At 36.2% G+C, this 105335-nt stretch overlaps 4 protein-coding genes across 4 annotated transcripts; 2 read left to right on the top strand and 2 right to left on the bottom strand.

Annotated features, from left to right (window-relative positions):
- The first annotated feature begins 335 nt into the window (after positions 1-335).
- Positions 336-20955, top strand: cdhr5-rs (cadherin-related family member 5, related sequence). Its single transcript, XM_088923482.1, has 15 exons — positions 336-402; positions 1428-1636; positions 1935-1991; positions 2264-2356; positions 3402-3488; positions 4574-4684; positions 5149-5319; positions 7160-7250; positions 7774-7880; positions 9023-9223; positions 9990-10121; positions 13028-13106; positions 14996-15192; positions 18450-18470; positions 19594-20955. Exons 1-15 carry the CDS (start codon positions 336-338, stop codon positions 20479-20481), a joined length of 2511 nt encoding a protein of 836 aa, XP_088779608.1. The 3' UTR covers positions 20482-20955.
- Positions 20956-21424: 469 nt separating this feature from the next.
- LOC148829790 (uncharacterized) lies at positions 21425-30460 on the bottom strand. The gene is made up of 9 exons (XM_088923483.1): positions 30328-30460; positions 29334-29452; positions 28979-29095; positions 28033-28179; positions 26032-26120; positions 25204-25280; positions 23078-23161; positions 22737-22857; positions 21425-21676 (listed from the first exon to the last, which is right to left on the bottom strand). The coding sequence occupies exons 1-9, from the start codon at positions 30453-30455 to the stop codon at positions 21425-21427; spliced, it is 1134 nt and encodes a 377-aa protein (XP_088779609.1). The 5' UTR covers positions 30456-30460.
- Positions 30461-31651: 1191 nt separating this feature from the next.
- irf5 (interferon regulatory factor 5) lies at positions 31652-52146 on the top strand. Its single transcript, XM_088922700.1, has 9 exons — positions 31652-32034; positions 43690-43897; positions 46280-46466; positions 46909-46934; positions 47285-47312; positions 49496-49942; positions 50228-50617; positions 51389-51507; positions 51656-52146. Exons 2-9 carry the CDS (start codon positions 43724-43726, stop codon positions 51851-51853), a joined length of 1569 nt encoding a protein of 522 aa, XP_088778826.1. The 5' UTR covers positions 31652-32034; positions 43690-43723; the 3' UTR covers positions 51854-52146.
- Positions 52147-54537: 2391 nt separating this feature from the next.
- On the bottom strand, positions 54538-85162 carry tnpo3 (transportin 3). The gene is made up of 23 exons (XM_088922701.1): positions 84869-85162; positions 79785-79985; positions 78362-78435; positions 77881-78037; positions 76684-76827; positions 75256-75431; positions 73942-74080; positions 72310-72453; positions 71243-71350; positions 70660-70751; positions 70431-70570; positions 68603-68794; positions 66418-66509; positions 65917-65993; positions 65082-65142; positions 64742-64882; positions 62471-62587; positions 61962-62056; positions 61463-61619; positions 60803-60970; positions 59907-60019; positions 56771-56859; positions 54538-55330 (listed from the first exon to the last, which is right to left on the bottom strand). The coding sequence occupies exons 1-22, from the start codon at positions 84986-84988 to the stop codon at positions 56799-56801; spliced, it is 2769 nt and encodes a 922-aa protein (XP_088778827.1). The 5' UTR covers positions 84989-85162; the 3' UTR covers positions 54538-55330; positions 56771-56798.
- Positions 85163-105335: the final 20173 nt, after the last annotated feature.

The raw sequence follows: 105335 nt of genomic DNA on the forward strand, positions 1-105335 counted from the left end.
GAGATAAGGGTCCCAAAAAAAGATTTTGTACAGTCAAGTTTGTGGGAGGGGATTACGTCTGCTTACTATTTCAGTGAAAGCCATTTTATCAGATTTGCTCCTGCAGAGAAGGCTATTAGCAGTATCTAAACCAATTTAAAGGCATAAGGAATACAATACCATGAAAATCAGTGCTTGGCATTAAACACAAAAGAAAGACAAACCCAGCTGAAAAATGCTTTTTATTTGAAGTAACAAACGCCCTAACTTTCTTTTAAGGGTACTGGCCTCCTGGAATTGCCTTCAGACTGAATTTGAGAACAAAGCTGACTTGTGCTCATTCAAATCTACAAAGAATGCTGAAGATTTTGAGGATATTCCTTTGCCAAATGGCAATGAATTTCTCCTGTCATATTGTCAAAGGTATTTTCCTTTGGATTTTTATTCTGTATATAGTGTATAGATTATATTATAAATATTGAATACTGATAAACTGTTTTGAAACAAATATTTGAATTAATAGAAATCAATCTTTCTTACCATTAAAGACCTATAACTATGAAGTCTGATATTTTTCAGCAATTATAACAAACATAAAGGAAATAAATCCCTGGAAGGAAAGTGTTTTAATTATTCTCATTACACGTAGAATCAATTTATTACATGAAGCTCATTCCTGAAAAAAAAACTATAGTGTGGAGCATTCCCTTTTCAGGTTGCATGGATCAGGATACTATCACACAGAATCGTTAGACAGCTGTATTTTAAAGTTGAGGTGGCTTCTCTGCTTTATTTTTCAAAAATATTAACAAAAACATGATTTCTAAAACACAATAAATCAAAAAAAAATTTAAAGAAAGTGGACGATGCCACCTCTCAACAGAACAGAAACTGTACCGAAACTAACCCCAACGCACCTCTGTCCCCTGTCTCCCCATCTGCTTCCAAACCTACTCACTCTGATTACACACCACAACCTCCCAGTGAGACATCATTATATACACAAACAACCCAAACAAACCCAAGTGAGAATGTACATTCTAAACCATTACTTAATAGTGCAACCATAGTATTAAGGGTTAGATGGGTAGAATGGCCTCCTTTCGTTTCCAACCTTTCTAAACTATTGTACACAAAGGCAAAAGCGGTATTCCATGTGTTTGTAGACCATTTTGGCACTCTCTAACGACAGACGCTTTGTTATTACAGTCCTTCCACTGGACAGTATAATTCATGTCTACTGTGTTATTGTTTGGAAAGAAGTGTATAAAGTCTGCTCAAACTGGTGAAGTCAAAGGGAGTGATCAACCCATCCCAACAGGACCTGCTGCTGTTCGTGGATTTTATTCTAATTCATCTTTGTTAATTAGCCTGTTTATTGACTTTGTGCAAATGACAATGAGGTTCCAAAGTAGCAGGAACGATCTAAATCCCTGTTTTTGTGACAGCCAATCTATGCCTTGGAGGTCAAGATATTTTTGCTGCAGTTAAAGAAAACAGCCCCAATGGAGAATTCATTGCAAACCTAAGCATTATTGGGGACCCTGGAGCCAATAGCATTCGTTTGTGCCTCACGGGAGACAATGCAGATTGGTTTTATCTAGAGAGCAAAACCATCAGGTTAAACACATCTTCCACAAGAGTACTGGATCGGGAGGTAAGATACCATGTATTCACATGTTATTTACTGTTTTTATTTTGCAGCAATAACATTTATTTATTTTTAGTTCCATTCTTCTGTTAATGATTGTAACATTTCTGAAATGTCATGGATTTATATGAGTCCTATAACTAACAATCATTGGTACAGATAAATAAGACCATATTGTAACTTTGAAAAAAAAAACAGTTTCTAGAAGTCATCAGTTTTGTTTTAAATAATTAGCTCAGAAAATATAATTCTATTGATGCCTAGCAAACTAATCAAGGTGTGTTTTTTTGTGTTTTAATTTAAGGTTCAGGGATCTGTCTTGATGGCCTCCTTAACTTGCTATGAAGATGACACAATACAGGTATTTCTGCAACAAAATCATTTTAAGAAGAAATTATTAGCAATTAAACGTTACATCTTGTAAATAATGTTTATCAGGATGATGGCTTGAGTGAGTGTGTACAATGAAAACCCACTATGTATTGTAACCATGTTTGATAGCTCCATCTTATCTTTCCACCATGATGTCTTATTTAGCAATAAAAATGTTTCTTGAACACCTTTCATCCTTTTGGAGTTTATATTGTGAAATATGTTCTATTTGTATTCTAAATTGTTGATATACAATTTCAGAGTGTGTACAGAATTATGGTTGAGATCCTAAATGAAAATGACAACAGACCAAAATTCCTTGAGCACTCCATTACAACATACAATATAAGTGAGGTAGGAATTGTCCTTTGAATTTTTTATGGCATACATTGAATTATTTTTAATAAATTATTTTTGGGAGATTTCAAAATCTATTTTCAGAGATGAATAATACCTTTAAGAATAAATGTAGACTATTACATTGCCTAGAGTAAATTAGTAATGTATAAAACAGTGTTTAAGTTTCCTTTGATGAAATAGAGCAAAAACATAAGGTACAGTGCATCCAACAAGGAGCAATTATTATTCTTCAGGCTCAGGAAGGGGACTTGTGGGTTAAGAGTACGATTTTCTACACAAAGATAATCCTAAAACACAAGCTGTTCAAATTGAGCTTATTTCAAATGAAGGATTTTGATAGTGAAGTGGTTGCAGCAGTCACCTGAATTTAACATCACTTTAATGTTATTGGATAAATTACCTGTAGAATGAAATAGAAAACTTTACTTAGCATTAATATTCTCTAGTAGTTTGTTAGAACTAAACTGATGACATTATAATACACTACAATGCTACAGCTGAGTAATAGAATGGTGATGTTATATGCAAATGTTAGGTTACAGTATGTGCTAATAAGTGAGGTCATTTAGATGTTATAGCCATTTTCTTTTGCATCTTTTGCAACATCATTTAATAATTTCTTTTACAATATAATTTGCATTTTCTTCTGAGACAAGTAATACATTTTCAAATGTATTAGGCAAGTAGTCTACTGTATGTTAATTCCCCATTTATTAGTTGTATCTACTGTACAGTATGTTTAATGGTTTGCATTGCCCTGTAATTTCTAACAACCAGTATATGCATACTAATATTCTAATGCACATCACCTAATAGCTTTCCATAAGATAAGCAACACATATTATTGACTCTAAGCATACTGTACTGTATGAATAATCCACCCAAAGACCTATACTAGTTTGTAGCTTTTGGAATCTTAGATATATGAAATATTATAAGCAGCGTTGAATTTCACACTTCTTACCTAATAAGAAATTTTCTAAGACCGTAGAAGGCATGACAGGGTTTACGTTTCTAATTCATGCCCTTTGATTTTCAGCTGACTGCTGTGAATACTGTCCTATTTACAGTGCAAGCTAAAGATGCAGATGATGATACCATAATGTATGTTATTGACCCAGCAATGGTATGTACCCTTTGAAAAAACTCCTAGCACAGTTTGATTGAATTGAGTTTTGTCACTAAATAAGGAATCCCTGTTTACATTCAAGTTCTGCATTACTACAGTAGTGTCCAGTCCTGGTCCTTTGGAAGCCAGTGTGTCTGTACGGTGTCAAGTTCTCCTAAATCAGCTGCATCTGAAGAGCTGGGAAAGGCTGTTAAATTGGTCCTCCGCACAAAAAATTAGCTGATTTAGCTCTTAAAGACCACAGATGAAAATGAAAACCTGCAGATACACCATCCCTCCAGGAACAGGTGTGGATACCCTTGGATTCGTATTATTCTGAAAATAATAATAATAATACAGTATTCATATCCTTACAAACTAAATCACAAGCAGTCATAAGACTTTATAAATCAATAAACATATTACAAATTTGTGTATGATTTACAAAGAATTTTGTTATGAGAGTCTTTCAGCTTTGGAGTATCCTTCACCACAGTAACAGGTGCCGGATATTAAATGCAATATTAAATGCAACTGGCAACCCACTGAAGCTCAGCAGGTGTGAGCCTGGTCAGTTCCTGGATGGGAGACCTCCTGGGAAAAACTAAGGTTGTTGCTGGAAGAGGTATTAGAGGGGCCAGTAGGGGGTGCTCACTCTAGGATCTGTGTAGGTCCTAAAGCCCCACAATAGTGACGGGAACACTATACTGTAAAAAGGTGCTGTCAGATGAGGCAAAAAAATGAGGTCTTGACTCTCTGTGGTCATTAAAAATCCCAAGGTGTTTCTTGAAAAGAGTAGGGATGTTACCCTAGAATCCTGGCCAAATTTCCTATTGTCCTTTACCAATCTTGGCTTCCTAATAATCCCCATAAATGAACTGGCTTCATCACTCTGTTCTCCTCCCCACTGAGAGCTGATGTGTGGGGAGTATACTGGTGCACTATGGCTGCCATTGCATCATCCAGGTGGATGCTGCACGTTGGTAGTGGTGGAGGGGAGTCCCCATTACCAGTAAAGTGCTTTGAGTGGAATGTCCAGAAAAGCACTATATAAGTGTAAGGAATTAGTAGTATTATTAATTGTCTGACATGTCTTTTTACAGCCTGATGCCAGCTACTTCAGGATTGACCTGCCCAACAGTGGGAGAGTGGTCCTGGCCAAGCCTCTGGACTATGAAACAAAAGCCCAGCTACAGTTTCTCATTTTTGCAGTGGTAAGCCAATTCAAAATTCTTCATGATTTGATTAGTAGGAATAGTAAGCCTGTAATTTTTAGGAGAAGTCAGGATTCCATGAGCAATCGAGTTTATATGGTGGTATTACTATTTCTGGATCTGAAAAAATTTCAATTGATTTGTTTTTGATCTTGATTGTCCCTGTTTTCTATTGCGACCATATGTTCACCTCAATTTCCAATAATCTCTTTGCTTTTGTTCTCTAATACTTTTTATGTTCCCCAGTCAACCAGATGAACACACCAGCTCATTTATTTTCCAAGATCAGGTGCCGAAATAACAATGATCCAAATCGTCTCATTACATGAGAAATTATAAAAATGGAAACAGGCTATACAGCAATACCACTTGTAAATGACAAGAGTTGGACTGCAGACTCAAAGTTGTTCAGTTCAAACTGCACTTCTGTTAACCTTTAAACACCCCTTGATATCTTGATACAGGAAATGAACACGAAGCAGAAGCACAATGCTTCAGCCACCATAAAAATCAATGTTTTGGATGGAGATGATCAGTATCCACAGTTTCTTCCATGTATTCTCTTATCCCAAGACCAATCCAGATCAGTGTGCACAAACCCTATTTATACAGTCAACATCACAGAAAAAGAGCAGGTAATATAGTATTCTTACTTTTCTGTAATGTACGGTATGTATTGCTACTGGCCTTCCTGCCAGGATACTGTCAGCAAATAAGTTCTTGTTGGTTTTTCAGTACTGAAATTCTGTCCACCGCAATATATCTTAGTTATTATTGTCAACTCAGGACTTTCACGTAAAAAAGCATTGCATTGTTACTTATTTTCTGTTGATTTATATTTACTTAATTCACACCAAAGTGCATATTTATATATGGATGGTCTTCAATTTACATTTCTCTTATGCAGCTCTGTTACATGTTGTATAGTAAGTCATGCAATTGCATTTATTTAAAATATAATCATATACTGTATATAGTTGAAGAGAGTATAATTAACAATCACACTGTTTTATACTGTACAGTATATAGAAGATGTTTAAGACAGTATAATTAACAGTCATACTATTTTGGTAATGAATGCAGAACAAACATAACTACATGTAGTTTTAAATTTTACAAAATGCCATTTTCCATAGCCATGGGTGTGTGAAGATCTCTTCAACTTCCCAAATTTACATACAGTACTGTATGTTTAAAAGTATGTAATTTAAAAAAAAATGAATCACCATTTGGACAGTTAGTGCAACTATCTTAATGTTTTGGGATTCACAGTGCACTTCTGTACTGAGTTTGAATGTTCCCATAGCCCCTATATGTGTGCCCTGTGACGGACTGGTGTCCCGCCCAAGGGTGTGCCCTGCACTTTCAGAATGAGCAAGGAATAACTTGGCTTTCAGTAGTACCTAAACTATCAAGATGCATTATGACTGAATGTCTTTACGTGCCCCTGTGTCACGACTCTACAATTTTGCAGTTGAAGATTGCAAGTACAGTACAGATAATGCAATGTACTGTGTATTATGTTAAACATAGATGAATAGTTCAGGTGGGTAGCTGCGTCAGCATGTGTAGGCTGCAAAGAAACAAGTAATGGGTTTATTCCATGCTGAAAAGAGAAGAAGAAGGCTCCACGGCTGATACATTGCATGTTCTTTCTTCTCTTTTCAGCATGGAATAAACCTAGTACTTGTTCCTTTGCATACATGAATAGTTTATTTATTCTAGGAATTTCCTAACAGTAACCTTATGTCATCAAATGCACTAAATGCTAGTTCAAACCATATGTTGTAAAGTAGATAGTATCCCATACTGTATGTATTTTCTATCCATCTGTCCATTTTCAATAACCACGCAGTTCAACACAGAGCTACAATGAGCCAAAGTCAAATCCAGCAGACAATGGGCACAAGGTGTGATAGACCCATGCCAGTCCATCTCAGAGCGTGCATGCAAGGGACAATTTCTGGGAAATAATTAACCTAGATGATGTCTTTGGACTGTGGGAGGAAGGCTGCTGAAAATGTTTATGGGCATGAGAAGAACATACAAACACCGTGCAGAAAGCTGATTGTGCCAGAATCAAGCCCAGGATCCAATAGCTGTGAGGAGCAATGCCAACTGCCACAGTGTCACCCTCTATGCATTAACATATGTATTTAACATAAAACGGTTGATTAGGCCAAAATAAACCATTCTTCATATTTCTGTTTTATTTAAAATAGAAATACTGTGTTGTGTTAAGCAGTAAATAAGACAGTGCTATAATATTTTTAGTGTGGAGGAAAATTCTAAGATAAGACGGGTCTAATAGCTGTTCTTGTCACAAATAAAAAAGGTATTTATGCTAAAGATTTTAATTTAACAAGTTCTCTTCAGTATCCAGGACAACTCTTTAAATTCTTCTCTAGTGAACTGCACTGAAAAATACTGGTAAGAGCCTTGATGCTTTTTAAATTATATTGTCTTAATTCACAGGATATCACTCTGCATTTTTTTCCTGGTCCAATACATGCTGAGGATGGGGATAAAGGCCTGAGAACGCAATTATCATATGCTATTTTATCAGGTTGGGCAAAAATATATTTCTCTTTAAAATACTTTGCTTTCGTGGTAATATTCTATAGATAAAACATAAAGTGAAGAAACTTATTGAAATGGACTACATACAGTAGAAGGATTAGATTGCTCAAGACTTAATTAGGTCTTCTGAAAAAAGCTTGTTAGAAGTTAAAAAAGTATGTTAAAAAGTTAAAAGGGTGGTGAAATGTTAAAAAAAACAATAGATTAAAAAGATACCTGCATTATTAACTGACAATGTTACTTACATTATTCAAATGTTCCAAATTTTGGAACATCCAGGGTTTAGGTTCTCAGGATACATTGAAGTCATCATCATTCAGAAATAAGAAATTAGTTGCTCAGCTATCCAAATAAATTTTCATTAGACATATAGTTCCCATAAACCATTGCTTTGATTATTCTATCTTTGTATTATATAAAGTATAAATGTTATAGATAACATTTATTATTGCTGTGACGTAATTTTTATAATTGACTTTTGTACAAACTGTACATTAATTCTTCCATAGGTGCTGATAATGGCAGGTTCCAAATAAACAATGTAACAGGGGAAATTGTTATGACAAGACCTGTGGAAAACAGGCTGCTGACACCAAACCTCAGACTTCGAATTATGGTAAGTGACGTATAAGATTTATTTAAATTACTGTAGTCATATAGAATATGTTAAATGGTGTAGATTTATCTACTGTATATAAATAAGTATAAGTTAGTACCAATAGTTGTTTATTTTTTTACAAAATCATAATTATATTTTTGCCTGTAATTGCTATATTAATTTTAAAATCCTGAAATGTCCCATACAGAGTCTAAAGAGAAAGAAAGATAAAAAAATAATATATAATAATTAGCTGACCATGCATGCTTACTTGTTCAAAGGATTTGTCTAGTGCTACTTTCTAGAACTATTTAATACCTAATTTGCTGAAGAATTATTTGTGCACCTGGTGCAGAATTCTGTATTTTAGTTATGAAAATTGTTTGTATTTTGGAATAAATGCATGAATGATGCATACACAGTGCCTTACAAAAGTATTCACACCCTTCCTATGATGTCCAATTTTGTGAAATTACAAAATTATGCACATTTCCTAAACTTAATATTTTATTCAAAAATCTGAATGCTCAAATTAAAGACCTCTAAGAGGAGACAAGTTAATACATGTAATTACATGTAATAAATGTAATTATAATAAATGTAATCAAAAAACTTAACAGAACAACATGAAATATGATGATTCTATAATTAAGACCCATAAACTCAATATTTGGTGGAAGCACCTTTGACTGCAATTAAATCTGCTAGTCCTAAGTATCTACCAATTTTGCACACTGGCTTGGTGCAATTTTTGCTCATTCTTTTAGTCAGATTTGCCCCAGCTATCAAGTTGTTTGGAAATCGCTTTTGGACTGAAGTTTTCAAGTCTTTCCACAGATTCTCAAGCCTGGACTTCAACATATCAGTAGATTTGAATGTGTTGAGTAGGCTTTATGTCATAAATATTAACTGCTACTTTAAAATATGAGTAGAAGCTTTAAAGCAATACAATGCGAAAACTGTGCAAAGGCCTAAATACGTTTGCAAGGCACTGTATATAAACATACATAATGTTTATAATATATTTTTTGTAAAACTTACATATAAATTAAAGTAAAAGAGTACAAACATTGAATTTAAATTTTAAAAAGCAAATTTAAGCTGCAAACTTTGACAGGATTTGGATTGCTGTCCTTAACTACAGTTTTTCCTTGTCACAGGCTGCTCAGGTAGATGACCCAAAAAAGTACACAGTGGCCACAGCACTGATCAGAGTGTTGGCTATGAACCAGTATCCACCACAATTCAACAGAACAACCTACAAGGGATTCATAATAGAAAACATCAGCCCTGTAACTTTCGTATCAACATATGGAAATACAGTTCTTGTCATCCAGGCCTATGATCGGGATTTCAGAGATGTAAGCAGGCATTCCTTTAATATTATGTGATAAACAGCGCATTTCCTTTGCTCCTCTGTTACGCTGAAAGCCCGTAGAAAAGTAATACAAGTATTCATACATTGTTCTAAGTTAGTACTGTACATAAAGGAGGTTGTATTTTTTTAAAACGTGCCTTAATACATAGAAATGTTTGAATATCTATATCTATTTTTAATCTATATTTTACATACCAATGAAATAAGATCCCTGTTAAATACATTTGTAAAATAAATGGCATTATAATAATTCACATGACCATTTATAAAATTGCTTCAGACTCCTGGTCAGCCCTGTACATTTTCAATATACAGAATGCCTGATTAAAAGTAGTTTGTATTATATATATATATACTGTAAATAATTTCATTTTCTTGCTGTCTACAAAATGAATGTTCTCCTTGTTAAATTCTTCATTCAAAATTGATCCCAATTTTTCCACCTCTAATCTTACTAAATGATGAGACAAAACAGTGAATTCTGGTTTTATAACCTTAAGGTTGTGCTGATTTATTTGATCATTTCTTTAACAATTTATTTTTTCTTTCCACTTTATTTTGCAATAGTTCATTGGCATGGAAAATAATCTAAGTAGAATAATTGAAAATGACTAGTAGTTTCAGGAAAATATACCAGTTAAAGTAGATACAGAAACTAAATAGACAAGTTACAACTGATGATTTTGACTTATTTTAATGACTGGAAAATTGTTGCATATTTGTGGATAAACTGTATGGATTAATTTCAGGGAGTAAATCCTAGAATCCATTATACTCTGAAGCCAAAATCAAACAACACTAGACTTTATCAGATCACACAAGAGGGATTTCTAATTGCCAAAACTGATGTACTCCGTGCATTTGAAAAACATTTTCTGGAGGTAAGGAAAATGGATTGTATTTTGGATTGTATTTTTTTCTTTTTGCTGTGACTAATTAGAATCCCATAGCAATTATATTCAAATTTAGAGACACGACAATGATTTAAGACTAATTAAAAAATAATTTCAGCATACTGTATTGTCTTTCACTAAGAAAATAACTTCATATTTTCACTTACTAATTAAATACCAATTTATTAATAATTATATTACAACAATTTGGACAATATATTATTTTCTATCACAGTCACTACTCGTGATACTGTATATACAATAATCTTAAATTCTTTTTAACAATTTAAAATATTGTAATATTCACAAGGTACACAGAAGGTAGGATGAAAGAAAGAAGCTGCCATGAAAAGAACTTTAGCTACATGTCTTAGTACAGACTGCTACAGTTGGAACTACAGTATGCTAAGACACTTGTCAGTTTTGACAGGATATACTGTATCTCCTCCACCAAACGTGCTTGGTATAGAGTAGTTGTTAAACAACTTACTTTGTATTATATTCTGGGTAATTGTTGGGGTTGTGTGTATTATAGGGTTAGATACCTACAGTACATGTGATTAAATTAAGAATAAAGGTTTTAAACATGAAACCAATTAATCAACTTGATTGGTTGCTAGTAGTTGTAAGATATGAGGTTCTCATTCAGCTGTTTCTTGTAAGAATTAAGTATCTGCTTTAACAACTGTCACAATTGTAGTCCCTCCCCCTTAAGGGCGCTCTGGCTGTTTCACTTTTGAGTTGATTTTGTACACCTGCTCCCGGTTCCTGCCTCCCCTCTGTTCCGGGCTCTGCATTGGTTCCCGTACCAAGTGAGTCCGGGACCGGTAGCGTTTGGTCCCGTTCCCCCCTTGTTCCCTCCGACCCTCCACCGGATCCCGCTCCGGTTTTTAATCCTGTTTGTCTTCGTCTCGGATGGACCGCCCGGCTTTGGACTTTTGCCTCATCTTGGATTTCCCTTTGGACTCTGTTTTGGATTGTTTGCCCCAGACTCTCCCCCCTGAACACCTGCGCATTATGGACACGCCCCCTGTTTTCATTCCCGACTCCTGCATGCCTTTTGTTTTCCCCGTGTCTTCCTCACTCATCCCCGGATTGTGTCGTCTGCATAGGGTCCCAAAAGAACGTGGCTCTGTAGTTTGTTCTAAACTCCGACAAACCTTTGGGGAAAGAAGAGCCTCTAGTTCGCAGTCTTAAAATCATCTCCTCTTTGATCCTAGTTGAGTTCAGTGTTTCCTGTTTCACTCTTATGTCTGTGAGTTTTTCATATACAGAACAAGTGCCCTTCATAGCCTTTTCTAGTGATCCACGCAAGCTTGAAATGAACCATCTCCTATGTGCCTGCCTTCTTTGCTTACTGCTGAGCTAGTAAACAGACTTCACTAGTTTCTGCATTAATGCCTGTAAAAATTAATACAGATTGTGCAATGCTGATAGAGACATACCCAAAATGACTTGCAGAAGCAATTGCTGCCAAAGATGTTTCCACTGTTGAGTTCGCAGGTCCTAATACTTATTCAATTAACATATTCCATTTTTTTCTCTCTTTACTTTGCTGACATCAAATGTCAGATACTACTCTTAGAAGTCTTCAGCATCCACGTTTTGAATAAGATATTGAGTGTATGCATCTTTTTGGAATTTCAATACTGTAGGAAAGGTCCAAATACTTTTGCACGGCACTGCATCTATGCAGACAAGGGAAAACAAATCAAGAATTGTGATACAGCATGCATACAACAGTCCTTGCTTCCTTTAAAACAAGTTGTACTAACACAACAAGAATCCTATTTCAGATCCACAGGCCTATAGGGCTTTATATGAATGCAACAATCTTTCAGTTTTACCAGTACAGAATATGATAGTGAGTGGAACAGTCTAAAATATAAATCAACACAGAGGTTCTCACTCCTAGTCCTGGGGAGCCACATACCAGCTTGTTTTCATTGCAGTTGCGCTTTTTGCTTCAATTAATCTTTAATTGAGCCAACTAATATTTGGCCAGAAACTTTGAAAGTATTTTTCTACTCAAAGGTTGGAGATGATGAGTAACACAAGAAACCCAGCAGTTTAAAGGTAACTTCCTACATATTTAATAACTGAAATAATTAATTAGTTCAAATTTTACCTATTATTGGGACTATTGAAGGTTTAGTTATTTAACAAAGTGCTCAAGTGTACATAAACAAGCAAGAGTGTGAGTGTCCAGAGCCAGGATTGGCCCCGGATCAACTCAAAGCAATACATTTATACATTTTAAATCATTCTGTGTTTTTCAAAAAAACTATTACTGTTGAAAGTGGAGATGAGTGGTACGAATTTCACTTTCAGTTAGGAGCTCAGAATCAGCAGAATCATTTCTAATTTTTAAACTGTAACAGAACAGTTGGTTCTGGAGTTTAAAAACTGGCTTAGGCCACTAAACCGCAATGTTAGGACACTCCAGAGACACACAAAGAAGTTAAATAGAATTTGAAATAGGGCAAGTTGATTTTCCTATATAATGGTTCGACACTTGACAAAGGTTGTCTATTCGGTTTTGGAATAGATAAGACAATATTGTCAGATAAGGACACAGTTTCACGTGGGGACATTAATAAAAAGCACAAAGCGACTGCTTCTGTGTCAGTGGTGCTAGTAACAACAAATGTTTACCAAATTTACCTGGCCAAACAGGATCAGTTCCAGAACAAGGGTTATTGGAAAGATGAGTTGATAGTGGGTCATAGTACAGTTGGAAAAACTATTGATTTCAGGGTGTCCCCAGTTCTTTACTTCCTCATATTATACAGGGGTTACATTTGCGTAGGTCCACGACCTGCTACCAGGTTAAGAGGATCTACTCCAGGACCTAATGCCACTAAAACTACCTGAATTGACAATTGTTTTTGCAGGTAGTTGCTACAGATCAAGAATCAGGAGAAACTGTGAAAGCCTCAATTGATATTGAAGTTCTTCAGAAAGGTCAACAAGGTACGCCTTCTATAGTTATGAACCATTTATTCATATTCATTTTAAAATTAAATAAATTATTAATTTAACATTCTTCTGTTTATTTCAATATGTGATTGAAGGCCTTATTTCATGCACTGTCGGGCTGTTACAGGTTGGTGCTGGATTTATACATCCAAAGTAGTAATATACTTCATAGACACTATTGATCTTTTTTAGGCTACATGGGTATCAATGACAATTATTTTTAAGTAGGTAATTAAATAAGTAACCTCCTGGATTACCCTGCTCTCAACTGAAGCAACATGCCTTGGAAATTGGCTTACCTCAATTATCTTCTTAAGTGTCTGACTGGTGCTCAAAATAGGAGAGTTTAATTATTTGACAGAAGTATGTCATGCTACATCCTGACAAATTGAAGTAACTCTCGGCTGCTGAAAATAAGATAATACAATATAGTCAGGCACAAAAGAAACAAAATATTCAGATTTAATAGATGTATTAGAGCTGAGCTGAGTATTGCAGTTGGCTTCAGCAAGAGTCAGTATAAAACTCATCCCAAAGCCCCCACACATGTTGTTTTCCTTAATACAGTATCTAACAAGCCAGCAGCCATATCACTCTGCAACTCACAACTGGCAACCCACTGAAGCTCAGCAGGTGTGAGCCTGGTCAGTACCTGGATGGGAGACCTCCTGGGAAAAACTAAGGTTGCTGCTGGAAGAGGTGTTAGTGGAGCCAGCAGGGGTCACTCACCCTACGGTCCATGTGGGTCCTAATGCCCCAGTATAGTGACGGGGACACTATACTGTAAACAGGCGCTGTCCTTCGGATGAGACGTAAAACTAAGGTCCTGATTCTCTGTGGTCATTAAAAATCCCAGGGTGCTTCTGGTGAGCGTTCTGGCGCACTATGGCTGCCGTCGCATCATCCAGGTGGATGCTGCACATTGGTGGTGGTGGAGGGGAGTCCCCATTACCTGTAAAGTGCTTTGAGTGGAGTGTCCAGAAAAGCGCTATATAAGTGTAAAGCAATTATTATTAACAACACCAAAATGGCATACATCAGTGAATAAAATAGGCATACATTCTCTCTGATGTCATGTCAGATGTCCTCTGCCTGCAGAACATGGTGAATTAATCTCTCAGCATTACCTATAAATGGCCTCTAAGCAGGCAGGTCATTTTCATATAGACAGTGAACTAATGTTATTCTGCTGATGTGGTACAATTTCAAATGCTGTAGCCAATACTGCCTGAAAACAATTTTTCAGGTGGATCAGATGGATTTATCTGTCCTGTGCTGGTGTGCTTTCCAAGATATGACCTGTCCCTCAGTGATCCAGTTTCCAAGTTTCTTAGACTAGTTTACTAATTGTTGATGAATATTATTTTGTTCTATAGAAGTGCTCATCTTTTATTCAAGCAGGGCGGGGTCATATCTTTTGCTGTTCTTGTGTTAATTTAAATCATATGTATTTTAATTTTTATTTCTACAGATTCATATTCAACTCATTTGAGTTAACTTGACACAAATGAAAAATGTTCAGCACCTGATGTTTTTAGGAAATTGCATGATTCAATCTCAGAATGTGGTTATCAAGAGGTACAATAGGATCAATTCAATCAAAACATTATTCACGTCCTTAATGAACTAATGACATAAACCAGTTTTCATTGTGCATCAGTGAATGCACTTTAATTAAGCTGTTATCATGCTGTTGCTTCCAGGATACAGGAAATGTATAAAATATACTCCAGGGCATTTGATTTAAGTTTGAATAAGACTAATTTAAAACTGAGAGATTCTACATTCAGTAGGTTTGCTAGCCTACAGTATATTCATTAATTTTCTAAGTAATAATCAATTGTTGAAACTACATATATAATATCTATTTTTCTGAACTTCAGTTCCATTGAGTCCCTTCAGTGGAAGAGAAAAACTGTACAGCATGATGAACATGAACGTACTTGGAGGAAGCATGGGAGTAGCACTGCTTCTCCTGATATTTGCTCTCTGTGTGTTTCTTCGGATCGCAAAAAATCGAAGACAGCATCAACACACTGCAGACAGAGCTTCGGTTGCACTGGAAAAACACCCAAATGTGGTAGGTCCAAGTTATTTTATCATTTCCTAACATTCTCTCAAAGATTGGACTAGCAGATGTTTCTGAGAAATAGAACATCAGTTGAAGTGTCAAAAGAAATATCTTTCTTTAACTGTATAATGTATTTGCATTTGAAACCAAGAACAGGAGTAACATATTTACTGAAAAGGTTGTGAGAGTATAGAACAAGCTACCCCACCATGTTGGTGAAGCTGAAAGCCTGGTTTCTTTCAAGAAACAGATGGATGAGATCCTTGGATCAATTAGCTACATTTACTTGTAATGATTTTACTCAATGTTATATTCATATGTCATTTATCACCACACTAAGTTTACCCCTTTTTAGAAAAAAAAATCAGAATAGCGATCTCCTGATTTTTAAAACACAAGACGAAACACAAAAAGTTCAAGTGGGTAGCTGCGTCAGCATGCGTAGGCTGCAAAGGAACAAGTCATACTGTAGGTTTATTCCATGCTGAAAAGAGAAGAAAGGAAACACAACCTAGGCTCCACACCTAAAACGTTGTGTTTTCTTTCTTCTCTTTTCTGCGTAAAAGACAGAAAGTGCCTTTATTTAAATTAGTACAATGAAAGATGCATTCAACATTTCAGGATTGTGTTTTCCTTGTTAGGCAAAAATCAGTTGTGTACATAATGTGGTCATAAATATTTCTCATTATGGCACATTCATTTTGGAATGTTAGTTTAATTGTCTGTGAATAGTTAATTGTACTCATCATATTAATAGAAACTGTTACACATGAATCTCGATGGTTTCAGGAAAGTTCAGGTCAGTAAGTAAGATAAAAATTGAGTTCTGACAAATGACTTTTCTGTACATTCTTCCTGTATTTCAGTAGTAGTTTATACAGTTGAGTTTCACAGTAAAGTAACATGATTATTGAGACTGTGCAGTTAGAAGATTGTTATAGAGCCCACTCCTCCCTTAATCAATTTTGAAAAGTGTGCCTCAAACTGTTTTATAATAACGGTAATGCATGATACTTCAGGGAACATTAATAGACACAGCTATATTTCTGTCTGCATGACTAAGATGTTTGAGTCAAGGCTACTTATTATATATAATTAGTTTCCAGTTATTATTGGATTGTATTCAGGATGCAGTAATAATTGAACTACTTGAGTTAGATCTGTGACCTTTGTATGGACGAATGATCATTTTTTTCTATGGGCTTCTGAAAATTGTCTGTTGTTTATTTAAGTAAAGTTGGTATGATACCATCAGACCCAGAAGACTGGTTAATCTTAAGTGCTTCTAATACCATTAGGCTTCTGCCACTACTATACTAATACTTTTTAATCTAGAATTTACTGTAGATTTGCTCATACTGGGGCATGTTATATATTTCTTCCGTAGTAAAAACATGACTAAAATTATTAATTTAGCCATTTCCTTCTTATCATTTAAAAATGTCCTATTATTATATATGTGATACTTAATCCACTACTGTTCATTTGTGGTTATTTTTTTTTTTATACATATTACCCTACAATAAATTGGGACAGCAGAGTCAAAAGCTTTACAGTGAAGCTATTTGCATTTGTGATCATTAAATTAATATGAATGAGAAATACAGTACCATCTAATATAGTATATGCTTATTTTTGTATAATTCTTGCCTGCATATAATCATATTAGACAATAATATTCAACCCAGTGATTTCAAGTGACCATATGTACTGGGACACGTCCACTTTAAGGAAATGTCAGACTAAAAACTTGGTTGCACATCCCTCTGAGATAATAACTGAATAAAGACTGTAATCCATTGAACTCACAAAACTCTTTGTATAATCATTTCAGATGCTTTGTTGTGGCCACATTGAGTTCTTGCCAATTCCTTGGCTGTTCTGACTCAGAACAGGATGAAAAATTTATCCTAAATTTAATCTTAAATTTGACTTGAACACTTCTGTAAACCTCTGCCATGCTTCACAGATGAGGTCAAGTAACTGCGTTTAATTTCTTTCTCCAGAAGCTAACCATTTCATTAATGGTTTAGCTTGGTGTCGTCTGTCCATAAAACGTTGTTCTGAAATTCTCATGGCTCATCTTTGTATTTCTGGACAAATTCTAATTTGACCTTTCTGCTTTTGGTACTGATGAGACATGTACAGTATATCTTGCAGTATTTTGCCATTTCAGTCTTCTGCAAAATGTGGATTTTGTTACCTTCACCCCTGAGCTCTCAATGTTGCTGGTGCTTTCACAGTTGTTTTAGGATTTTACCCTTTTTAGGATTTTACAGATTTATAAAACATCTGTAGATGGTTTTTTTCTTAACACACTGGAAATTATATCTTTTTTATTCGGTATATTACAAATTGTTGATTCTGGTCTTTGTTCTTTTCTTTTAGCTTAAAATTATCTGCTTTTCTTTAAAAGAAAATCTGGTGTTCATTTTTCACTTTTGTCTATAGACTTCAGGCACTGACATTAACTAACTAAGCTAAACAGGATAATGGTATGTTCATGGGTCTTTTGAGTGCCTAATTACCCAGTAACAATGACTTGGCCAACATGAGATTAATGTCAGCTAATTGTCCCACTATTTTTGTACCTTCAATATAAAGCGGTTCAATGTGGTCAATTCTCATTGTTCCAAGAGAGTAGAACTGAATAAAATACATAGGAGCTGTACATATTAATGTTTTTTGAGAGAAATGCTTATTATTAGAGTCCATAGTGAACAAATTAAATTCAAAGTGAAAATGCCAGTTTAGACTTTACTGTCCCGACATTTTTGGAGGGCACTGTATTTTAGCCTCCACTTCTCTATGTGCTGTATCTCTTGTGTTGTCAAATATCTTCTTTTAATTTTGCATGCAACTTCTTGTATTCCACTTAACTAGATATTGTTTGTTTTAATTATTTTAAAAATGTGTTTTCATGACAGTATGGCTTCCTGAAATTTTTAATAATCATTTTGTACATGTGTCAGAGCATGACCCTAGTTCACTAATGGCTCTTTCACCTCTATTTTCCTTGATTTAACTTAATATATAATTTGAAAAGACTGACTCAAAAGAGATATTTCCCCTTGTACTTATAGGTGCTCTCAGTAACAAAGCAGTCATTAGCCATTAAGGTTAGGGGATCATCCTGATTGCCTGAAATAAGCTTTATGGAGTGAATTACATCCTAATGATGATACAGAAAATAAGAATGTAACACAAATAATCTACAAACGTGTTTCTCATTCCTGCTTTTTTCTTTAAAAATGCTGCTTATATAGAGCTTAAGGTGGTTCCAGTTGGTGAGTTTTGGGTTTGTTAGATTCCAGTGTTGGTGAAGTAACAGTGTTTGTGACAATTAGATATATAATCTGTTTTAAGATTGCATTAATAACACAAACATGATGGCTTCACTTTTAAAGGCAAATCTAAAACAATATAAAACATGATTTGTTTTTAATAAGACTTTTTTTTTCCTGACAGTATTACTCTGCAAATATTTTTTATCCATCAGAATGATCAGAAAGCCTCTCTTCCCATAAGCCACAGTGTTAGTTCCATAATATACTGACCAGCTTAAATAATATGCTGCAAGATAAAGTTTGACTAGTTTATGTGACATTGCTCAAATGTTTAAACCCCAAGAAGCCCATTTTGGAAAAACAAAAAACAAATAACATAACAAAGATTTAGTGAACATCAGGATGTAGGATTTCAGAATTTAGTGACAGCCACATTCTAACTATAACACATTATTCACTGTCTGTCTCAATATGTGGCAAGTCAAGGTAACAAATTCCATCTCTGTACAAGAACAGTTTTTCAAGACTCTGTGATGCATCACTTTCATCATACGGGTGGTTCATTGTGAGTGACAAGGCTCATTAGAGAGACACTAGGAGGATGTGACATACTATTATACACATTTTATGCACATTCAAGCCTTAGGAATGTGCTTTGTCATATTGAAAGAATATGATGCAAAAACACCAATGGACAATGGTTGGGGGGAGTCAGAAATGTATCACACCACACTAGACGTTATACTTCCTCTACTCCATCTGTTTAGGTTATTAACTCAGGCTATCCAGAAAAGACAAAAAGCTATACATTTCTATACCATGAAAGGCAGAAGTAATTGATAAAAAATGTTCATGCACTTGAAATAATATTGCAAGAAAATACACCTTCACCTACATGTGGTAAAAGCTGGTCAGTATAAAGTCTTTGTTATTAATGTTATAATTTCCTATGCTGCAAATGTAAAACCTAGCTTTCATTTACTACATGATCGTCTTCATATGGTATAGCTTAGTCTTAGGTGAAATGTCTTCTAGAGAGATGGAAATCCCTCTGCAAATGAACCACAGACTACTGTTATACCTACGTTTTATATAAACTGCTTGTCTTTTCTGTAATCAAAAGGTGAACCCCGGAAGACCCATGCCTCTGGTTGAGGAAATCTCCTACCAAAACGAAGGGTATTGTGACTTGGGTGAAGAAGAGACAGCGTCAAACATCCATGGCAAACAGGGGGTTTACGTTAAGAAGGAAGACAATATAAATGTCAAAACATGTAACAAACAAAAGGAGTTTTTAAAAATTCCAAATGATACAGTACATTCTCATAATAGGCCTGCACAAGAATCCGAAAGCACGTCACCATCTATTGTGTCCAATGGAAGAACTACAGAGCGATCTGGCTGTAAATCCGTTTGGTTTAATGATGATATGATAGTTAAGGAACATGATTCTACCACCAATCAAAATCCTGATGATAGTACCCAAGAAGCTAACCTTCAAATGGAGAAAACAAATTCCCAGATGGCCAATGTTGAACCATCAGCACAAGACCAGTCTGACAATGGGATGTGTGAAAAAGAGAAGACATTGGCAGAAGGAAGTACAGGAGAGAAGCATGACACATCTGAGTCACAGGATGATGACAGTCTCCTAAAAGACTTAGAGGAACATCACGACTGTGCTGAGGAAGTGCTGGAAAACCCTTATAAAAACATGTGCCCTGCGATTTGTGTTATGGGTGACAAAGTAGGTACCACTGAAGATGAGCACAGCAATGGAACAAACTCTAATGATGACATGCAGTTAGAAGACCCAGAGTCAGGTCAAACAGAAACAGAGGCTGAAGCTCTTTTACATTGTGGAAACCCTCCAACACATAATGATGAAACAGTGTCATCAACTGCAGAAAATGAATCTGTGACAAAAGGTAGCAAGGCACAGAATCTGGACTACGACAGCACAACACAAACAGGGCTTTTGTTTTTCGTAGAAGATTCCATAGAATTCTAAGAGTTTTGATCATGTTGAGCTGAAGCCAAAAGTACTGTGTTTATGGAAAATCATTTAAAATATATTTGAGCACTTTTTAAAAATGAATAATGATCCTCCAAATAAAATATTTTGATTAAAAATGAATACGCAATTACCTCTTTTTATGAGTTCTTATGTATTTGCCACTCAAAAATTGCTAAACAAATTTGATCGTTTTCAAAGGAACCTGTGTCTTGTCGAAAATTATTTTTAAGATGTGAACAGCCTTAATATATTTTATGTCTGAGCAGGACATTTAATGTCATTGCTATGTTGAAAGAGTGACATTAAATGAAATGATATCGGAAGTATACACAGTGCTATGATAGAGCCTTTGTGATAAGAAGTTTCTAATGTCTCCTTTGTTGTTTATTTCAACTGTATGGAACATTATTTATCATTTAGTCATCCACACCTTATTGTATTGATATAGATTACCATCAAATCACTAGGTTTGCCTCCAAAAAATTGTTTAACTTTATTAATAACACCTGTGATGTGATATGAATGTAATAAAGAATACATTTTGTGACATTAAAAATAGGATGGTGTTTTTATTGTAAGTAACAATTGTGCAGGAAAAAGTGCTTCTTATTTCCATTAATTAGAGAGCAGCAGTATGAAATAGTAGTTAGGAGTTCTGGCATCTAGACTGGAGGTTTGTGTGTTCAATAAGAACAAAATGTGTTATTGTCATGTGTTACAATAAGAACAAAAGCAAGGTATTTCACTCAAATTTATTGATTGTAAATCCTATGCTACAGTCAGAGTGGGACTCTCTAGATCACCAATGTAAATGTGAATTTCTTTATTGATTTATCTGTTTAGCTAAGGAATCAAGGATGTAATAATAGGTTTAATAATAATAATCCAGGATGTAATAATAGGTTTAAAACATCTTTATTAATTTTAAAGGATTAGTTTACACTTCTTCTAAATAATTTGATGTGGATGTCTTATTTATTTCTACAAGTCTAAAGGCTTTCACAATCACAGCTATACGCTGCATGGTTACTCTCAGCATGTCAAAAAAGGGATTAAACAGATCCCTTATGCTTGAGGATACATTGAGCAAAAATATCATCATGGGCTGAAATGCATGGCTAAATAAAACAACCAAGAGGGGCTTTATCACATGATCCCCGAGTGCTGTCATTATCCCCACGACTAACACCTGAAAAACAAATAAGAACTTAAGAAAAGTTGCAAAAGGAGCAGATGATTTGGTTCAATGAGCTTATTTTTGTGAGTGTAGTCTCAAATAAATCAGCAATTCCCACATAGCCTGGATCTAAGTAGCTTTTCTTTCAGATATGATTTGTACCTCTGTAATATGAGCATTGACATACAGGCATCTCAGGTCTAATCTAAGGCTGAATGCAGGGATGGAAAGTGGACAGAGCCTTACAGAGAGACGGAGCCACTAGGTTGACAGAAAAGGATCTCCTGGGAAGTTACTGATTCTCTCAAAAGGTATCATTCTAGTTTCAAGTTAAATAAAATCAGATGATGTTTTTAGTGTTTTTTTTTTTCACTTACACCCTATATGAAGTGAAGCATTCTTCAATCCTATAATTACCATCTCATTTATGGCACTGAATTTAATCTACGCCCCTTTAAGCCACTCCTGATCACCGTCACTTGCTGTGTTCTAAGTGTAATTGGCCTGTTCCTGCATCGATACTAGGGCTTACAAATGTCACTGTTTTATCTTTGACACAATATTCTGACACATCTGCATACAGTATCTGCATACTTCTCTAGCTCTCTCTTGGGAAACTGTGCAATGTTTCCCAATCCCAGTCCTGGAGGCCCACACACTTGCTGAATTTTCATGTCAACCAAGATTAATTGCTTAATTGAAGGCTTAATTGAGCTAACACGGTGCTTGTTTGAAATTTGTACAAGTTCAGTTTCCTACTCAGAAATATGTAATTGTATATTACTATATTACTAGATAGTTAAAAGGCAACCAAACACCCAAGCAGTTCATTTATCCTATTATCAAGTCACTTAAAGATTCAATTGTACAACTGAGAGCTTGGCAGTAACAACAAACAGCAGGTGTATGGACCTCCAGGATCAGGATTGGGTTACAGAGCACCAAACTCCTCTTTCTGACATATAAATTCCCATATTAAAATAAATAAATCTAAATCCATTCTATTATGTTATAAAGAATTAGGCTAATAAAAGTTGTAAAATATAGTGATAACATCTGTTGTTTTACTTACATTACATAGAGATTGACTAACAAAGTCCAGCATCTCAATTAGAAATATCATGATGAAGTAAAGGGGAACTCTTAAGATCCCAAACACCTTTCTCCAGAACTGATGAATGACCGTTTTGAAGCTGCAAAACATTTTTTCCACAGTGGAATCGAGCTCAGACTAATCACATAAAAATCACAGTTAAAAAGTTCTGCCCACAGTACATTATTAGAGTTCCTACTCCTAAAACGCCAAAGAAATGAACAAATGCTGTTTTCACCTCAAATGCAAATTCACAATGAATCCTCACTTTATAAACAGTGGAGTCGACTTTGAATTTACTTTTTCAGCTTAACCTGTACCTGTCAGGCTCTTCAGATACACTTGCTTCTTCAGGTCCCTTTCCAGAATGATAGAGTTGCTGTTGAAAATTATCATACATTTGGCTGCAAAGCAAAATAAAAATGAGAATATGAAGGCATGTGGCTTATAAGATGGTATGCAAAAACTACAAGTAAGTTAAGATAAGCAGAATAATGCATACTCTCTTCTCAATAATGTCTTATTGTGCACTGTCAGTGTTTCGGCAAACAAAAGCCTTCATCAGGACATGCGTACTTGAATGAATAAAGATGTTATATCAACTAACATTAATTAGTTGGAAACGTCATATATAAATGTAAGCTTCAGTGCCCGAATCATTGGGTATTAACGTAGAAAATCCCAAATGTTTCCATTTTTTAAAAATACACTATTAAAACTGACATCTTTCCTAGAGATGGGAACTTTCTCAGTATTCACATTCAATGTCCTCCACATGTATTCATACCCCTGATGAAAAAGGAACTATAAGCATCAAATAAACAAAAGTTTTACATATTGGATAATGCTTCTTGCTTAAACAAAATCTGGAAAACATTTTACAATACTCTAAATAGAATTGCACAGCTCAAAGTCATACTTTTTATTAAAAAATCAGAAGTCCGTAAATTAAGAGCCACATTTATTCACACCCCAATAGTTAGGATTTTGTCAAATCTCTAGCAGGGATTACACTAACTTTATGTCTCCTGTAGTGTGCTATGAGGCTCTGCCACTTCAGAGGGGAAATTTATGAACATTCCTATATGAAGAATTACCCTATGTCCTTCAGATCCTTCGGTGAACTGCCATCTTGAGTTACGTACAAATGCTCAATTAGATTGATGACTGGAGAGTGAGAAGGTCAGTTGAGAACATTTATTTTGTGTGCAGTTAATCATTCCTTTGTCATACTGGATGTATGCTTTGGATCATTGTCATGCTGAAGTATCCATTTTAAGCCAACCCTGAGCTTCTTGGCAGAAAGAACAAAGTGTCTGGAAAAAATGTCCTGGTACGTGTTTGGAGTTAATGATTTTCCCCTTCTTGACAAGGACCTGTAAGTGCAAAACCACCTCAAACCTTAACACACCACCCACAATATTTCGTAATGGGAATGAATGTATTCTCAATTACCTTTATTTTAGGTCAAACATAATGGTGATAAGCATGTCCAAACAACTCCATTTTCATTTAAAAACTAGCCATAATAGATTGTTTAAATTCTTCTTCTAAAGATGTCTAGTTTGAGTTGCCTCTTTTAGTGGTTTGCCTCAGAAGAGGTTCCTTCCTTGCAACTGAGCTATGAATGACACATTCACACAAGCAACACAAAATGGTCGTTTTCAACACTTTGTATCTTGAAGATACCATTTTGTTTCACAAATTTTCTCCTGAACCACTTGTGCCACAGCCCATGATGGCACGATACACTCTTTTTTCCTGGCAGGGTTTCCACTGTACCAGTTCCATTACAGTTTTTAATAATGGACACTAAAGTGGAAAATGATATATTCAGTTTCTTTTTAAATTATCGTAAAGCCATCCCCCAACTCATGGGTGTCATTGACCATTTGCCTGCATTCTTCAAGGTGCTCTCTGACCTTAACCATGATCATGCTACCGAGTACAAACAGCAACCCTTCGAAGGCATCTCTGTAGTTCTTAAAGTTTCCTTTACCATCCCAAATAGCAGAATGTCATTTAGAACGGAGGCTTTTAATTAATTTTATTGAAAAGGATACTTAGAGGTGTGAATAGTGTAACTGTGACCCTCTTCTTTTCTGAAATTAAAATAATTATTTATGACAAATATGATTTTGCTCTTTGCAATAGTATTAAGATTACAATATCACATTATCAAATCCGTAGCTCATTCTGCTTTAGGATGTTTTTTGCTCCTCTTTCATCAGGGTCACAAATAAAACTGGACAGCACTGCATTTATATAAGGAAATTACATTATTGGCTTCAACAGCAAAAAGCATGAAACATCTTTAATCAGTGGATATCTCATAGATAGTAAAAATGTTTCAGATTGTATATTGTCTGTATATAAAATAATACAGCATACCGCTTAGGTACAATACATTACTAAGCTTTAGAATTGCAGTATAGAATTTGCTTACCTTTCATCACTGTAACAGACATTTCTGAAAATTTTATCTTCAGCTGTTTTTTTCTCTGACTCTCTATTTTCAGCTCCCTGTGTGAATTCAATGTTGTCATGATGTATCTTAGTTTTTTAATGTTAGAATTGATCATAAAAGTATACATAACTGTATATTTACAATACTACAAATGCAAACATAATGTAGTGATACATTTAAATGATATCACCAAGATTACAAAATGAAAAAAGAATTAATCACCATTTGACAGTCTTTACATTAAATGTTTTTACATTTTATGTTATTAAAGTTTTCAGAAGAATAGAGTGCTACACAAATTACATTTGTAGAAATAATGTAGAATGTCTATGCACTGATAAAACAATACTTAACAATACTAAAAAAAATGATTTTTTGAAGAATGTAAGTAAGCATAGGGTTATTTTGAATGGCAAGTATAAAAAACTGAATAGTTTCAATCACATACTATGTATTCAGAATGAGAAAGATTAAAAACATTTTTTATCCCAACTTATCTACAGTAAGGGCTTGAGATGAAGAAAAAATATCTACTAATAAAGCTGACTAAATATTGAGACAAAAAATGGAGATCTTCAAGAAAAGAAACAGACACCTCCAAATACACATAACGTAATTTTTTAGGTTCCATACTGGAGAAGATTACCGGTTGATGATGTGCTTTGAGCCAGAAAAAATATGAACTGCTATATCTATATATGATATATAAAGTATATATGATATCTGTATTTCACTAATTCCACATTCAATTATTACTTTGGTGTATATAAAACCATTAGCCCTGTGATAATTCACTTTGATACCAACCTGGCTCTGCTCAGAAGCACCATCAGTTCTCTTATTTGGCCTCAGGCTTTCTCTTCTCATTATGCCAATGGTTCTGAGAAGTTTGTTCCCTTTTATATAAGATTCACAATAAATATAAACCATAGAGAGCATGATCAGTTCAGTAGCATGATCTTTAAAAGACCATAAAACTACAATGAATGCCAAGAATAGGGTAAATATTATTCGTATGATCATGACTGTACGGTAGGTATGAAGATAGGCTATGTCATTAAGGGAAATTACATCTTCAAAAGTTGGTAAACTGCAGCCTTACACAGGAGTTTTTACTAAACCTTGTATCAAACAGTGTAAATAAAACAGTGTAATTTGTACAATTACTGCTGGACTGGATGTTTTCTTGCAACTGTGGGCAGAAAACATTCAAATTATAATAACAGCTTTCTGTACAAAAATATTTTCACAGTTCTTTCAAACGTTTTCCTCAACATCCCTTGCAGAGCATGACAATAAGACATGATTTTAATTAACACAAAAACAATGAAACATATCACTATGGCCAGCATGAGTAATGAAGATTGCTAAATTATCAGCATGGCTGAAGGTGGTCTGCCTATGAGACAATATACCCAGAGTTAGAGTACTGCTTCAACAATTGGCAGACAAACCCAAATAAACCAAAAAAAACAGCTCCGCAAGGGATAGGTCACATCATGGAGGACAGAAAGTTACTTCATCATCTCTGGACCATCATTTCTATCCTAATCACGTATGTAACAATCTTTTTACTGCAGTGTCAATAGCACAATAAATTCCAGGAAGAAATGGCCCATGCAGAAAGACTAATTTGCTGTAAACATGCTTGGAAGCTGTGCTAGGTTGAAAGATGAATTTACCATATTCTGTAGGCCAAAGAATGTTTGAAGCTGAGTCTTAAGTACAATATCTGGTTAATCTCTTAACAGATCTTAACAGACCTAAAGTGATCAGGTTGTGGTTGAGTGTTATGCTGACTGTTGCATTATTCAAGCCAGCCACCTGGGCTATGTTATGATTTGGTTGAGAAACTCTTCTAAAACAATAATGCCTTAGGCCAACTCTTCCTTTTCAGCTTTCTTTCCTAGCCTGGTCTAAAATAACATCTGTGTGACCCATTCGCCAATGCAATCAACAGCAGTCAACCACAAGCCGGCAACAGCTGCACAGGATGAGTAGTGAAATATTCCACAACAGTGTGTCAAGAGACTGTGTAGCAGTGCTGCCAAGACTGCCTTAGATAGGTCACACCCAATACTGATTTTGTAATGTTTCCATTTTGCCACTGTCTTATGTTTCATACTGAAACATATTAGACATCTAGAGACAATTCTCTACTTCATTTGTATTTTCATTCACATTTTGAGTGATATCGTATTCATGTTTATATTAAGTGAATAAATTAATTAGACCTGTATGTTATGATGCATCAGTATAAAATAGCATGTCAATATAATGGAATCATCCTCTGTGATTACATTTTTTTACATGAAATGATGTAGTAAATGCCAATATCACACTCATTATATGTAATGGAAGTCATGAAAAGTCATCAAAGTTTTAAATAGCAATGCGGACACTGAATTATTATTGTTTTTAATGGGTAATTCTCACATAAACGCGTTAAGAGATGTTTCCTTAACGCCTCTTCCTCTTTGGAATAAAATTAGGCAAGTAGTGTACCTTAATATTTTTGCAGTTCAAGTGAGTTAGCTCTTTAAAGATACTACTGCCAAATTTGCACAAAACAATTTTGTAGTAATATAATTCTCCTATGTGAGATGTTGACTTAAGTTTTATATTTCAGTATCAATGGCAGTACTAATTAAGTCAGGCCACTAGACAACTCTTCAGAGTACTAAGCAAAAAAGTGTCTATAGGAAAATTAACACTAAATCCATGCAAGTCATGTAAAGAATTACAGTATTAAACAGTATTGTTCTGCAATATTCCAAATTAAGATATTTTAGAAAAAGAGCCACTAACCTTTTGATTTTTGTTCACACAGGTTTTTTGGATGAGATTCATTCCCATTACTTTTAGCCATAAATAAGTATTCATGTCCATTATAAGCTGACGTCGTACTGAGAGGCATTTTTGTATTTTTAGCACAGACATCACTGGTGGTTTCCTCTGTAACATATTAATAGGAAACAAGGATGTGCAACGTTGTGCAGGATCCCTTAGTTGTACAATTATACAAAGCAATGCAAAAACAAAATGGAAACCTCTGATTTTTCATGTCTATTTCGTGCCTAAAATGTATTATCCATTCATCGATTTTCTAACTTCTTTTCCCAATACAGGATCACAGGAGAGCTGGAGCTTAGCAATGGGCACAAGGCAGGATTCACCTGGCATGGGACTCCAGTCCATCACAGGACAGACACACACCAGGGCCAATTTTCCCAGAATCCAGCCAACCTACAATGGCTATCAAAAACATTCAATCCTCTTGGAGTTTTTCACTTTGCATTGTGATACAATATGGAATCATAAAGCATTTAATTGTGATTTTTTCTATTGATCGACATAAACTACTCTATAACATCAAAGTGACAGCAAAATTGTCATGTCCAGTCCATCACAGGGCAAGTGCAAGCCAATCATACTTGGGGACAATTTGGAGGCCACGGTAAAGGCTGAGGGGAGAAATTTTGCCCGCACCCCCTAGTCTTATTGAGAAATGCCCGGGGATCTTTAATAACCACTGAAAGTCAGGACCTCGGTTTAATGTTTCATCCGAAAGATTGTGCCCACTACAGTATAGTGTAATAAACCTTTACTTGTTCCTTTGCAGCCTATGCATGCTGATGTAGCTACCTACTTGAACTAAAACAAAAAATAACTGATTGATAAAATAATCACCCCCTTTACTATGAGACCTACAGTAAATAGGCAGAGCAACCACTTCTCTTTAGAATTGACATACCTTGTACTTGGTCAAGTGATGCAATACAGGTGTTGACATCATTGTGGGTTTCCATCTTTTGATGTTTGGAGTTAGAATGCAAAGAGTTGCCATGATTCTGTATTACATTTTTCGGACCTTGGCCAAGAAAATGAAATAATGTTAACTTCTTTTATTTATCAGAGTCTGACAGGGTGTAAATAAAAGCTAAGCCATTAAAAGGAGAAGCAGGCTTGTTCAAGTTACCAATTAAAAAGAAAAGTAGCTTTTTTTTATTTTGCACTCAGTTTCCTTTGGAAATGATCGATATTAGTCTGTTGCTTCTTGTGTTTGTAATTGCTCTGTCTTCTTCTTCTATTTTTGTTTAAAAGTCTACCTTTACTCCCCTCACGGCTGTCAAGATTTCCTGTACAGAGAAATGGCTGGACCACACTATTCAGTAGCGACCCTTCTACTTGCTGCAGAGCACTGATGAGGTCAATACTAGATGGCGATCTGAACAACATTTTTTTTTAAAAAAAAGAACACAGAATTTCATTAAATACAGCAAAAATAAACAATTAAAGGTGTTGGGTTTTCAAATTAAAAGCAAAATCATTATGTAGATACAAACTTCTAACCACAGAAGTGTTCTCATTTCCATTGTATTATATTTTGCCTATTAATCAAAGGCTTACCTCTAGCATCCATTGTAATGTTTACCACACTGCTGAAATACCTGTCCTTATAAATCCAGATCAAATGACTTAACATAGTTGTGGCATAAAATGTAAAAATGAATATAATGTAAAAATCCAATATTACAAACATAAACATAAGAATATCCCATATTACAAACATAAACATATATCATCATATTAACACATATTTGGGAATTTAATGTAATAACAGAAATGAAGCCATATTTGACAATGCACAGCTTTGCAGGTTATATTTACTACAATTAAGATATAGCTATATACTGTAGTACTAATATTTCACAGTACCTAAACATCACGTGTTGCATCAATGTAACATAATAACTTAATGCATATATAATAACTATAAACTGAAAACTGTTTTTCTTTGAACATTAGAATTGCCTTTGATTCTGATTAAATTGTCTTCATTTTTCAACGACCAACTATACGTCTTTGATGAACAGTCAGGCACCTAGTCTTCAAATAAAAAACCTACCTTCCTTAAAATTTTCCTTTATAATTTTAGATATTGAACAATCGAAATTGGGTTGTTTTTTTCTTCAAATTAGGGATTTTTTAAAAATATTTTGCGTATAAAACACATAAGCGAGGAGCCCTACATTGCTTTAAATTTGAATATATACCACATACGACACATCCGATTAAAAACAATACCGTATAAAAAGCTACCTGGTTTGGTTTAAGGACGTCTGTTGTTTTTCAGTATTTTGGTCTGACACGCTGCTACAGGCTGCTTTTTCGTTCTGGGTGTCTTCATCCATATCCCACGAGATTACACTCTCAGAGTCACTGTCCATTGAAGAACAACACTTAAATTACTTAAAAAAAGAGAAAACAGAAAAAAAGTTCTTAAGAAAATCGGACACCAAGCACAATTAGGCTTAAATGCGAATAACCACTCATTCGTTTTTACCGTAAATTTACCTGCTTGTTGTAGTGTTTGACAGATTTTACTTACCATTTTGGATTAAGCAAATTAAACACGTTTCCGTTTTTGTTCAATCTGTAAAACCCCAAACAGCTGACTTAAAAAATCTTTTCCGCAGTCCACAGCTGCTGCAAGCCGTGCAATCATTATAAAAACAAAAACAATACCGACTGCAAATGCGATTACTACTATTTCAACGGTAAAATCTATGCTCATACTACGTTTGATAACTCTAAATTAACGGTATATTGCCAATGTTCATTACATCTATTTGGAATTAAACATCAAATGGAATTTGGAAACAAAATAAAAAATACATCACTCGGTAATTTGATGTTGGTTGCTATAGAAACTACATAAAACATGAGTTTTTCAAATAAAGGCCTTAAAGTGTTGGTATGCTTTAAGTGAAAAAGGACAAAAACAAAAAATGTATCTGCGGTATAAATCTTTCAGTAAGATAGCATTACCACAGTCCGTAAAAAATATAATTAAATTGTAGCAGTTTAATGAACGTTGATATTCACTAATGACAAGAATATCAGAGCAAAAGTTTAGTACAATTTACTGGCGTTATTTTATCGTGAACTTGTGTCCAGAATACAAACGTTTAACTTCGTCTTTACTGCCATCTAGTGAATGATAGTGAGTGAACCTATCTCTCAATAATGTTTTAATAAAAATGATTGTAAATGTCCTATGATGATATCTGTAGATGTTGTGTTGATTGTATACGCTTTGGCAGCAATGTAATTCATCCTTCATGTCTATAAAGCTCTTTGAATTGAATACGGGTAGGCAACTTCACACAATACTCTTCATTCTTCGAAACTGAGATAACCTCACATTGTGAGCAGGTGATATTATTGGGAACCGATCGATGTTAATAATAATAATAATAATAATAATAATAATAATAATAATACACGACAAACATTAATTATTATTATTATTACTGTTATTGTTATTATTATTCAGATAGACATCATTACAAACTGGGAACAGGTAGTGCTATGTTATTGCCTGCCTACAGACGGTCATACGAATTACCTAGCAGCTTCCGTCTGAGATTACTTTTGACACCCGGAAGGGTGGTACTTACTGTATGTAAGTTCTGCAAACTTCGCGTCACTTTCACATCATGTTTTATATTGTGCAACAAAATCAGGAAGAACAGAGGAACTTTGTATTAGTAACTCGTTCCTTTTATTTTTTTTTCCTTTTTGGGTGATTTATTTGAGACGCGACACTACAAGAAAGGGAGTTTATTGAAATCTGCCCGAGACAGAGCGGACGCAATACGTTGGAGCCTGTTGTCTATATATACAGTGACACCTGGAGAGCCTTATTTGTACTCAAAAGGAAACTGTTAAGATCGCACAACAGGAACGAAAACTAGTTAAAATAACTACCAGAAGTAAAACATACGTTTTATAACGAAGATTTAGGTGAGTAAAATGAAATTCAGATTTTTTAAATTAAATTAAATGTTCTAACTTTATAAAATATGTAGATAAATGTTTGCACATCGTATGCATTTCACAGCGTTAAATGCACTATGTACTTTTTACTTAACTATTAAGTAATTTATTTATTCATCTAATGTGATATGCTGCAAATATCACCTCGCTGTAGGTTCGCTCCATGTTTCACTTTTGAACAAAGCCAATAATACGCGTGATCCAAGTAAATGCTAATTTTTTTCTCATCTTTTTTCTTCCATGTATTTGCTGTGAAATGCAATTTAATATTTTATGTACGTGTAATTTAATTAAATCGACACTTCTGTTATTATTTTATTATTATCATCACCTTCGAGTCGATGACGAATAGATAATTAATGGTGATATACAGTAGATTTTAGAGAACCTTTATTAGGTGACCAGAGAAAAGTTATGAAGTGTATTTTCTCTGTGTTTGTAGTGACATCTCAAGTGTTTAATGCCATTGTGTTAGAGATACTGTATGCAATATGGAAAAACAAGCGAATAATATTAAAAGAGCTTTAGTTAACTTGAACGTCTTCTAGGCTTCTGGGGATCAATTCAAATATGATCTTCATTTTTAAACTAACAGACAACTTTTAATATACGCCTGAAAACTGGTGTTTAAAATAAGCAGAATTTATTCTTTAACTTCTGTTTAACTCGTGAAACCTGAATTTATTTTTGGAGTTTTTTGTATATAAATCTGAAATACCTTTGTGATGGGAATTATGTTGTATCATATTTTTATTTTAAGAAGGCGGTTGCGCTTCTTAAATTTAAGATACTTCAAGATATGTTGTACAACATGTCAAGTTTTATATGAAATAAGAAACCAAATTAGTTTTGTCAAACGTGTAAATGATTCAGGATTATTAAACAGTGCCTTTAAGCAAGTTAAGTTAAGCAAGCAAAGAGAATGTATATTTCAGTCTTGCAATCAGGATTCATCCAGTTCCTGCAATACTATGGTTGACCTGAAGCAAAGATCATTTGAGAAACTTGGGCACTCAAAGCTTCCACCATTTCAGTTACGCTGCTCACATGGTTATCATTACAAGCTTCTGGAAGGGTAGACCTAAAGCTGAACATGGTAAAATTGTATTGCTACACATTTTTTATGAATCAGTGGTGGCGGCGGCCATCTTCTACGCTGTTGTGTGCTGGGGCAGCAGCATCATGACAAAAGATGCAAATAGGCTCAATAAACTTATCAAGAAGGCTGGCACTGTGTTGGGGATGAGCCTTGACCCCATGGAGGTGGTGGCTGAGAGGAGAATGCTGACCAAGCTCACAGCCATCATGAACAACACCTCTCATCCGCTTCATGGGACTGTTACTGGGCAGCGGAGCACATTTAGCAATAGACTGCTACAGCTACGGTGTTCAAGGGAACGTTTCCGCAGGTCTTTCCTCCCGACGGCTGTCAGGGTGTATAACGCTGCCCTAGGCTAGGACTGTTAGCCCTTCATTTGCTCCTCTATGGACAGCATGTTTACTCCTTTGTACTTTTTGGACAATCAGTCTGTATAAACCTATGCACATTTTGCACATATTTTATTGTTTTTACAGTGACTATGATCAGCACATTTTGCACACACCTATGTATTTATTTATTTTTATTTATTTTGTTGTCTTTTGTTTTATAACTATTCTGATGTCTGTTTTGCTTGTCTTGGGCTGGACTTCTGTAACACATCAATTTCCCTACGGGATTAATAAAGTATTATCTATCTATCTAAAATATGCTAGCAGAATGGATAACTGGGAGATAAAGGGGAAGACAATTAACAGTCTTTAGAAACCATGTCATTGAACTAGGACTGTCTACCTAGAATCACTACTTCTAATCCTTTTTAGGCACAGAGGTAACAAATGGAGTAATTCTTACTTTGTTTAAAGAATTGCTTTGCAGCCCACTGGCATCTCAAGAAAAATTAGTTGGAGAGCAGCTTCATGTGGAAAGTGTTAACATACCAGACAGACCAGACCAGTCTGCTGTGTTTTTTCAGATTGATTCTAGATTTGTGTGTGTAAAACATAGATTAAGATAATAGAATTCTAGTTTGTCTGTTTCTGCTTGATCTGGAAGACTTCATCCTTTCATTGGAGACAGCTTCTTAAATACCAAGATTATTTAAAGTGCATAGAGTTTTTTGTATGTTCTGTATAAGCCTTTTATTTCATCACTTAATTATATTATTCAGTTTCATTAGAATATTCTCCAGATTTCTAAATTATTTAATCTTTGTGCTGTACTACATCAGTGCTAGGGCAGACATATGTTTTTAGAAAGTTTTCTCAAAGGTACCTTCGCAAGTGTGCCAAGGTGACAAAATTATTATTTGGTTTTGCATAAAACATTACAAAAAAGCTAAAACACTAATAATCTTCCCCATTGTATTTCCTGTCAGCTACTATGATACTATCAATTCAGTCAGGAACAACAGTCCAGAATGAAATCGAACACCTATTAAAAAGTATTCAGTACCAAAAGAAGTGAATTAATTTGATATTACAGATTGTGTAACCAAATCCTCCACTTAAAAAACGATGGTTCTCCATTTTCTTTTATATGCTTTTTATACAATGGTAAGCCTAATTCACCTTAGCTACTGCCATGTTTCCTGCATATAGGCCATTGTGTATGTTTATTAAATGCTAATTATGTACCTAATAAACAGTATATGTACCATCAGTGCTACAACCTCAGTTTTTTTATCTTAATCCTTGGGACAGGTGTAATACTTAAGTGTAATTCCTATAATAAAAGTAATGTTCAATCACAATGTATGTTTTCTTGATAGGCTTCCTGTAAATCCCTACCCACATGTTTTCACAATGAAAGTGAACGGCAAGTAAACTAAAGGGAAGGTGCAATAATATTTACCATATGTAGAGTTCACTGGCCAAACAGTTTTTGAAGTAAAGTAGTTAGCAGAGCAGCATATATTTTGCCAAGCAGGTGATGGCATGCTGTGGGATAAAAAGTATTACTGCAGTATGTCATTTGTAAATCTGAAGCAAGTAGTAGTGTGGTGAAATCTGCCAAGTTTTCAAGTAAATCAGTGTTTTTATTGCTATGATAGCAGCAGTTTGAAGTTTAAGATAAATGATGGTCAGACGGCCATCCTAGATTGTACAACATGGTGCAATAGCGGAAACCCTGTTTCACCATATCGTAATTGCATTGTCACTACAATGAATGTTGCTGAGATTTAAATTGGACAAACAGTTTTTGGAGCAAAACATTTTTCACCAAGCATGTGATGATCTGGTAAATGTAACGGGAGCCAATCCTGTAAAGTGCGTAGTTTAGGACCCCGTGCAGACGGTATAATCTGGAAGTGACTAGAGTAGGACACCGGGGAAAGGACAGCGGGATCAGGACAGGATGACAGACAGGGGGGCGGTGATGGCAGTGATATGGTGCTCGGGGAGCGTGGCGAAGGCGTACGTGTCCGAAACAGTCCAAAGGGGGAAATCGGGCCGCAGTCCAAAATCCAATAGCCAGGAGGTCCATCCGAGACAAGGAACAGGGAACTTGGAACCAGGAACACAGAAGTTAAAATCAGAGTGATGAGGCCAAGTGCTCTGAGCCCCGGACTCAGCTGGTCAGAACACCGTTTGTAAGCCTAAGCCCTCAAGCAGCGGACGTGGGGTGACTTGATGCTAGGCGGGCCTCCAGGCGTCCGTCTTCCAATGCAGAGCCCTGAGGTTCAGAGGCACAAGGTTTAAATAATAAACGGGGGAACAAGGGGCAGGTGAACACAATAATGAAACTAAAATACAAAAGGGTCGGAGCGCCCCCTAGAGGAGGGATGATGATCGTGACAGTAAAGTTTCTGCAACTTGTGAGCTACAATGCTGAAGTAGGTTAGGGTGCAATTAAGCTTGCCAAGCTTTTCAGTTGTACAGTCACTTTGTAATTATGATGAAATGAGATGAATATAAAGGGACAGTGTGCCTAATACTTTGCCTGTAACTTGCCTGGATGAGGAAATGGCAGTGCTGGTCAGAATACAAAGCATTCACAGTCCCCCCCAAAAGAATCCCCAAAACACTGATGCAGATTTCAAATACAGGCTAAGACTAAGTCATTTTGACTGCAATTTTGCCAGAACAAAAAATAACGTGCATGTAGCATAGAATGGATGAAAAGTGGGTTTTATGCAAGCTTGAACTTGTTTGATCAAGTATATTTGGATATACAGTGAATGAAAAGCACATGTGCTGTAGGTGACAGAACACAAGTCAGTGAACAGGTGGCAGCCCTAGCAGCTACTAGCAGTAGTAGCACAAGCTAGCGTGAGATTGGAACTCTGTGGGGAGCAGCAGAAAATGTTGCAGTGACCCAAAAGAGTAGCCTGATGTGAACACCATAAGAGAACTGCTGCTTGCTGAAGTTTGTTAGATGGAATGGATGAGAACATTTTCCGAGTTGAACCCCCAAAAAAGATGGAATGTCATCTACAGTACACGTATGTGGCTGAACGCTTTGAAAAGGGAAAGAAATGAGGGCCAACACTGACCAGTTGGATGCCAGTTGGATGCCAACCAAAAGAGGGGTAAATGGGGCGGAAACTCTTCCTTTGCATGCTGGACCACCGGTGCTAGAGGTATCGTGGGGATGAACGAGGATGTTCTGATCTGGTGCAAGACAAAAACTAAGCAGCCTGTCAGCTGCGTACAAGTATACTGGGACAGATAAGCATTTGGGATTTGACACAAAAATGCAGGTGCTGTGATGCCGCACGCTCATACCTGCAAGGTGGAGTGGGAATCAGCGACTGGTGGCTCCTGCAAGCAACAAGAAAATAAAGATTGGGAAGAGGGAAGAGACAAAACAACAGTTAAAGGCTGAGGTCATAGGTATGGTAAGAGGGATGCTTGACTAAACTTGGAGAGAAAAATGGAAAGGGGGGAGAGCAAAGTGAGTGGGATTTGGAAGAGAGAGAAGGGAAGGAAAGGGGGGACCAAACCGCTGCAGTTGTTCTGATTCTGTAAGGCTTGCCAACATCAGGAGAAGTGAGAGAAAACTGCAGATGGCATGGGGACCAGTGAAGAGATGAGGCTGAAGAGGCAAGAAAGCAATCTGATCCTGGATGAATGTGATGAAGTTAAGGTCCTAGGAATGCTGAGTGCAAAGCACAGCTGTCTGCAACAAAGTACTATTTCTAGAAGAATCTGCATGTGCAACATGGGAGTTTAATGCGTAGGGAAGCGGACATGTGAGATTCGAATTTGACTTCCCCCTGAACTTCATTTCAATAACACCATTGGGTCAGTACAGTGGTTCCAAGTCAATAATAGTTCGAAATTGTGTTATCAAAATGGTGGGCAGACAGGCCTTGTGATTTATGGGGGAAACTCATTTCTTCGAGTTAAGCTAATTGGTCACATAGTGCTTGAACAGGAATTGTTTGTGTAAGAGGTCATGGAGCAGTTTGCATCATTTCAGGAAAAGGTTTGTGACCCAGTGTGGGTGTAACAATTATCACAGCAAACATGCAGGTGCAGCTTTAAAAAAAAACTTTGTTTTTTTTATATCTGCCAAGTTTCAATTCAATCAAATGAGTAGTTCATCTTTTAAGATTTTGAAAGCGTTTTCAAGGTCTTGATTGAACCAGGATCCAAATTTTTGTCTCCAATTCCATATGGATTATCTGTCCCAGTATACTTAGTATGAATTTTGCAAGGCTGTCTAGTTTTTGAATGCAGTGTCAAAACTGGGAATTTAAAACAGAATAAGGAAATCTGAGTTTTCTCATAAGAAAACCGAGCAAGCACGTTGGTTCAGTGATATATTGATAGATTCACTTTTGGATAAAAGAACTTAGTGTTGTGCAATGGCTATCCTTTTTGTCTTCATACAGGTGAGGGGTCAAGTTAAGGTTGAATGGAGAAAAACATGATGGCGCACTGTAAAGTAAAGCGGAAATTTAATCTTTAATAAGTACCATGTTGACTTAAAAAAGTGAAGTAACATGAAATAGTATTTTTTTAATTTGCCGGTAGTGCGCAGAGGCAGAGTTATTAACTTTATTTAAGTGGCACACTCTTTTTTCCTCATTACTTTCCACTCCTTTTCCAAGACTTGTTTGGATTTTTCAGAATTCAGAAGGATTTGTGAGTTGACAGCTGTTTTGTACTGTAGCAGATGCATTAATAAATGGTCTGTGGCTGGAATATTGAAATGTTTGTTTGTTATTATGTTTAATAACCATAATTGTTGTTAATGATTCTGTCTTTAGGTGCTACAGTAAACATTTGTGTGTGTTATATTAGTTATGTCCTGGTTGCTCTGTTCCCACACAATAATCTGCTTTCCAGTTAAGAAAACCTACAGTGTTGGCAAGCATATGAATTTTGTTCAGCACTCAATAGCACTTGTGTGGTGTAGTCAGATCATAATAGATGATATATAATATATATTTCACATATATGTTACATATTTATCTATAATGTTAATTTTTTATGCCACGTTAGTTGTAAAATTTGAGTTGTTAGATTTTATTTTTATAATGAAAAAATGATCTAAAAAATGCGAACAGTTCATTTTCATTAGGTAATTTTTCAGTTATAACATGATATAGCAGGTCCTTTCAACACTATACACATGATGTATAAAAACTTGTACTTTTTTTGTCAGATACATAATTTTAACAATATATTTTCATAAGTTTTACTTGAATCCAGTACCCTTTTATTGTATTCAATTTTTTCATATTGTTGATATAACCTTGAATTTTTTTAATTTAAAGAATATTTTTGCACTGACATTTTATTGAACAGACATGACTAAATTAGGTAAAGTTATTATGCTATTTAACATTTATCATAAGCATTGTGTGTGGCACCCATTGGAAGCAATACAGCCCGGTCTCTGGTGATTTAACACTCATGCAACAAAGTGAATTGGAGTGATCCTTGTCAATCATGAATCCGAAATCTATATGCTTTTTCCTCCAAAATCATACATCTTTCATCCATCCATCAATATTCTAACTGCTTCATCCAAGCCAGGGTCACAGGGGAGCCAGAGCCTGCCTTTGCAAGTACACAGGTGCAAGGCTGGGTACAACCTGGACGGGACAAACACCACTTGCACACACTCACACCAGGGCTAGTTTTCCCAGAAGGCAATTTATCTACCACAATGTCTTTGGACGGTAATGGCAAACCAGAGCACCCAGCGGAAATCCACAAGAACACAGGGAGGACATTGAAACTCCCAGCAGACAGCATCCAAAGTCCAGAAGGCCTCAGCACTGCAAAGCAACAAAGTTAACCATTGGCACCCTGCCACTCATTTTAGTAGAGTGATAGTTTTCTTTTGATGTTCAGTGTAGCTTCATAATCCTTCCTTGGATGGCATTCCTTTTCTGTCACAGTTAAGATTCTGTGTTTACAAATCATGGTTAAAATTGCATGCCCTTGACATATGACAATGTATCTGAATGAAAGTGTAATCAAATGCTCCCAGCATAACATGTAAGTGTTTCCATTTTTCTGGTTATCCAGTTGAATGAATGGTGAGAGGAATTGTTCACTTTAAACACTCAATTTTTAACTCATGCACTTTTTCAACAGGGGACAGAGCTTGCAGATTTTCAAATAATGAATGGAATGTCTTGTGTCACAGTGATGAGTTAGAGTGATATTTCTGCTTTTGCTTTTCACAACTCAGCTTTTATTTCATTTCTGTATTTTAACCTAATTAAAGCAACATTCCAAGTTCTTATTAAAGGTCTGAATCTAGAAAACAAAAAAAAAACCCAACTAAAGTTCTCACTTCCTTTTTTTTAAGCAGAGCAGACTTTTTGGATTAGAACAATGAAAGATACATACAGAACGTCTTATAGTATATAACCTTTTCTTGCACCAATGGTCTGTGGTTTAAATGGACTATCTGTGCATGGAAAAAATTATTATTATGACATGATCATTTTTAAAAGTATACATGCTCCATAAGTTTCACAGACCATCATTAGTACTTCTTTTGGATTGCTTAATGTTAATTAAGCCCATTTTTGTGTTTCATATACTAATAAGTAAGTACAAGTTATTTTTAACAAAGTAACTAGCTGCGTAGGGGTGGCACAGTAGCACGGTGGTTATAATAGCTGCCTTGCAGAGCTGGTATTCTGTTTTCAATTCTGGATCTGCTGTGCTATCTGTGAGGAGTTTGTATGTTCTTTCTGGAGGTTTTCCTCCCACATTACTAAGAAATACTGGTAGGTTAATTGGCTTCTGGAAAATAAATGGTCCTGGTGTGAGTGTGTACAAATCTGTGACTGGTGTCCTGTGTCCAGGCTGTACCCCACCTTCCACCCATTGCTTGCCAGGGTGAGCTACAACCCTGAATTGGATGAGCCGTTTAGAAAATGGATGAATGAAATTGTCTGTGTACATAATGATCCACAGGACTTTAGCAAATATTCAGAACAATTTTAATATCTTTTAAATGTTCATGAAGCAAGATGCTGATATTGTATCTTGAAATGTAGTTAAGTGTATTCTAAAAATGTTCTTGACAATTGTATTTTTATTTTTTTGTCAAGTCTTCACAGCAAAGGACTGACCTGACCACCGGACAGAACTATAAATGCTTGCTTCTGTTTGCCTAGTCAACAGTTAACCAATGACCTACTGTATAAATGTTTTAGCAGCTTGTTAGTCCTTTCTGTTATTTTAATAGTCTTTCTGTGTGTAGCCTACGAAAGAGTGGAATGGCATATGGCATATTTTTCTGTCCAGGTGAATGATTAAAGTAGTGTGAGGCCTGGTTATTGTCAGAAGCATTATTGTGCACTTTCACTGGCAGTCAAACAAGTTTTCAGGAATTGCACTTGATAAAAATAACATTTCAGTGGTGCTACATGTAGGTATGATTCTAATAAATCAGAGGTTATTAAAATACTACTAAAGTCAAATGGCAAAAATGATAAGATAATATGTACTAAATTGTTAGTCATACATCAAACCCATTATTGTACAGTATCAACATTTTTCTTTGTGATACACCTTGTGAGCCATGATATTCTAGTTTCTGCTCATGGATGTTGTAAGGTTACAAAAGGGTGCAACATTTTTTGTGTCAGGATCTGTGTTTTCTTGTTGTTACAGAACAACAAAAAATGTTTTATTTTACACTTTTGTACAGCTAATAGAATGAAAAAAAATTATCATACATTTCAATAAATGAAAGGATAGTGCTTTATAACGTAATGTTGTGCATGCCTTAAGGAATGCTTTTTCTCAAGGAAAAGGGAGAACTGTTAAATGTTTCAAAAAAGCTGTGAATTTTTTTTTAAAAGAAAATGAAAATGATTTAGCATACCAGTATGAATGGCATTGTGTTTAAAAAGGTTTATTAATAATTAGTATTCAGTACCTGGAGCCATTTCAGCTCTATTAGATATTTTATTCAATTCTATCGTAAGCGACATGTTACAGTTAATCTTAAATAGCATTTTAGATGTAAATGATTTGTGACATACTGACCACTTTGTAATCCACCTACAAATTGCAGAGATTCTAGAACTTCTTTGGAGCTTGAAAACCAAAGAAATTAAGTCAAAACAATAAATACATAAATACATGAGAACAACCAACAGTAAGCTCAAATGTGAAATGCCTTTCATTGCATGTATGCTAAAAGATGAAGTAAGAATAAATTATACAGCGACTGCTACTAATTAAAAGCAAAAGCTATATGAACAGTCTCAAAAATATCCACATAGTTCTGTGTAATTATACTTTAGAATTTCCCAATTTAAATGTTGAACATTGAAAATTGTTTCTCAACTATTTGCCAATATACAGGTGTCTGCATTCCAGACACTTTAATTACAGATATATAACATATAACTGTTGTTCATATACAGTATGATTTCAGACTTAGCTGCCCAATATTACAAAGGGAAGAAGATAAGAGCTGATACAGAAACAATTATGCTGTGTATTTTTTTCATTTATAATCTCCAACCATTATCATAGAATGAACCCCCCTGATTAACACTAATTTTAACTGCTGCAGCTCTTGAAAAGAAATCTTTCAGTCCTTTCTGCTTTCTTGGTCAACAGCATGATGTGTGAACATTTTTCTTCATTTAAAATTTTCATTTAAATTTTGGAGGGATAATGTATTGGCTTATTTTGTGTCATGTGATATTATGACTACTGAATTCCAATGAGATATACTCAGGAACAAGATTTTGAAAGATTGAAAATGAAAGGTGGGGGTGGGGCGGGGTGGAATTTATTTTAAAAAAAAGAAAACGTTAAGAAGTAACGCTTGGGGAAACTCATGAATAAATTAACTGCTGGAAAAACACATGCTAAATGGGCTGAGTGGCCTCCTCAGTTGCCACCATTCTTGTTTTCTAACCAGTAAACTGCCGTCTAAACCCTGTGCCGTTCTACAAGTGATTACATTGTTATAGTCGTCTGGCAAACAGTAAAAGAAAGCAGCCCCTCCAGCGGCATTAAGCAGCTGTGGGCCAATATCCATGCCTCTGCTGCAATTATCTGCCTCATTGCTTTGCAACATGTTACAACATGCATGTGTTGGTACTCAACGCCTACAGCTCACTCCAGCACTCAGCCATCATTCCGTGTTGGTTGATATACATATCTTCCATTTAAGATGGCTTCTGACATTGGGTTATTGACTTTTGCATAAGGGGGATTTTTGTATTTTGTGTCCTAATTAGCTCTGGAGGTGTGTTGAAAGGTTAGAGATCAATATAAATTATAGTATAGCTTCATTTATCAGTATATTTTCATCCCTTGGAAATTATGTGCTGTGTTATACGCAGGTGGCTTTTCATGCATGTACAGTGTGCTGATGGCATGCTTTTGGCATTGCCCAGACACAATTTTGCATATTTTGCAAATTAAAATTGTAATAGCTGTGCCAGTGACTGAGATCACACCACTCAGAAAATGGCAAAAAAGAGAATCAATAAAAAATAGCAAAGTCAGGTTGTTAAATTTGAAAGTAAAACATTTCAAGCATCATGTGCCTACAGTAGTACCGTCTTTGTACTTTTGCTTTTGTAGTTTTGCAAATGCAATTTTAGAACATCTCTTTCAAATATATGTCATGCTTTTTTATCTGTTTGATTCTTCTTTCCAATTGTAAGAAGTACGAATTGTTACTAAAGGCTGACCAGACTTTCTTAACGTCCTCATGCAGTATAACTTTGTTTGCCGTTGGGGTTAAAAGAGTCACCTACACTCTTTTTGTCTTAAATATGTAAGGAGAATATGTATGGTTAGGTTTAACTTTATATTATCAATGCAGCTTAACCATATTAGCTTTCTAAATGAACATTGCGTATGGCACTTTAAAGTACTATATTGATCTAAGTTTGAAGAATGTAAGAGCTAACAGCCTATCATATCCTTGATCTGATGGCAGTCTTGTCGATTAATTGACAGATTTCTAAAATTCTTACAAGCTGAATAACATACTGAAGCTTGTGGTCATCAGGGAAGTTCTACATTATTAACTTTGTGCCAATTAAACCAGTGCATATGCAGGATTAGAAATATTTCGTTAATGTTTAGATTTTTGGTTCTAATAATTTTTTTCTCGCTATTCTCGTGCAGCTCCCCCCTTTTTTTTCCAAGCAGGTTTTTCATTATGAGCATTCAGCCTCGGAGAATCCGTCTGAAGCCCTGGCTGATTGCCCAGGTGAACAGCGGGAAGTACCTGGGGCTACAGTGGCTAGACAAAGAACAGAAACTCTTCCAGATACCCTGGCGACACGCCACTCGTCACATGCCCACCCTGGAGGAGGAGAACACTATCTTTAGGGTGAATCCCTTTCTATTCAGATGATATATTTTACATGTGAAAGCTCCAGCAGGTGCAAAGACAATATTTCTAAATGCCAATGTGTGCTGGCAAACCAGCACAAGAATGACAGAGGTGCAAAATACTAAGTGTCTCTAAATACAAGTCTATCATATATTAAAAGTAAAAGAAAATCTACAGATATTGCTGTACTTTAATATTTACTCTATCACCTCGGTTTTCTTAGTACAGCTTGATGTACTAATTATGGTCAAGCAGTGTGCTCAAAATTTTCTGCTTTACTTGAAAAGAAAGATTCAAGGCCATTTAACATGCTATATTATGCAATTATAGTCTCTTTTGCCTATTTTATTAACTGTCTGATAATTTACTGTTTTATCGAGGAAGCAGAGTAAAGGTTCCCTTAATAAAAGTAGCCCTAATTCTCTAATAAATGTCAACTTCTTCTCTTGGGACTGTATAATTAACATGTCAGTGTAGTTACTTGTAATATTTGAAAAATTTGCAGCATGCATAAAATATTTTTGTTTTTTATTCTGGCTGAACAGTCAAATATGTTCTTTGACAATCCTCCCAAAATCAACAGTGTATGAGGCTAGGTAAACAATGTGAAAGAGATCTGGTGACATCCACATGTTTAGTGTGACAAACCGTCTCTCAGATGACTCATCAGGAATAAGAAAAAAGTATCTGGCCCAAAGAAAAGATTGTACCACCATATATAATAATGTTTCCACTAGCCATCTGATAGAAGCTTAATCTTCTTCCAGGAACCTTTGTAATGTAAAAGAACCACCTGAAAATAAGGAAATAAAACATGCTAAAAATGGTACTTTTGTTTCCTTCAAAGTAATGACAAAGTTGTATATACACATGCACTAGAGATGAAAACCTTCATTATATTCAGTATAATTTTTTTTCTTCATACTGTATGTATTTTTGTCTTTGAGTTTAAGGGAATTCCCATAATTAAGTGACTGGCTATTGATTTTGTATAATTGTAGCTTTTGTAAATACTAAGGCTATTTGGAAATCATTTTAGCAGACTTTTTTTTTCCTGTAAAGCTTGAAAGGTTTTTAAGACTTATTTTATTTTATGAAATAAGGGTTTTTGCCAAATTGTTCCATTAAAAAAATAATTCTGAAAAAGAATTTAATGTTCTCCACCTTGCTTTAAAAATATTAAATAATTTCCTGTTTCCCATAGAAAATAATAATATTTGTTAAAAAAGGAATAATTGCAAGAATAGGTCATACATAAGAAAATGGTCTGCTTTGATGACCTGTGAGAAGCTAGTTTAAAAAGTATGTACTAAGTAATTTTTTATAATCATCAGTTTAAGTTTCAGTTCATTCTTGAGATTAAGCAAGAGTACAAGCCATGTCTTGTGGTTTGAGGCAAGAGAAGTACTGTGGAGTTCATTACCACACATATAGGGATGTGTACCATCGATAGAACATTAGTGTTATTATCGGACACTAAAAAAACAATAGTTTTCTAAGATGTTTGCACTTTAAACTGACCTTCAGAATTTATCTTGAACTGTAATCTTGGTAAGTAAATTTTGTAATGTTTTTTTTTAAAATAGACTTGAACACTTTTTTTCTTCATTACGTTCTGCAAATAGAACACTTTTTTATTTAATGAGGTTTAGAACGAAAGTTCGGGAGGGATGACCACAGACTCAGCTGTCAGTAATTCCAAATCAATCCCGATGTCGATTCCTCACCAAAAACATTAGAAATATGTATGTGATCCCCTTCTCTCCCTCATACATGTCTTTTTGCATCCCACCCCATCTCCAGTTTTGCAGCTGCCCCTTGGTCACTCATCACTCTGCATGGGGCACCTAGCCTCCTTGTCCAATGGCCAGGAGGTGAAGTCCTCATCCAAGAGGGTTAAGCCATTGTAACTAAAAATCCTTTCAGTACACTCAGTTCTTAGGGTGTTGTTATTCCCGGTGAAGTAAAAAGTAATACGGAAAATCTTGATATATTCTAAGACCTTTTACAAAAAATAAAAAAGCACGAGATCCATTCGTTTGTGTAAGTAGCTGCTTACATAGGTGGAGTATTTTAGAATCATAAGAAGGTGCATACAAAGTTGGGGTGGTGCAAAACTAGCACAGATTTGTAATGCATAAAGACCTTTTAGGATAGAAAAGTTTATATCATGCAGTGCAAATCGGAATTGGAGGTGGATATGTTGTAGAATCTAGTGAGCTTTTAAACATCTCTAGGAAAAGGTAAGGGTCAAGTTAAGAACTGTGGAATCCTTTGCTGTTTCAGCAATGCCTTCTCACCCCCCCCCGCAGAATAACTGAGCCCTCAGTTCATGCTGTCATGACCCAGTAGTTTCAGTTGCGCGTTCCCATCTAACAGGCCTGGGCACTGGAAACTGGGAAATACCAAGAGGGCCTGGATGAGCCGGATCCGGCAAAATGGAAAGCGAACCTGCGCTGCGCCCTCAACAAGAGCCGCGAATTCAAACTGAAATATGACGGCACCAAGGAGACCCCCGTTGAGCCTTACAAAATATATGAGGTGTGCGACCAACCGTATAACGGAGGTAACGGCAACAAAAGAAAAGTGAATTTCTTCTGCAGATTTACAGAAACGTTCTCATGGGCAGTAACATATAGTACTTTACTACGACTGTATATGTACTTTTTTTCTAAGGAACTGCTAAACTTATATAAGCAACAGAACTATGACATATAATCATACAAGGACCTTTTTTGGAATTCCTGTCTTTAACATTTTAAAGTACTGATGAGTTTTTTGTCAAATGCTTTTAGTATGTTCGGCTAAAGAGTTTAGACAGCTCCACTGAGTGGAGTCAAAATGAACTGTATAAAATGTTACGGAGAAGTCATGACAAATATACTGTAAATTCCATTTTATGACATGGTTAAAGTACAGGTTTCATTGTTAGTATGTTGACATTTTTCTCTGGTTACTTTTTGAAACACAACACCACTAAAAGAAGCTTGATTTTTTTAAATCCTCAGATGCAGGTGAAGATGAAGATGATGAGGTAAGATAAAAATAACTTTTTGTGGTACAGTGTAATAATAATATTTACAAAAGAGCAGTTATGGATTTAAACTCCAATTAAGTAATAAACTACACTGAAATTAGGCTGAGAAAATTTAAAAGTCTTAAGTGGCATTTGCTGTGATCACAAAAGAATGGTAAATACATCTAAGTTCTATAAGGTCAACAAGCCAGGCGGATGAAAAAAATTGTGGGTTAGATAAAAGGAATGTGTATTTTGAATTTGTATGGGATATATTTCATTGCGATACCAGAATGTCTTGAAATCTTCTACTGTATGTAAGCTAATTTACTTTAAACTGTAATTAATATTCTTATTTTTATTTTCAGCTACCAAAAATATGTGGACTGTCTATTGGTGAGTTATTTTACATCCTGCACAGGGTATATGTTAAAAATGAAATAACACAATGTGCATGCAGTTTAAACTGCAGCATTTTCTGCAAAGACATTCCTGTATTACAGTATGTAACTATGGCAGTTTACTATAGCTGTCTGGGAAGGCTGTACTCCTAGATAATAAAAGTGCTATAGAGAGCAGGGTTTCATCTTCTTTAACTTGGCTGGGTAGCCTAATCCATACTCCCACTACTCCCTCAAGACTAAAAAGGGTTCACCACTTTTAGCCTGTCAACAAAGAACTTTCCCTTAACCCTGGGAATATAACGGGTTACTTTTATCTGTAGTGATTCCAGAACTGCAGTATTTCTTATTTAGTGACCAAACCTGTATACAGTAGTCTAAAGTGATCTGGTTAATGCATTGCACAACTAACATTCCTTGGTGTAAATGTATACTTATTATGATCTTAACATTTTGTTTGCCTTCTTATTGCTTCGCTACATTGCCTAGAAGATAATGTCAACACCTAGGTCTTTTTCATAACAAGCCTCTGTGTTTTTATTACAAGCATGCAACTTCCTACACTTGTATAATTCAAATGTCATCTGCCAGGTGTTTGCCTAGTCTTGAATTCTATCTAAATGTATTCTGCTGTTTCTGCATAGGTTACTAATCCACTTATTTTGATTCAAGCTACAAACCTTAGTTTACTAAGAATACCAGAGTTCAGATCAGTGATACAAAGTAGGAAAAACTGTGGTCCTAGTGCACATCCCTGTGGCACTCTACTAGTTATATCACCCCCAGTCTGAACACACACCCCTTAGCAATACTCTCTGCTTTCTCTCCATTAACCAGTTCTCAGTCCAAACATAAACTTGTCCACAGATTCCTGCTGCCTATAATTGTTTCGTTTTTATAAGGAACTTCTTATCTGAATATGTTTGGGTAAACACTGTTTACTTACTATGTTTATATTACAAGAGATATTTACCGCAAGTAAATTACATTCATGCCAACATTGTTGTAAGACATACAATACCTATTAAATATTTTTGTACATAAAAAACATCATACACCATAATTGTACAGACTACAGCAAAGACAATGCAGTCCAGTTTTTCAGCGTAATTTCCCTCCTTATCGACTACCTGTAATGACAATGGTTGTCATATTTCAAAGATATAGTCATGATGGAACTCTCAAACCCTAGAATAAATTTGGCAGGGGATGCTACTTTGGAAAGCTGGAGGGGAGCTCTGACTGTATTAACTGAACTGCTGGCTTAGGTCTGACTGACATGGGGTGTGGAAGAGAGGGAAAATGTTTGTTGGATTCTGTTTTTTATTGTTCTTTTTCTGTTTTCATGTTCTTTTTCTGTCACTGTTTTCATGTTCTGTTCTATTATGTTAAATCATCCTAACAGTGCTTGGAAATGTAGTACAATATTATAATTTACAAAACTTTGTACTATTTTCATCTCATTTCTACAATGAAATGTTCAAAGAAGAGTGAATGGTATTAATCAAGAACTAAAATCTATGCATAGTTACGTAGACATGTGTAAAGAAAATGTTCTTTTTCTAGCAACAAGAAAGATTCTGTTTTGGATTTCAATTGATAGAGTAAACCCATATCACCAATTTAAACTCTCCAAAACCTTGAGGACACTGATTACTGTAAATTAAGGCCTGGGATCAAGTCTTTTTTACATGACCATATTCCTGAAGGAAGTTTTCTGAAATTTTTCAACAAATAATTTGTGTGGCATAAATGATATACTAATGACAAAGGAGTCCTATGTTGTTATACCGGGTATTATCATCTTCATTATTTCTTGTTAAGGTATGATGCATACAACTTGACACAATAATCTGGACAAATATATGAAGTCTAACAATTGGACTAAATTAAATCTTTGGCTTGTCTGCCAAATGCAGTACTTGATACTGTGTTTCCTTTCTTTGCTAATCTCAGAAATCCTCTGGGCAGGCAAACGCTGACACCAAGTACTTCAACGTTTTAATTTGCAATTCACAGGTGGATTGAGATTTTATATCCTAAACCTTTTCACAATGGTGACAAGCTACAGTTTATTACCAGAGAATGGACTTTACCGTTCCTGATAGTGCTTTTATTATCAAGGAAAGTAAATCAGCTGCAAGAATTTAACTTTTTCTTCTTCTTCTACCCCTGCAGATCCCATAATAACAGACCCACCCAGTTATTCACCTTATGCCCCACCAAAGACAGAGGTACCATTCATCAACCCCTCAATGAACAAGGGCTTCGGCCCTAGCACCCTTCCTCAAATGCCTCTTCTGCACAACAACATTACTCCCAACCCCAATGGCAGTGTTGCCATCGGAGAAACTCAACACCCAGCAATGACTTTATCTGCGTTCCAGAACAACGTTCCACCTATGGGCAATCTCAGACATGGAGGGTTTTTGCATACCAACAGTCCATCGGGGCAAGGAGAAATGAGTCACGGCACACTTCCCCAAGGGCACACTGAAATGCCACAGGCGCCAATTCTACCTGGCATTGCAGATAGTGACATGCCTGCTGAAATACAGCCTCATGGAGAAGTCCAGTCGCAGCCTTGCATTTATGATCTGCTTATCAGTCCCCACATGCTTCCATGTAAGCCATGCTTTTTTGTTCTTGTACAAAATCATCAGAATTTAAACTCCTGTGTATAGAAAGACTGCTTATTAATGCCATCAGTTGAGATAGGCTGCTGCCATTAATAGTACTGGAAATGTAATTTAAGTGTATGTTCAGTCCTTTCTTTGGCAGGGAACAAGTCATAGAAAAAAGAATAGCTTAAGACATAAACTGTTCAAAAATCATCAGATGTTACTTAATGGAAATTGACATTGAATAGAAATGCATCACATTTTATAATTTAATGTTTTTGCATTACAGTGACAGACTTGGACATAAAGTTCCAGTATCGTGGGAGGCCAGCTGGAAGCCTGACTGTAAGCAATCCCCAGGGTTGTAGGCTTTATTATGGGAACCTGGAGCCCACACCTGAACAGGTGGATTTATTTGGACCTGTGACGCTGCAGCAAGTGCTGTTCCCCGACACAATGGAAATTCCCAACGAGAAGCAGCGATATTACACCAACCAGCTCCTGGATGTCATGGACCGAGGCCTCATTCTAGAAATCCAGGGGCAAGATATCTATGCTATCCGCCTATGCCAGTGTAAAGTATACTGGTCAGGGCCTGGTGTCTCTGAACAATCTGGACCAAATCCTATTGAGAGAGAAAAGAAGATCAAAGTTTTCAGTCTCAACAATTTCCTTCAAGGTTAGCAAAACCACCTTCTTCATAAAAGTTGAAAAGACAGTGGATTTCTGGTTAAACACAGTAATTGAGCTTAATTGCTTTTCCTCACAACATAATATGTTTTTAACTGTGATTAATCCTTCAGTTATTATGTTGTGTAGTTTCGAATGATTGAACATGTGAACTTGACAGGAGTGTGTAAAGATCTTGAAACCTCAGATTTTCTCTTTGGAATTTCACTGTGATGGATTGACCTAAAATAAGATTCTCAGAAAACTGAAAATGATTAAAGGATTGTATTTAGAGAATTACTTTTAAAGGCTTATGTTCCTGTGTAAAATAAATTCTAAAAATGTTTACGTGAAAATGCCTATACTTTTTAAGCATCTAGAAATGTTGAGTACCAATGACAATGTTTAATCCAAACTAATAAATATAACAATAATATTATAAATATCAGTCAACTGTTGCTTGATATCAGTCAATTGGAGCTTTAAGTAATGATAGCTTTTCAGATGCAGTATGAAAAATTCCCTGTGAGCAGGTTAGAGAAAAACAATTTAAACACATTTCATTGTTATTTGCAAGACTTAAAATGTTTTTTAACAGAAAAGAGAAATACATTAAATGTTACCAGACAGTAATGGATTTTAAACTAAGTAGTGGTCAGTTTACTGAATATTTAGGTAAGCAGCAACTGAACATTAGGTAAATATTTTCACAAGGCACTTCTTAAAGAATTTAAATACACTTTGGTACTCCAAATGATTTTTTTTTTCTTTTATGTTACAGGGCTGATCTTGTACCAGAAAGGTGAAAATAATGCACCACCTCCTTTTGAAATCTACTTCTGTTTTGGGGAAGACTGGCCAGACAGAAAACCTATAGAAAAAAAGCTTATTATTGTCCAGGTAGAAACACATCTAATCACATCTAATGTAGAATAGGAATTTTTGGAAAAAAACACGCACATTCAACCTGAAATTAAACACGGATTCCAAAGCAAACTTTGAAATTAAATTAATTCCGTATTTATATATTTTTTTTATACTTCCTCAGGTGATTCCTGTGGTTGCTCGGATCCTTACAGAGATGTTTTCTGGGGAGCTCTCCTGGTCAACTGATAGCATTCGCCTTCAAATCTCCAACCCAGACCTCAAGGACCAAACAGTTGAACAATTTAAGGAGCTTCATCGGCTTTGGCAGAACCAACAGACTCAAACACATTGGGGACTCCATCCGACTACCATTAATTGAAAGCCATCCCAGATGAATTGCCTGCATGTGTTTGAAACCATTCATGAAGGCACAATGCTGTGTTTGAGGAATAGAAGCCACTGATTGATCAACAAATAGACCTCATGGCAAATACTTTACCTTACTCATTTCCAGTTCATTGTACTTTTAATTGCATTTCAAAACCTGATGTCCACCTTCTTGCATTTCCATGCCCACTCACAGTTGGATATAGGATAAAGTTATGTTTCTTCTAATAGCATGAAAGCTTTCTTTTCATGTTTAATAATAAAAAAAAATCAGTATTTCTCACATTTTATCTCTGTGTATGTAAAATGACTGAAAATGCAACACATTTAGGCATGCATGTTGAAAAACTTTCAGTTATACAAAATCTCAAGAGGATTTAAAGTACATTCCCAAGAAGTCTTTTTCTCAGGGAACACATTTCTTATTAAAATGACATACAAAAAGTTCACTATGAGAAAATTTAATTGCACATTAACAAAGTCTGCATGGTACAAATCATGACAGATTTTTGCATATGCTCCTAATGCAAATTTGCTGCCAGATTTATTAGTATAATCAAATAAGATACCCGTGTATTCGGGTCTTAGTTTTAACTCATTTCAAAACCTCGATAGTTGCTGCTTAATTTTTTTAGTATGTTATTTTCTTAGTACCAGTTACTTGAATTTCTTACCTTAAACTTGCTGGTGCAATGCTATATGAGCACTTTTCTTGTTGCAACCATACAAAACTCGCTGCCAAGTTGTTTCACTTCAGAGAAAAAAAAACATGAAAGCGTCCGTGCTTTACATTTATACTTCTACAAACAAAATAAATCTAATTTAAACCAAATGGCATTTACCTCAGAATTTGATGCATGCGATGTTTATCTGCTGCATAAATCACCACTGACAGACATTAGAAAAGAATACATTTTTGCACAACACTTTATGGGAAAGGTAAATTTAGAATTTAAATTGTATGACTCATTTAAGATTAAATTGAAAGTTTATTTTAAATTGTAAGGTACTTCTACCACAAAAGCATTCATAAACGTATCAACATGTAGAAACCTGACAGCATGCTGTGGTTAGTAATTGGCGACATTGTTTCTTGCTTAGCAGCACACTGATATGAGTAAGAGTTCATGCTTTTTTTTTTTTTTACACAAAACATAAATGGTCTTCTGTATTAATATTTCTTAACCCATATGCATCCGCTCAGTTATCCTGTGTATTAATGTAAAAATCCCATATCCGGAGTAGCAGCAAAATGTGAAACTTGGTATGTTTTTCTCAAGCATGCATGTCAAGAAAATTCTCAGTTTGACACTACTTAACAAATCACCTTTCAAAAACAAAGAATATCTCCAATTCAGAGGGAATAGAGGGTGCCCCAAGTCCTCCTTAATCGGTATTGCCCCACTCCTCCAAGTCTGTTCCTTTAATAACATCACATTAATTAACCCTATACAATTTCTTGCATTAGGAATTTGTCTTTTCGCATACCCCAGCTTGCTCTCCATGAGACACAGACAGGGAGAGAGCCTGGGGTCAGAGTGCAGGGTCAGCCATTGTACAGCACCCCTGGAGCAGCTGGGGTTAAGGGCCTTGCTCAGGGGCCCAACGGAGTAGGATTCCTCTGCCGGCCGTGGGATTTGAACCGGCAACCTTCCAGCCACAGGCGCAGATCCTTAGCCACAGAGCCACCGCTCCGCCCAATGAGGTTAAACACTGAGCTGTTCTTGTATTTAAATCATGACTCCAGCACACATACACTAAGTAAATGTTGGAAGTAATTCATGCTTCATCTTAAAATCTTTAGTTTATCCATCTATTGTCTAACCACTTCTTCAAATTCAGGGTTCAAATTCAGGGTTGCATCACAGGATAGCAGAATTGATCCAGGTCCAGAATTGAACCCAGGACACCAGCACTGCTAACCACTGTGCCTCCCTGTTTAGTTCACATATTGACATATTGTTCACAATATTAACCAAAAAACTTAAGAGTCTGAAGCAGCAACAATGGTTTAATTTATTTACAACCTATGGAGTTTGGATGGGTTAAAAAGTGTTAGTGTTGTACATGTGAATTTGATTTAGCTGCAAAGGTGGCACAAAAGTATAAGAAGCCAGTTTGTCTTTGAGGTTCTATCCATGAAAGTGTGAAATAAGGTTACTGGATTATAGTGAAAAATCAGAGACAAGGCTGTGCAATCCAGCTTTGGCTAGGGTTTAAATGTAAGATTCTAGTCTTTTTCGAGATTTTCACTTTATTATATTTTCTCATGATCTATCAGCTATCATTGCTGTTCCTAACTTCAACAGATTGGATTTTTAAACAGGTCTTTTAATTTCTCAATAAAAACCTGTTATGAACTCATCTAACTTTGAATCAAATTCTACGGGTTTTTTTGCTGCACGAAACTGTGACATGAAAGAAGTCTGTCGAGTCACGAGAAGGCTGTAATTACATGACTAACTGGAGAAGGGAGTTGCTCCAAGGACACAGTGGGATGAGGCAGTCTGTAGCAACTCATTTGCAAAAGGATTTATGCTAAGATTGCCTATGAGATTACACTGCTACTGAAAAGAAAGGTGACTTGACTTAAGACTTGTTTGACTGGTTCTTTGCTGAGCTGCACAGAAAAAAAAAAGTCTACAGCTTAATGAAACCACAAAACAATGCTGAAACAGGTTGTTGTCCTCACTTTTATTATTGTTCACGAGATGGCTACAACACCAGATGGAACAGCATGTCGGCACAACTCCTACAACTCGGCAGCCACCATCTGATAACCTGAATTCCAGGCAGGCTGCTACAGAAGAAAGGAAACAAAAAAAAATAACAGCCAGAGTCCACTGGTCAATATGTTACAGCTTGGCCTGGCATCAGAACAATAAAACTCCAGCCAATGTTTAAAAAGGTAAAGGTAATGGGCAGATGAAACTTCCCACCACTATTTCCAAATCCCAAGGGTGCTTTGCAATTGGAATCACACGGATTTGCTTTTTTATGGCACAGAGAGCAAACCATGTTTGGTCATTCTAAAGACAGTTCAATGAAAATAAATCATTTCTTTTTAAAAACTTACAGAAGTCTTTTACTTGTTTTTAAATACCAGGCACATCCATTTCTTTTTCCACAATGGATCCATGATTTGTGGAAATCCAACCAATGCTGAGCAAATTACTATTTTTTTTTTTAATCAGCAAAAGTTCCTTATCTAGCACAGTCCCCAGGAAAGCAGTCTTCCCTCATGCTGTCTGTCCAGCGGCAGCCATCTGTTCGCCAGGCTGATGGATGCGTTGTACCCATCTCATTCTTGCAACCTTTGTAAAGTAAGTCACTAAATGCTGAGAATTGCCCTCATGGCTTGACACAGTAGGCTGAATCCATTTCTGTCCTTCGTGAGGGAGTTCCCTTTTTATTTGCAGTCACCATGTTCTATAATGTTACCTCTCAAAGATGCAAACAAAGGACAGTCCTAAAAACACAAAAGGCAAAATTACCAACTTCTTACCATTATGCACCCAGCAAATTTCTACGTGTAACACTGCGATGTGTAATTACAGTAGTACAATGAAGCAAATCAGCAGACAAAATTAATCACACCATTCACATCGAGTTCTCCACGTACTAAAATTCCAAAGTTTTCAGTTTTCACCAGATTAAAATATTTCACAAATGTTTCGCAACTTACAATTTAAAATGTATAAGGGACATGCTATAGTGTTTAATAGGTGACATCTTTCCAATTAAAAAAAAAAATCAATCCTATGAATCAATTCTACCTTTCATACTCCACTGTAATCACTGAAAAAAAAACATGCAAAATTAGCCAAAAAAAATGAGCTCATTTTTTGGACCAAAACTTCAAAGCAATTGGATGGCAGTCTGCCTGATGAATACTGCTATCGCTATATAGTATAATCTGTAATAAAACTAATTATATACATGCAAATATGTTGAAATCTATTCACAAATGTACATTTGTACAGCAAATCATTATGCTTTTGTGACCCTTATGTATACAGTCATCCCTCATTTTTCACCGGGAAAATTTCCAATACCTTCCGTGAAAATCAAAAACCACGAATATTTTACCGCCCTCTTCAAAACAACCCCGGTCCCCAAAAAAAAAACATTTTAGTATTCTTTTTCAAATTTGAGTGTAATTAAAAGAACATTCGAGAGCATATTGCTTTATTTTTCGCATTTTTTGACACATGGAAAGGGAAGGGTAAGACAAAAAAAAGGCATAAAAGTCTTGGTAACAAATAACTAATTTTTCTGCCCAATAAACGACTTTATCGTATTTTAAGTTTTTTACACAGTTTTTAATGTTTCTTGTTTATTAAATCCCTTTTAGTCATTTAACAAAATCATGAAAATGAAAAGCATTTTATTTTTCACTCACTTTTAATGTCATTTTGCAACTGGTTCACTTTCGGTGGTTGGAGTTTCTTTTGTTTGCAGAAACATTGTGATGGGGAGCTGCTTCTGTTTTTTCATTCAACTCCTTGAACAGATTTTCTTTTTTTTTTTTAACGTGTCTAAAAGTGCAAATTTCTCTGCCCAAGTCATCACATTCTTGCGTCTTTTAGGTCCAGGATTACTAGCACGAGAACTAGAAGCACGATTAGGTCCCATATTTAATCAAAATAACGGATATGGGGCACAAAAACGTCACTTGAACAACGAAACGCAGAGATTTAACGGACGCAAAAAGGCACATAGGTGGACTAATACATAATGCGGGGAAGTACAAGAAATGTTTTTGGGGAGGACCACCCACGAATTACCAAAACCGTGAAATACGAACCTGCGAAAAGCGAGGGATGACTATTTTATTTTTAAATTGTAGTATTTGTAATACTATATGTTGATATCATGCACGTTCTAACAACACCTGTCTTATTCTTACCTGGTCTTTTGGTGGAACGTGCAAACAGCTATCGGAACAATCTGGTGAATTCTCTTAGTGCCCAACAGACTTGTTTGCATTCTTCAGCACTGCAAATGAAAAAGAACATCTGCTATTGACAAAATTAAATTTAGTTGTGACAAGTAAGACATTTTAAAGGAGATTTAGCATTAAAGAAAAATACATATACAAGGCTACTTACATTTTCATTATATATATGTATGGTATTAGGAATAATTGAGAATATACAGATTGGTTCAGAAAAGGAAAAATGTATTAGTTTATATGACAGTCATCCTCACATCAACATACACTTGCAACTAGGTATTTTTACTGGAGCAATTCGGATGAAGTATCTTGCTCAAGTGTACAACAGTGCTGTCTCATTTGAACCCACAACCTTCCAGTTATAGTTATCATAAATTATCAATTTTCTTCAACAGAAATTTAAATTCCTTTGCTTCTGCTCATCATAAAACACAGGAACAAACAAAAAAGTGAAACGTTGAAAAGAAAAGATGAGACGAAGAAGGTAAAGGGAAATTATCATTTTAAATGAGTGACTCAAGTTTCTGTTTGTAGAGGAGAGGGCAGTTTCAGCCCTTAGCAGCAAAAGTTATTTTTGGAAAGAATTATTAGTTACAATAAGTGCGCCATGTACGGATGTAGTTTGTATTGAAGCACAGTGTCTGAACACTCCTCAAGTCCCGTTCAGACTTGCCCAAGAATCTAGATTACTGTTCCATGTAAATTAAGACTTTCCTGACTTTCCACTGGAACAAAAATTACAATCACTTGCTTGTCTTTGCAGGCCCAGTTAAACCCCCTTAAGGAAGTTCTGTGTTTTATGAGTCACCAAAGAGCAGCTTTCCAATTAATGTTGCTAATTTTTTTTTTAGAAATGCATTCTTTACTCAACACTTGGTAATGGGACTATACGCCTCAGTATGGTTTTGTGTTTTGCAGATGTGAAAGACTGTAAGACAGTCACGAAACATGAAAGGAGGAGGTCATGCCTTTACTTCCTCACCACTTCGGGTCTCTTGGGAAACCCCAACTTATACTGAAATAACCTCATCTTCATAAAGGCTTTTACATTTAGCTTTTTGCACCAAAAGCAATATCAAACTTAAATTGCTTCTTTAAAAAAGGTTATGAAAATACAGTTATGAGCCGAAACCAACATCCTGGTATTTTTTCCGAAAGGTTAATTTTGCCTTGTGTTAGGGTCAATAATACACACTGAAATGGAAGATTAAACCTTTTAATCACACAATCTGATTTATAATGCTTACCAAGACCCAAGTTCATGGATGTGAATTTGTGTTACAGTAATGTGCATGTCTGTTACATACTGTATCTGTCTGAGAAGAGCAGTATTTGAAAATATTTTTAAAAATCTGCAAACCAGCTTTGTGGCTACAAGGAAGTTCCCAGGTCCTCTCTGTACCCAGTAAGCAGTATTAGAGAAAAACATGACATTGTTTCGGATGGGAAGAGGAACAAAATTGTGTAAGAAGGCAGAAATTCTGGTATTCATGAAGAAAACACATTTCACTCACAGATGTATCTTTAAATATAGCAGTGAGCCGTTACATAATTCTGATGTCTTATATTAAATTTGACTTTTAAAGAATATTTATGCAGTTGTTATGCTATATATATAAATGTTTTATCTTCATCTTGTGTGGTCGGCTTTGACTGCAGTTGTACTTATATTGCAGTGAAAATGAAACTCGTACAAGGGTATCCCTTTCTTGTTAATGCAGTGGGCTTAAATACATTTAATTCTCTCTTAATTATGTAACATGAAATATTAATATTGGGATCTTTCAATTAATCAAAAGCTTGATTGTCTGGTTTACTATGATACAATAAGTATTGCACACACTCTTAAACTAGAGGGGAAGAGAGTAGCACATTGACAAAAAATAGAAACAAAAGTACAGATAGCATACAGAATTGTATTTATTTTAGTTTGTGTTCATGGCAGCAAATGCAGGAATACTATTTGAATTGTATCATAAATAGTACATGTTTATATAGTACTATTCGTGGTCATTGTTTTATAGCAGCTATGTAGAAGACTACAACAGCATCCGTTCCAACTGCATTATTGAAAAACTATCAGTGCAACCCTACAACAAGTAATCAAGGAATGCTAGTTCTGTATTTACATATTTTTGATTCATGCAGCATTTTCCAGGACCACATTGGCAGTATTAATCAAGAACTACCTTTAAAATTCTAATAATTATCATTATTCTATATGGATGTGGATATTTAGTATTTAATGACTAAGAAATTTTGCTGTAGGGTCCAGATCTGTCCTGCTCATGCCTGTCACCCAGCTGTCTTGTGAGCCCATATGATGGCCCCAGGCAGCCATTTTGGGCTGAGCCTGGCCGGGTTCTCTCAGCGTTTAAGGGAACCACCATGGGATCTAGTATGGATCGATCTTCGTAGAGCACCTCAGCTTAGGCCAATTTGCCAAGGGAGTGCAAAGCTCTCGACAACACACCTCTAAGGCTCCTGGAGGCACTCAAGACCCTCCACCACGACAAGTGAGCCAGTTGAGGTGGTTCTGGCATCTGCTGAGGATGCCTCCTGGGTGTACCGAGAAGAGACCCTGAGGCAGACCCAGGACATGCTGGAGAGATCATATCTCTCAATTCACCTGGGAATCAACCAGGAGGAGCTGGAGACTATTGCTGGGGAAAGGGAAGTCCGATCATCCCTGCTCAGCCTGTGTCCACAACCCGCACCAGGAGTAAGGGGTTAAGAAATGAATGGAAGCCTTGAAAAACTACAAGTATTTAAAAGTAAAAACTGAGAGTGTCCTAAATGAAGAAGTGGTATATATTTCTGACACATGTTAACTCACATGCAAATTAGGAGTGTGTGAATCGAGACCTACATGTATTCCAAAACTGTCCTTTTTTAGTGCTGGTGGTCAAAATCCAATAGGCAATAAGGTCAGAAATTCACCTTACACTAGGCTCAAAATGATATTTAATTTTCAAATAACCTTGACATGAGAGATATTTGATAGGATTGTGTGTAATGTAAATCATGCAAGGCTTTCTGAACCTCCTTTTAACAGCATCAGATCAAGAAAGAGAAGACTCCACTTTACCTGGTTACTTGTTTGTGAAAGTCAGTGAGCTGCTTGTGTGTCACTGTCACAGCTCCACCAGAAGTCTCCTTGGGAAGACCCTTTAAAGCACTCTCCAGCCAGCGGCAGAATGTCTGTTTTATAGAAAAACATGCATGCAGTCATTAACAGTTCTCTTAGGTGCACTGGAATCATAAAAATCTCTTAAAATGACCAAATGTTCTTAGAGAGCTGGAAAATATGCTCTCTAAGATCAAAACAGATCCTATATCCTAAAGCAACCCATGTAATATGATAAAGGTAATTTTCTTACATAGTGGAAAATCTATCCAAGTGTTTATAAAAGGAATGTTACATTGCATTGCATTTTTCTGATGCTACAACATATTAAAATCCAAACTGTAACATGTATATGTTGCCTCAGTGTAAAAGGTTTTTTTAAAAAAAAAATTCTGTTTCACACTGGCAAAACATTCACCTCCATCACTGGAATGAATGTATTTGAAATGCTGTGATGTTTAATTTGCTGTTACTGGAACAGCTAGATCTGATCTGGTGAGCAACAAAAATAAAGCAACAGAACAAAATATATAGCAACAGATAAAAGGAAAAGTTGAATGTAACAAAATTAAGTTTCAAAGAGAAAGAAAAGCTTAACTTAAAAAAGTAAGAAAAAAATCCAATTTAAAATCAATCTTCTGTATATACAATGCTGCCCTCTTGAGGAGAAATTAAAAAACTTCCTGTACTTAATCTATTAAAAACATTTGGTCTCATCACTATTCAGAAGACAGATTTTTAAAACAAACAAAAACAGATATCACTAAACATCAGTATTTGTATTCACAGTAACCTATACTTTTTCTTTTTTTTCCCAACAAGTCCTTTTCAGTAAATAGATGCCACATGGAACTTACTGGCCGATCAAACAGCATGATTTCCCAGATGACCTCTGCCACGTCAGGCAGCGTATAGGGGGGCAGGCAGAAGCAACACGCATGTATCAGCTGGCTCACTAGCTGCTGCCCATGCTGGTTCATCGCTTGTTGAATCAACTGCTTGCGCAACTCAAAGTCATCTTCATGCTAGAAGACATCCATATATAGAGATTGTTTTAACCCTAGTCATGGAACACCAAAAATCACAAAACTTCAAACCTTTAGACCAATATTGCAGAGATGACTCTGAACCTAGGAATGACATTTGTGTTGACATACAACAATCGTGACAAAGAATAAAAGGCTACGGGCTGGATGTGCTTAATTGTTCACTACAATAAGAACAACTAAGCATGGCAAATAAAAGTCTGTTAAGGAATAAAAGGGGAATAAAGGTAATTTCTTCAGTGATATTTAACTAAAGCTAAGCCATGGCATGATGTATGAACAGTAATACTTCACAGACCACTACAACTCTTGTACTTCAAGTGAAAGGTTCACTTCACTGAAGCTGCTGTACTGTGTGATGCTGCACGTGAACAACACCTAAAATATCTGCAGTACAGTGTGTATTCTACAAACAGGTTATAACATTTTAATGTTTATCATCCGTTTCCTCTCTTGTGGGGGAGAACTCACATCATTAGTGAGGCCGGTGTGAATCAGATCCCGCACAAACTTCATCACGCTACAGTTTGCGTCCCGATGGTCAAGGGTAGTGGCAGCAATGGCACACTGGATAATATGGATTATGATCTGGCTGCCCAACAGGGTGACAGGACTTCGCTGAATAAACCTATAGGTACAAGTAAAATCTGATAGATAAATATACAAATATGAAGAACAAACCCAAGAAAAAAAACCTGCAAGGATCAAATAAAACATAAAACACATAAGGAGATAAACATCCTGGCTCTATTTCACAGCTAGTGAACTACATTCCAATGGATCAAGAGTAATCACCTACAGTCCTTGAGCATGACAGGGCCCTGTGGTTTTCAGAGACCGATGATAAACATATCTTCTGCTTAGCTGGACTGTTTTAACCTTTTGTTCCAGATTTTGAGCAGACAGAGTTATGCAGAGACCTAAAACCTGTTTGATTGTCAAACTGAAAATCAAACTAAACTGTTATTACCTTGTTGCCAGTCTAAAGAGATCATCCACGGTATCAGGGTGATTTCGGAGACCACTGGGCTGTTCCAGCAGCTGAAAGGTTGGCATACACAATGCCTGAAAAAAGATAATCAGATTAATTACTTTAAATATCAATCTATCAAAATCTTGAGAATGCTTAGTGTGTAACATTTCGGTTCATATAGACTCGTGATTCCAAAGACTACAGAATGCAAAAAGACTTGATCTGTAAAGATGGAAAACAAAATATTAATTTACTGTTGAAAAAAAAAAACGATGAAAGTACTATGGTCTATATTTTTGGAGTAGGTCTGTGCAATTAAAACAATGCCAAGACTTAGATTAGGATCATGTATATAAATATAAAATATTCAAAATTTCCACAGATAAATCAGAGAAGCAATTAAGCAAAAGCAATAAAAATGCCTTAAAAAAGAACAAAATAATTGGAATTTATCAAATAAATGCAAAAAGGTCAGACTTCAAACCAACAAACAGAAGTATCAGTACCTGCAACATATCAAGAAGCCCTTGTCGACAACCTTCCTCCATTCCATACTCATCCACCAGGATACTTCCCAAGTACAAAAAGCAAGAATGGGGATAAATCTGATACACATTCACCATCTGAAAAAAATAACAGAATAAGAGAAGTATTAATATCTCAACCCCATTTTTTTATTTTTGTATTTTTTTAAGTTTGGTCTTAAAAAAGGTACAAGACAAATGGCAAAAATGTTTAAACTGAGAATAACAATCTGCATTATTAATTATGGAGAAGAATAGTGACAAACAAGAGAAGACTATCCAGCCCATCTAGCTCATTTTCTGATTAGCAGCTAATTAATGCCAGGATTTCATCCAGTAGTTTCTTGAAAGGCTAAAACTATGTGGAAGCACAAGGGCCTCTTCTTTATTCAAAGGGTTTAGGAATATTGAACAAACAATTCAGCCAAGTTGATGAAGCTGACGCCCTGACTGGCTTTCCATTTTACCCATGAAAACAAAATTATCCATAGTGCAAAAAGAAGAAATGGTCACGGTCCCTCAAAAATATATTTTTTTATATTTGTGAATACTCTAAAATATTTTAACAACATGTACAATAAGCAAGCTTGCACAGCCAATGGCTAGCTCTAGTCAGATAAATAGTCATGCATTAGATTTTCTGAGGTAATTTCCAAAAGGAATTGAATAACAGGAAGTAATCTCAAATAATTCACATACTGAAACAACAGTAGTGTAAATACAGCGCTAATTGAGCAGATGTGAGCAGTGGTATGCAGCAGAGATCAGATTTAGGCCTGTGGCTCTCCCTGATCAACCATCTAGCATAACCATCTAGATTCTGGAATAGTTTAGCAAATTATATCTGCTAATGATACTAAAATAGGGGGAGTGGCAAACAAACAGCAGTAAAAAGACTTGGACAAGATAACGGATTGGGTCCACACTTTGCAAATGAAATTCAACATGGATGATTGCAAAGCCATTCTCACTGGCAATAGGAACATACAATGTGCATATCATATGGGTGCTTTGGAGATGCAGAAAGCTAGATACAAGGGGTCTGCGGTTGTGTAGATTCTTCTGTGTTCTCATCAACACAATATGGGGAAGCAGTATTAAAGCAAAAAAAAACTACTTGGGTACACAGTAAAAAGTGTGTCATTTAAATCAAGTTTAGTTATGCTTTCCAGGGAGGTGAATAAGGCCCAAACACTAGGTACTTTCAAGAAACAGCTTCCAAGTTAAAAGTGCAAAACTGCAGTCTTTAAAACACCAAATCAGGACTTTAACTGGGCCACTCAAGGACATCCGCTTTCTTATTCTTAAACCACCGCAGTGTAGCTTCGGCATTGTGCTTTTAATCATTCTCTGGATGAAAAGATGATTTTCATCACAGCTTTAGCAGAACGAAGCAGGTATTCTTTAAAGATTTATCTGTACTTTGCTCCACTCATCTTTCCCTTACACTCAATGTGCTTCTCAGTCACTGCAGATGAGCAGACACCACATTACATAATGCTACCACCACCATTCTTGACAGCAGGTGAGGTATTGACTGGGTGATGTGCTGTTTGCAGTAGACGTAACATTTAGCATTTTTCATTCTTCCTGCATTTATCAACTCAGCATTTAGGCCAGAGTTGTCCTGAATGCTCCTTAGTCGTCATGGTTGAATCTTTGCTTAAAACCTACACCTGACTATAGGACCGTAAAGACTGATGTATTTATTATTAAATCATAAGAAACACCTGCAGAGAAAGAGAAGCCGTGTGCCTCATTTAGGTAATATTTATTAAATCACATCCATTTTTTGTTTCATACTCTCCATCCTGTTTTCTGCTTTGAATGTGTTAAGTAGGTTTTGAATATAACAAATATTTCTACATCAAAGTATAATGTCTACAAATATTAAGGCAACAAAGGGAAAACTGCAAGAACCTAATACTTTTGCAAGGCACTGGATATTATTTGACTTATAACGCTGAAGCAATATATATAACTATACTCTGCTGTATACTTTTGTATTGTTAATTTTAATAGTTAAATGTTTTCATGTGAAATTTGCATTGGACAGATTTATAATAATTTTCCTTTCTTCCTGTTGGACTGTAGAACTGCTATCGTTTTATTTATGCAGCATCCTGACTGCTATTACTCGAAACATTTTCAGCGGCCTACGTTTCTGACCAATCTGCGATCCACAAATCTGCTCAACCGGAATCAAACCTCTGCCTTTTGAGCAAGCATGCTCGTGCGTGGCCTAACACCAACCTGAGTGACCAACGGCTGCAGCAGGGCCGCCGAGCCCTTCCCGACACAGCGCACAGCAAAGCGCAGACACCGACAGCACCGCTCCACAATCCTGTTATCTGCCTGATGTTTGTTCAGTGTCTCCGACAAGACAGGCCAAATCTGCACGACAGTCAGTAAAACGCAAATTGAAACATTACTGGTTTGTAACTGAATCTGAACTATTCATAAGTCAAAAGATCTCCACAAGCACTTAACATTCATGTTCAACAATGAATGATCAAAAACAAAAGAGACAGACTTATCAAAAATTGGGAATACCTAGAAATAAATGTGAATTTAAATTAAAATAGTAACTTACTTCTTGAATAACTTTTTGACATGGATGGGTCTGGCCATTTTCTACTATAGGGTTGGTGTGTCTGAAAGCAATAAAGATGTACAGAAATTAAATTTATTGGCAGATTTTCAGATATGTTATACAGTATCTCTAACATCTCAGAGGGTTTACTGCATTTTTTCCCTCTATAACACAGATACTGTACACTTCAGATTTATTCATATTCCCAAAGAAAAAGAAAAAAAAAATAAAATGAGTTACTGATTGGATCATATGTCTTGCTTAAAACAATTAAAAAATGTTACACTCTAAGTATTATTTTAATACTAATGTTACAAATTTAAGTATTATTTTAAATGAAATTCAACAAACCAAATCTCTTGCAACATTTTGATCTTTGGAGGTGCAATAGAAGCTTCTGGAATTATACAAAGGCTCTGAAGGTTTCTCATTTTTCAAGGTATAAAAAAAGACAGAAAAGTAGCATGAATAATCATGGTTAAGGTTAAGGGAACTCTCTGAAGATTGCAGGAAAACTGTCATTGACCTCCACAAGCTGGGGGGTAGCTAACAATATTCAAAAAAATGCAGAAACTGTATTTCCACTGTAGCATTCATTGGGAAATTCAAAGCTTCTGATATAGTGCCAATCCTGCCAGTCGTGTATTTTATTCGAAAAGGTATATCCTATGATTTTATGCTGAAAGAAAAAGAAATAACATTTTATTTGCATTGTGTTTTTTCTTTTCCTTACAGCATGGAATAAACCATTACCAGTTCCTCAGCAGTCTACACATCCTGACGCAGCTACCTACTCAATCTTCATGTATTTACCAAACAAATATTTAATGCTCACCTGAAAATTACTGCTAATCTATCTAGCCATACTGTGGGATCTGAAGATTTACCATTCCTGGGCTCTTGGGAGAGAAGCTGTTAAAATAAACCAAAGATACCAAATTAATTTCAGGTTATCCAGATCTTCACATTTCATTAATTAATTAAGAGATAATGCAAAATAACATTCTGGTTAGATCTCACAAGGGGTTTTGAAACAAAATCACTTCTAATAAAGCAGACAAATGTTTATGAAAAAGTGAACATTTTAAACTCCAATATTAAAAGGACAATACATCTAAATATTATATTTAGATTAAAATAACAGTACTATGCTTGTCAAATTTATGAATGCAGTGGACAAATTAGCCCTATGTTTACAAGAAACCTTTAATGACTTTCTATTGCAGAATTAAAAAGGATATACTATATACAGCTCACATTATACAATTAGTTCAAGAGAAATTTAAAGAAGGTTTATGCGATCCAAACAACAAATCAAAGCAAACAGAGCACTAACCTTTTTAAGGGCTACGACCTGCACTGCACAAAGATCACTCAAACTTTCAGCAATCTTTTCAAGTGGAAGTCGGGCTAAAACTAATGCAGTGCCTACATAAAGAAAAAAAAAAGACACAAGCAATCAAAACACTGCGTTTTTTTAAAATGGGGAAAAAACAAATAGAAACTGAAAAATAAGAATAACAGAAAAATTATAAAAAGTTAATCTCACAACTCTGTAGAGCTGTGTGTATTATTCAAGTTTCTTTTAACCTGTGAGGATATCAACTGAATTGTCACTGTTGCTCTGTGCTAAGTATGCTACTTTTATGTTTCAAGTACTGGTCAAAATTAAGGAAACACCAACTATAATGAAAACAAGGGCTTTCAAACAGCTGTGACGCACGAGATAATTGAGAGCACACTCTGGGTCATGTATAAAAATGGTGGACAGTACTGGGTGACTATAATTAAGGCTAGAATGGCAGTTAGAGGACCTCAGTGGCTTTCAAGAAGTTGTGATTATTTGGGGGTTTTGGCAGATGCTTCAGTGACCAAGATAGCTCAGCCTTCTGATGTTTCTTGAGCAACACTGGCTAAGGAGATGTCAGCATGGAAATCTGAGGGAAAGACATAAGTAGCAAACAGCAACAGTGGGCAGAGGTGCACACTCCAGTATCAGGATATCTGTGCATTAACCCAAAGTGCAAGGCAAAACAGCAAGCAACTTCAAATTAACTGTAAATTTCAAGCCAGTTTCATTAAAATTGTTTGCCGAGAGCCTCACAGAGTGGGATATCACAGTTGGGTTTCACTTTACAACCCACTCAACCAAGTCTGTTAATGCATATTTGCCAATTGAGTAAGGAGCAGCGCTCCCAGAGAGCACAGGCAGTGGCCTACTGAGCAGTGGAGAAAGGTGGTAAACGAATCATTGTTCACCACATTCTTGAAAACAGACAATTATTTGTGTGGTGCCAGCCTCAAGAACTCTACAACCTTGAGTGCTTGGTTCCAATTGTGATGGGATCCATGTTTCCATTGTGGGTTGCCATTATGCTCACTTACAAGCCAAGATCAATGAACAAATGACAGTGTCCTCATCCACAAAGACTTAGTGGACCAAATGTTACCAGTTCAATAAACTTTTCTCTCTTTACAAGCATCAAATGTCATATTCCTGTTCATTAAGCACTTTGAGTAGCCATCAAACTTTTCTGTCATGGGGAAGTTTAAAAAGAGATTAAAAGGAAATAGAAAAGGGAAGCAAGATGGGGAAAAAAGACAAAGGACAAGAAACGTATGTTGAAGAGAGGTAAAGTGACAAGGTACTGGGGAAATATGACTTCGAAAAGCAGCTTTAAAGAAATGTTTTTTGTGTCTTAACAACAGACATTACGATTTTAAAAAAAATAATTTTGACATCTGTTGTTGTGGTGTTAAAAATGCTTGTACTTGGAAGGACTCCTGGTTTTGTTGTGTCTGCTCAAAAAACTGTTTTCTTCTCGATAGCCTGCGAGAGACTAATGTTACGCTGTGTATAAACAAAAAAGGGAAGGCTGTACTGGCTGTACATGGTGGCACAAAGCCATATTGAGTAACGTTACACTGGTGTTTCATTTTTCGTCCACTTAATACTGATCTGGAACCACAAAAAATTAGACAACAAAACATGCTTAAATATGGCATTCTCCCTGACAAACTTTGGCTTCTGGGAATTATGTCTTTTCACCCAAATGAATGTGTAAGAAGATTACGTAAGGACTGAGCAACTTGCTCATTTTGTTTTTGTCTCTGCTGTGGCACTCAGAATTTATATCTCCGTCCTCACTATGGCTTTAAGAAGGGTTTATTTGAAGATATTGAACTGGCTCAAATCCTTGCACTTACACAAATTAAAAATTAATACTAATATTGCAAGTTCCTGCAGACTAACTACTGGGCACTAATATTAGATACAAGTTTCTTTTTAAATGGTGTCTGCATTACCACAATAAAACAACCATCTAGAAATAAAATGCTCGGAAATCAGGAAAATAAGCTCCTTAAAACAATGTGTGCACATTTTTCACTGCATTTTTTTTACTGAAATGCCAACCTGAACAACCATAATTTTAAACTGTTGGTGAAAAAGACTTATTTTTAGAAAACATCAATCTAATCTCAGGTAACCGTTCATAAGCGATATCAATGGTGTAAAGAACCTTTCAGAAGCCCAATAGCGGCTTCAGGAGACAGAGCGAAAGAGTCCAGGGCCCGGGCAATGTCCAGAAGTCCCTGGAAATGCTGTGCCATGTGGTCCCGGCACACTGAGCAAATGTTGTGGATTGCTTTAGCAGCTACTGATGCCAGCGGCTTCTCCCTCAGACCCTTCATTAAATAATTTAACACAGGATCTGGAAAAAAAAGGAGACAACACAAAGTAGTGGGATTAATCACGAACTTCACTCTGCACAGTAAGTTAGTGATTCAGGTAGAATAGGATTGGTACTAATACTTTTCTGGCACAATAAAAGTTTTTGAAACACTATTAAGGTTTCACAATGAGCTAAAGCTAAGGCTTAAATGTAATGAAGTATAAAATGAGTGCAAGTGCCATTTATACCCTGACGCTAGACACAATGTTCTTTTAAGTATGCAAGTTGGTTGCAAATTCCTAAGCACCAGAAAAGCATTTAGCCCAACCCACAAAGATGCGCAAATAGGTAATTCTATAACAAAAAGTGTGCGAGGGAAGTGCCTTTAGTGTACCATCTGAATGGAGGCAATCTCAGGTAGATAAGTCTAAAGATGACAGAGAAGGAAATGAAACCTACTGGCTAAGTAGTGGTGAAGAAGAAGTACAGTCTCTTGAAGACAAAATCACACTAGCCGATGAGTGGCCGAAAAATTGGGACACAAAACTACTGCTATAAGAGACTTCTACCTTCACGTCAAGCTTAAGTTTAACTGACTAACTGCTACTGACAGTAAGGGCTTGTCTCTGTTACAAACAGCAATGAGGATACTGATGGAAATCAATGTCCTTGCCAATGCTGCATTTCCTAACAATGTATATTTAGAATCCTTTCACTACAATCTGCTGATTAACAATTCTGTATATTCAAATATAAACGTGCCATGTGATACGGTCTGTTTGTATCGCCTATGTATCTTGAGTAAATGTTGGAACTGTATTTTTACCCTATAGGTAACATATTTAAGAAGTATAAAAAACTTCAAAAGAGCACATTGTTAGCGATATACAACAACACTGAACTGAGGTATTGATTATAGTGCAGTCTTATGTGCATGTACAGGATGATGTTGTTACTATGGGAGATTTTTTTACCCATATTGATCTAGTGTTTTCAAACAATCAATAAACAACAAATGTGAAAGGATCATGAGGCAACTGTGGTTATAACAGGTCTTCTTTGAAGTACATTATAACATTGTAAAGCCTAAATATTTAGGACAGCAGACGACGAGGAAAGAATCTAAAATTATAGCAGGAAAGGATACAGGATGAGAAGAGAGTGGATAGCAACAGCTTAAGAATTCTGCTTAAAGCACAGAACCATTCATCCAGAGAGGAAGTAAATCAAAAGCTAGGAAGCAGTGGCCTAAATAGCTTAATACACAGAAAAATACATGGAGAGAAAAGCTGTTTAACCACTTGCACGGGTAAAACATGCTATTATAAGGGCCAGGAGATCTGCAACCTCCACAGTCCCTAGCTGCTAAAAACAAATGACCCCTCAAGCTCCGGAGTGATGCTAGTAACTTTTTAATAATGTTGCCACCAAGCCTAAAACCTCCTATATGTAGCACTGTAGAATGTGAGTAATTTTTAGCCCATATGTAATTTTTGTTGAAAAAGTCTTACAACATTTTGCTGCAGTACATCTAGTCATGTAACTGTAAATTAACTTTTCGACCCTTTTCAGTATATAAGAGAATTACACAGGAAGGAAACATTTAAAATAGCTAACGTACAATAAACGTATAACTGCTTACAATACAATATACACTAAGACTTGAAAGACATACCTAGGAAACGGGGATTACGGTCAACAACCTCACTCATCTCTCCAACTAACTCAATGCTTGTGTATCTGACCGCACTGTGCACAGTCTGGGGCAGAAGAACCACTTGTTCGAGCATCTCCGTAAGTGTTGGGTTATTTTCTCTGCAGGTGGGGAAAAAAAAAGCCGACAATGACATATTCTGAATGTTACATGTCACCTTATTCACAAAAAGAATGGAACTCATACTCACGGATCCACACTCTTTGCTATGGCTGCCATTATGAAAAGGACCGCCTCAGTCACCTCCCAGGGTGGATTACCATCTTTCAGAGTAGCATACAACTGCAATAGTTCCAGCGGACAAACATTTTCAACTTGAGCTGAGCCTTTACTTAGAGAATATTTGCAAATGTGGTTTAACATGGTTTGAGAAGAAACTGGTGTGCATAATTGCCAATACTATCTCTGCAATCATACAGACATAGAACAGCCAGCATGTTCAGATCAGTTTATTAGTCAAATGTACAAGTAAATTGAAATACTGTCCTATCTCTATTCCATCGTCTCTCCAACATGGGCACATGAAAAAGCTAGCTTGTAAATACATTACTTTGAAACTGTCACTGATTGAAGAATAAATCACTCATTTGTCAGAGTTCAAAGATTAGGAGTGATCAAAGATTTAGATTAACCATCTGAAATTCCAAACTTCTTTCGAAGGAATCAGGAATAACCTTTATCTGTAGCAATCAAATAACAAAAGACAAAAAAAATGACTAGGTCTAATGATATGAATTTTACTTTAACAAAATAGAAATTGTTATTAAAGGCACCTGTGAAAAACATTCCATGGAGCCAACCAAGAAAATGACATCCTTCACAAGATCAGAGACTCTCATTCGGAATTCTCCAAAATCATCTGTATCCTCAGGTATTCCTTCCTTTTGAAGAACAAAACTCAAGTAAAGAAAAACATTTTCAAGCTTTTCAAAAACTAATCAAGAATAATCTAATTGTTACAGAACATGTTTCATGAGCATGTGGCACTGTGCATTATGACATTGACAGCTTAATATATAAATAAGACCTACTATAGCACTAGGCAAACCACAGCATTACAGTTATGCAAAGCATTACAAAATTAGCTTTTAACCATACGACTCTAAGGAACTAGTCTTGTCTGATGACTCAAATAAAAATGAAATGCTGCAAATATCCGATATGTGACTGGTACTACAGACATGCCAAATTAGTACATTAGTAGGAATACGAAAAATTAATTATAGCAATGTTTTGATAGCACTGTTCTGTTTGCACAATATTTAATATAATCCACGGGCATTGTTCAAAACTTCATGTTCCGATATTGTCCACCAGAGTGATACACGGTAAAGGAGATGGCCAAGTAACTTAGAAGGGCAAATTAATACTGAGGATCATAAAGTAGTAGAATATCAGACCTTTTCCTGAGTATTTTGTACTATAGTGATGGGTGAAGAAAGGTAATGTATCTGAACAGATATTACAAATATACTGTATACAGATGCAACAATCAAAACCAGTAACTACTCTTTGCAGAAAATCTTTGTACAATTTGGAAAAAAAAATGACTTGCAGATTTCTGTGGGGGCAAAAATCTCTTAATTCTTAATTATTGGCTTAATAAAATACCAAGAATTAACACATTTTAAACTTGTTTTAGAATAATAAACCCATTTCTGTAGTTGGGATTCATAATATGTGGCCAATTAGTATTAGATTTGTTACAATTAAAAAAGTATGATGACACTACAGTGAATGAACACATGTAAAGCGATACAAATGGATATATAAATGGATACAAGATAAAAAACAGAGACATGACGGGATTTCAGCAGGTCCAGTAACACAGGTCACTCACATGGTCAGGGTCTAGCTGGCAGTGCCTAGCCAGCGCGTGCAGCAATCTCTGGATATACGGTCGGAAAATCGCATGAAGCACTGGATCACTTTTATATAGATGCTCTCCTAATCGATACCAAAAATTAAAGGAGATCTCCACTACCTACAAAAGAAGGAGAAGAATAAGGACACAAAAAATGCATTTAGATTAGCTTACGCATAGATCTCACTGGATTGTGAAGCTGCAAGGCTATTACGCTTAGAATTGGGTTATTTCATGATCTCGGAACACTTTTCTTCTGTCGTGAACAGAAAACCACCCAGATACCACTTAACGTCTTTGAGTCAGTTTCTTAGGAACGTATCTGAAATGGGACACTGACAATCGGGATGGGATGACTCATCCTAATCGAAAACCAGGATGTCATAAATTGGACTCCTTATGACAAGTCCAGTGAAGAAATTCTCACTCTGATGCGTCTTGGTTCACCTCTTCAAGAGGGAGAGGCCTCTGAACTGGAACTCTAGCTGGCGGTCACCTGCCCTAAACGCCAGAGTGATCCACTATTGACAAGAACACCCGGTGGGCCCAGATGATGTCACCAACAACCGCCTCCCATAGCGACAAATTAAAAGGCTCTGAACGACAAAACCGTGTTCTCCAAAGCCCTATCAAAACGAAAGCTAAATAATAACGTGACAATAATATCTACCGCAAACTGTAAGGAACAAAGTGAGATGAAAGAAACTGTGCAACAACATTCTGCCCAAGGAAATTCTGTGACGAGCTCCCCACTATAGTTCTGCCTGATCAATGAACTATAGCTGGAATTTTTTAGACTGCTGTATATCAGTAAGTTTCTTTCTGCTTATGTTTTGACATGGACTTTCCAAGGTTTGCAATTTCGTGCACATTCCAGGAAAGTGGATTTCGGCATGGGGGTAAGCAGAATTTCTTTGGCCTGGAACCAGTGGATAAGGATTAGATGCTGCGACCAGAACCAGCACACCCCTCCACACATGACTTCATTAAAACTTTTATCAAAAAAGCCTGACCAAGTGTTCCTTGGATGAGTATACATTTAATGTTAACAATTAAGATACCATAGCAAACAAGTGTTGGAACAAGAAAGCAGGTGATTATTTACTTTTGAGTGTAGAAATATTGAAGTAAATTGTACAAGACTGATTAAATTACTAGGTTGGCTAAAATAACGACTATTATACTCAGTGTAAATTAACCCTGCTATGATGAATATTTTTTATCCCATTGTCTCATTATCTCATGAGTAAGCAGTCATTTGTGTCATGGCAGATTGATTCACACAAGCTTAAAAACTATTTTGGTTTATAGTCTTTTACTAAGAACTATACTGAAAAGTCCTTCTATACTATTTTTTAACTAGTTAAAAAAACAACCGATTTAGCTATTGATGAACAAAAATATTTGAAGACTCAGAAATCACTATTCACTGGACAAAGCAAGTCTACAAACTACAAAATTCCATACTAATGTCAGTTTAAATCTTTTATGAGACATCAAATGAAATGCTTGGCGTTTCTTAGCAATTTTCCAATTTCCAATTTTCCAAACAAGTCCTTTTTCTACTTACACTTTACATATTTTACAGTTTTTAGTGCATCAACTTACTTCATACTGTGGGTGTCCTGCACAGATGAGAAGAAGCTCTAGTGTTCGAAGGTCTCCCAAACCCTGCCCAGGACTTCTTACTATTGTCTCCAAGAAAGTCTCACAGAGCTCAGTGAAAATACGGCAGTAATTCAAAACCCTGCAGGAAGACACCAAGTTATTAACTGGGACACACACAAATCAATTATTTAATATATTGGGGAATCTGTTTTCTTTTGCTTATTAAATGTATTTATAATGCATTTACATTTAGAATGAAGTACCCATCTTAAACCTTTACCACTAACTTTAATGCACCAGTCAGTTCAGTAAAAGGCATCACAAAAACACAGCAAAATATTAGTTATCGGTCAGAATAAAACATTTCTAAAAGCACTCAAAAAAAATGAAAAGGCAAAATAAAAACAGGAACTTGAACGGAATCAAGCAACTATTGTTTTATGATGAGGTTCAGTAAGACTACATAGACAATTTTGGTAAAAACAAGCCAAGATATTTAGAGGTGGGAAATTCAATAGTAAGATCTTCTAGTCAACTATGCAATCCACAATCAGCAACTGACACAACGCCAAAAAAAGGCAACGCAATCATCAAATTAAACAGTTTTAGACAGAATATACTTTTTTTACAAGTGAACAGTATCACAACTGATTCCTATTCAGCACAGAGTCCAGCACCTTTTAACATTTTTTCTTGTTCGTTTATCTAGAAATTTAGAAACTGTAACCATGGAATGTTACAACTAAATTCCAGGAATTTGTGCTGCTGGAGAATAAAGCAATACTTATTTTGCAATAGACCCCTATTTTTATTGGTTTTGTTATAAATGGCAACATACAAAACATGAAAAAGTTATTCCTAAGCAGATTTACATTTTACGGTAACTAGCAGAATACTGGTTCAGATCCTGATTAATTTTGTGATTAATTAATGTTAACACCACTGTCATATCCAAAATAAAGACAGCTAAGAACAAATTACAGTTCATTTTTTAAAAGGTCCAACATTTTACATTCTTCTAAGTCGTTTCAGCAGTACAATTATAAGAATGAAAACTGTGATGAAACATTATGCATAACATTAACACAAAGAAGATGAAATTATGACTTTTTGATTTGTGCACATACTGTTCTTCTAGCAAAGCATGAACACTTCTGGAAGCTGCCCCTTTCCATGACGGCATCACATGATGCAAGATCTAAGCAGTTAAGATCACAGGCATTGCCTGTCCTTGTGCAGTAGGTTCATGCTGTACAGTTCTCTGGAAGCAAGAAGGTTTAATAATGATGAATGCAAAAAAAAAGAATGCATTACTTGTCTAGATCCTCCCGAGCCACTGCCATGTGGTAGGCCGTCTCCAGTGTCAGGACCCCTTGGAATAGTTGCAGTGCTAGGGGCATGTTGTTGTCTACATTCTCTATTGCATACAGAGCAGAGCATACGCAATCTGAGGCTGCCTCGTGCAAGTTGGTGGAGGTTTCATCCCTTTGCTAGAAAATGGAGAAAGAAAGAAACTTAATTCCCATCTGATTGTTCTTCCTTTAAAAATAATGTTTAATAATATAAAAAATAATAAGCACCCATATCCTGTGTTTGTTTTCAAATCCATTTTTACCTTTTCAAAATACCGCATAATGTCCCAAATTATAATGCTGCACCATTCATAAACATGTACAGTGTCATTAACAAGAACATCCACAGTGCTCTCCCAGCGCTGCTTCCAGATCAGCACTTAATGTCATAGGAAATACAGATGTGATATTTAAACTTCTTTAAAGTCAGAAATAAGATGATTTAGGATAAGCTTTTAGCTACACATGAAAGATACCTAACAAAAATCAAAAGACCAGAAAAATACTGAAGAATGAGATGGTATCTTTTTGCACTACCAAAGTTAAAAAGAAGGGAACTATACAAGCTCATCAACATTTTGCCTAAATGAAAAATCAAATATTTTGTACATGACCGTTAAAATCCATTTCTAATCTAATTATAGCTGCACTATTTTCTTTAGATATACAATTCTTTCTGCCTTTTAATATTTTTGGTAAGACTGCGTGGCTCAAATGTAGACAGAACTCTATGAGCAAGGGTTTGAGCCTGGGTCATGTTACCAGCTGACTGTGACCAGGATTCCCCAAGAGACGGCGCTTAGCCAACAGGGTGGGATTAGTAGGCCAGGGCTCTCTCAGCTCCCAGTGACACAGTGCCCCAGCAGCTTCCTGGGTGTTTGTATGCATGTAGTTTTGCTGTTGAGGGACATGTCTCATAACCTCCAGTTAGGAGTGGCATTGCCTGTAGTGTGAATAGATTAATGGCTCGAAGGTGAGTCGGTCAGAGAATACACTTCCCGTGTGCGGCTTCAGGGTTTGTGGGTGCAAGCCGAAATGTAAAAAACAAAGTTCACCATTTCCAACCAGGTGGGTATGACAAAAAATAATATGTGATTCTAAACTAAAAAGAGAACAAAATAGTATAAAAAGCATTTGTAAAAGTCCAAATTTTATCAGGTAAAAACTGTTTTACCAATCTGTAATGAAAATATACTTTCAAGATCATCTTCCGTGAAACGTTGGCCAGTAATATCCAATTCTTCTATTTTATCATCTTTTCTAAGGAATTATTCAAAAATGTTTCTGGCAAAAAAAAACATCCCACATTTTATACATTATAATAATATAAATGTGCACAATTACACTTAAATGATTTATATGTAGGTTTAAAACTGGTCTGATCACTCACCAGCACCTGGAAGAGTATCATTAGCAGCTGGTTGTTGGCCATGAAGTTACTGTCCAGAACGCCAAGGTTAAACCAGCTCCCAAGGCAACGGAATACCTTAATCAGCATCTTCTCATCACTCCCTGTCTTTTCCACACAAGACATCTGAGAAAAATAAAATCAGCAAGCCCCTTACTATTCCTTTAGGCATTTATCCATCTGCAATACTCCTAAGAAAGTCTGAAGGCCAGCTTCATTACTGCAGTATTTTTAACAAAATCTGCAACAGGTTTTGCGTGGAAAGATCAGTTCTGCAGGTGTTGGAGGGTTTTTGACTGAAGCTTATTAGTGCCGCAGAGAGAAAAAAATGATTGCATTTAAACAAGGTAATATTGCATTTAAACAAGACAGTGCAGCAACAGGACCCTCTTCATAAATACATTACTTTGTTTGGCTCTGGCTCATGTGTCCTGGAATTGTTTATGGCTTTGTCATGCATTTCCATATGTCTTTACACTCGTGTATGTGGAGAACGATACAAAACCGATTTCTTCTCCCTTCCAAATGCCACATTTCCTGCTGTTTGCGGTGTAATTCCAAATATATCTGATGTAAGCATAGGGTAAAAGCTTTTGAGGTTTTTGTGTGATCAACCAACAGAAACCGTTAGACCAACGTAATAGTACGCATAAGGCTTACTGTTAACTCATCATAAATATATTAGGTTCAATGTTTAAGGATTAGGCATCAACCCATCCACGTTTCTGCAGTTTCACATGAAGAATAATATACTTTCGAAAAGCTTTGTTGTTTCCGCTTCTCACAAAAATGATGAAAATGACACACATTTAGTACAGGAATGCTTAATCACAGGGTGTTGTACTTTATGTACACAGTACATGTTGCGTCATCACTCTGATTAATTTGCACAAAAAGGAGTGTGAAGATTGTTGTTAATGACAATCATAATTTGTATGGGACAATATTATTGTATATATATTGCAATATATGAATATATTAAGCAATATTGTTTATGAAGTAATCATCGCATTTACATGCAATGTTATCTTATTTAAATGCAATAAATTGTTTTTTCTCCATGGCGCTAATAGTGTTCTATAGGATTTATTGGTATTATTTTATTAACTATACGATAATTACCATTGAAGATGGGAGACCTATGCTGCCGACTGTTTTAATGAAGGACGGTTTTCTTACCAGCAGAGTTACAACAGTGCTTGAGTAATACGCCAAGTCCTCAATGATTTCGGTGCGGCGATTGGCACCAATCCGGAGGGAACGGCTGTGCACCTCTTCAGGTAGAACAGTGAGGATTTCAATCAGAAAGATGAGCGAGGAGACGTCGTTACTGTACCTTCAGAGGGGAAAAAAAAACATCCATTTTCTTTAATCAGCATTTCATCCTGCCCCCTCCAGTGAAACACACCAAAGCACAACAAAAAATTCACGTCAGTGCTCCCTCTCAATTACAAGTGAAAACAAATCAGGATACAAGAACAAAATATTCACTAATCTAATCTTTAAAAAGATTTCATTTTTTAAAAGAAAAGGACCCCTTACAGGATTTGTATTATGAAAATATTAAAATATACACAATTAGTTTAAAAAATTTTATACTATTCACTATGGTTAAGAACATTTTTAAGAACATCAAATAAGTACATAATATTAGGCTTACTTTTCAATAAGCGTTTGGACGCAACCTTTCCAGGACGCCATCTGTAGAGCAAGATCGGCTATTGCTAGAGCAAGCTAAGGAAGACACAAGAAAATTTATATTAAGGGCAATAAACATATCCCATTTTCAAAACGATGACATAATGCTGCTGAACATCTGACATAACCAGTTTCAGCTTGTATAGTCCTTTGAACAGTACAGGCCAAAATCTTAAGAGTGACAACTGAAGTATATATTTATTGGAGATTAAGACATTATTGCTCACTTCTTTACCCTGCTGCCTAAATTATGAATCCTTCCATCACTGACCATATAGTTTCCTCTATAAAAAAAAAATGAAAAACATTACAAACTGTAACAGCTCAGTGCATCTTCCTTTCATGAAGAAAGCTGTACAGTTGGAGAGGATGTGCATGTTGCCTGACACATCACTGGCTTTGCTGAACAGACAATTGAATTCATTTTCTAATTATCTACAACGTTTCAAAGTTTCTTCCAAAGCCATTTCAATAACAGTACTTTTACAGTCACAGATGTAAGGCTAAATTTATTCCAACATTCTTTTCTACAGACCTTTAAAGGTACAATATTATACCTTTGAAATCTGTTAGCACAGTTTGGATCAACCCTGAGAGCTAGGAACTTAACAGCAGGATATTGCTCCTTTAACTGGCTTTACTGAAATTCTAAAAGAATTTTATCATTTTGTTCTCAAAGTATTATGTCTGCTTCCCAATGTAGATGGGTTGTATTTCTTTTAGTTTGGTACAGCATTGTTGTTAATGTTTTGACAAAACACTCTCCTATTGCCAGTAACTGGAATAACTAGCCAAAACACAAAACGTTATTTTTTTAACCTTTAACAATTACTTCAATGTTGAGATGACACCAATAACCTTGGAATACACTCGTTAGCATTAAGAAGCAATACTGTCACTTTAATAAAAAAACATTTCTCCTCATCTTTGAAAAACTCCATCTTAAAAGTGTTAAATACTAAGACCTAAAACTCTGAACAGCCGATTTGTCCGACCTGTTCACTCTATGGGAAAGCCTAGTGTTCTAAAAACCTTTGTAAGCAACAAATCACCAAACAACAAGACCCTTCAAATGATGTTCATGTTCTGCATTTATTTGTAGGTGTGGAGGCACATGTTCATTCATGGTCATGTGAAATAAGAAAAGGATAACTGCAAGAAATCCAAGGTCTTGAGCTTCAAAAGCAATCCTTCAGCAGCTAGCAATAAACTCCATATTAAACATATTAAACTAAGGGAAAAAAACTAATTGCTGCTTTCACAACTCATTCTCTATTATAATACTGGAACACTTACTTTACCACTTATCTGTACCCTAGTTACTTACTGGAACAATCCATTCTAATAATTGTTTTTATTTATATATGGCAGAAATGTTTTTTTACCTGGGTGACAATAATTGGAGAGAGGTCTTTTAGGTTTTGTATGTGTGACAGCAGTGAGTCCCTCAGGGAAATGTGCGTTTCTGCAGGAAGCTCGTAGAATGAGGTCTGAATTTTCATCTTCATCGTCTGTGCTGCAAAGTAACACGATTCGACGTCTTGTTTTATCTGGAGCAATTGATCTGATATCTCCCATGCATACATCTAGGAGAAAATGAGAACATTATCAAGTTAAAACATGAATTTATAAAGCTAACTTCCCAACAACAGCAAAAAAAAAAACTACTACAATGTTATGATCCAATATTCTGTACAAAACGTCTGCTCACCGATTGGCATGCCTGAATGTTGTCTTATGGACAATAAGAGAATAAGAAAGGTTGCTAGGATGTGGAGACCATTCAGCTTATTTTGTCTGGTTGATAAATGCTAGCTGATTTCAGAATCTCATCCAGCTACACATTTAACATCAGAACAGCTTCTCATAGACTCCTAGAAATCCATAAGTAAACAATTCTTAGCTTACCTCTGATTACATTTGTCCTTAAATCACTTGTATGAAAGACCTAATATGGTTATACAGCGCTTGAAAACTCTAGAAAAACCTGTAAACATCCAAGTACATTATCAAATGCTTAAGACAAAAATAAAAATAATCATAAAACAATTTTGCATGTAGATAATTGATTTCACATATTTCTCATCTGCTAATATAAGAAAAATAAGTATTGCCTGAGAACTGATCTTGAGAGAACATACACAGTATTTGAATTTAATATTAATATCTAAATTGCAAATAAGACTGTAGAAATGTTTTAGTCAACCATCATTAAGAAATACTGAACTACTGTATTTTGTCAATGTGCAAACAATCTGTAGATGAGAAGAGTCTTCTTCATTGTAATATGAGATCCACTAAGCTTCAAATCACAAACTGAGAGTTGTCACTTTGTCAGGAAAAACGTATATTAGACAACTTTCTCATCCGTGTCTATACATGTAACAAAAGCTCAGTGTACTCACTGTACTAGGAAAGCTTAAACAGGAGGTACTTGAATTTTTAATGTTGGTTTCTCTGACCACAGTTATTCCAGGGAGCAACACAACCAAGGCCACTGAAAGAAACTGCCTCAATGCCTAAGCCACCTGCCATAGTGCCTGTAAGAGTTTTAAAACATCTTCAGCACATCTGATCTACAACCCTGACACACTTTCAATTCAGTTTGTTTGTCATATGCACAACTGAAATGAAATGCAAAGGAATGGGTAAAGGTTTATTCCATGCTAAAAGAAAAAGGTTCACAACCTTTTGTGAACCTTTTCTTTTTAGCATGGAATAAACCTTTACCTGTTCCTTTGCAGCCTACGCTTGCTAACACAGCTCCCTACTTGCTTTTCTACAGTGCAGTGAAATGCTTATTTGCATGTATGCTACAATACAAAGACATTAATGAAACACCAAACTTAAGGAACAGAACAGCAGCAGCAGCAACAACACCATCAAAAACAAAGTTAAATAACATACAACTTAAATAAGTCAGCACAAGCAGTGTGCAAAAAAAACATCCGTGTGAGTCAGTGGTAGGGGTAGAGTTCAGTAATGTGACAGCTTGCAGGAAGAAGCCGTCTCTGAATCTGGAGAAACATGCCTCTACGCTCCTGTAACACTTACCAAGAGGGCAGGGGACAGAAAAGTGAGAAACCAGGATGATTGTTAATAATACTCCTAGCGTTCCTGAGGCACTAAGTGTCAGCCACCCCCCCTGCTCAGTCACAACTCAATTTTCTCTCACACACACAAGTGGAACTGAAGTAGGATTTGTTACTTCAGATCAAATGGTGGGAGTGATTTTGTTCAGGTTCACTACACAATTTCCAATGCGTTTTCGAGACATTCTGGAATTAAGGGTTTTCCCACAGGATAAAGCTCTGGCAAGGTGATAACCTCCACCAACCTAGCTATCCAACAGCTAGATTACTTTATAAGCCTGCAAACTAGCTATCTTATTATTGTAACTAAATGATATTATCCTGAACAAGATATTATGAAGTAGTTTGATTATATAGGGTTCATCCCATTACCCATGATGCTCCCTACAATGCATTGCTATTTGCTGTTTTGTGTCTGCATCAAGCCATCATGTTCTTTTTGCTACTGCGGTGCTGTTAATTTTGCACTCACTGAGTTAATAAATTTTTTCACTTGGAAAATTAAATGGATTCCACTGATTTTATTATTCTTTAGAAATTACGTTTATCACCAAGTTGTCCAAGTGAAGAAGGAACCCCGAGTTTGCCTGTGACCCAATGATCCATCTGCGAGGAAACCCTTCATATTTGTTCCCAAGTTGATTACTGACATAGCTCTCAAGGGTCCAAAACTCTAATGTGCGCGTTTTTCCATCGAAAACTGAGATTGCATATAATATTGATGGGGGGGGGGGGGGTTCCACGCCTACAAACACATTGCTTAATTAATGGAATCGAGAGTCTCGATATCATTTTCAAAATTTTACATTCATTACTTCACTTGTTAAATCAACTTAAACTTAGATGCAAATGTGAGATTTCCAGACTAAGGCATGAGATTTGGTTCCATTTCGTGACACTTGAGAGCTATATGTTTACATACCATCTCAGCTGCTGGCTGACAAATACTCTTATAATACATTACGCAACAGTATTTCAATATGGATTCTTGTGTACATTCATGTTATCTTGTGTACATGACAGCACTGAAATATTTCATTCACTGTGAAATAAGGGATTATAGTACAGAACATAAACTATAAATCTAGAATCTACACTATTATCTATACCAGAACCTCGAAGTTAAACTTTCTCAGCTTGAGGCTTTAGTTTCAGGTTTTCTTCCCATATGTAAGTCAACACACTTGCAAGTCCTGACAAACACTTGACCTTGTCTAGGAGGGTCTCTGGAGATTGAAGATGTTAAATGCATCGGGTCATTACACCTTACCTTTTTACCACTCAATCTTACAAGAAACAGACATACAGTGCAGTCCAAAAGTATTTGGACAGTGACACAATTTTTGCTGTTTTGGCTCTTTACTCCCGAACGTTGGATTTAAAATGAAACATTGAATATGAGGTTAAAGTGCAGAATGTCAGCTTTAATTAGAGGGTATTTATGTCTATATTGGGTGAACCACATAGGAATCACAGCCCTTTTTATACATAGTCCTCCCATTTTAGGGGACCAAAAGTAATTGCAACGTGCAAAAAAAAACTCAGCGGGGTATTTAAAACAGGATTCCTTGGGTATTCAATACAAGATGACACTGCATTTAGCAGAAGGTGAAAAGCATAGGGAGCATTGAGACAGGGGCATGCCAGGTCCTAATGTCAAAGTAATCTAACACCCAGAAGAGCCATTTCCTGCCACCTAACTCTCCAAATTACCCTAAATCAGAAACTTGAAAGTAATATTATGAAGATACACAATGTGTAAGCATAACTTTATGGTGTATAATAATATTGAAGAACCAATTTCACATTTTCGAGAAAGCCCTGGAAAATTTGTCCTCATTTACTTTTTTTGGGAGGGATTTAGTGAATCATCCAATGTACAAACTAAAGAACTCTTTCTCATCTGCTTTTGAAAAAAAGTCTATTATAAATTGAGCATTTTGCAGAGAATGTTTATTTGCTGAAATACTGTAGAAGAAAGTGAATGTTTAAATCAGAGACAGCAATTTTAAATATGATTCACTATGTGTATTCTATAAGGAAACAGAAACTGCTCACAACGTGAATGCATTAGTCTTATTAACTAATATCACTAAATCATCATGCTTCTTCTGCATGTTAAAACAGGGTTATTTGAATTGTAAGTTTTACCAACAGGTTGGATAGCCAGATTTCTACTTGTGATAACGAATAAAAAAAACTAATATGGACAGGAAACTTTCTACACAGGCAAGAAGGTCTACAGTACATATTGTTTTGCAAAGAATCAACTTAATTCTTTCAATAGAAGAAGAGCTGGGTCATTGCGGCCTAAACAAATTTTGTTTCAGATATTAGATCTAACACATTTAGAGAGTTGGAGCGATACGAGTTTAATACATCTCGGGTTCCCTTAACTACACACTCGCATACTGGTTAAACGAGTGCAGCTCATTTCAAGCATACCTTCAGCAAATATGTGCATATTAGCACAGCTAAAATTAAAATCGTTAATAGTTTTTGATCTTCATCAGCGATCTTGGCGTTCCAGTCTCCGCATAAGTACTTAAGCAAACGTTAGGGGAACAGTTCCATTTCAGATTTGGCTTAAAACTATATTGGGAAACACTTCTAGTACCAAAGACAAAGGTATAACAAATAAAGTCAGACGAATTTAGCATTTACAAATAAATTTACATCTGACAACAAAATGCAAATATACCCTTTAGCCCTACAGCTCCTCTGCTGAACTGTTTCAGCATTTCCTGCTGGTGTTAGCCAATAAAAACGCGGAAATCAAAGGGAAGTAAGTTGAAGTGAGAGAAACAAATGAAATCCATCACAAATATATGTATTACATTCTTTATGCACATACTTTATCTACTCTACTATCAAGCGTAAGGTTAACTAAAATCGATAAAGAATACTTGCACGATTTTCTACATATCACATGCTCGTTTTGGAAACACAACTAAGCATGGTCAGCACCGATCCTTCTGAATATTTCAGTTAAGAACAAATTAATACGTATTATGAGATATTCTAAAGTAACATTCATAAAATAAGGTAATTGCTAAGTAATACTTATTTACAGACGAAGTAAATTAATCTTGTTTTCGCCATCATCGCTGCGATTAGGTCCCACAGGAATCCGGATGGGAGACTGCATTCTGCTTTTCCATTTGACATAAAATATCAGCAGTATGCGTATATTACAAAAAAACATCACTTTAATCTTCGTCATCAGCATGATTCTTGTAGTTAATGCAGTGTCGGTGTAGTGAAATAATATGTTTAAAAATGTAAACATAGTAAACATTTCAGCTGTCCTTTTGCATCCACCGATAACTTCCTCGAAGGCCACACGAAATCCCCGGAGTTTCCCGAACCCCGCTTACCGATCTCTGCAGCTCTCCTAGCCATACGGAGGCTCTCTCCTTGCCGGCGGGGTCCGGGTCATGATAAAGAGCCTGTACGGCCTGATACACCAGCGCAAGGGAAGGCTTGCCACCCTCCATGCCGCCCCCACTTTTTAACCAAGTAAAAATAGTTATTAATCTTGTATATGTTATTTTCCAGAAAGCTAATTTGATTACTGTAATGATATTTATTCTGATCTTGTATTCTCTCCTCTGACCGCCATCTCAAACACACAGAAACCCCGCGTGTGCCTGGTAAACGCCCCCGTCTGGAAATAGACTACAGGAACTATATTCACTCTGCACAGAGACTAGGGGGTTTGTCTTGTAGGTGCACTCAAAAATTTAAACGTTTGAGAAGACGGCATCCATGAAGAACAGTGAGCAAGTCAATTGACTTTTTAAAACTTTTTAATCCCCTTTGCTGCCAGATTACATTTCTGCTCCGGCATGCGTTTTTCATTTTTTCTCTATGGGATAATTTTAAAATTAAGAATACATATACGAAAAATCCCTGCAAAATTTTCAAAAATTATATGCACGATGTTTGTTAATTTCCTTGGACAACATTGTTTACGATTTACGAAATCAGGTGTAGAGGAGTCTTCTTCTTATTATTATTGGTGGTGGTGTTATTAACAATGACATAAATATTATTATACATTAGTTGTTACCCTGTAATTAAATTAAGTGCTTCCATACATTATCAGAAAGCTGCTTGTGCACAATGATTCAGAGACCCCAATGAAACTATGCCACAGGTCTTTGTAAGATTGGAGGAACACTTGGAAAAACTCATGTGAACATGGGGGAACATGCAATTTCTACATGTTGTATGCTGGTACACAGATATGAATACAGGACTGAAGATTTTTGAGGCAGCAGTCCTAACCATTAGTTCACTTACTGCACCAACCCAAAATGTATCTATAGTTCGCAGTACAGAGAAATCATGTCAGTGAATGTAAATTCACACTGTACTTAAATATGAAAGTACTATTAAGAATTTTACAGGAAAATTATAGACATTTTGTAAGGTGTTAGTTTTCTTGTTAGTGCGTTGTTTAACATCTTAGAGAGCTCTTAGAGAACTATCAAGCGCACATACTGTAAGAATGCAGTATTATTGTCTTACCTATCAAAGAAAGAATATGAAAACAGTTTCCAGTCTAGGATACCTTATCATGTCACATTTATATCTTTAATACATCATCATCATAAAATGTCAAACATTATTTGATTTATTAAACCCAGGTGAGCTTCTTACAGACAAATACAGCAATCAGAATCAGTCTGAATTCTGGAGCTGTGAGACAGTTAGATAAGACTTTATTGATCCCGAAGGGAAATTGAGGTGTTACAGCAGCCCAGCCCGAGACAAGCAAAAACAGAATAGACTAAAAATTAAAATAAGTACAACAATACAAAATAAAATAGTTAGGTGTGTGCAAAATATGCTAATAGGCACTGTAAAACAATAAATTATGTGCAAAATGTGCATAGGTATTTACAGATTGATAGTACCCCAGTATAAACAGTATATTAATGCAGTTAAGATACGGCAAACTTCTGAATGATGCCTTGTGTTGCTATCGAAGGTCTATAATAATTTTAATAGATCTAAATATGGAAACAAATAGTCTGTACCATTACATTTGTCAACAGGAGGCACTTCTTTACACAAAGGGTTGTGGGAGTCTGCAACACACTACCCAGCCATGTTTTCGAAGCCAATACTTTGTCTTTGGAAGAACAGCTGGAAAAGGTCCTTGGATTGAGGCAGCAGAACACTTTCTCTCTTCTCTTTTGAGCATGGAATAAACCTATTACATGTTCTTTAGTATACCTAGGTAAGTTGTGGATTAATGACTGTCAAGGAGCAGTACCGACACACACAATATAAAATCACATTAAGAGCACAGAGAAGAAGAGAAAGAAGAAGAAGCAGGAGCACGAGAAGAGAGAGAAATCCAGAGGAGTTGAAGCTTGTGCCAGGCGAGAGCCCCTACTACATGATCATCCAAACCAAACCTGACTGGAGCTAAGTATCTGAACCTTGTTAGAGAGAGTGTGGTATTCTGTGTTTTATAATAATTAAAATAATTGCTTACACTTTCTGCACATTCCACTCAAAGCACTTTACAGGTAATGGGGACTCCCCTCCACCATCACCAAAGTGCAGCCCCACCTGGATGATGTGACAGCAGCCATAGTGCACCAGTACACTCCCCACACACCAGCTATCAGTGGAGAGGAGAACAGAGTGATGGGGATTATTAGGAGGCCGTGATTGGTAAAGGCCAATGGGAAATTTGGCCAGGATGCCGGGGTTTCGAGAAACGCCCTGGGATTTTTAGTAACCACAGAGAGTCAGGACCTTGGTTTTACGCCTCATCCAAAGGACGGCGTCTTTTTATAGTATAGTGTCCCTGTCACTATACTGGGGTATTAGGACCCACATAGACTGCGAGTGATTGCCCCCCTACTGGCCCCACTAACACCTCTTCCAGCAGCAACCTTAGTTTTTCCCAGGAGGTCTCTGATCCAGGTACTGACCAGGCTCACACCTGCTGAGCTTCATTGGGTTGCCACATGTGAGTTGTAGGGAACTTGGGTTTCCTAGGTAAAAGATACCTCAGAAACGTCTTTCCTGCTTAGGGTGCATTTTTATGGATAGGTATATAGGCTCCCATTTATTTTGTGGCATGAGGGGTGCAGAGAGAGAGAGATTTAACTACAGGTTACTTTGTATTTAGAACACAGCTCATCTCTTATGTGGCCTCTGTAGGCATTAAGAGTTTAAACCACTGCTCGGGCATTTTGCGAGAAATCACTTACAAGTTGGGGGTTATGAATAATTATTTCACTGATTGGCTAAACTGCTCGGTCAATTCCTGATTTTCACCAGTTTCTTAACCCCCCCCATTTGTAACAATATTACAGTGGGATATGATGAGGATCTCTGCAGGAACCTGGTATAAAATTAGACTGACAGAAAATGCAAAGAGTGTAGACTGAAGCAGTGAGTGGCTATTCTGTTTCTGCTGGGCTAGACATTTGAGAGTTAATAATATAAAATATCAAATGATTGTTCACTGAAATGTTCTCAATAATTTGTATTTCAGTGTGTTTTTCAAACTGAATAAACATATATTGTTCTATTTTTCCTTTCAATTTTGTGTTGATAAGGTTTCGCTTTCTCAAAGGGTGTGAACTTGTCTGATATCTTTCTGACCATACACAGTCACAGTCACAGTCGTTTTGAGCTGCTATTCATATTTTACGAGGAGAGAATAAGGGAATGGGGTTATAACTGAAGTCTGGTAGGAACATTCGATCTTAATCTCATCCACTTCCACTATCCTACATATGTATTTCTCACACCCTGGACTTCCCTTTCACAGATCTCTCTCGCACCCCTCCTTCCTCCCCCTCTATACCCTTGCAGCACCTCCCTAGCTCCTCACAACAGAGTGGGGGGTTTGGGTAGCCTCGTTCTTGATTCTTGTAGCTGGGCCGCCTTTCCCTCAGCCAGGGGAAGTACGCTGAATACTCTCTATACACCTTTCACCCCTCTGTCGAATTTGGTACTGAGAGTATGTTGCTGTAAGCTTCTGACCAGTTCACAGAGAGTAAGAACAAACACAGTGAGCCAGGTGTCACCTGAATGTTTCTTGGACCACAGGACATTGTACTCCTAGTATTAAATGTATTTACGTGCCATTGTAGATTAAGTATAGGATGTTATGTTGACCAGTCTGCGGGAATAAACTCTTTTTTTGTTGTTTTTCTTTATGTTACACAGGTGAAGGTCTTGGCCTGTCTCTTGCTGGAAATGGTACATTGAGAATACTTCAGTTCATCAAAGTGGTGAACATCAAAGTGACAGCAAAATTCAATAGATCCTAAATTATAAATATAAAACAGAAAATGAACAAGAAAAGGTTTGTTCCATGATGAAAAGAGAAGAAAAGAAATAAGATGTTTCAGCTGTGTCAAGGCCTGAAGAAAGCTCCACAGCTGAAACGTGTAACGACTTTCAGTCAGCTGCCTTTCAACGCGCTGCTGCCAAAACACATTGTAATACCACTCATGAGCACACTTTCAACAGCACACCTGTAGAATATAGTAAGGATAGTTGAAGGTTGGCCATTTTTTTAAAACTGTTTGAGGAAGTAAAGGCACTATTGTACCTTCTTTGTAACTCCAGTTACATGCTGGGACCACATTAAATCGTTAGTAATGAAAGTACCCAGGAACCTGAAGCTGCTAACCATTTCTACAGCCAGGCCATTGATGTCAACAGGGGTGTGGTCAACCAGCTGTTTGGTTTTGCTGGCGTTGAGGTAGAGATTATTATTAACGCACCACTCTGCGAGGTACCTGACCTCATCCCTGTAGGCCATCTCATCGTTACTGGTGATTAGGCCGATGTTGGTCGTGTCATCAGCATACTCGTAGGTGGAGTTGGAGCTGTGTCTGGCCACACAATCGTAGGTAAACAAAGAAAACTGCAGGGGACTGAGCACGCCGCCCTGAGGGGTGTCTATATTTACCATCAGCACGGAAAAAAGCTTTCGATCGACACTCACAGTCTGTGGTCTGCCAGTCAGAAAATCCTGAATCCAGCTGCAAAGACAGGAGCTGATAACCAGATCATTAAGCTTCGTGACTGGTCTGGATGGAACTACTGTATAGTGTTAATGGCGGAGCTGTAATCAAAGAATAGCATTCTGTGTGCCTTTATCATCCAGATGAGCCAAGGCAGTGTGAAGTGCCAGGAAAATAGTATCGTCACTGGACCTGTTACGCCTGTATGCAAATTGAAGCACTCGGGTAACACAGTGTTCTTCTTATACCCGAAGAAGGCTCCACAGCCGAAATATTGTGTTTTCTTTCTTCTCTTTTTTATCACGGAATAAACCTATTACTTGTTCCATATTGTTAATATACTTTGTGACTAGTCTGTCAAAGCATTTCATTGCGGTAGATGTGAGCGATACCAGTCTGTAATCATTAAAACAGGTCTCAGTATTTTTGTTCGGCACTGGTATGGTAGTGGTTTTCTTAAAACACATGGGAAAAGAAGATTGTAAAAGTGAAAGATTAAAAATATCCGTAAAAACCATGGCCCATTGGTCTTCAGGACTTAAGGACCCGTCACCTTCTGTATGTTCTGAAAGTTGCCCTGACTTCAGCCTCAATGACAGACACAAGGCCATACCAGCAGAGGGATGGGAGCACTCGAGCTGGTGGTTCTGTGATTTCCTAATTGTTTATCCCTGAACTGTTTGGCTAAGGTCTATTTCAGTAATGACCTTTGAGATTGATAATGCAAACATGAATCCATTTAAATTTTCTTTATTTAATTTCAGGGATTTTCTGACACCACACACCTGAATCATCCTGACTTGAAGTGAAAGATGACTTTTCCTTGTTTAAATCACATAAACTCAAAAGAAAAAATCCTATATTTCTATTGATAATTTTTTCTATGCTATGTTATGTTTCTGTGTTGCGTACAATAGTTAAGCATATACAACAGACAGCTATGAATTCATAAATTGTGCTATAAGCTCAGCTGTAAATTAATGAATTGTTAAATATTGCTTTCTAGAACAAAGTACCATTGCCGTATAAACTGAAATAAAATCCACTGTCCAAGTAGCTTCATCACATACTAAAGCAAAATATTTTTCTACTCAGATATCTGAAACTTATTGTAAGGTTCAGTGTTTGGATAGTTTACAATACAATAGCATTGTTTGATTCTGTGTCACCCCAACCTTAAAACTAATGCTTTTTTTACAAGGAGATACAAAATAATGAAGCAATGCACCTGACTTGATAGAGGCTTAGTTACTTTGCATTGTGTTTTAACGTTATGATCTTTTTCAATGGCTTAACAATGGCATGGTGGTTGGAAATGGTTGTGTCACAGCTCCTGGGACCTGGATTTGATTCCTTGCTGGGGCGTTTTCTGAGAGTTCTCCATGTGTTCTTCCTGTCACAGTTCCACAATCTCACCACCAGAGGGCACCCCAAGCTCTGATTGCTAGTCCAGCTGCCCGCAGAGCACAGACTAAGCAGACTACTGTAGCCAATCCCTGATTGGCCAGTGTACCTATGCCTCCATGTCTCCCCTCCTCAAACCAATATAAGATCACTTTATTAGCCATATACACTTTCTTGCATTAGGAATTCGTCTTTTCCCATACCCCAGCTTGCTCTCCATGAGACAAAGACACACAGATGAACTCTGCTTCCTGCTCTTGCAGTGTTACTTCGCACTTCTTTGTTGGGCTCAAGATCTTGACGTTCTTGAGGTTTTTTTCTCTTCTAAGTATTTTCCTCCTTGTCCTGATTCCTTCACTCATTAGCTCACTCCTTGTTTTTGTTCCCGTTGTTTGTTACCTTGTAGCTGTTGTTTATTGTTCCCTGCTCCAGGTGTTTTGTGTATTTGCCCTGTATTATCTACCTGGTTCTGGACTTCAAGACTGTTTCAAGACTTCGGTTGTGGATTGTGTCATATTGTTCTAATCTGGGCTGTGACCTGTGATGAGAGATATGCCGTGCACTCTTTACCTACTGGATTAGGCTCACCATGTCCCTGTAAGAATAGGTCTGTCATGGAAAATGAATGGATAGATAGGTTTTTGGTGCTTGACTGCCTCCTCAGCTTTATTATAAATAGGTGCTGTGGTAGCTCAGACGACAAGGGTGTCTAGACTGACTGGAAGGTCCTGGGTACAATCCCAGATAGGGGCAAGTGATGGAGCTTGCTCTAATTCCTTCCAGATGGCTCCAAGGTCCACTCAGCCTGCTTTCCAAATGAGTAGTGGGGGTTAATCCTTCTGGGGGTAATAGACTGGATGGAGGGTGATGCTGACCACCTCACCTCTACCTCCCAGTGTTGGATGGTCAAGAAAAATTGTGGCCCTTGCCCCCTGTTCCCCCATGGGCCTTTATGGCCTGAAAAGGGACCTACTTACCCACTATTGTAAATAACCCATAATCATGCCGACATATCGATTATTTTGTGAGTATTTACAAATTAAAGGTGTCTGTTAGTTTGTTAGTGTTACCTGTTCTTGTCAGCTTTCTGAATACTTCAAATGGGAAATACCCAGTAATTGCAGGGTCTAGTAATAGTGTCTGCAACTGCCTTGTTAAATTCAAGAATCCTTCTCCAGGTTCTTCTCTTTCCACTTGTGACTACCCTCTCTTCCACCATGAAAACTGAAGCATTGTTTCCCTTTAGTGAGATCTGCTCCATTTTGACCTCATAAAGCCTCTTAGTCAGGCTTCTGCACTGGATGCAGGAAATATCCCTCAACTTTCACATCAGTGAAGTATTTTGTATGCAGATACAAGAAAAGACAAGAATGCCGTCACAAAACATGAAATAAGCTTTTCGGGTCCATGCAAAGCTTCTTAAGAAAAACCGAAGTGAGCTTTTCTTCTTAAAATACAGTATGTGTGAATGAGGTGGGAGCTCCTGTCTGGCATCTGTCTGTTGACTTTTTCTTTGCAGCTACAAGTATTACTAACACAGCACACATCTCAGAACTTTCTCAGTTTATTTAGAATCTACTCAATCCTTTCCACTATCTCAAGATAAATCTTATTGTATCAGTTATCCACTATCACCACATGGATCCAACCAAACACATTCAGTGACAATTTAGCGCTGTGAGGCAGCAATGTTTAATACTGTGCCACAGTGCTGCCTGTAACTATGAAATTATGCTCTCAAAATTCTATTTGAAATAAAACATACTAAATACTCCTTAACATGTGAAAAGAAACTATATATTTTGGGTTGACAGAAAGTAACTTTTACCAGAATGCAATTTCTGAACTTTGTTTTTCAATTACCTCCTCATCCTTCTCATGTGGTCGACTACTGCACTTTTTCTTTCACAATCATATTGTTATGAAGTGTCTTTAAGAATCTAGATACAATGTGTAACACCTGGGTATTGTCAACATTGCCTGATCTTGACAGCTTCAAGGCATGAGGACGTTTGCTGAGATGGACTGTAGGGGTCTGATCTAAGAAATTACAAAGTTTACTTTGGTATAACTTGGTTAATTAAGATATGGGGAAATGATTAAGTGACCATCATCAGTCCAGGAAGACAGGATTAAACAGGCAGGTAGAGAAAAAGGGGCCAGGAGAGGAAAGGAAGAAAGCTACTGTAGATCAGATTGGAGTATAAGAGAGTTACTGTACGTTTTTCTGTTTTAAACAGCCTCTCCTGGTTGGTGTTTTTTAGAATAGGCTCAAGTTCATTCTGTAGCATCCGGGTTTACAGAAAGAGTGATTTTACTCTCTAGTTCTTACTCTGTTTAGTAGGCAGCTTTATCTCTCCTATTGGCCTTTGCAGGCATTATATAAGAGTTCAAATACTTAGTAGCAGTCTGGGGTCTCTGTGTAGGCCTATCGGACACCTTGTCTATAAATTTGTTCATAGTGTAACCTGTATGATGTATGTATGTTTATGTAGTCTATTGTTTAGCGTGTCATTGTCATTATTAATAAAAATGTTTATCCCACTGTGCATGAATTATTACTCTTTTCACCAATGCTGTGCCAGAGAACAAAGAACTCAGGTGCCTCCTATAATATGAACCTCTCAGGTATATCATTGACAAAATCATTTACAAGTTGGGAGATGGGATAATTTATTTTAATTATTGATTTATCTGCTCAGTCATCTCAGATTTTGTCTATTTTTACAACTCTTACTTGTAACACTATGTACATCTTTGTAAAAGTATTTCTGTGGCAGTTCATTTTGTAACATGTTTTTTTCAAGACGAAACAACAAGGAAACAATGAGAACAGATAGTATAATAATCCACAGACAGAATACAGATGCTCACAGACTAGGACAAAAAGGATCATAAAAGGATCATGTGTTATTTTCCTTTACCCTGTAAGATGGCGCACTAAAACACACTGATTTCTTTAAGTTTTATTAACACACTTTATATGTAATATACAGTATTTAAAGAATAAAAAAAACGTTATTGTGACTCATTCTCCACAGATAAGAACTTCAAACTTTTCTTTATCTGGTCTTACCAATACACCATTGAATATATACCAATAAGCTATGGCATACATAAGCACACAATCAACTTATTCAATACATATAATGAGTATCCATCCATCAACTTGAATGCAAAGGTCAAGTCAAAATCTTACGCTCCATTAAACTCAAACGCTTGTTCGGTCCTCCCCTGGCCCAGGTCGTATTATACCCATGCACTGATAAATCACAGCTTGGTTATATTACAACCCCGGGCAAGAAAAGACTTGTCTTCACAGGGACCTGTATGAATGGAAAGGTTATTCCTAACGATCATTACCATTTCACATTCATTTATTATCATTTAATTTATTTACACTTTATTTATCAAAGTAATTTCCAATTCCCAAACTCTCTTGTGAACAGTGAAATGTCCATTCTGGAATAAATTTCAAGTCCTGTAAGTCAGGTACACCCAAATTGTGATGTTTAATTTGTACAGCACAGGACCAGTCCTTCTTTGAAACGTAGGCAGAGCCCTCCCTTTTCTGTGACAATGAAATAGTGAAATCTTCACTATGAACTACAATAATAATAATAATAACAATAATAATAATTTCTAAAGAATGTAACTCATCAATTCATTCATTCTTGTGTAAATAAACAAACTGATAGTGTTCCACCACTTTATGTTGAAAAGCAGACAATTTTGAAGCTGAAAGAAAATTAATAAATCAGAACCATAGCATACACATTCTACATATCCAATTAAAAAATTGAATATATAATCACCAGTCAATTGGTTAAGGAAAACATCTGTGGAAATGAAAATTGATTAGAATTGGAAAGGAAAACAATAAAACAATTCCTGTTCTTATCACCAACAAGTCCAGAGGATACTGACATAAGTGTTAAAATATCCTGTTCACAGAACACTGAGACAACTAAATTAAACACTAAACTACAAGATTTAAAACTTTCCTCATCCGCATCAACAACATAAAAGCAAGGTCATAAATTGTTCTGAAGTACAAAGATGAACCAAAGTTTGAACAACCTTTTATGGACACATGAGACCAAGACCAGCTTTAACCAAAATGATGGAAAGGTCAAACTATGGAAATAGAAAGGATCTGCACGCGTACTAAAGAGCACCTCCTCTTCTGTGAAGCATGGTGGAGATAATCTCATGCCCTGTCCATGCATGGTTGCCTCTTGAACTGTATAGCTTGTCTTTATTGATGATGTATCTAATGATAGCAGCAGCAAACTCAATTCATTCTGAAATCTCCTAAAACATTGTATTCCTTACCGGGTTGCTCTTCACCACAACCACAACACATGCATGACAATCCACAACACACGGCCTATGCCAGCAAGGACTAATCAGGAAAGTGGGAAATTTTAGACCATGCCAGTCTCTAGATTTAAATTCAATTAAACATGCATTCTACAGTCAGAACTCCCCAAAGAACTCAAAGAGGCTGCAGGAAAGCATCTCAAATGCTTACACTTAATGACTTAGGCTTAATGCAGTTATTGCCTCAAAGGTATATAGGGCAACCAAATATCGTAAAATGTACAAGACTTGATATTCTTAAATTTACTTACAATGAATGTGACCTGTTACTTGTGGCCCCTTGAAATCATTAGTTTAAACATAAAGCATGTCTTTGTTATACTGTAATATTATCAAATGTATGCATGAAATAACCTCAAAAACATATATAGTGTATCGCACTTATCACTCATAATAATTGTATTTTTACAAATACAAATTAAATCACTGTAAAGCAAAAACAGTACTTTGAAGTTTCACATAACTGGAAATGTCCTAAGGATGAACAGTAACTTTACTTAAGGTACTGTACATCAATAGTACATTTCCAATGAAGTGACCATAAGTTGTTACTGAAACATTAAAGCACTTGTTTCTGTGACAAGAATATGGTAGTTTATGTGCTTCAGACAATCATTAAAACAAGCATTTCCCATAATTCTCTATAAAAAGCAGATCTCCACCTAGATTTTCCCGCCAGCAAATCAAATTGAACAATGACTATTCAAGTAACACAATGTCAGATAATAGAAAGAACATTGTTTTCTGTTAGTACATAAATGTCAGTCTGTCAAAAAATGTCTATTCAGAATATTTCACACAAAAAAATACTTATTCAAAACAAGACTAAACATTAAAGAACATTGGAACATTTTGTGAAACCCATTGAGTGTTCTATGTCTGCATGACTATGAGATCTGTTTCAGAACATTCAATAATTACAGTAATTACCTGCAAACTAATACTAGCCTAGTAAAAGTAAAGCTTGCTACTAAAATATGCCACAGAACAAGACCCTAGGAAATGAACTGTTTAAAAAAAGGAATAATGACATACCTGTATTGTCTGGGGGAGCAAAAACAAGAATTTTAAGATGAAATATAACGGGGAGGGGATGAAAATAATTAAAATAAATGAAACAAAAAACACAAAACAGTCTACTAAAGGGAAAGAGGAACAAGGGACATGACACTTGACAATCGGGGAGAGAGAAGGTAAAATAAACAAAAGGAATGGAAGAGAATAAGATGAGGATGTAATCAGCCTGATGGGAAGTAAAATGGAAAGATGCTGGGAGTGAAGATGGTTCCAAATTGGTGTCTAACCCTTGTTTATCTGCTCTTGGATTAGCAGGCTTGACCCAATAACCACATATTAACTAACAAGATAGATCTGGCACTTTGTCCTTAAGCCCTCTGTTACATCCTTTAGGTTTGGGGATTTGAACGATTGATTGTTTAATCCCATTTCAAGATTACAGCGATCCTATTGCTTGTACACTGTTTGGCCTGTAGTGATTTCCTAGGTTTAGTGCGGAATGCACTATTAGGGGCACTTAACTTTGCGTTAGAGAAAAAGAAAAATTGTGTCACCATGCTGTACTATGCATTTGTACTTAAATTAACAAGCAATGCTTCATTTTTAGCATGTAGCCTTTTTTCAACATGGGCGATGTTCCTGTATGCCACGTTCTTTTTCAATCAGAATGTTACAACAATGTTAATGAATATTAGTTTTAAATAATTATACTTGAAAGCTTATACTTTGCAAGGGTGGAGAAATGTGTTATTCTATTCAAATATTTTAAATAATTCATTTTATTACATTCTGTAAGACATGTATTGCATAGCATATGAATCTGTGATATTGCCATGACACTAACTAATTAGGTAGAGATTATGATCTTTATTATTGACTGTAATGAATGAGGTCCGTGCAGCATCAACAGGTTGAGCAATAATAAATGCTTGGGTATATTTGTTATTTCCTGTGAATCGGTTATTTAAAAAGAGGCTTGTACTTTCCAGTCAGAATGTTGTAAAGTGTATTTTTTATGCTGTAATGTGCTACCTGAAATAAAAAAGAACTTAAATGTATAGTAAATTCGACATCTCTGCACTTTGCAGTTTTAATTTGGTGCATCAAGTCTTACTCCATATAATAACAAAATAATTTATTAATAAAAAAATTCATTGAACATAAAATATACTGTAATTTCTATTCAATTTAATTATTCACAGCCTCATGTGTTTTGCGGATTGTGTCCTACCCAGGAACTACAGATATGAATTAGCTTTTTAGCTAATTGGTACAGCTAAAGAGTTGTGCCCTGAGTAAACTAAACTATCTTTTGATTTATGTATATTTTTTATGTCTAAGCATGTGTCAGTCACATGCTAGTGAACAGCAGATTTGCAAGGTAAAATCCTCATTTGCATCCTTGTTAGCCTGACCACGAAACTGGGTCTCACTTGTCTTTGTCCTATAATTTGCAAAGTAAACTAATTTTCTTATTGCTGATATAAAAAATGATCATGTGGACTCCAGATTCAAAATATTTTGTAGAATAGAATTAAGAAATATTATTTATTCTTGTGAAAAGATACTATGAATCAATATGATTTCTACCTGTGATAAGATACAGTATGATAATCCAATTGCTTACACTTATATAGCGCTTTTCTGGACACTCCACTCAAAGCGCTTTACAGGTAATGAGGACTCCCCTCCACCACCACCAATATGCAGCATCCACCTGGATGATGCGACGGCAGTCATAGTGCACCAGAACACGGGGAGAACAGAGTGATGAAGCCAATTTATACATGGGGATTATTAGGAGGACATGAGTGGTAAAGTCCAGGGGGAAATTTGGCCAGGACACCGGGGTTACACCCCTACTCTTTTTGTGAAATGCCCTGGGATTGTTAATGACCACAGAGAGTCAGGACCTTGGTTTTATGTCTCATCCAAAGGACTGCACCTTTTTGCAGTATAGTATCCCCATCGCTATACTGGGGCATTAGTACCCACATGTGCTGCAGGATGAGCACCCCCTGCTGGCCCCACTAACTCCTCTTCCAGCAGCAACCTTTTTCCCAGGAGGTCTTCCATCCAGGTACTGACCAGGCTCACACCTGCTGAGCTTCACTGGATTACCAATTGTGAGTTGCAGGGTGATATGGCTGCTGGCTGCTAAGTAGAAACACTGGGCTGTAGAAGGTGCCTCATCTGAATGTGTTGTTAAACTCAGGTGCAACATGGTAAAGATACCATGGCAGAATTCCAAAAAGAAGGGGTCTTAATCCCCAGTGTCCTGGCTAAAATCCATTCTGGTTTTGAACAATCTGGTCAAAGATTCTTCCTTAAGTTTCCCATTATTTTAAGAAATTAAGCAGTTATGAAGCATTCAAGTAGGTAGCTGCGTCAGCATGCGTAGGCTGCAAAGGAACAAGTAATAGGTTTATTACATGCTGAAAGAGAAGAAAGAAAACACACTGTTTCGGCTGTGTGAGGGTATCACACCTGATAAATTTATGAAAAATTTAAAAATTAATGAAAAAAGTGATACATTTATGAAACATTCATCAATTCTCTACCTGATCAGTTGTATAGTGGGGTTGTTGGTGCATAATGGGGGATGCCCTTAAGAGATGCATGAAGTGGGACCGCATATACTGTATATGTAAACTGCTTTGGGTGAAAAGCAGATAAATTAAATAACCCTAATGCACATAATGTGATTACAATTATTTCATTCACATTTCTATATACATATATAAATATATGATCATTATTTTTATTTTGGGGGAGAAGAAAACAGGATAAAATAGCAACATAGCACAGAAAAACATTCTAATTTTTTCCCTGTCCAGCCTCCCTCAAAACACAGAGAGGACCACAAGAATCCCATTCAGATATTTAGGGGTGACAAGGCTATGATGATATCTGCCATCAGATCTTTAGACCTATTCAATGGAGAGCTCAATCTATACAACATTAAGAAATGCCTAATCCCAGGGAAGGAAATCTCTTCACTGGGCAAATTTCTCCTAAGTCAAGTTTAAGTAATGCCAACTTAAATCTTAACAAAATGGGAGTATCAAATCAAACCGTGACAATAATACAACTGACCAAAATAATTTGACATTTTGGTAAAGATAATTAAATCAAAGGTCTGTTTTTTATATGTAAATTTCTTTTTTCTTTCCACACAAATTCATAATTTGTAATGTCTTTCAGTATCCAAGTAGATGCATAGTAGGAGTAGAAACATTGGACTGAAAAAACAGGTGTAGTGGAGCACATTCATTTTAATGAGAGAAATATAATTTCTGTACATGGATTCAAGAGAATTTAGAAAAGATAGGTCTTAACCAACCAACAGGACTTAATTCTCTGAAAAGAGAAGAACAGTAATGTTGCACACAGAGCATATGATATGTTGTATTTAGAGCTGCAGAAGACTTTTGATGAAGTTCCTCATACAAGATGAATTGACAAGTTGCAGGAAGTAGGCATTGAGTTAAATGTGAGTGTGGAATGTGTGTGGATGTTAATGGAAAAAAAAAGTACAGAGAGGTGGTGAATACTTAAATTGGGGTGATGTAATTAGTGGAGTACCACAAGGATCTGTACTGGGACCACTTCACTTCTCAGTTTAAATCAAGATGTAGTTAGTAAATTAGTCATGTTTGCAGATGATACCAAACAAGGAGGATTAGCAAACACTCCAGAAACAAATGAAATTAAAAAATATTTAGATAAAATTCATCATTAATTAATGTTTGTTATCCAAGTATGTTGGGATTATTACTCTTTTTATCAAAGCTGTGCCAGAGAATAAAGAGTTCACCTGCCTCTAATTAATGTATATCAACTGTTCAGGTATATTCTGGAGAAATCACTTACAAGTTGGGGGTTATGAATATTTATTTTTACTTATTGACTAAACCGCTTGGTCAATTCCCGATTCCCATTTGTGACAATACTGTATCTTCCAGACATTTTCCATGCATTGCACTCAGAAAGAGCTGGAAATCTTTCTTTGCAGATCTTGAAATCAGTTATACTGTTATACAGTTATACCTTTAACATCACTGTGTTCAGGTAAATTTCCATTTCCACAAAGTTTGGGTAAAACGGAAATGTATCTGAAAAAGTATTCTAGAGCAGAATACCAAGTGTCCCTGTTTGTACAAAACTCAGGGGGAAGCTTTATGAATAGAACACAGCCTCTCTTCTCATACTGCATCTCTTGAATGTTCTTTAAGAAGTATTATCCTGCTTGGACTTTGAACAAATGTCTACAAGCTTGTCAGCTTTTAGTAAATTATTTGCTCATAAAGGCTACTTCTGTATGTTGCCTGCATGTCAAATGTGTTGCTGTGCACCCAAATGTAAAAATGAACTGTAAAAATGTACTGCTTAGATCACACTGTAACTGGTATGAACAAAATAAAATCACATTTTTAAAATCCACTACAAATATGTTTATGCATTTCTCTACACCCAGTGACAGGTGTAATTCACAAAGTGCAAATAAACTGTATCTGCTAAAATAACTGCCAGTTTACCGATAGTTAACAGTCCTCGTAAAACAAACAAATAAAGCAAAATGGTCTTTTAAATCTGTAGGTTTATAAGTAAATACAGATACTGTACAAATTTCAGAAACTTTGTTTTATTTTGCTTTTGTGCAAAGTAGTAGTTTGTCATAAATATTGATTATCAGTTGACTTGCTATAGGATAAGCCCAGCTATTCATTATATGTACAGTATTTTTGTTGAGAAATGCACATAGATAGTTAACATTTGTCACTGGAATATCTGCACACATGTACCCTGACAGTTCTGTCTATTTTTATAGAAGACTCCCTTAACACTAGTATCCATCTCAGCCTTTCAGTTTCTGTGTTTTATGACTTCAAATGTAAGTCTTCTGTTACTTTTTGAGTTTAGTCCAGTGATAAATTGCAGGTTTTGCAAATTAAGTTACAATTATTAGCATAAAGGAACAGTACATCAGGTGGATAACTCATTCACCCAAGGAAATGTTTGTACTACAAAATGGGTAGGCTATCAAATCCAGTGAACCTGCCATTCTTGATGTTTTTCTGTGCCTCTTTTAAGTATGAAAAATTGGGACACCTGGAGCAGTTATCTCATAGAAATTGAGAGTTCAAGTTCAAGAGGGATAACAACTGGTGAATCACACAAGGCTGCACCATCATTATAAAATTAACCATATATATGAAACATTTGTCTCAAGCATTCATCTTCGCCACCTTCCACTCTGGTTCACTCTGTCTGAATGGGGTTCAACCCTCCTCCTCCTGTAGTAAGGAGTAGTCAGGAGGCTACCCATTAACCAAGGGGGTTAAGCCAAACTCACTATTTCAAACATTCACAAAGCATTTGGTTATTGGATGCTGTTGACCCTAATGAAATTTATTTTGCTGCTTTTATCATTTTAATTTTAGTAATATATATCACTTTAACATAAACACGATCAATTTTGCAACTGTGACAAAGGTCGAATTAAGATCAAAAATGATTTGTAGATACTCATTGGCAAATATCAAATCACCCATAATCCTTCTGTCAGATGCCTTAGATTTAGGGGTTTAGGAGATCTGTAAGGTAATCCAATTTTATGATTACAGTGATTCTTTTGCATTTGTTGTCGTGACCTGAAGCATGTTGTGAACGCGAAGGCTATGAATTCAAGTTTGTATTTTAGACTAGACATTTTCTTTAATTATTTTAAAGGTCTTAAAGGGTTTTCTCAAAAGTGACATCTTTTAAGAAAAATGACTACCTTTACCAAATCTGTTTTCAAAACATTAAGGTTATGTCTGTTAACCTTGCCTTTTAGGAGACCAAGCATTGTCCTTATCAGAACTTACAGTAGTTGGCTACATTGTTGCATGTTTCTTGAACTATGAAAAACACTGAAACAAATCTTTGCCTTCACAGTGACAGATCCATTGACCAGTTGTATGCTCTCAATGACAGAAGCCTTAATAAATAGTCTTCTGTTGAACTGTCGGTTAAAAAAAATTCCAATGTGTAATACATACAGAATACTGCCATCTGTTGATCTCTCAGCTGTATTTAGAGAGGACAGCTCTTGTAGTTTCACAATAAAACTAGACTAGATACTTGGATGGTAAGTTGACTAAATTCTCATACTTATAATGGTCAGCAAGTCTGTGTACAATAATAGAGCTCTCCAATATTTCCCCTGTTTTCTGACATTTATCAAACTTGGATTGTTCCTAAATAACATACTGTAGTGTTCTGCCAAAACGATCTCTGCATGTCTGTCAGATCTTCATACCACTGTTTTTGTTCCTCTGCCAGCAGAAGGGTATAGTGAATAAGCCTGTTAGTCAGCCATGACAACTGGAATGCTCTCTCCTTTCCACTCAGCCTAATGCATTCCTCACTTAAAACAGCATATCCACTGTGCTATAAACATGGCTCTAAAAAATGAAAACTGCATGGCTGTTAAATTAAAAATATCTGATCCATCGAATTTTCTTTCTTTCTTATATATTTACTTTTTCAGTACAATTTTAATCCTTAATATTGTTTCGTTTTGGTTTAAAGCAATATTATTCTGGCCCATGTTTGTTCACGTTATTTTCTCATAAAATATTTAGCTTTTGACACCATGTTGCACATTTATCTACAGTAAATTCACTGACCACATCGAACATTCGTTTGGAGAAATAGTAACCACACAGGAATATATGTAAAATGTTAATGTAGCTGTACTAAGGGTTATTATGACCTAAATGTTTGTTAATGTTTATCAGTTTCATGTAGAATGTGGTGGGAAATCTGTTAGTGGTGGGTGGTGAACTGTGTGGAAAATTGAGGTTTTATGTAATAATCTAAGAATGGTTACAGAGGAGAGGAGGCCATCCAGTCCATCTATCCTGTTTGGTAGTTAGTAGTTAAGTGATCCAAGCATCTCATTCAGCCATTTCTTGAAAGTAGCCAGGCTGTGGGCTTCAACCAAAAATAACTGTGTAGCTTGTTCCACACTCCCACAAATCTGTCCCACCCTCAAACAATTCTGTCTCACACTCCCACAGCCCTGTCCCACACTCCCACAACCAAACCACTTATGTGCCATAGATGGTTTCATTATATTTCTTAAATTCCTTTACAAATCTGTTGTCCTTGTTTGGAAATGCATAGTAGAACTGACACAGATTGATAGAAGTGCAACTAGGGCAGTGGTTTTTGAGTTGTATTTAGTTAGCACATAACTGTACTTTTACTGATTTTTAGTGTTTTTTTTTGTTAAATACCTGCCTTTCTCTCTTGTTAAGGTCTTCTTGCTGCCCTAATGCAATTAGTACAGCAGGCAGCAATCTTCACAGCTTTGAATGACAGAATGTTACCAGTAAATTTTCCACGCAGTCAAGAGGAAAAGGTGGAGGTACTGCTCTTTTCCAAGTAGTTTCGGTACCTGGAAAAGAGGGATGGAAAGATGATAAAGGATAAAGGAAAGAAAGACAGAACACCACAACACTTGGCAATTTGCATACATTTGTGGTTCACTGGTCATTAAACAGTATTGCACTTTCAAATTCTTGGCAATAGTTTTTTTTCATGTAGTCACTTACTTTGTATGTAATTTCAATGATTTTATGTTAGATTTTATACAATTTTTTCCCCAGGATTCTGTCTGATAGACAGAAAGAGGATCTCAAACTCAGCTCCTCATTGGCCTGCTGTTCTAGCTTATTCCACCCAAGCCATCAGTTACATAGGAGGTCTGCCTATGTAATAAACCGCGCAATTGTAACAATTTTAACCAGGCATACAGTATATAAATATATAAATATAAGTATATCTAATGTAATTGTACCTTGAATGATCTTAACATTTTGAGTAATCAACTGTAAAAAAACTTAAGAAAGGTAGTGTATATGTCCAGTCAAGATAATTAATTGTTTAACCGAGTAGTCAAGTTGGATTGATAACCACAGAACACTAGACTTTCCAGCAATTGAGTTTTAGACTGCTAGAATTTTTTTTGCATGAAGAGTCCCATTGCATTGGCACAGCAAAGTTCTGTGCTGCCTAGGTGCTATAAATAGTACTACATACATATACTATGTATACTAATATGTAGTAATACTAATATGTAGCAATACATATCAGTATTATCTCCCTCTAGGACCAGGAAAGGACAACTCTGGTCTACACCTGGGCAGTACAGTGGCACTTTGGTTATCATTGCTATCTCACAGCACTGTTTAACTCCGGACCTGGGCTGCTATCTGTGTGGAGTCTGTATGTTTTCCCCATGTTCATGTGGGTTTCCTTCTGGTATACCAGTTTCCTCCCACAGTCCAAATAAACAGGTTAAATGATTTCTGGGAAAAGTGGTGTGAGTGTGTACTTTTCCAGGGTGGTGCTTGCTAAGATGGGCACACCTGAATGGGATGGAGTGGTGAGAAGATGGAAGGATGGATAGTCTAACCTGTGTGTATCTGTCCTCTGATTAGCAGGATCAATTTATAATCTACCAACAAAAGAGATAGAGTAGGTGTTTTGTACTTAATCTTTTTATCACATCCCTTAGATTTGAGGTTTTAGATATCTGACAGGCAATCTCATTTAAAGATTACAGTGATCCGTGCTGCTCATCTTCTGCCATGGCCACAGCCAGCAAATTACCTTCTCCTTCCACACTCCTCTTAGGAAGACCTCATACTGTATGAACAGCCTGTTTGAAGTTGTGACGTTCCTTTCACTGCTTATATTCATAGTAGGTGCAGCCTGGTATTTATTTAAGTCAATCCTAATTAAGGTGTGAGCTGCACTCACAATTCATTCATGTTTATTTATGAGGGTGTAGTGTTCCATGTTTGTTGGGTGAAACAGAGTTTGCAGTGTTGGGATAATTCTGGTGTATAATGACGATAACAAAAAGCTGTACCTTTATATTCATTCTGGATTTTTCTGAGTGTTTTTACCTTCTATTTATTTGATGAGTTTAATCATGCCTTCGCCCCTTTCCATACACAAAATTGCCATAACATTA

Source organism: Atractosteus spatula, chromosome 8 (assembly GCF_055471065.1).
Source record: "Atractosteus spatula isolate fAtrSpa1 chromosome 8, fAtrSpa1.hap1, whole genome shotgun sequence".
NCBI classification, from domain to species: Eukaryota; Metazoa; Chordata; class Actinopteri; order Semionotiformes; family Lepisosteidae; genus Atractosteus; species Atractosteus spatula.

Coding starts and splice junctions, on each gene's coding strand:
- tnpo3 (XM_088922701.1), bottom strand. CDS start 84,988: ATGGAGGGTGGCAAGCCTTCCCTTGCGCTGGTGTATCAGGCCGTACAG. Junction 78,038..78,361: donor GTCCAAACGCTTATTGAAAA/GTAAGCCTAATA, acceptor TCCCCTCTGAAG/GTACAGTAACGACGTCTCCT. Junction 61,620..61,961: donor CTCTTTAGACTGGCAACAAG/GTAATAACAGTT, acceptor TTGTACCTATAG/GTTTATTCAGCGAAGTCCTG.
- irf5 (XM_088922700.1), top strand. CDS start 43,724: ATGAGCATTCAGCCTCGGAGAATCCGTCTGAAGCCCTGGCTGATTGCC. Junction 43,898..46,279: donor AGGAGAACACTATCTTTAGG/GTGAATCCCTTT, acceptor CCCATCTAACAG/GCCTGGGCACTGGAAACTGG. Junction 50,618..51,388: donor TCTCAACAATTTCCTTCAAG/GTTAGCAAAACC, acceptor TTTATGTTACAG/GGCTGATCTTGTACCAGAAA.
- cdhr5-rs (XM_088923482.1), top strand. CDS start 336: ATGCTGAAGATTTTGAGGATATTCCTTTGCCAAATGGCAATGAATTTC. Junction 7,251..7,773: donor ATCATATGCTATTTTATCAG/GTTGGGCAAAAA, acceptor ATTCTTCCATAG/GTGCTGATAATGGCAGGTTC. Junction 10,122..13,027: donor TTGAAAAACATTTTCTGGAG/GTAAGGAAAATG, acceptor TTGTTTTTGCAG/GTAGTTGCTACAGATCAAGA.
- LOC148829790 (XM_088923483.1), bottom strand. CDS start 30,455: ATGGACAGTGACTCTGAGAGTGTAATCTCGTGGGATATGGATGAAGAC. Junction 28,180..28,978: donor ATCACTTGACCAAGTACAAG/GTATGTCAATTC, acceptor AATATGTTACAG/AGGAAACCACCAGTGATGTC. Junction 21,677..22,736: donor TTAGTCAATCTCTATGTAAT/GTAAGTAAAACA, acceptor TTTGTTTTTCAG/GTGTTAGTCGTGGGGATAAT.